The 144,179-nt window shown below is 49.2% G+C and overlaps 1 protein-coding gene across 1 annotated transcript; it reads right to left on the reverse strand.

The window, feature by feature from the left end:
- Positions 1-4,230: 4,230 nt before the first annotated feature.
- LOC144806030 (uncharacterized) lies at positions 4,231-113,842 on the reverse strand. Its single transcript, XM_078672481.1, has 4 exons — positions 113,528-113,842; positions 87,386-87,520; positions 85,119-85,173; positions 4,231-9,501 (listed from the first exon to the last, which is right to left on the reverse strand). Exon 4 carries the CDS (start codon positions 8,580-8,582, stop codon positions 7,176-7,178), a length of 1,407 nt encoding a protein of 468 aa, XP_078528607.1. The 5' UTR covers positions 8,583-9,501; positions 85,119-85,173; positions 87,386-87,520; positions 113,528-113,842; the 3' UTR covers positions 4,231-7,175.
- Positions 113,843-144,179: the final 30,337 nt, after the last annotated feature.

Below are 144,179 nucleotides of genomic sequence, written 5' to 3' on the forward strand. Positions count from 1 at the left end.
AAAAAAAAGTCATTCTTCTTTTGAAAGTTTCGCAAAAAAGGAAAAAACTGAACATTCAATACATTTAAATTGCAACATCTAACTATTTACAAACAAAATATTTACAATTCATATACACAATTACCATACATTCCACAAAAAATTCACTATACAAACACAAACAATTGAAATTTTCAAAAAAGTTAATCTGAATTCATAAAGAATGAAGAGACAAAGTCAAAAGGAAGGAGCACGTCCTAAAATAAGGATGACTTTTACAACCAGCCAGAGCTAGTTCAAACGCTTAGTGATATTGATTGCTCCCTCAGATGTGCCGACATGTTTCTAGTCCAAGGTAAACACTTCCCAGACTGTCATCAGGGCTTTGTCACTTTTCTGTGTAAAATGCAGAAAAACAATAAAGTTTTAATTATCTAGCTTGAAGCCTCTATTCTTTCTGGTATTGTACTAAATGATCTAAAATATGTACCTGTGTGTCTCTGATGTCCTGGCCTCTCACGGTATCGTCAGGCTCAGGGAAAACCTTTTTATGAATCTTTGTATTCAAGGAAGTGGCTCAAGCTGTGAAACAGGACATTTTATGTTGACTGCCTGTGATAGAAGGAAAAAGTCAGAGTTTCTCCACTCATTTATGTACACGAAGCGGGGAGGAGGAAGAAGATACAATCTTACTCATTCCTACCTTTGTTTCAGGGTCAGAGTCTTAATAGCGGCAAGTGGTTCGCCTGTGCTTCTGTTTTCAAAAGCAGGTTCTGATAAAAGAAATTGTAACAATATTGGACCCATAATCTTGTGTACCCACCAGTTTGCTATATAACGTACCTTTGTCAATGTGTGAGCAGGACGGGTGCTCTCTCTATTGCGCGTGACCGGTGGCCATCTTGGAAACGTCTGCACTTCAAACTCTTTTTTTATTAGGCTGGGGGTTATGGGACACGTAGTTTCTAGCAACTGAAGGGGCCGTTCCTAATACGTGTTTTGATGCAATTTGTAAATAAAGCGACATTTGTAGTCGGAATGAGTAAGACATCAGAGACCAACAGGTACATATTATAGATAGTTTAGTGCAATACCAGAAAGAATAGAGGCTTCAAGCTAGATAATTAAAACTTTATTGTTTTTCTGCATTTTACACAGAAAAGTGACAAAGCCCTGATGACTATCTGGGAACTGGTTTCCTCGGACTAGAAACGCGTCAGCACATCTGAGGGAGCAATCAATATCACTAAGTGTTTGAACTAGCTCTGGCTGGTTGTAAAAGTCATCCTTATTTTAGGACGTGCTCCTTCCTTTTGACTTTGTCTCTTCATTCTATATGAATTCAGATTAACTTCATTGAAAATTTCAATTGTTTGTGTTTGTATAGTGAATTTTTTGTGGAATGTATGATAATTGTGTATATGAATTGTAAATATTTTGTTTGTAAATAGTTAGACGTTGGAATTTAAATGTGTTGGATGTACAGTTTTCTCCTTTTTTGCGAAACGTTCAAAAGAAGAATGATTTTTTTTTCAAAATAGACAGGTATAAATGAAAATACTGGGTCAAACTCAATACATTTGTGTTTCTCCTATGATCTGAAATAAGTTTTTGGAAATTAATTGGGTGTAGACATATTCTTGTGTTTTCTAGTTTATTATGACCCAGTCTACCCCATACTCTACATTGACCTAACTCCTTTGTTTCACAAAGATAATCCAAAACCAGGCAGTACGACCCATCAGGTTTGGTAACAGTGAAATGAGGATTATTTATGGGTGACACACATGTCTCAATCACACCTTGATATTCTAATTGTTCAAGGATTTCCGCAACGGGGGCTTTAGCCAATCGCCGCATGGGATAGCGGGGTGGTGGCTGTGGCATAAACCGCAATGGAATCTCGTGTCTGGGAGAAAGTTTATCCCACCGACTTGAGTATGGTACAACACAGGTGCAAGCACCAGAGCACACTCTTCTGCAAAGTTCTGCGGACTGCTCCTTGGGCACGGTGTGCGGAAAGCTGGGGAGGGTGACCTCCTCCCCTCTTGGAGCGGCAAAAATGAAAAGCAGGGCCCAGTCTGACTCAACTAACCTAACAGAATGTCAGATGTAGAGGTCAGATGTTCCCAAAAAATCCCTTTTATTACACGTTGGATGTCACCTTCTATTAAAAGAACTATATCATATAGTCTGTCAGGGGGAGCCACCCTACTGGCAGCAGTTTCCATTGTGATAAAAGTGTCAGTTGCTGTCGCCTTCAGATATGGACGCAGTGCTTGCCGCACTATTGTAACCTCCGCTGCGCTGTCGAGCAGCGTTAATGCCCATGTCAGGATCCAAACGTGTGTTCTCACTATCCGTGGCATACCTTACGGTTAACGCAGCAACTTTCTTTTTCTGAAAATGAGGGCGTTAACGTGGCAAGTCTTCCTGCTTGCCTTTACCATCAGACGGGCGGGGCTGCTCACGTCCTTGTGGGGCACCTTGACCCCTGCCGTGTTCTCCTCCACCAGCTTGTGCGCGATGTTTCCTATGAAGAACAAGGAGAACGTTGCTGAGGAACCTGTAATCTATCAGGAGCCCTAATTCTTGCGTGGTTGCACAAATCATAAATGCGCTCAGTAGACGCTGGTATCGGCGACGCCGGACGCGACCCCTGTTTCTATTGCTGCTTCCCCTGATTTTATTCTTCCAATTCTGTTTTGGAAAATTTGGATGATCCTCTTTAGTAGACTTTGCTATCTGAGTCTGCGGTTGAGTTGCGGTTTTAGCAAAAGGCTTAACACCCAAACTATTGCGGCCAATGGTCTTATAAGCCTCCGCAATAATTCAAGGTAACGCTCGGGTTTGTCAACGTCTTGGACAAGGCGCAAAGCATTCGACACCTGAAAGTTAACCGCATCTCCCTTTACATTACAAAAGATGAGATCAGCAACTACGTCAAACACTCCAACGAGCCTCATTCTCAACTCGACAGCCGCCTCCGCACTGTGCTCATCCGGAACATGCTTGATCACAGAGGGCAAGACATTTATAGACGGCGTGCAGAAACACTTCGCATATTCTGCTGCAAATACTTTACCCCAAATCTCACAATCTATTACCTCTGGCAATAGGTCTTTCTGCAAACTAATTGAGAGAATCCTGTGTTTTTCCACAGGAGTGTTATTAGGAAACACTGCTTCCAGTGGGTCAAATTTCTCGGCAAGCCAATAAGGCATATCGTACTTAGTTTGAGGGTGCTTGCCCATTACTAAATTAACCGTACTAACCATGACTGGACCAATCTACATCCCGGCCGGTCCAACTTGTTCCGCTGCAAGAAACATATTGAACTAAAGCCCTATGTACCCCAACAAAAGAGGTATAAAGTTGACACAAGTCATCAATCGGGGCATTGAGATAACGTGGATATGGTGTGAACCCGGCTAAGACTGGCCAAGTGGCCCCAGGAATTGACAAGGGACCTATCCGAACCGGAGTTACTGTGTGGGGCAGGGTGCCATTAAACCAAACACGATGCTGCCATGCCGAAATTGGAATCTCTTGTGTCCTATATGGAGTATAGTTCACAGGAATCGCAGTGTGAGTGTATGTATGAAACGTATCCTCATCCACATTTATTGCAGGAAACGTGACCCAATAGTAGAAAAGCTCAAAGCGGAACGCCGAATCAGCACTCACTACAAATATTACAGACATATCATCGTCTGGTACTCCAAACTGCGTCTGATGACGCCGGAGCGCTGCCCAACTATGCTGAGCTATGTCAATATCACCCATGAGGACATAGAGAAGAAAAACAATTTATATAAATTGCAGTACAACAAAGGGTAGTAATTCAAAATGTGTACCTTTTTATAAATCTTATGCTTGAATTAACCTATAACACATTCGTATAGGTAGGTTAATCCGTCACGCCTGTTAACCGGAAAAGGTGTTGAGGGTATTGGGGACAGATACGAGCACTAATCAAGACTTTGGGTGCCATGTTACGGGAATTCAGCTCATGCACAGAACTATGCGCAGGAAACCAGGACTTCAGTGTATTGTGGTGTACCAAAAATGCACCTCAGTGCCCAGAACCCCTATCCGACTAGCAACAGTGTCTCATTCATTCTCCGTACTAAAGTGAAGCTACCAATGAACAAGCGACTTTGGGACCTCTCAGGAATAGTGGGAATCAAGAACACTCTTTTGTTTTTATTCTCATAAATGTCCACAACGTGAGCAATCAGAGACACTGTATAGTTTAAAATGTTTATTTCAACTACGTGCTCTAAGATGCAGTATCTTTGCTAACATAAGTAAAAAGATGCATAAAATCAATACAATCAACATTGTTACAATTCCATAAAATACAAAGGGAGAAATCATATTATAATGGTCTATAGCGCCTTGTGTACCACCCTCCCCTTGATAGGAGCTAGGTATTATAATAATAGAAGATCTCTAGGTTAAAACCGGGAAACCCATACCTCCAAAGTCAGGTGAAGTGAATCACATCCCAGATCAGCACAGCTCTTTGTCGATTGAAAGGTTTTTTCCAAGTGCTAGACTCATGCATGCAGTGCAATATTAAAAGCACCTGAGTTTTAGAAATGAGCAGCTGTGTTTGTGTTGTGTCTAGAGCGTGGGCCGATCAACCTGCATCAACAGCATACATTGTTATTTTAACCTTGAACACTTTGTGTAGACTTGAGGTCGCAGTGTGAGTCTAGAGATATGAAAAACAGACCGTTCTCATGTGAAGGAAAAGCAAGCAGTTTGTCTTTATAAAAACAGAGATGTTGTGTCATGTGCAAAAGCAGCAAAATGGCGTTTTCACAACTAACTCACTTATGCTAATATAGCAATATGTGCAGGCAGAATCATTGTGATGTATTCCTATAGGTTCTGTATCGATCCCCCTATTCCTGACCCTATTCTGGTTAACAAGTTAACTAGCAGCCATCCCATGAGGCAGAAAACCCCCATGATGCAGGAACCGTTATCTGATAAAGCCACACTACGGCACAGGAACGTGTTATCTGATTAGGTCATAACGCTTGCCATCTAATTAGACAAGCGATATTCCTCCAGCCCCTGATAAGGCATACGGAGTTCTCAAAACAAATCAAACCTATGACAGACCTGGGAAAAACCCTGCGGCCATTGTTTTGATTTCACCGAGAACTTCAGCAAAAGAATGTGCTAACGACCAGGTCGTATGACATCCTTATTGACGTATCTATGTCCATCCTTACGTCAATCTCGGCACCTTAAAGGTATAAATATTACCGATATTGCCCTATGCAAACACACGCGGTGGTGACGAGATCGGAGCAGCCAGACTTGCCGAAGCCCAGAGCAGAGCAGACCCCGCTGGCGCAGCCCCGCCTTCCTGACGCGCTGAGAACGAGAAGCTGCCTTTTCTCCTGCCGAGAAATCCAGCTCCTTGAGACCCTACGGGTGAGTAGTGCGCTCTAGAAATGTCTTGATTGATTGATTGATTGAGCTCTGGCGCTTCCGGGTAGCCCTCGCAGGCAGCCTGGAATATCGAGACCAGAGACGAGAGATACCATCCCTCATTCATCCTAGATTCCAGGTACAGAACTGAATAACCCCTTGCAGAGAATTCTTTAGTCAGTCACTTGGCAAAACAAACTTAACTTAAACTGTAACTTTCTATTCCCGCCCACGTATTAGGCTTAGGTCAGGTACACGGGGTAGGCGTAGTTAGAAACACCAGTTGAGTACGATTAGTCAAATGTATATGTGTATGTATTCATTTTATTCATTTTAAACCTTCATATGGCTCAGAAACCATATCAATGTTTTTACAGTATTATTTTATACTTCTGCTTTTAATGTATGCACTTTACTTAACCATAAGTATTGCAATAATATCGATCCATTTCTCTTGTATGAGAAAAGAGACTGATCAATAAATAACATCTTTTATTGAACACGCCCGTCTCTTCCTTTTCTCTACAATCTGGTGATACTAAGAATGCACGTACTGACTGAGTAAAATAAATTGCCTTTTGTTCACACGACTCTAGAGATACACTCTTGATTAGGGGAGAGCAAAGTTGTCATGTTCTATGGTTGTCAGAAACTAAATCCCTTCTTGTCTATCCAGGGAGGTTCAACTCCTCCTTGCCTATTCGAGAAAGTTTCTAGTGAACTCTGAGCTAGCTGGCAAACCCAAAACTTTAAGTCTAATATCGACAGTAGTAGACCTAGTTAACGTCTGGTCTAGGCCTATACTATTGAAGGTATTATTCCAATGCGCAGAGCCTATTGGGATAATAGGAACTACACTACATCATATTCATCCCTACACTTTCATAGGTGGCATGAACTGGAACACTTGGATGTTTTTCTTTGTAACTCTTCATTGCCAAATAAAAACTACCAGTGTTTCTTTTCTTTTATTCCTCATTGTGCTAGTCTCCCAGTGGATTTCCTGTTATATCACGTTGTTTTTTCTATGTGTACCGAAGTGAACAATCACTGGGAACAGACACTTTCAATATTCTACAAATCTTTGGTTTTCTTCATTTCTTCTAGTCGAGTCTTCATTCATCTGGTATTTGAATAACTAACATAATTATATACTTGTTCCTGTAATTCCTTCATCTCACAATAACTGCACTGTTCTGCCCCTGTCTATGTCCTCAGATGAGTCAATATTATTGTTAATGTTCTTAAGTTCTTTTTGAATTCACTGCATCTCTGGGATTATTTCTAAGTGAGTTAAATGAAGGTGTGTTTACGCTGAGGCTATGTAGGATCAGAAATTGACAAAAGCTCGTCACACTTTTAGAGCAATTGTAAGGTTTACCCCAGGTGTGTTTGCAATTGACAAAATCACTTCTGACATTCATTGCAATGCTCTTTTTTACTCTGTGTATGTTAGTTGATGTATCCGTAGGTTTAATAACTGACAGAAGATATTCACACATTCGCTGCACCTGAATGGATTTTTCTCTGTGAGCATTAACTGATGAATCCTTAGTGCGGAAGATGCACTAAAGGTACTTCTACACTCACTACAGTCGTACGGTATTTACAGAGTGAGTGCAAGCTGATGTCTACATAGGCTTGACAATTGACTACATTTGTTCACACATTTATTGCACTTGAAGGCTTTTCTTCTGCGTGTGTTCGCTGATGCCTGTTTAGGATTGATAATGGACTTCAGCTTTTCAAGCATTCATGGCATTTAAACGATTTGTTTCCCCTTTGTGAGCTCGCTGATGATTTCTTAATGCTGAAGAGTAAGTAAAACTACTTCCACATTCACTGCAATTGTATGGTTTTTCCCCTGTGTGTGTTCGCTGATGTCTCCGGAGGCTTGTTAACTGACTGAAGCTCTTTACACATTCACTGCAATGGTATGGTTTTACCCCTGTGTGTGTTCGCTGATGTGTTTGGAGATGTGCTAACCGACTGAAGCTCTGCACACATTCACTGCAATGGTATGGTTTTTCCCCAGTGTGTATTCGCTGATGTCTCCGGAGGCCTGTTAACAGACTGAAGCTCTTTACACATTCACCGCACTGGTATGGTTTTTCCCCTGTGTGTGTTCGCTGATGTGATTGGAGTTCTGCTAACGTACTGAAACTCTTCACACATTCACTGCAATGGTATAGTTTTCCCCCTGTGTGTATTCTCTGATGTCTGTGGAGCTGTGAAATTTGATTGAAGCTCTTTACACATTCCTTACAATGGTATGGTTTTTCTCCCGTGTGTGTGCGCTGATGTGTATGGAGGCTTGATAATTGACTGAAGCTCTTCACACATTCACTGCAATGGTAAGGTTTTTCCCCTGTGTGTGTTCGCTGATGTGTTTGGAGTTTTGCTAACGTACTGAAACTCTTCACACATTCACTGCAATGGTATGGTTTTTCCCCAGTGTGTATTCGCTGATGTATCTGGAGGTTTGATAATTGACTGAAGCTCTTTACACATTCACTGCACTGGTATGGTTTTTCCCCTGTGTGTATTCTCTGATGTGTGCGGAGACATGTAATTTGACTGAAGCTCTTCACACATTCACTGCAATGGTATGGTTTTTCCCCTCTGTGTGTTCGCTGATGTGTTTGGAGTTTTGCTAGCGTACTGAAACTCTTCACACATCCCTTGCAATGGTATGGTTTTTCCCCTGTGTGTATTCTCTGATGTGTTTGGAGTTCTGCTAACATACTGAAACTCTTCACACATTTCTTGCAATGATATGGTTTTTCCCCTGTGTGTATTTTCTGATGTCTATGGAGGTTTGATAATTGACTGAAACTCTTCACACATTTCTTGCAATGGTATGGTTTTTCCCCTGTGTGTATTTTCTGATGTCTATGGAGGTCTGATAGATGACTGAAGCTCTTTACACATTCAGTGCAATGGTATGGTTTTTCCCCTGTGTGTATTCTTTGATGTCTTTGGAGGAGTGATAACCAACTGAAGCTCTGCACACATTCATTGCAATGGTATGGTTTTTCCCCTGTGTGTATTTGCTGATGCTCTTTTATGGTTTCTAATTGGCTAAAGTTCTTGACATATTCAGTGGAATTGCACGATTTTTCTCCTGACCGTGTTTCCTGAAGGGTCAGCATAGTTCATAAACTACTTGCGTTATTTTCACATTCCCTGTATGCGTGTTATATTTTGGACGCGTGATTTCCGATTTAAAAATAAAAATACAAGACTCACTAAATACCTGCCACATTCATAATATCAGTAAGGCTTCCTTGAGGGTGATTGCATCTTTAGATTGGATAATGGCTTTGCATGCTTGCGGGTAAAGCCTAATCTTCCTTCCGGTAGGTGCAAATTGGGACAATACTCTGTACTTCAGAGAGGAGAACTCCGCTTTCCTTTAGCCTTCAGTGGTTAGGCTCCACTTCGTTGTGCTTTTCCCTGGTGCCTGAGGTTTGGCTAGAAAGAGTTAACAATACACCTAGAGCACTGAATGGTGGTCTGTTGCCAATTTAGATAGCGAAGCACTGCTCTAGCCATATCATGATGGTGAAGCGACTCGTAATGTGTACAGCTACTCCAAAGAGTGTCCCGCGGCAAAGCACAGGTCAGAAAAGAAAGTAAATCAGTTTGTTTCAAACATGGACAAAAAGCCAAGATTTCAACCTTTTTTAAACATTATCATGATACTAACAGCTCAAAGCTGAGGAGGGAGTTTGTTCCAAGCTATGGATCCCAAATAGACACAAGACCTTCCTCCAACTCTCATACCGGCCTCATGATCAAAGCTGGTGTTGGACGCTTGTTTATACAGCAGGTGGTTTGTCAGTTTTGTTGTCTTGGTTTTGTTGTGGTCATTTCTTCGTCTTGGGGTGTCGAGGTGCAGATCTCAGACTCGGACACTCACTGAATTGCCTTTGACTTCGTCTTCCTGGATCTGTCCTCTGCCTCTGATTGCACTGATGTTTTTGGAGCTCCTTATTTTTGATAATTTTTGCAGGTTTGATGTGTTATCTTCATTATTCATAATCAATCCTTGCATTTAAGGCTTATTCTCTGTTGGATGTAAAGAAATGTAATATTACTAAATGCAAATGTAATAGAATGTGAATACACAATATTTAACCAGCTGGATAAGACATCTCTTCTCTACCATATTTGAAATTTAGTGAGGAACATTTTACCATACATGGATATTTCATTAAAACTGTGGTTGAACATGTCACATTGTATTTACTTCTGAAAAGATAGTGATTTACCATTATTCACTGAGTAACTTACTAAAGAAAGGGCAGCCACAGAGCACTCGTGCTACAGGTAGAGTTTTAGGCAGATATACATGGACAAGATTTCATTTAAACAGAACAGATTGTGGAAAAAGAGAGGAATCAGGAAGCGCTGCCGTTAATTCAGTTTCAGGAAGTATCTACCTTAGGTAGCTCTTCAGGAAGTGTATAACAAAGGTAACTCTTCAGGAAGTGTATAGCAAAGGTAACTCTTCAGGAAGTATACATGACAAAGGTAACTCTTCAGGAATTATTTAACCAAGGTAACTCTTCAGGAAGTGTACAACAAAGGTAACTCTTCAGGAAGTGTATAACAAAGGTAACTCTTCAGGAATTATTTAACCAAGGTAACTCTTCAGGAAGTGTACAACAAAGGTAACTCTTCAGGAAGTATTTAACCAAGGTAACTCTTCAGGAAGTGAATAACAAAGGTAACTCTTCAGGAAGTGTATAGCAAAGGTAACTCTTCAGGAAGTATACATGACAAAGGTAACTCTTCAGGAATTATTTAACCAAGGTAACTCTTCAGGAAGTGTATAACAAAGGTAACTCTTCAGGAATTATTTAACCAAGGTAACTCTTCAGGAAGTGTGTAACAAAGGTAACTCTTCAGGAAGTGTATAGCAAAGGTAACTCTTCAGGAAGTATACATGACAAAGGTAACTCTTCAGGAATTATTTAACCAAGGTAACTCTTCAGGAAGTGTACAACAAAGGTAACTCTTCAGGAAGTGTATAACAAAGGTAACTCTTCAGGAATTATTTAATCAAGGTAACTCTTCAGGAAGTGTACAACAAAGGTAACTCTTCAGGAAGTATTTAACCAAGGTAACTCTTCAGGAAGTGAATAACAAAGGTAACTCTTCAGGAAGTGTATAGCAAAGGTAACTCTTCAGAAGGTATACATGACAAAGGTAGCTCTTTAGGAAGTATATATGACAAAGGTAACTCCAGACACCTTTTTCCACAATGCTTTCCTGTTCACACTGGATCAGTTCAAATGCCAACTCCCGCCTTTACCTTGCAGCTTATTAAGAGTCTTTCTATGAGTGCGACTGCCCTCATGATCGCCGTACTCACGGTTGCGGTCAAACTGCCACCATCCAGGCGGACTGACCGCCGTATTATGAGTGTGGTGGTGAGACCGCCCCCCCCCCCACCAGGATCAAGGATCCCGCTGTGGAGGCGGTCTGCAAACACCCTGAATATGTTGGCAGTGCCGATGCCGTCATCGCCGAGCATATTACAGTCTGCATATCCACCGCCCTTTTCATGGCGGGGACTCTTCCATGAAAAGGATAAAGGACATGCAGGTAAGGGGGCCCTCACAGGGCCCTGGTCGATTCTGCTCCTGGGGTTGCATGCAGGGGGCACATGCTGTGCCATCCCATGGAATGGCACCCTTGTTCCTGCACAGTGTGGCATGCATGACATGGTACAGGAACGTACTGCAGGCACTTTTAAGGTGGTGGTATGCTGTTAAGGCTCTCAAATGAGCCTAATACAGCCGCCGCGAGACCGCTGCTGCACCGCCCACCCACCATGGATTAGGTCATAATCCGGCGGCGGGCTCTCAATGGGCTTGGCAGTCTGCCTGGTACCTCCGCTGTGGTAGTCCCATTGGAAGACCGCCACACTCGTAATAAAGCCCTACGTCACCTTCAACACATTTTACAGCCCTCCGGGCTCAAGCATTTCTGGATCCTTCTAACCTGGAAGACTGGAGCATTATCCCGAGTTGAGGTGGATTTTCTATCAGCGTAATATATATCCATCTCCCTTGAACTATTGACTGATTCTGCCCTGAAAGACAACTTAAAAAATTAGTCTTTAGTTCTTCCTAAAGTAGGTAAAGTTAAGATCCTGTTGTATTTCAATCAGCAGCTCCTTCCAGAGCTTTCTGTGAAACAGAATGAGGGGTTAATTCTAATGGCCCGTCTTTATATTGCGCACACAGATATGGCAAACAAACATTAAATCATGACATTTATTATTCAACGATATCAGTCATTTAATCCTTATATAGAATCCATCACAACCAATAAATTATCTGAAATATCAAGCATCCAACAGATGTGTGCATATTAATAATTGCTTTCCATGTTCCTGTTTTCCATGATATTTGACTTATTGTGGTCTGTCTGAAGGCCAGGATGCTACTTTGAAACTCAACAGGGCTTTGGTAGAGCGAAAGGGGATGTCGATTGTTCACAGGTGAAGTCACATTCCTCCATTCCCATATTTCTTTTATCCAGGTTTACCTCATTCCATGTCCTTCAGCTCCCCTACTCCCCTCGGTCTGTGTACTCACTCTTCAGGGTTCCTTGTTAGCTGTGGCAGGGGGGCACGCTTGAAGCATGCACACAGCAGATGGAGATAATGGCCTGATAGTGAAGAGGCCGTGGTTGTCAGTACACTGATCACGAGCTTCATTTAAGAAGCTCACCTGGGAGGTACTAACTGAGAAGGTGCACAGGAAGGGGCCTATTAGCTATAAACAGAGAGAGTGCACAGGTGGGTGCTAGTGAGGTATAAACAGATGAGGTACACATATAGGTGCTTATGAGGTATAAACAGATGAGGTGCACATATAGGTACCTATGAGGTACAAACAGAGCAGGTGCACAGGAAGGTGCTAATGAGGTATAAACAGAGGAAGTGAACAGGTAGGTGCTTCAGTGACTCTGGGACTATATCTGCTTCTAGACCCTCTTCCTATAACGCTGGCTCCTGCTCCTTTTACAACACTTGCTGCAGACAAGGGGCCTGATTTAGAGTTTATCCGACAGGTTATTGCCTCAAACATGACAGATCATGATCGCTTTATTACAATTGCCACAGAATATAATGCATTTTTAATAGGGTAGACAGGACACCTGCCTCATTTATGACAGAATAAACCATCCACCTGAATATAAATCGGGCCCTTGGCGGACATTGTGTCCAGTGTCTTCTCAGTGTTGGAAAGCATCCATTGCATTAACGGCACAGTATTATCTCACCACTGCTGTGACTCGCAGTCATAAGGCCATTATGAATGGCCTAAGATGTGTGCCAGAATGCCTGTGAATAGTTAAGCATGAGCGTTTAGGAGGGAGATGGGTCTGTATGATGAGCAGGACTAGGGTGTTTTCCAGGGCCTGTGAATAACCATCTTTACTGTCTCTATCTTGGTGTCAGTGGGCTTGTCTGTGTCCCCAGATGAGTTGTTTTGCAGCTTATCTTATTTATGCTCAAAGAGTTGGAGCTTTTAGGACTAAGCAGCTCTTTCAACAATGTTTGAAAACAAAACTAGTCAGATGATCGCCACCAGGTGTACATGTTTTGCATGTGTAGAATCACACACTAGTAAATGCAGCGCACGCATGCTTCACCTCGTCAGTTTGTGAATGAACCCTAACTTGTGAGTAAGTGAAAATTCACAGACGCCAATCTGACTCTTTCTGACACTTAGAGTTTCACTTCAACAAAATGCTGCAGTAACTCTCCATCCAGGGTAGGAAGAGAAATGGATCACCCTCTAAAAGTGGTGGCGAGTAGTGCTATACGGTACATTGCACCATTTATGCGAGAAAAACTGGGGAAATGGTACAAGGCACTGGGAAAATGGCATGTGATGACAATGTGGCATGACCTTCCCAATACACGTGCTTTTACACTTTTTTTGGGCTCTCTGTGTCCAGTTTATCAAGGCTCAGGGTCTAGTTTCAAGTCAAGAGATAGTGCAGGATTAGACTAATTATAATGTCATACATTCCAACAAATGCCTTTACCACGTATGCCTTTACCACGTAACACCTTTACCACGCAAGTCTTTACCATGCATATGCCTTAACCACGTAACACCTTTACCACGCAAGTCTTTACCATGCATATGCCTTGACCACGCATAATGATTTACAACAATGGCCCTGCCATAAACCACCTCAAAATGACTTTATCCAAAGGACGATCAGCCGTACTCTCACTCGGTGTGCCACGAATACGACAAATCATTGTCCAAGTGCTCACTACTGTTTTATTCATTCTATAATGCAGCAAAACCCAACACATGATGCCTACGCATTTCGGCTCACGCCTTCAACCGAGCAACCCAGTGTACCACAACCACAGTGTTATTAAAACAAACATCACATGAACACTACACATTTACGGTCTCCACCTAATCACCTATTACACGTTTAGTGATATACTGCTCCAATTCCCCTTCTAATTCCTCATTTCGCCCACATTGTCACACAGAAATGTTGGCAGTTTTCAGTGTTAAAGTAAAAAGATTCTCTATATTTCCAGATTTCATATTTATGGTGGGGCAGATATCTGCTTTTACCAGCCCCATTTGAACTAAAGAGATTATACGTAATGAGGCTTACACGCTGGCTGACCTCCAGACTGTCCTGGGGCTTGTCTTTATGGCTGCTCCACCTTCAATTCTCTGTGGTTCGCAAGTAACGTTCCCCAACGAACAGGGCTCTTAACACATTAATATCTCGGTGGGATGGTGTACTTGCTTGCAGCACATACAGGAGATCACCATATCTAATTAAGTTGGCCAAACTTTATGACAAGGCCTAGAACACAAGCAAAGGTAATGCGCTGGGCAGCTTCCCGTACTTAGCTGTGTTCACATTCAGCCCTGTTAGGCACTGCCATGCTCCCCGATGGAACTTCCCGCCACTGACGGGCTGATAATCATTTCCAACTCTAAAGCAGATGTATTTCACGAATAGAACAATATCCAACGAGTCGTCACTCTTTCATACAGCATCCCTCTCGCAAATAACATTTGTTCTCCAGCAAGGCTAGGTTACAGCAGTAGCCAGTGTGTCAGGGGCTCTAGTCCAAGAAAGACATTCCCTCTTTGACCCATGTGAAACTGTGAAATACAGCAATAATTAGGAGTTCAGTGGGCCCTGGTGCCACTGCGCCTGCTGCGCAAATGGAAGCTACGCCTCTAGTTTGAAAGTAGGAATGGAGGAAAAACAATCCGTGTTTGGGATAAATGTCATTACATGGAAAATTGCGGGTGTGCTCATGTCATTTAATATGTTTTTTAAATTGTAAGGCAGGCTTGTGGAATACCTCATTAAAAGAGGCTTTCATTCTTCTACGGCAGAAAAGGGTGTACCTACAAAGAAATACACATACAAAGGTGGAGAAGTGTGGCTCACTGGTTAGAGGAGGCAGACCCTGATGCAGAGGTCGGACCCGGGACCAGGGTTCAATTCCCGATGCGGCAGGGTCTTGAGCTCAAAATATCCACGGACTCGATAATTCTCGCCTCAGTGCCTACTCGAATCATGGGTTCACACTCTGCAACTCTGGGCAATAGCTTGCTTAATCTCCACTAAGGCCCCAGTGCGATGGGATGCCTGGTCTTCACCTTGGGGATGCCCAGTAGGGGTTATCTCGCAGGGAAAGCCAGGACGGGTTCCCAAAGCAAGCGCTAAGAGACCTGTCGGTGATTTGGCGCTATATAAATCGAAATTAACATAACATAACATAACAAACACACACACAAAATATGAACACACAGATAAGTACCACTATACCGAATTCTGTGGAATTGATCAAAAACTCTGTGAATTCTGCTCCGCAACTCCATTCCATCTCACCACAATTAAGAAAACAGAATCCTCACATACCCTTGGGAAAACGACAAGTAACATTATCACATGCTAAAATGCATATAATCATCTAACAAAAGTGAAAATAAAAATACAGCAAGCAGTGAGAGACGTGATGATTCTGGGGTCCTTCCTAACCTAAGGAAAGGACCAAGAAGAATCCTTGAACACAAACAGCACACAATGCTGACATGATTTGGTGGTGGTCCCATCCTCCTAGGACCACCCCAAGCACAGGTATGGGCAAAAATACAATCCCAACCAAAGGCCCTGCAAAGCATTATGGGACGAAATTCTAGAGTGCAGTGATTATTATAGTATCCAATAGCAAAACCCTCCTCAGGGGTAGGCTCTCCGGCTCAGCTGAGAGCTAATACAATAATATTCACTAAACTCTAGAATCTTGCCCCAGAATGCGCCGCTTTCGGCAAGCAAGAGCATTTTTTTCTGCTCTCGCTTGCTAGAACTGGAACACAGTTTTCTGTGGCTTGGCCGGAGCGGTATAGCTCCCGCCAAGCCACAACAAACAGCTATGTCCCACGGGTGGCCAGGGAAATAGCAGGGGTCTGCCCTAGGGGTGCCCAGGGCCATTATTGGCTGAAGGTTCTTCATATTTTCCCCAGGGCTGCGGAGGGGCCATGTGACCCCCGCAATACATTTAACAAAAAAGAGGTGGCAGTCCCTAGGGGTGCAGGGGGGTCTGTGTGGCCCCCACACATCAATTAAAATTAGACCCCTGGAGAGGTGGTCCCTGGGTCTCCGGGAAGATCATGCAGGCCCCCCCTTCCAAATTGACAAAAGGCCGAGGGAGTTGGCATTCCCCGGGTTCGCAGGGGTTTTTTGTGCCCCCGCATTATTTAAAATTAAAGCCCTGAGAAGGTGGCAGCCCACAGGGTGGAGGAAGGGGGGTCCGCGCAACCCATGCTTTGTGTAAAGAGAAAGCCCCAGGGAGGTGGCGGACACCGGGGCACGTGGGGAGTCAAAGAGCCCCCCCCAATTATAATTAAATAAGCACCGGGGAGGTGGTGATTCCTGGGCAGTGGAAGAGGCTGTACAGGGCTCGACAAATTCACTCGCCTGCTCGCATTTGCGAGGGAGAATTGATTAGGACAAGCTATTTTTAGGTCCCACTCTCCCTTTCTGGCGAGTAGGAAGACAAACTAACTTTTGTACTCTGTCTTTGAAAACGGAGCAAAAGTGCCAAGATAACATGATTTAAAGGCATTTTTATTGCTGACAAAGGGAATGAGCAATAAAGATGACTTTAAATCTTGTTATCTTGTCACTTTTGCTCTGTTTTCAGAGATGGAGGTCAAGTAGGTTAAAGTTAGGTCGAGGGGATTTTCCAAGGTTTTAGATCTGCAGGACTAGTACAACTTTTCAGATTTTTCGAGCCCTGCTGTGCGAGCCTCTCCCACTTTCATTTTTAAAGAAGCCCCGGGTAGGTGATGGCCCCTAGGGCAATATTCAGCTTCATGGGGGGGACCTGTGTTCGCCTCACTCTATTATTTTTAGAAATGCCCTCAGGACCTGGCCCACTTGGGGCCAACACAGGAGACCACGCTAGGTTTAACAACAAAAAAGTTGGCAGGCATCGAATCCTGCCGAAATTATTTTTTTTATGCTTTTTTTGGCCATGCGAGGTCTTTGTGGGACTCCCCCGAAGAGACCCAGTGGGGTCAGGGTGTTTCTACCCAACCCCCTTTTCTTTTTTTAATGGTTTTTTCTGTGAGTTGATTCAAACAGAGTCACAAGACGGCTTCCAACACTTCCTCGTTTGAAGTGTTGGTAGCCAATCAGATCAAGGTATGAGATTGGGAGGGGTTGCGGGTGCTCCGTGTCCCAAGGTATTTCTGTAAATAACTCTGCAACTACTGTACAGATTTAAAGAAATCACAAAAAGGCACTTCCCAGAATCAACATCCATTTTCCTGACAAATCTGGTGTCATTCTGTTAAGCAGGTCAGGGCTGTAGACATGCCAACATTTCCTATGGAAATTAACATGGGGAAAAAGCGTTTTGGGACCCCCCTTTTTTCTAAGACAGATCACCCCGAAAAAAGACAGCAGCTAAAGTGAGTTGCAAACTACTTTTAGAAATTTCACGAGTATTCGTCAAATGACACCAAAGTTATTGGCAAATGAAAAAACGCTCTTCCTATGTAAACTACATCCTAACTAAAACTGATGTAGCTGATATTTTATGATACCAAAAGCCTTTTGCTTTAAGGCCTGTAGCTTTCTTTAATCTACTTAAAATTGACACCAGCAAGAATGCATAAAAGGTCACACGTTCCATATTCTGTGTCAGCCAGCTGCAACGTGCAAAGCAACACAAGGCTTTCCGAGAAATACGTGTGCCAGCTTCCAGCCAGCTATTGCAGAAACAGCACATTTCCTATCTGTGTCAACGTGACCTGACCGGTCACGTCCGTGCCATGCCCACATATACCAGAAACAGATATTTCACCTCTATGGAAATACCCCAAATCTGCTTTTGTTGATGACACGTGCCGATGACACGAGGGCAGCAACACCAGATCATAGACGTATTTCGGTCCTTAGAAGGTATCACACCAGAATTAGCCTTCACTGATTGGTCCAGCAGGACCTAGTCTGATCGGTGTTACGTATTTTGTGATGCCCATCCTCGAGGGCTTGTATCTATAAAATGTCTCTGCACTGTCATACCAATTGGGCACTCAGTAAGCTTTGCTGAGGTCTCCGTGCTGCATGTTTATTTTGCATTCTGATTGGGTTCCAAATAAATCTTGCAAACGTGTGTGCTGAGAGAGAATTATTTCTGTGTCATTTTATTATCCTTTATTATTTCAGCTTCAACATTTGGTGAAGAATGCGGTCCCATCACAACTGACTGGCTCCATTGACGGACACTGGTGCTTGGCCTCTTCTGCACCCTCTGAGAGAGGGGATTTGAGGTGATAACGTTCTGTTTATTTATCTCTCTCCGATCTCTCTGGTTGCTGGAGCGTCGATACCGGTGGATGCTCTCGTTGTTGCCTCTCTGTTGTCTTTGGGGTGATTCTGCTCTTTTCCCTCTCAGCACGCTTGTGTTGTTTCTGCCTCTTGTTCTTGGCTTCCTATGTCTGGGCCAGTGTGTTTATGTCCTGGGGATATTTACACTGCTTGTTTTCCCGACTCCATGTCTTTCATGGTCCCTTTTATGGTCACGTTCTTCGTTCTCCTGTTATTGGTTCTCATGGTCTATTTTTGCTTCTGCCATCACAAGGCCCAGGAAGTCAATACTGTTTAGCCATTTATCTCGCTTTCTGTAATATTGACTTTTCTTCGATTCTGCGCCACGGGCGTGTGTTCACCTTTGTCATTGCTGCCTACTGTCCGCTGCCTTTTCTCACGTACAATTTTTTTCTTGTCCTGGAGGGTCTGGCCCAGGTCTCAGACATTCCCTGGCTGGTGACGGCAAGTTTCAGCAGGATTCCTGGCCGGCAGTAACTCTTTGCCACACTGACATTACTTATGCCAGATCCCCTGTTGCTCAGTGAACTAATAAAACTGATTTTTCATGACATTTCCTCTCCAACGCGTTTGGCACAAGTACCTGAGCAAGAATTAACAAATGTACGTTTTGACTTTCAACTTTCTGCCATTTTTGCTATGGAGGACACTGGTTCTAGCCTTATCCAAGACCTGGAACATTCCCCATTGTGCCGTTTTTGCATTAGAGAACATTGGTCCTAGACCTATCCGAGACATTGAATAGAACAGGAAAACAGTGGGTAAAATACCTGGCTCTAAGGGTTAGTTAGCATAGCGCCAAGAGGAAGAAGAACAAAATTAGGGCCTATTCACCAGCCCGAGTGGACCATTGAATAAACTTAGGGCTCCTTCACAAGAAGATTAAAAAGCATAGGGAAGGGACAGGTTTGTTCTGGAGCCATGCCATCCACTGAACCACACACATGTAACTGGAAAGCAGTGGTCCTTGCAATATTATTACCGGCACCAGCAATACTAGTGACAACGATGATTATAGTCTATTCTGCAGATCTTGAGATACCGCATCTTAATGGAAGAGTGGGAAATGAACCAACGAAATCCCCAAAGGATTATGAACTGAATATGACTGACTATGACCACAAAGAATGCTGAAATGGGGGTGGATGTGAATAAAGGGGATCAAGGAGGATTGTGGGAAACATATGAAGGAAATCAATACATTGAAATGCTAAAGCCATATGTAACAATTTTAAATATATCTGATTGCTATGTTTGCACACATCTGCCCACAGATGCCACACATAGTTTAAAGTACCACGTACAGCCAGTATCCAAGTATGTAGGCTGTGTCTTAATGCGCGACATGCTACTAAGCCAACACAGCATGTCTGTGTAGGTGTCGGTAGGTGTGACTGTATTTGAAGTACTGGCCCCTCCTAGCGATAGCAAGCAAGCAACAGACTCTCCTCTCATACCTAAAAGGGTCCCTTGCACAAATATGCAGCCGACTGGCTCAGGGTCATCAGGGATTGTTCGACTGTGAAGACAGGATAAACAGGATAAAAGGTATACAACCAGCAAAGACAGTTCAACAGATATATATGGGCACCAGCAGCTGTAACCACACCATGAGACTGACACGAGTCAGGAGCCGTGACAAGTCATCTCCAGGTCTGGTAGGTTACAGGGGCCTTTTCTTTGTCTGTGGCCCATGGGCATACTTCTATCTGCCTCCAGGATGGTATGCAAGTTGCTACCGAGCATCCATCATTCCGCAGATGACCCACTTCACCAAGTTAGTTCCAGCAGAAAAGCAAGTGTTGGCGCTGGTTAGGGCAGAGAGAACGGCAGCATGGGTAGACAACATATTAACAGGTTTTGGGGCGATGATCCCAGTGGTAGGCGGTGCCTATACCTCAGTAAGGATACACCAGTTATCCAGAATGATTGAGGATCTAGCGGACTCTACCACTGGCGCCTTAGGGAATATAACAGAAGAACTCACCTCCATGAGGACTGTAATAATCCAGAATAGGATTACTCTAGACATCATTCTGGCCAAAGAAGGCGGAGTCTGCAACATCATTCATCAATTACCTTCTCAGTGCTGCATATTCATAGATAACAGTGGGAATATAAATATAGCAATAGATAAGATCAAGGAAATTAGAGATGAGGCTCATGGTATACACACAGGGGGCCTGTGGGAAGACATGATGAACTGGTTTGCAGACTGGGGTTCTTGGATACTACAGGCCATTATAATAGTGGTAGCAGTCCTTTTGACACTATGCCTCCTGGTCAAAATCTGCCCGGCCTGTTGTACAGTCATTTCCAACTCCTGTGCCCACTGCATATCCAGGGATGGTATTACATACCACCACACCCATCAGCATGAGGGACAAGAGATGATGAACAAAGCTGATTTCTGATTAGCATGTGATTTGGTATCAGATGTGGCGATGATGTAGCTGATATTTTATGATACCAAATGCCTTTTGCTTTAAGGCCTGTAGCTTTCTTTAATCTACTTAAAATTGACACCAGCAAGAATGCACAAAATGGTCACGCGTTTCATTTTCTGTGTCAGCCAGCTGCAACGTGCAAAGCAACGCAAGGCTTTCCGATAAATACGCGTGCCAGCTTCCAGCTAGCTATTGCAGAAACAGCACATTTCCTATCTGTGTCAACGTGACCTGACCGGTCACGCCCGTGCCATTCCCACATATATCAGAAACACATATTTCACCTCTATGGAAATATCCCAAATCTGCTTTTGCCGATGACACGTGGGCAGCAACACTAGATCGTAGACGTATTTCGGTCATTAGAAGGTATCACACCAGTATTAGCCTTCACTGATTGGTCCAGCAGGACATAGTCTGATCTGTGTTATGTATTTTGTGATGCCCATCCTCTAGGGCTTGTATCTATAAAATATCTCTGCACTGTCATACCAATTGGGCACTCAGTAAGCTTTGCTGAGGTCTCCGTGCTGCACGCTGATAGGGTTCCCAATAAATCTTGCAAACTTGTGTGCTGAGAGAGAATTGCTTCTACTACCTATTGGCAACCGCCTGTAGGTGATATATACACACACATCGGATATATATACTTGGCATTTTGTTGTAAAGGCATGCGTGGAAAAGGCATGCATGATAAATGGTGCATTGTAAATGCTATTTCACTCTATGTCCAGTTTATCAAGGCCTAGGGTTTAGTATCACATCAAGAGATAGTGCAGATTAGACTAATTAAGACCCCAATTGGTCTCATAGCGTCATGGTACTCAATGGGACATGGACCTAAACTGAGTCAATGCCGTCTACGGAGTCCACTTCAAAGGGCCTTTGCTACCAGTGTCTTGAAAGCTTCCAGTAGCACTTACGCTTCTTTTAGTGCTGAGGCAGTTTTGGTATTTGGTTCACCACCGAACAAAAGGCCTGACTAGTCCAGTTGAAATTTCAAATTTAAATTTGTAGAAAACTGTTGACTCAGTCGTCACCTTTGTACATTGACAGGGGTTCTTTTCAGAGCATAAAAATGTGGTGGACGCCCACATTCAATTTTGATGTCAATCCACCAAATGTTGTTTCAGAAAAACACACTGGGAGCTTTTTCACGGGAAGTATGGATCATTATTTTCTTTTCTGTCCATCGCTACCAGGTTTTACCTGGAGGTGACTAACAAAAACAAGCATTTGCAATGCAATAGGTCTCGCATTTTCAAGAGTTAGAGCTATGCGCATTGCAAATAGCAAAGTATTTTACCTAACTATAAAATGTGAGGTTTGGTTTGATTATGTGTTTTAAAAAATAATACATGTAAACTTGAGCTTATTTAAGGTAAAATAAAAAGTAAATGTTAAATGAAAATAGAATCAAAAGGTATTTAACTATTAAGCACATGTAAGATAAGGAACAAGTCCAAAGTGAATATATTATAATATGTTATCAGATGATCCTGTGCCAGTTACTTTGTCTTTACCGACCGCTGTTCTTCCTGTAAGATAGCGTTTGTGACCGGGAGGTAGGTGAGAAAAGCTCTTTGTGGCGAGCCCGGCAGGATAAAAAAAAAACATGGCCGCTAACTTCAATATGAAGCGGTGTGCAGAAAAGGAAGGCGTGGCCGCTACTACGAAAGAATGTGAAAAAGTGAATGAGAGGTGTGGCACACACAAGTCATATATCATAATTAACCACCACATGTTAAACATACCTACAGATGGTATATGCATGTATATATACTCAAATGTACACAATAAAATTAAACAAATGAATATATGTATGCACTCTACTAATCTATTATAGAATACCGGGAGGGCAAGGGTGATAAAGCGGGCATTCCTGTTCAGAACACTGCTGGCTGGTGACTGCCTGTCTGCATCCTTCTGTGTACCTGCTTCTACCTGGGGGTGAGGTGCCTGTTCTGCAGCACTAAACACACACTGTGTACCACACACACATCTGTGTTGCACAGTTTACTCCGTGTTCAACATTGCGTCGTTTGGGTTTCTTGTTATATATGCTTTTATTGTTTTAAGTTTTACTGGTATTATGACCTTCTGTCCTGCACAACACTTCTTTTAGCAAAGGAAATCCTAGGTTCGAGACAGGGAACATGAGAGCAAGTCCTCTCCCAGGGGCAGGGGAAGTAATCAAAAGAAGACAAACATCTGCACCCAATACACTTACTGCGTCCTCAGTAGGCACATAATATGGTGTTACTTTCACTATTAGATTAGTTTTGTACCAGTTTTTAACTGCACCGTGTTCTTCCCTTTTAAGGCGCTGCCTCGCATCTAAGTCAGTCCTAAATCAGTTTTTAAAAAACTGCATCGGTTTTGTTTGTTCTGCAAATGTCCTGTGTACCAGCATTAGTGGGCAGGAGGGCAGGATACCAACATGTAGCTTCAGCTGTAAACTGAAAGCTACGAGCAGCGGCGTGGGGAAGGAGCTATAATCCTAACCACGCCACACTACAACAAGCAGCGACAAATGGAATGCTGCCCGTTCACAAGCTGGTAAATGGAAGCAGCTGACGTAGGCGCGCCATGCCGACACACCATACGCGTGCACATGTCCTGTCCGGGCGCATGCATATCTCCTGTACCTCGACGACAATAGATCTTGCCAAGTGAGCAACAAATGCGCTGCAACGCTAGGCGAGACCTAAAAAGGACAGTACATCACCCACCCTAAATAAAGTGGGCAGTGTAATGCCCCTCCTTTGACGATCCCTACTCTATTGGCTGTCAGAGGAAGCTTGAAACCCTTAAGGTCTGCCATCCAGGCAGTTTATTCTTTTGTGTTTGCAAAGGAGTACCCAAACTCTAAATCATGTCATAAAAGTCTAGTGGACTATGCTCTTGTTTGGGTAACACCCAGGATTCCAGCCCGGCCCCTGCACAGGAACAGTTCTGTTACCCTTCCGGGAGGAGCTTCAAATGAGCCAAGATGATAACCTTCAGGCCGGCCTAAACCTTCTAGAGCCGATGGCCACTTTAGACACTGTTGAACAATTATTTCTCGTTTTGAATGTCCTTCGGTGGGAGGCACCAAGGGCAGCTCTACAATCGTTCTGCTTCTTCAGCGTGGGCGTTCCAACACTGTTGTTCTTCTGCTCGTCTGCTCAGCAATGGTGGCAATAGTTTATGGAGGAACCCAATGGATGTGATATCTCACCCTTTCTCCGTAATCCGGATGTGGCACCACTGAGAGGTTAGTCCACTCCTTTGGTCTGAAAGTATTATCCTTTGATGGTGACAAACAGCTGATCCTTAGGCTGGACAGGGATTCTGACAATTCCATCAGCGGTCTGAGGGTGTGCTTGACAGCCATTTACTTCCTGATGACTACTAAATGTATAAATATGAATAGAGTTCAAACTGAAGTTCTTCTCATAGCTAGAGGACTCTCAACAGGAAAGCCAGAGCTTTGTCCCACACAAGCTGAGCCTGAATAGGTTAAAAACATTGGAAGTTCATTTGCCCGCGATGTCTGATTTCTTCCTCAAATTCAAAAACGTTTGGTCTTCTTGAGTTTTACAACAGGATTACTGGAATGATTCAACAAAACTACTAACCTCTCCTAACAGAGTTGAGGGGGTAAGAGCTTATTTTTCTCTTTTGGCTGGACTATCTACCTCAACTTGTGGAAGGCTGCACGGGGAAGACAGCTACACTTTCACAATATGCTGATCTGAATATGCTGAAAATGATAGAGTTAGAGTGCAGAACTATCATCATGTGCTTTCACTGCCGCCTTGATGAAAAACAGCGGTACAAAAGGGGGTGGTGATGGACGGAGCATCTGAATCAATCAAACATTCACACCCAGTCAAAAGATCTGGGTTTAATCCATCACCGTTGATGAAAAACAGGTCAGCTTCAAACTCCTCTGTCTCATTCATCAGACGTCTTACAAAGTACAAAGGTGGTCCAACCTCCTGGCCTGACGTGTTAGTGCCCGCACACTACTCCTACATGACTTCTAAGACCCATCGCCTGGGTCCTAAATCACATTCCTCACTTCCAGAGGGCTAGAGAGGGGTGGAAACCTTCAGTGAACTGAGGCATTACATATTGCCCTCGCTTACAGAGGGTTGGATGAGGGTGGAGGACCTTCAGTGACCTGAGGCATTACCTACTGCCCTCGCTTCCAGAGGGCTGGATGAGGGTGGAGGACCTTCAGTGAGTGCAGGTATCACAAACTGAAATTCTTCTTTTTGTTCCTCGACTCAACCCTTCCCTCAGTAAAGTCATAGTGGCTTCAGGAACGACTTGACAACATACTTATTCCGCTGATGTGATGTTCTGTTAGCTTGGACTTTGTCTGCCTGTTATAATCCTATCAGTCAATTCTTGGTCCCCCAGGCCCCTGACCACTGTGGCAAAGATACGCTCTGCTGGTAACGTGTTACTACAGCTCCAGGGCCCCGGATCAAGCTTCCTGTTGCTTTGCTTACTGTGGCCAGCTGGGCTTGAAGGATCGTGTGGTTTGTGGTTCACTCACTGCTTTGAGGCCACCGCCAGCTGGGTCTTCTGTTAGCTGTGCCTTGTGCAGATCTTCCTTCCAGGCAGGGGCTTCTTTCCTCAATGATCAGTTCAAAGGTCGGGTGCGGTACAACTGGTCTAGGTCAACTTCTTTATTGCAATTCTACTGGTCAAGTCACAGGTGTCAAGCTGTGAGATGAAGGACAATCTGGATTTTCTAAGCTCCGTGGAAAATTGAGACAGTTCTACCGCATCCACCACATACTGCAAGACTCCAAGAGCTGAAGCTAGAAATACAATTCTAAGGATGAATTCAACTACTCTTACTAAACATCCCCTTGAAAATGGCAACTAGTGAACATACCCACTGTACCAGCACAGTGCAGAGAGCTTTTCAAGAACCTCGAGGTACATTGATCTTTTCTATCTGTTGTAACAGAAGATGGTGATCCTTGGTCACATCAATGCTCTTTGTACAAGGTCATACATTTTGCTATCAGAATCCAATTAATCTTGCCCATACACACACCTTCAAGTCCATATTGCATGAAGCTGGGCGGTCTTAGTCCTCAGCAAGCCCTTTGTAAATTGCTGACATTTTCTTAGGCCTCCTGGACAGCTGTGCCAACACACAGACCAACTAAACACCCTCCGGGAGCTACCAATCGATCCACCAGCACTTGGTAGCCCAATCCAGACTCCAATCTTTAAAACCATCTACCAGCATCCAGAATCCAATCTTTCAACATTCTCTGTTACCATCTTTGGAACTGCCTGTCTCTGAGATTCGTGGAAGCTCCACGCGCAAAGTTAGTTCGTAAAATCACAATAGACTGGAAGACAAGAACAAATAATGACACACCGCACAGAACTGTATATTAATCAACCATTTTTTCATAACATGTACCATTGTCTTACTTCTGTTGTTTCAACATGGACGTGTTGCTGTCCTTCATTTAAAACTTCACTCACCAGTTTGTTTTACATCATACCTACCTAGCTGTTTACTATTTCTGACCTAAAGAAATCTCTGGAAGAAATGTTGTGCTGCCTTTTTCTACGTAAATAGTTAATGGATTACTGCTGCAGGAAGCGTGCACTAAGATACACTTTATTGGGACTAAAGGTACTTTGTTAGAAAAGCTGCAACTTCTAGAATAATAACATAACCAATGCAGAGCACACAGTGCAACAACACAGACCAGGTACTAGGAGAATCTGATGCAAATAATGCAATAATACAGGTCACACACAAGGAGAATCTAAAGCACAGGCCAGGCACTAGGATTGATGCAAACAATGCAATAACACAGGCCAGGCACTAGGAGAATGTGAAGCAAACAATGCAATAATACAGGCCAGGCACTAGGAGAATCTGATGTATACCATGCAGTAACACAGGTCATGCAGTAGGAGAATCTGATGCAAACAATGCAATCAATCAATCAGACATTTGTTAAGCACATTAGATACCCGGGAGGGGCTCAAGGCGCTGGGGGGGGAGGGGCCGTTACTGATCGAACAGCCAGGTCTTCAGTATCCTCCTGAAGATCAGCAGGTCTTGGGTCTGTCGTAGGTTTAGTGGGAGGGTGTTCCATGTCTTGGCGGCGAGGTGGGAGAAGGATCTCCCTCTGGTGGTTGTTCTTCGGATGCGCGGGACGGTGGCGAATGAGAGGTCAGCGGAGCGTTGCTGGTGTTTGGGAGTGTAGAAGAAGAGCTGTCTGTTGAGGTGGGCTGGGCCGGTCTTGTTGAGTGCCGTGTGTGCGTGGATGAGAAGCTTGAAGGATATCCTCTCGTTGACAGGGAACCAGTGCAGGTTTCTCAGGTGGGGGGTGATGTGGCCGTGTCATGGTACATCGAGGATCAGTTGTGGCAGGCGTTTTGGATACGTTGTAGTCGATTGATGAGCTTGGTTGGGGTGCCCGCGTAGAGGGTGTTTCCGTAGTCAAGTCTGCTGCTGACGAGGGCCTGGGTGATTGTCTTTCTTGTATCTGTCGGGATCCATCTGTAGATCTTGCGGAGCATGCGGAGGGTGTTGAAGCAGGAGGAGGAGACGGCGTTGACTTGCTTGGTCATTGAGAGCATTGAGTCGAGGATGATTCCCAGGTTGCGTGTGTGGTCGGTGTGGGTCTGGGGTGATCCCAGTACCGTTGGCCACCAGGACTCGTCGCAGGCTGACAGGTTGGAGCCGAGGATGAGGACCTCTGTCTTTTCCGAGTTCAGCTTTAGATGGCTGTTCTTCATCCAGTCTGCCACGGCCTTCATTCCTTCATGGAGGTTGGCTTTGGCGGTGATGGGGTCCTTGGTGAGGGAGAGGATCAGTTGAGTGTTATCGGCGTAGGAGATTATGTTGAGGTCGTACTGTCGGTCAATGTGTGCGAGCGGGGTCATGTAAATGTTGAACAGTGACGGGCTGAGGGAGGATCCCTGGGGTACGCCGCAGATGATCTCGGAGGCTTTGGAACAGAATGTGGGGAGGCGGATGCTCTGGGTTCTGCTGGAGAGGAAGGAGGTGGTCCATACCAGAACCTTGTCTCGAATCCCTGCGGTGGCAGACGCTGTCAAAGGCGGCGGAGAGGTATATGAGGATGAGTGCCGCGATCTTCCCGTTGTTTAGCAGGGTCCTGATGTCTTCGGTGGCGGCGAAGAGGGCGGTCTTGGTGCTGTGGTTGCTGCGGAACCCTGACTGGGAAGGGTCCAGGATTCTGTTCCTTCGAGGTATCGGGTTAGCTGTCTGTAAATGATTTTCTCAAAGACCTTGGCCGGGAAGGGGAGCACAGAGATGGGCCGGACGTTCTTGAGGTCTCTTGGGTCTGCCTTGGGTTTTTTGAGTAGGGTGTTGATCTCGGCGTGTTTGCAGCTCTCTGGGATGGTCGCGGTCTCGAGGGAGAGATTGATGACGTTGCTCAGGTGAGGTGCGATGGAGCTGCTTGCTTTGTTGAAGACGTGGTACGGGACTGGGTCTGACGGAGAGCCGGAGTGGACTGTGCTCATGGTCATGATGGTGTCATCGACGCTCACGCTAGTCCAGGCAAGCAAGGGGACGTGTTCGATGGTGTGCGGAGTGTCTGTTGGGGCTGTCTGGGTGTTGAAGCTGTCGTGGATGTCTGCTATCTTGCGGTGGAAGGAGGTGGCGAGGGATTCGCACAGGGCTTGCGACAGCGGGATGTCGTTGGTGTTGGAGCTGGGGTTGGAGAGTTCCTTCAGGATATTGAAGAGCTCCTTGCTGTTGTGTGCATTGTTGTTGAGGCGGTCTTTGAAGGATGTCTTCTTGGCAGCCCTGATGAGGTGGTGGTGGTTGCCGACGGCTTCCTTGTGTGCTGAGTGGCTGTCTGGAGTTTGTTCACTGTGCCATTTCTTCTTTAGTTTCCGGCAGGCTTGCTTGGAGGCTAGGAGTTCTGGAGTGAACCAGCTGGCCCTCTTGCTGGTTTCTCTGTGGGGAGGTTACTTCAGCAGGCGAGGGTGTTGGCACAGTCCTCGATCCAGCGTCTGAGGTTGTGTGCAGCGGCATTGGTGTTGGAGGGTTTGGTGGGTGGGCTGAGAGTGAGGTTTGCATGTAGTTGGTCTTCGGTGATTTTGCTCCAGCGGCGGCGGGGGATCTGTTGGGTACGGTGGTGTGTGGTGGGTTTCTGGAAGGTGAAGTGGATGCAGCTTTGGTCGGTCCAGAGGTGTTCGGTGGTGTGGCTGACGGAGACGTGCGGTCTTGAGGAGAAGACGGGCTCGACCGTGTGGCCGGCGGAGTGGGTGGGCTTTGTGATGAGATGTCTCAGTCAGAGGTTGGTGAGGTAATCGATCAGGGTTGTGTAATTGTTGTCGTTGTTGTTCTCAAGGTGAAAGTTCAGGTCTCCAAGGAGGATGTAGTCGGTGGAGGTCAGGGGGTGCGTGCTGATGAAGTCGGCGATGGAGTCCCTGAACTGGGGGCAGGGTCCGGGGGCTGGGGGGTCAGTGCAATAACAAGGGTCAGGCACTAGGAGACTGTGATGCAAACAATGCTGTTAGAACCCGGAGTCTCTAATTGGCAACAGTATGGACCTTTGTCAAGTAGGGACCCTTTGTCTACATCAGGGCAAGGGAGTTACATGCTGTAGATAACCCCTGCTCACCCGGTTGGTAGCTTGGCATGAGCAGACAGGCATATCTCAGATGCAGTGTGTTAAGCGTTTACTCAAAAATAGGTTCTTAGTTTCAAGTGTCTCTGGCAACAGATAATCCCAACAGGAGTTATCGTTTCAACGCACAAAAGAGTTCTCAGGGGACAGTCTGCCTGCGAGGAGCACAGCGTCGGGCCCGGAGTCACAACTAGACTCTCAAGGGACAGTACCATTAAGAAAACAAACAAAGGCTGTTCTCAGCGTCAGGGAGCTGTGAGGTCGTGTGGCATGTTGGTTGCGTCGGTTCCTTGCTTTGGGGGAAAGCGATGTGGCGGTACCCCAGCTGGGGATGCAGGCAGGAGGTGGCTTCGGTCCTTATGGGAGAGGAGGTGGCGATACGGCAGCGCTGGCGCAACAGGTCATTGCTGATGTCATTGAGTCAGTGAGTGCTTGCTCACTCTGGTCGATGATGGCGATCTCGGAGCCGGTTGCAGCCCAGCGGCAGGTGTTGGTCTACGGTGCGAGTCAGAGCAGCACTCACGGTCTCGTGGCAGATGGTGGCGAAGTTAGCTGGCTTGAGTTGCAGAGTTCCTCTGTAGTGGCTGAAACAGCACTTCCAGCTTTGCTCAAACAGAAGAGGTGAAGCTGTTGGTAGCCCTGCGCCTTCAAACACCTGCGCCTTCAAACAGGAGACTAGCACAACTCTAGCCCTCGGGGAATAATCGGCAGGATGATGAAAGTATCTTCCTTGGTCCTTTCTACCTCTCCTTGGCACGAGAGACACCACCACAGGCCAACCCACTACAGCGCTCTGGCAGAGGGGCAGTACAACTCCTCCTGTCTCCAGGTGATCGTCCTCGGCAGAGGGACGTCTTGTTCGTTCCAGAGTGATTCCAAAGATCTGGAGTCTGGGCCCCAGTATTTATACCCATAAATCCGTTGTTCTCTGAAGGCAGAGGGTATTTGCCTGGTCAAACCCAGTTTTTGGTGCATTCTACCAGTGTGTGTTTTCTTCCTTTGTCGGGGTAGGCCAGTGTCTTCAGACTCACTACAGGGAGTGGAGCCGATGTTGTGGGAGATGGCCCAGCTCTATGCAGATTTTATGAGAAAATAACACACCCAGGCAAAACAAAATACTGGCGCGGTTCAAGTAGCAAAAACATTTTTTTAGTAAGAGATAATCAGGCACAAAATTAGCATTTACGGATTTGGTTTAATAAAATTGATAAAAGATGTCATGAGGATAACTAAACAATAACAGTAAAAAATTCTTTCGTTAGAAATTCGATATATATAAATTGTTGTGTATACAGATATTTCCAATGATCTGAATGGAAGATGGTTTTCGTCTACGCGTTTCAACACATGGAAAGTGTCTTCCTCAGGACGCTACCATCTTGTAGCATATAAAGGTGCTTTAGGATGTTGAAAGAAAAAACAAGGGAGGTATGAATCCAGCCGAAAAGTCATGACAGCATGAGTTGCGGCGAATAAAGTAAAAAGTTGACGAAAACTCGATGGCTTGGTGGAAGTGATCTTGCGTTCCCAAACGGCAGGCACTGTACTGTGCAGGTGAATAAGGTCAGTGGATAGCTGTTGATTAAGAAGGCCGGGGCTTCAGAAATCCTCAGTTGCTGATATGGCATATGTAGTGCTTCATATATTGATGAAAAATCAGATGATAAAACCATAAAAACCCAGGTTGGATACCTGTGGGCAGCTTAGCGTTGTAATTGCTGTAGCGGTGTGGCGTCTACTGCCTCATGGAATAAAACGAATCTGATATGAGGCAGTGGAGGCCTCATATGTTATCGAGCCGATAAAAGCATAAAAATGCAATTTGGATATCTGTGGGAAGCTGAGCGTGGTGATAACCGCATCGGCGTGGCGTCTGCTGTCTTGTGAGATAAGTCGAAAATCTCTATGCAGACCCAGGTGCCTACTCCTCCCATCACTCTCAGGACTATCAGCCTAGTGCCGTCACGCCCAACCTCCTGGAGTCCCTCCAGCCCTGTCACTCGCAAACTCAGACACACAATACACACGCTAGCAGAAGCAGGCTGGATGGTCAGGCAAGAAAATACTGTCTTTCGAAAAGTGGTATTTCCAAACACAGAATGGTAAAACAAACTTTACTAAAAGAAGCATCTTATCATTCTGAGTTCAGGCATAATAAACTCGACTCTCTACCTGGTTCCCTGAGTCAGGTAGGATTATAGGATGCTATAACCAAACTGCTCATTCTGGCCTAAGGGGGAACAGGCTGCCTTACAATAGTGAAAAATGCGCTCTGGGTTGATTCAGTACCAGGTCATGCCTCACACTCCAGGGCATGATCAGACTCCCACATACAACACACCCTGCCCGCAGGGCCTTCTGTAGGGGTGACCAACAGGCAGTAAAGGGAAGGTTCACAGACCGGCAAGTGGTTGCACTTATTGAGTCACACAGCAGCCCCAGGCTGCATACGGCGCTCTGCGGTGGCAGGCCCAAGTCATACTTTACGAGCTGCTCCGGGGAGTGGCACAATTGGTGCTGCAAGCCCACCAGCAGCATTTGATTTACAAGCCCTGGGCACCCCTGTGAACAATACTAAGGCCTGACAGGCCTGACAGTAAATCAAATACGGCAATCATGGAATCTCGAATTAAACACCATTTTAATCCAATGAGTACTTGCACTGCGGCACTGATTGGCAGTGGCGAGGTGCCCAAAGCGTCTAAACCAGCAAACATCAAAAACAGAGGAGGCAATCCATCAAAAAGTGGATGGGAGACCCACGCCATTGGTACTAGGTCCTACAAATGCAATAAGACAGGCCGTGTCATAGAAGAATCTGATGCAAACAATGCAATAACACAGGCCAAGCACTGGGAGAATTTCATGCGAACAATGCAAAAACAGAGACCAGGTACTGAGGAATCTGACACAAACAATGCCATAACACAGGCCAGGCACTACGAGAATCTGATGCAAACAATGCAATAACACAGTCCAGGCACCAGAAGAATCTGATGCAAACAATGCAATAACACAGGCCAGGCACCAGAAGAATCTGATGCAAACAATGCAATAACACAGGCCAAGCACTAGGAATGATGCAAACAATGCAGTAACACAGGCCAGGCACCAGAAGAATCTAATGCAAACAATGCAATAACACAGGCCAGGCACTAGAAAATCTGATGCAACAATGCAATAACACAGGCCAGGCACCAGAAGAATCTGATGCATGCAATGCAATAACACAAGCCAGGCACTAGAAGAATCTGATGCAAACAATGCAATAACACAAGCCAGGCACTAGGAGAATCTGATGCAAACAATGAAATAACACAGGCCAGGCACCAGAAAAATCTGATGCATGTAATGCAATAACACAAGCCAGGCACTAGGAGAATCTGATGCAAACAATGCAATAACGCAGGCCAAGCACGAGGAGAATCTGACACAAACAATGCAATAACAAAGGCCAGGCGCTAGGAGAATCTGAGGGAAACAATGCAATAACACAGGCCAGGCACCAGAAGAATCTTATGCAAACAATGCAATAACACAGGCCAGGCGCATGGAGAATCTGAGGGAAACAATGCAATAACATAGGCCAGGCACCAGAAGAATCTTATGCAAACAATGCAATAACACAAGCCAGGCACTAGTTGCCAGGGCTTGTGAATGCCAATACTGCTAGTGGGCCTGCTGCGCTGGTTGCGCCACCCACAGAAGCAGCCTTAAAATGTGTCTAGGGTCTGCCACTGCAGAACCTGCGTGCAGTCTGGTACTGTCATGCTGGCTGGGCAAATGCACACACTTGCCAGCCCCTAAACCTTCCCTTAACTTCATATTAGTCACCCCTATGGTAGGCCTGAGGGCAGGGTGCATTGTAAGTATAAGGTAGACCATGCCCTGATGTGTGTGGCATGTTCTAATAGTGAATTACTGCCAAATTCGTTTTTCACTATTGTAAGGCTACCAGTTCCCTCTAGGCCAGATGGGCTGCTGGAATTATTACACTCTATAATCCCAGCAGGCTCAGGGAACATGGTAGAAAGTAATGTTTAGTATGCCTGAACTCAGAATAATAAAATACTTCTTTTAGTAAAGTTTATTTTAATATCCTGGGTTTGCAAATGCTACTTTTAGAAAGTTAGCATTTGCTGGCCTAACCATTTCAGCCCACCTCTGCTTGGATGTGGATCTGACTGTCTGGTGTGTGTGAGTGACAGGGCTGGGAGTTGACAGGTAGTGAATAGCAGGATGACACCTTAGTGGGTGGTGGGAGTTTCCCCTGAATGATGCATCAGGCTGTGCTCTGCCTCCACAATGCTGGCTCCGCCCTCCTGGGGAGCGACTGATGACTCAGCCTGCACCTGGCCCAGGAAGGACCGAAGCTTGTCAACAAAGTGCTCAGGCTGCCCCTGTCCTCACAATGCCGGCTCCGCCCCCCTGGGGAGCGGCTGATGTGCCTGCCCTCACACTGCATGCAGAAGCCAGAAGTACCCACAACAAGTGCTCAGAGACTGGAGCAGTTATGCAGAGGCCCCCCTGGCCTGCTAGAACAAAAGAATCTGGGTATAAAAGTAGGAGCCCTGCTCCTTGTAAATTAGATCCTGTTTGTGCTACAGAAGAAACTCTGCCCGAAGAGAAGGACCTGGAAGAAGACTTCAAGGAGGAGTGCTGTCTCTGGCCTGTGTCTGGTGCCTTGCTTCAGAAGGAGAGGAAAGAAAAGACTACAAGAGACTTTTGCTTTATTGAACTTTGTGCCAAACTCTGCTGAAAGATCTCCAAGGGCTTGCCTGTGAACTTGCCCCCTGACCAGCGCCCCAGGAACAGTGGGCGCTATCCCCCTGAAGAAAGCTATTGTGTGTGCTGCTTATCGCTGCAGCGCTGACTGAGGAGTCTGGGAGCGTTGTGCATCCCTGCCACGCTCCCCGTGATCCAGGGCATCGATATCCCCCCAAGCACCGTGACAGGGGCCCAAAGCGACAGCAAGAGCAACGTGAGGCCCAGCCGCCGCTGGCCCGAGCACCGTGACTGCCTCTGCCTGGGAGCCCCGAGAGCAACGTGAAGGAGGACGCGTCCGGTCCAAGCGCCCGAGTTGACTGCGCCTCGCGCCGTCAACCCCTCTGCAAAGACGGACTGCCGCCCTGTGATAACCCCCCTCTGGTCGGCATCCTGCCCGACAGCTCAGCTGTGAGCGCACAGCTGCAACCGGCACTTTGGCTGGGTACGTCCCGCACTTGGGGACCGTACTGCCACTTGCCGCCACCACACAGCCGCCGCCTTCAGGGTCGGAGCAAACTCCAAAGGAAGGACCCTGCCGCCACCAAGCACTGCCGCCCCGGGTGACCCGTGACCTGCCCGGCTGAGAGCCGCAGCGCGCATCGACCCCAGAGAAGCAACGCGACGTGGGACAGGCCCCCCCTTCCAGCCGTCCGCTCCACAAGAATCTTAAGGTACTGTGTCTTTGCCCCTCGCGGTGCGAGCGTCCTGCCAGCTGAGCTCGCACCGCGCTGTGTGACCTCGGGCGCCCCGGGAGCCTCGCAGCTGCTGTCTGCCTCACAGCGCGAGCCGCCCCTGAGACAGAGGCTCGCACTGCTCCTGGCCCCCGAGGCCCCGCCTGACGCTTCCTGTGGCCCGCGGCCCCCTCTCCTCGAGTCGAGCCCCGAAGGGTGACTCATTTCCAGAGCGGACCCGGTCGTGCCTTTCGCGGCTCACGCGGGAAGCGTGAGCTTTGGCAGGCCGGGCCCGATTTTCTCCGAGGAAGCGAGCGGAGACAGCGGAAAGCGCATTGAGGCGCTGTAAAGCACTGAACCTTTCCAAACCTGGGCAGAAGGCCCAAAAGAGTGCATTTGCTTAAGAACTGTGACTTTTTACCAAGAATAACTGGAACCTGCATTTTCAAAGTAATCCAAGACTGTATTTACAAGCCTGCTTTTAACGATATATAAAGAGAATATATTTTTACAAAATACAGTTTGGTGTCATTGTGTGGTGGGTTGGTGGTGATGGTATGATATTGCAAATGTTTAACCCTATGTGCCCCAGAGATTAGCCTAGACTGCTTGCGCCACACTACCTAGAGGGTAAGCAGAGGTTGTTCTTGAAGGTAACCCTTAGCCCTGACGAGGAAGAGAGGGTCGCTGCTTGTCGCCAGTGTTGCACTGCGCCAACCAGAGACTCCCCCTTCCAACATTGGATGCAGCGGTGAGGATCGCGAATTTACATTTGCAGTGTTCATACATTTACTATTGACCATTGCACAGTGATGACAGTCCAGTAACTAAGCCACAGACTTTTTTTTTATGTTTTACTGAGAGAATCCCCATTTGTTGTGAAGTCATGCCTGGATCAGCAGGAAGCATCATGGATTTTGGTAGAGCCCTGTCGCCAGAGGAGTTGACGGACAGGAAGGCGGCCAGAATACATGAAATGAAGTTGGCGGAGCTGAAATTGAATTGCCAACTGGAGTTAGAATCTAGGAAGTTAGCCCTGGAAGAAATGAAAATGGAGCTTGCGCATGACTTAAGAATGAGGAAACTTGACTTGGAGCTCGAGGGGCGTGAGGCCAGGAGGGCGTCAGCCCAGCAACAAGAAATGTGTGTAGCTCAGAGATTGAGCTTTGCTGAGTTGGAGGTGGAGTCCAGCTCAGATGGTGGCAGCAACATTAAGGTATCTAGTGCTGACAGCATAGCGCGCGCACCTAGAGGTATGGCACCTGACTTGGAGGGGGTTAACATACACCAGGAGGTTCAAGGGCATGAGGTAGCTCCAGTAGTGCGCAGCGTCCCTGAAGGGAATAGGGTTGCTGGCGTAGGAGTTCATGGTCCTAGTGGTGGGAGGGATTCCCCCATGGTTGAGGTCCTGGTGGGTGAGTGTAAGGACCGCCCAGAAGAGTGTGGGTTGTGTGACAGAGACAGTTCGCTACTGTCTGGCCAGTCTCAGAAGAATGGTGTGGAGTATGTGTGTGAGGCACTGGATGGAGAGGTGAAGGATGGTTTGGTTAACCCTGCTAGGGGGCTGTGTAATCCAATTGTGGAAGAGCATACTTTAAGTCCCAGTTTTCCAGAGCTATGCCAACACCTGTTTGAGAGTGAGTTCTCTGACCCCAGGGAGCTCACGTTGGAGGCAGACCTTGTGGTGGATTCCAGAGGTTCTGGAGAGGCATTGGGGTGTGATCCTGTGGGGAGTGGCTCAGGTATCTTCCAGCCCAGAGTGGTGGAAGTGGCGCAGAGTAGCCCAGCTAGGTCCTGTAGTAGTGAGAGGGGTGTAGGGCCTCACGTCCTGTCCTTAAGGGGAAGGAGTGAGAATAGGTTTTGTCCCGGTAGTGCCCAACCTCAGTCTCAGAGCCTGGATGGTTCTCTGAGGGAACACCAGGTGGGGAGCCTAGGCTGTCCGGATGAGTCACCCGCTGAGGGGGATCCCCCAGTGGCTAGAGAACGTGGAGGCTCTGTAAACAGGGCTCCAGTAGTTCTGGTGTCTGGCAGTACCGCTCCAGTTGGGAGGGTACAGAAGTCCAGAAAGAGGGGCGAGAGGGGGAAAGAGTCCCCAGTGGAAGAACCAGTGGGTCAGGGGCCAGCCAGCAGGGCTGCGTCCCCAGTGAATGACCAGGGGGACACCACTTCTGTCCTGGGGGATCTTCCCACACTGTCAGAGGGACAGGGGTTGGGAGATCTGCGCCAGGCAGACTGTCGCACGGCACATGAGCTATGTGCCACCCTCAGGGGGGGCAGGCGTGCCCCCCGGAAAGTCCTGGTGCGCCAGGCAAGTGTTCAACTGCAGGGTTGGGTCCCTGAGTTGGAGAGCCAGGTTCAGGTGTTGTCTGACCTGGAGGGTGGGACCACTGTAATCAGTGTCCTGACCCATGTCTCTTCTAGGGGTACCACTCCAGTTGGGAGTGGGCAGTACTCTGGAAGGGGGTGCAGAGGGAGGGAGTCCTTGCCTCTGACCCCGGTACAGTTTGAGGGTTTAGACCCTAGGTTTAAGGGCCAGGTGCAGGGTGTCCCCCCTGACCTGGTGCCCCAGTTGCAGGATAGCACCCCTGAACTGGTGGGCGAATTGTGCAGGTCACCTGCCACAGGTGCCCTGACAATTCTGGAAGGGGGTAACACTCCAGGTAGGAGGGTACAGAGACCCGAGGTGGAGGACCGGGTGTGGGAGAGCCCACCCCAGTCTTTGGTCCAGCCGCCAGGTACAGGCCTGGGGCTGGTGGGTCAGTGCCAGGATGTCATACCTGACCTGACAGGAGGGAGAGTGGACAAAGGGTGCCAAGCACCTGGGGCTACCGCCCCCCGCTCTCTGAGGCCACAGAGGTTTGAGAGCCCTGAGAGGCATGAGGCCTGGGTCTCAGCCCTGACTACTGTCAGTGGCCACTGTGATTTGATGTCTGTCTGTTGAGACACACCTGTGAGCAAGTTAAGGTTAGAGGCTGCACAGGTGGTGTCCACAGAGGAAGAGAAGGGTGCCCCATGGATTAGCTGGGTGGACCCTGAGAGTATGGACAGAGGATTTGAAATAGGTTCAGATTGGCATAGAACTGGAGTGTGCCCCTGCTGTTGCGGGCCAGGTCCATGTTCTATCGCCCTAACCAGTGAAGCCCATCACAGTGGTGATTGGTCTACCCTGCGTTTTGGCTGGAAGGGGGTTGTGTTGGACCTGGGCCTCTTGGCAGGGTCATCCCTAAACTTTTTGCCTTCCTCCAATACTCTCTCTGACCTGTTTTTGTTGGTTTAATGACTCTGGGCACTTTGCCACTGCTGACCAGTGCCAAAGTGCATATGCTCTCCCTACTGTAAAGTGTACATATGATTGATGTCCATGATTGGTTCATTGGATTTACTGTTAGTCCCCAGTAAAGTGCACCAGGAGTGCCAGGGCTTGTGAATGCCAATACTGCTAGTGGGCCTGCAGCGCTGGTTGCGCCACCCACAGAAGCAGCCTTAAAATGTGTCTAGGGTCTGCCACTGCAGAACCTGCGTGCAGTCTGGTACTGTCATGCTGGCTGGGCAAGTGCACACACTTGCCAGCCCCTAAACCTTCCCTTAACTTCATATTAGTCACCCCTATGGTAGGCCTGAGGGCAGGGTGCATTGTAAGTGTAAGGTAGGACATGCTCTGGTGTGTGTGGCATGTTCTAATAGTGAATTACTGCCAAATTCGTTTTTCACTATTGTAAGGCTACCAGTTCCCCTCTAGGCCAGATGAGCTGCTGGAATTATTACACTCTATAATCCCAGCAGGCTCAGGGAACATGGTAGAAATTAATGTTTAGTATGCCTGAACTCAGAATAATAAAATACTTCTTTTAGTAAAGTTTATTTTAATATCCTGGGTTTGCAAATGCTACTTTTAGAAAGTTAGCATTTGCTGGCCTAACCATTTCAGCCCGCCTCTGCTTGGAGGTGGATCTGACTGTCTGGTGTGTGTGAGTGACAGGGCTGGGAGTTGACAGGTAGTGAATAGCAGGATGACACCTTAGTGGGTGGTGGGAGTTTCCCCTGAATGATGCATCAGGCTGTGCTCTGCCTCCACAATGCTGGCTCCGCCCTCCTGGGGAGCGACTGATGACTCAGCCTGCACCTGGCCCAGGAAGGACCGAAGCTTGTCAACAAAGTGCTCAGGCTGCCCCTGTCCTCACAATGCCGGCTCCGCCCCCCTGGGGAGCGGCTGATGTGCCTGCCCTCACACTGCATGCAGAAGCCAGAAGTACCCACAACAAGTGCTCAGAGACTGGAGCAGTTATGCAGAGGCCCCCCTGGCCTGCTAGAACAAAAGAATCTGGGTATAAAAGTAGGAGCCCTGCTCCTTGTAAATTAGATCCTGTTTGTGCTACAGAAGAAACTCTGCCCGAAGAGAAGGACCTGGAAGAAGACTACAAGGAGGAGTGCTGTCTCTGGCCTGTGTCTGGTGCCTTGCTGCAGAAGGAGAGGAAAGAAAAGACTACAAGAGACTTTTGCTTTATTGAACTTTGTGCCAAACTCTGCTGAAAGATCTCCAAGGGCTTGCCTGTGAACTTGCCCCCTGACCAGCGCCCCAGGAACAGTGGGCGCTATCCCCCTGAAGAAAGCTACTGTGTGTGCTGCTTATCGCTGCAGCGCTGACTGAGGAGTCTGGGAGCGTTGTGCATCCCTGCCACGCTCCCCGTGATCCAGGGCATCGATATCCCCCCAAGCACCGTGACAGGGGCCCAAAGCGACAGCAAGAGCAACGTGAGGCCCAGCCGCCGCTGGCCCGAGCACCGTGACTGCCTCTGCCTGGGAGCCCCGAGAGCAACGTGAAGGAGGACCCGTCCGGTCCAAGCGCCCGAGTTGACTGCGCCTCGCGCCGTCAACCCCTCTGCAAAGACGGACTGCCGCCCTGTGATAACCCCCCTCTGGTCGGCATCCTGCCCGACAGCTCAGCTGTGAGTGCACAGCTGCAACCGGCACTTTGGCTGGGTACGTCTAGCACTTGGGGACCGTACTGCCACTTGCCGCCACCACACAGCCGCCGCCTTCAGGGTCGGAGCGAGCTCCAAAGGAAGGACCCTGCCGCCACCAAGCACCGCCGCCCCGGGTGACCCGTGACCTGCCCGGCTGAGAGCCGCAGCGCGCATCGACCCCAGAGAAGCAACGCGACGTGGGACAGGCCCCCCCTTCCAGCCGTCCGCTCCACAAGAATCTTAAGGTACTGTGTCTTTGCCCCTCGCGGTGCGAGCGTCCTGCCAGCTGAGCTCGCACCGCGCTGTGTGACCTCAGGCGCCCCGGGAGCCTCGCAGCTGCTGTCTGCCTCACAGCGCGAGCCGCCCCTGAGACAGAGGCTCGCACTGCTCCTGGCCCCCGAGGCCCCGCCTGACGCTCCCTGTGGCCCGCGGCCCCCTCTCCTCGAGTCGAGCCCCGAAGGTTGACTCATTTCCAGAGCGGACCCGGTCGTGCCTTTCGCGGCTCACGCGGGAAGCGTGAGCTTTGGCAGGCCGGGCCCGATTTTCTCCGAGGAAGCGAGCGGAGGCAGCGGAAAGCGCATTGAGGCGCTGTAAAGCACGGAACCTTTCCAAACCTGGGCAGAAGGCCCAAAAGAGTGCATTTGCTTAAGAACTGTGACTTTTTACCAAGAATAACTGGAACCTGCATTTTCAAAGTAATCCAAGACTGTATTTACAAGCCTGCTTTTAACGATATATAAAGAGAATATATTTTTACAAAATACAGTTTGGTGTCATTGTGTGGTGGGTTGGTGGTGATGGTATGATATTGCAAATGTTTAACCCTATGTGCCCCAGAGATTAGCCTAGACTGCTTGCGCCACACTACCTAGAGGGTAAGCAGAGGTTGTTCTTGAAGGTAACCCTTAGCCCTGACGAGGAAGAGAGGGTCGCTGCTTGTCGCCAGTGTTGCACTGCGCCAACCAGAGACTCCCCCTTCCAACAAGAGCCTTGTGTGCGTGGGTGAGGAGTCTAAATGTGATCCTCTTGTTGACGGGGAGCCAGTGCAGGTCTTTCAGATGGGGAGAGATGTGGCTGTGACGGGGGATGTCCAGGATGAGTCGTGCAGAGGCGTTCTGTATGCGCTGGAGTCTTTTCTGGAGTTTGGCTGTGGTTCCAGCGTAGAGGGTGTTCCCGTAGTCCAGTCGGCTGGTGACGAGGGCCTGGGTGACCGTCCTCCTGGTTTCGGTGGGGATACACCGGAAGATTTTTCGAAGCATGCGCAGGGTGTTGCAACAGGATGACGAGACGGCGTTGACTTGCTTGGTCATCTTGAGGGAGGAGTCCAAGAAGAAGCCCAGATTGCGTGCATGGTCCTTTGGCTTGGGGGCGGTGCCCAGGGCAGGGGGCCACCAGGAATCGTCCCAGGCAGAGGGGGATGGTCCCAGGATGAAGACTTCCGTCTTGTCTGAGTTCAGTTTCAGACGGCTGAGCTCCATCCATTCCGTGACGTCTTTCATTCCTTCCTGGAGGCTGGCTTTGGCGGTGGCGGGGTCGTTGGTGAGGGAGAGGATCAGCTGGGTGTCGTCAGCGTAGATGATGTTTAGGTTGTGTTGATGTGCGATGGCTGCGAGGGGGCTCATGTAGACGTTGAAGAGGGTGGGGCTGAGCGAGGATCCTTGCGGTACGCCGCAGATGACTTCGGTGGACGCGGATCGGAACGGGGGGAGGCGGACTCTCTGGGTTCTTCCGGCGAGGAACGAGATGATCCACTCCAAGGCCTTTCCTTGGATTCCGGTGTTGCTGAGGCGCTGTATTAGGGTGCGGTGGCACACAGTGTCGAAGGCTGCTGAGAGGTCCAGGAGGATGAGGGCAGCTGTTTCCCTATTGTCGAGCAAGGACCTGATGTCGTCGGTAGCTGCGATTAGGGTGGTCTCGGTGCTGTGGTTTGCTCGGAAACCGGACTGCGAGAGGTCGAGGGATCCGTTTGTCTCGAGGAAGGCGGAGAGTTGTTTGTTGACGATCTTCTCGATGACTTTGGCCGGAAACGGGAGGAGCGAGATGGGGCGAAAGTTCTTGAGGTCCGTGGGGTCCGCGGTGGGTTTCTTCAGGAGGGCGCTGAGCTCGGCATGTTTCCAGCTCTCCGGGAAGGTGGCGGATGCGAAGGAGCTGTTGATGATGTCCCGGAGTTGGGGTGCGAAGATGGAGTCGGCTTTCTTGAAGATGTGGTGTGGCCAGGGGTCGGTTGGGGAGCCGGAGTGGATGGTGTTAATCGTTCGGGTGGTATCTTCGGTGCTAACCGAGGTCCAGGTGCATAGGGTGGTGGTGGCGGGGGGCGATGGTTCGGTGGTAGGGTGCCTGGTCTGTGCGCCGAAGCTGTTTTGTATGTCGGCGATCTTGCGGTGAAAGAACGAGGCGAGTGAGTCGCAGAGGTCTTGCGATGGTTTAATGTTGTTGTTGCAGGTGCTGGGGTTGGATAGCTCTTTAACGATGCTGAAGAGTTCCTTGCTGTTGTGGGTGTTGTTGTCCAGTCGTTCTTTGAATGTTGTCCTTTTGGTGGTGCGGATCAGCTAGTGGTGTTTGCGGGTGGCGTACTTGAGGGCTGTCATGTTTTCTGTTGTCTGGTTGTGGCGCCAGGCTATCTCGAGGGTGCGGAAGGTTTTCTTGGAGTTTTTAAGGTCGTTGGTAAACCACAAGGCTTTCTTGCTGCCGGGTCTGCTGGGTGGGTTCTTCAATAGTGCGAGTTCATCGGCGCAGTTGGTAAGCCACTGTGCGAGGTTGCGGGCTGCTTCGTTGGGGTCCGTCGTGTTGGTGGGAGAGTTCTGGCTGAGGGAGGTGGTGAGCTGGTCAGTGGTGATCTTACGCCAGCTTCTGCGAGGAACCTATTGCGGGTGGTGGTGGGTCGTGGTTCTCCTGAAGTTGAAGTGGACGCAGCTGTGATCTGTCCAGAGTAGTCCGGTGGAATGGCTGAAGGAGATGTGCTTGCTGGAGGAGAAGATGGGGTCAAGCGTGTGGCCGGCGTAGTGGGTGGGGGTGTTCACCAGTTGCTTGAGTCCGAGGTTGGTGAGGTTGTCCAGCAGGGCGGCGGTGTTGCTATCATTGTTGTTCTCCAGGTGGAAGTTGAGGTTCCCTAGGAGGATGTAGTCTGAGGAGGTTAGGGCGTGCGGGCTGACGAAGTCTGCGATGGCTTCGCTGAATTGTGTGCGTGGTCCCGGGGGTCTGTAGATGAGAGTGCCCCTGAGGGTGGTCTTGGGGTCGGTGTGTATCTGGAAGTGAAGGTGCTCGGCGGCAGTGAGGGTGTCGTCGGAGTTGGTCGTGATTTGGATGGTGTTTCTGTGGACGATGGCGATGCCTCCTCTGGTTTGGTTGACGCGGTCCCTCCGGGTGATTTTGTAGCCATCCGGGATGGCTATGGCGATGTCGGGGGCTGAGAAGGCGTTCATCCAGGTTTCTGTGAGGAAGGCAACGTCTGGTGATGTGTCCAGGAGGTTCCAGAGTTCCAGAGTTCGACTGTGTGCCTGTGGACGGAGCGGGTGTTGAGCAGGATGCACTTGAGGTGATTGTTGCTGGTAGCTGACTTGGCCGGTGCTGTTCAAGTTTGGAGGCAGGTGAATTTGCAGGCTTGGCAGGTGAAGGGTCCGTGGGTGCGTTTCGGGATGGCTCGGTAGCAGGCGGGGTTCCGGCCGGCGTTGAGTGTGTGGATGGTGGCGGCGTCGTAAGTCCGTCGGGTGGGCAGGCATCATTGAGGGCCAGGGGTCCTGGCGGTGGGCGTGGTCCAGGCGCAGACGGGCTTGCCTTTGGCATGCCTTCTGCGCGCGGCCGCCTTGCGGCCTCCATATGAGACGAAGTGGGAGGGAGGAGCAGCTGGGAGGCGGGAGCGGGGCGGCCAATGAGCAGGGGGTATAAAAGAAAAGGGGCGGGCCGCGGGGGAGCTGCGGCGGGAAGCGGGGAGCGGGGGGGCACACACAGAGTGCAGGGATACAACAGCAACTACGAAAAATACAGAAAAATGCAGAAGTCCTGAAAAAAAAGCACAATTCACAAGTGAGGGCAGCAGCAGAAAGGAGAAGGTAGCAGCAGGGGGACACCGAGGTCAGGGGCGAACCTGCGGCGCCAGGGTCAAAGACGCGGTCACAGCGGAGGAGCCGTGCGGCATGGGGGGTGGCCTGGGGTCAGGTTGTTGTGTTGTCCATTCGGATCAACACTGAAGCTCCTTGAATGAGGGTGCAAAAGGACTTCAGAGCCGGAAATATTGCTAGTAACTCCAAAAGGTTTATGTGCCAAGTTCATAGGTGGTTGTCCCATTTCCCCTTGACTGTGAGGGCTTGAAGATGACTTTCCCACCATTCGAGGGAGGCATCTGTCGTGAGGATGAAACTTGAAGTGTCCACTACAAACGAACTGCAGAGATGTTTGGTATGCAAGTCCACCATAGCAATGCTCTTCATATCTGAGACGTGATGTTGATGACATTGTCGAAGGACCCTGAGACTTGTTGCAATTGGTTGTCGAGTTCTCCAGTCGGAGTTCTATTTTGAGGCGACAGTTAAGAATTAGGGGAATACCGGAAGACAGCATCCCCAGAAGCGATTTGAACTGTCGAACAAAAACATACTTTTATGTGCACAGGAGAGTTGCCAGTTTGGAAATCTGCTGTTGTCTTTCATTGGAGACAAAAGCCCTTGTTTGCTGTGTGTCTATGATGGCCCCCAAGAAGGTCCTCACTTGAGAGGGGGTGAACTGAGACTTCTCCAGAGTGATGGAAAGACACAGAGACAGGCATGACTGAGTGTGTCTGCTTGCGACTGCGAACGACTAGGCCTTTATAAGGCAGTCGTCGAGGTAGCGAAATATTTGGACATCAGCTTGACCAAGATATGCTGCCACCGGTGCCAAGACTTTAGTGAACATTCAGGTGCAGAGCGAAGGCCAGATGGAAGGACTTGGAATTGGAAATCTCTGCCAGCTACTCTAAAGCGCAGGAAGTTTCTGTGTCTGGGTAGGATAGGGACATGAAAATAGGCATCTTGAAGGTCCAGTGTTGGCTTGTAATCCCCTTGACGCATTAATTGAAGCACTTCTAGGAGAGACAACATCCGGAAAGTTTGCTTCTTGAGGAACTTTTTGAGGGAACGAAGGTCTAGAATGGGGCGCCACTCCCCCGATTGTTCCTTGATTTGGAAGAATCTTGAATAGAAGCCTGCATCCCCTTGAAGATTCGGTACACTTTGATCGTTCCTTTCCTTAACATGAGATGGATTTGGCATATGAGTTCCATCAGACGGGCAGGAGGAGGACCTCTGGGGGGAGATTTTTGATGGAATTTCACAAATTCCAGATTGTAGTCTCTGGACACTATGTCCAAAACCCATCGATCTGTAGTTATTACAGACCAATTGGAGAAGAAATGGGAGATCCGCCCTCCAACTTTGGTCGGATTGATGGGAAGAGCAGTTGACAGTTGGCAGTTGGCAGTTGGCAGCGCTTTTTTGAGGAATCTCTACCTCAGCAGGAGGATTTCCCTCTGTACTGCTTGTAAGAGGCAGCCTGCAGCTGTCGAAACGACTGCTGTTGCAGGGAGGAGGAGTAACGCGGTTGGCCCGGATAGGGACGGTACTGCTGATATTGGTTGTAACATCCCCGAAAGGGAGAGGAGGAGCCACGACCCCTCGCACCCCCAAAGGGCTGCATTTTAAACTGTACAGTAGACACTTCACACTACACACGGACTCAAGAGGCCTGGAATTTAGACTTTGACATTCCAAAGGAAGATCAAGACTGGCAGCGGTCCTGTGAACTAACAAACATGGTTTCTAGTAATGCCCATTTTCGAATGATACATTATAAATTTCTGTGAAGAACCTACTTAACGCCACAAGACCACCACAAGACCTTTATCGAATGGTCGTGTCTTGCCCAGATATATGCCTGCGCTGCAACACTGTGGGGGCTGATTTCTTACATTAACGATGGCCCTGCGATGCAATACACTCCTTCTGGCAACAAGCTGTCGAAGAAATGGTGCATGCCACACAACTAAGTATTGATCCGACACCGAAATGCTTATTATTAAGCCTCATTAGATGCCAGAAGGGCGCAAGATAACCTATAAATTTGGTCAGTCGCCTATGGTACTGGCATGACGTAAAAATGCAATCACATGGCTGTCCCAGCATGCCCCAACGATTGCGCTCTGGCATAGAGATGCGCTCGACTGGGCCCTAGCTGAGGAGACACATATGCGCCTTAGTAGAAAGGATGACATATTTGAGGATACACTAAACACTTGCCGTGCTCATACAGATAATTCCTAGCTCCTGCTTCCTGAGTGACAACAGACACAGACTCTGGCTCTGAAACTGACGAGGCAAAACACTACGACAATGGGGAGGAGCAAGGAGGTGTCTCCACATGATAATTATAAGGTACATTCCCAATTAGGGGAATGGGACACTTATTGATCACCTGGAGAATCGGAAAGCAGATTAATGCATGTGTAATTATTGACTGCTTCTTGATTAACCTACTTACGTAGAATATATTGGTATTATATGTCTCTGTATACTCTGACTGCCAGGTTGCATGTTGTTAAAATTAAAACACAGTTCTAAAAAAAAAAACCAAAGCCATTACATTGTGGGTGGTAGAGGGTAGTGAACCGGTAACTCACGCCACACTCCTTCGACATGTGTTTCAAGTAGCCAGTCATGAAGTTGGTACCTCTGTATGACACCACCTCCTTAGGGAAGCCCACCCTGGTAAAGATGCTAATGAGGGCCCTAGCCACTGCAGAGGCAGTGGTAGTCCAGAGGGGAATAGCCTCGGAATACCTGGAGGCATGATCTACTACCAACGGAACTGTTCCCTGATGCTGTAGGGGGTCAAGGGGACCAACAATGTCAACCATTGCCTTTTCAAAGAGAACGCCTACAACTGGAAGCGGGATTAAGAGGGCCTTTGGGTTCCCACCTGTCGTGCCACTGGCTTGACAGATGGGACAGGAGTTACAAATCTCCTTCACCTTCAGGTGCATCCCTGGCCTTTAGTTCTGGTCTGGTCAAGGTGTCCAGCTACGGGGATGCCACAACCAGGTCCTCTAGGAAAGATACAAACAAGTTTGCCCCACTGAAGGGAAGATAGCTTAACAGGAGCTTCTGAGAGTTACTTACCTTCAAGACTCTCATCCAGATATGCTTCGTGGCTGCTTTCACTGATCTTAAAGAAGATGTGGCTGCACAGACGCCAAACAATACGTCATATACAACTCTGACCCGAAGTTCTATCATGGAAAGCAGAGAAGAACAGTCCGTTCTTTGATAATCTTAAATAGTCTGGACAGAATAAGTTGTATATGTGGCTGCTGATAATGCACAAATGGAGGCGCAGGAACTCCCCCAAACGCCCGAGGCTCTACCACTCTCATAGTGGCACCAGGTTTGGGGTCTTTGCCCTCAGTGTAAAGGATTTCCTCCTCCCAATATGTCCTGTGGACACCACTGCCATCACCTCCTTCCTGTGCTGCAGCTTGCCGTCACAGGTTTTCAAGACTGGGACAGGTTTTCTGTCCCTGGCACAAATCTTCCCTAGAGGGTCGCCCCAGGGCCAAAAGCTCATCCTGGTAAAACGTCAGCTCCTGAGGCTCAGTTGTCTCTGAGGCTGAACCTTCTTCCTCCTGAGGAGAACGGTCTGGTGTCTGACTGGAAACTGGTTCTCCAGTTTTCCTGCCTTTTCTCTTGGAGGACTGGGCCATTATTCCAGACTTCAGCACCTCTTTTACACCCGGGCTCTGCTCTGTGCTATGGTTTTCCCACACACACCCAGTGAGAGGTTCCAAGCATTTCTGCATGGATCCTCAGTTCTGCCTCAGCCCAGGCTAAGGGTTCCAAATCATTGCCAAGAAAACAATCAACTAGTATGGATGAAGAGACTGCTACCTCTTCGTTGCCAGCAACTCCTCCCAAATCAACAGACACCCTCGCCTGCGGGATGGGTTTTGTCACATTTTCAGCATTGATGACTGGAAAGGTCCTCCCAGGCAGATACTGTTCTAAGGAAACTATCTGCTCAGTCACCATGGCGATGCTGGCACCAGTGTCTCTCAAGACCTCCACCCTAACCCCATGTGCATGTTAGTGGGCCAGGCAGCTAAGGTGGCTAAGGCCACATCCCTACTTGAGTCGCCTAAGAGAGCTCATTGGCCCGGCCATTGCTCTCCTGAGATCCTTTCTGGAGATTGGCAGCTGCAGGTACTGCAGGTGGACCAGAGGTATAGTTCTTGTTTTTACAGCTAGAGTCTCAAGGAAAGTGCCCAAGTGACCTACTGCCATGGCACCAAGCCCATCTTAGGATCCCAGTCCTTACCCTGGTACCCACCCTTTGGCTGTCAAGAGTCTCTGGGCCCACTCCATTGAACAGGTTTTTGGGGCCCTGAAGTAGAATCTTTCTTTTTCGGGTTACCCCATTTCCCTAGGGTCGCTTTCTGGCCTCTTTCTTTTGGTCTCCCCCCACCTATATCTCAGACAGTCCCGATGGGCATCGCATACAGGGATGTGTGCCACGTCGACTCTTCATTTTTGCCTGCACCAAGACACACAGCTGCAGTGGCAGTATGTATGTATGTATGTATGTATGTATGTATGTATGTATGTGTGTGTGTGTATGTATGTATGTATGTATGTATGTATGTGCTTGGTGAGGGGTCCCTTAGGGAGGCATAATGTGTGCTGCAGCCTTTAGAGACCCTCTTAAACAGCAAGGCCCTTGGTCCCAGAGGTATCTTTTACTAGGGGCTTATAAGTGAGCTAATGGGGGGAGAACCTCGTGGAAACGACTGGTGCACTTTAGGGAAGGAGATCGGCTCAGGGGACCTGGTTGGCAGGGACCCTGTGCACTTCCAGTAAATACTATATTATTTTCCGGGTAAAAAGTGAAGGCTAACCATGTCCAAAACAGGCCCTTTCCTACATTGAGACATTTTTCCTAGGACAGCGAAAACTCTACAGCAGGTCTTGCTCACAGCCCTTACACTGTGACTGCCACTACTGAACATTAATCTTGAATTGTTAAAGCAGGATCTGGACAGGAGCCAATGAACAGGAGGGCAACTCACCAGATAATAGAAGTCTTCTGTCTTCACACTCACTCAGAGAGAACAATGCCACCCCATGTATTGCATGACAAAGAGCCCACAACCCTCAGTGAAACACTCACCTCTCAGATGGGATTCGTTAATAAAATGAACATAACGCGTCCCTGGGGACCCCACAGATACACCGTTCCTACCAGTACTATAAATGCTTGAGGTCCCGCAGGTAAACCTAACAGTGCTACAAAGGCTTAAGGGCCCTACAGGTAAACCTTTCCTAACCCAGTGCTACAAATGCTATGTGCTCAGTGCAGCAGGACTGAGCGCTCTAGGGGCGCAATTAAGCTGCTTGGCATTTATCTACCCTTAGCTAAGCCACGTAATATCGGCTGTAGATCAGGATGATTCTCCTCGATCAGAAGTAGCTCTCACTATCGAAAAGATGAAGACCCTGGTATAACACAAACACAGACTTGCGGTTAGGCTCTACCAGGACATGCAGTAAACTATTAATTTATGTATCTGTAGGATTAGATTGCATTGCAAGTTAATTCTATGTCAGGACCGGAGGCTCTGATTATGCTTTTCTTTCTCCGCTTTAATCCAAAATCATAAACACAGCAGCCAGAAAAGCAATAAAAAGATTTCTTCTTGTAACATACAGAGAAAAAACGTCATTTGCTCTTATAAGAAAAAGTAAAACTCAGTCCATGAACATCAAATCCCATAAGTCCAAGAGGTAGCCTGCCACGTAGTCCTTCCTCACGGTCTCCAACTCCTAGAAAGCTCCACCACCTTACGCAGACTTCGTCTTTCTTCGCTGCTGCGCAGCTAGTTAAGTACCCTTTTTTGCTCTCTGTGCATTTGTGTGTTAACTGTGTTCTTTTCTTATTGCGGGGAGGGAACGTCGATGAAGGGATTCCGGAATACATTATATGTTTGGGGTTGACCTTCCCTTCACAGGTTCCCTCGATGTATGGCCGCGGGAGTGTTTCCTACTCCTTTCGCGGCAGTCCAGTTGCGGTGCTCTGCGGGGCCACCAGGGGGCACTCGCGCGTCTCGTTGCTCCCACAGCACGGCGTCTTCATAGAGGAGCCGCGCTGAGGGAGTAACGAGTCTGCCGGAGCCTGTCCCCAAGCCGCCAAACCGTTACGCCCTGCGGGGTCTGTATTTGTCACCCTTTCTGCAGCATTGACGCCCATTGGGGGTCCGTATTCTGGCATTGATTTGACCTCGCTGGCGGCGGAATGCGCAAGATTGGCCCAGGCCTACGGGGGCACCCCGGCTCCTGCACCCCTACCCACCCTGGGGGAGGATCCCCCACCACCCAAGAAGGTTTGTGGAGAAGGCTCCGTAGGGGAGGCACAGGGGGTGGACAAGGATGCCTTTGAACGCCTGAAAACAGCGTTTCTGGCCAAGTCTCTGGCATGCTGGACCCAGATGAAATCATACATCCACGGTCGGCGGCCTAGGCTCCTGGGGACAAGGTGGCCAAGTTTGTGGCGGGGGCCTCCGCAAGCCTCTGGAAAAGGAAGCTCGGGCGTCTTAGGGCGGAGTGTCCACGCCCCACGTAGGAGGGGAAGGTGGCACTGACTCCAGAGTTGGACGCTAAAATGACGACTTTCCTTGCAAAATACATTAAGGATCCGCGTAAGGAGATAGACCGTTCCTGGCGTTCGTGCAAGGATAAGCTCCTGGACGCCATTGGGCCAATGAAATTCTTTTTAGACATGGCGGAGGAGGCGAAGGCAACAGGATCAGTCATCTCACTTGATGTTTTGTCTAACTGGGCGCAGAGGGCGATAGCCTTTTTGGGTAATGCCAACTGCGCCCTGTCCACGGAGCGTCGGCGCTCCCTGCTTATCAAGTTGGATCCAAAGCTGGGTGACTTGGCGTCCTCGGAAGCAGGTGTTGTGAAGTATCTAGGACCCTAGTATTAATTTGCTGATTTATGCCCAAATATGGATCAACGCAATCCTAACATGGCGTTTCCTCTGCCACTAAGCCCCTAGAAAAGTACAACAGGCTCTGAAACAGAATCCGCCACTGAAGTCCCGGGGGAAATTACCCGTGCCTCCAGTATTGATTTGTACCCGACCCTTGGAGTGAGTTACGCACTTCATGCTTCTAGTGACGTTAATATGTCCACCCTTGACGTCAAACCAGCCAACTTTTTAGTATAAATATGCCCAGGTTTGCCTAGTCAGACACACGGTGGTTTGGAGCAGATTGACTGACTTCTCGCCCGACGCCCTGCTGTCTGAAAATCCTGAAGGAAGCCGACCCTCCCGTCCGAGGCACTGAGAAAGACGCTGTCTTTTCTCCAGCCGAGAAATCCAGCTCCAGTGTTCCCCTGCCGCCCTTGCGGGTTGCCGGGAGATCGAGTTCTGAGAGAGAGAGATACAAGCCCTCCCGCATTCTAAACAAGGTACGGAGCTGATTAGACTCTAAGAGAATTCTTGGTTTTAAACTTTTAGCAAAACGATTCAACTTAAGGTACTTCTCACTTACTTCATCCCTTATTAACTAACAAAAATGCGAGGCTCATTCCGGTAAATATAAGAGAAAATCTAACTTTAAAACGAATAAACAACGGATTACCAGCTACAGGTGGTACAGGTGTGTTTGTAATAGAGGCACATGAGTATCGACAGACAGAAGTATTCTATTCATGGATAAAATTCCCAGCAGCAGATACTATAACAAATGAGTTCCACTACTATGAACCAGGTGAAACTCCAGAGGAATATACTCCCTATGAGGAAATAGAAATTCCACTAACCTACCAACAGCACGAGCTGTGGTTTAATGGCGCCCTACAACACAGTAATCACATCAGTAGGCTCGGTCCACTTGGCAGACCAGGAGCAACGTGGCCAATATTAGCCGGTTACACACCCCATCCTGACAGGGAGAAAATGGGACATGATGAACTTTTGGCCCAGCTGAAAGAACTGATTAAAATACACAGACAATTAGTCCAATATGTCATGAGGACTCTAACAGTCCAACAGACAGTAAGAGTTCCCCAATACACCCCTCATCAGGCGAACACAAACAAAATAACACCACAGACTATACAGTCAGTAATTGGTAAATTACCAGCCAAACGAGAACAGATTCCATTTTGGTTGGCTCAAAAGATCACTCAAATAGAGGCAGTATTCCCAGATAGTACACCTAATGATAAACACAGGATTCTGACAATATGTTTACCAATGGGGATCGCACCACATGTGGAGGACTGTGACACTTGGGGTACAGTCTTTGCTTCAATCTATACAAAAACACATGGTGTTCCGTCTATTGCGGTAATAACAGACGTACTAAGACAGATTCAAAATTAATACGGTCCAGAACCTGCTTTAAATCTAGGTATGAAATTACTGAAAGATTTTAAGCAGGTCTCAGATATACTATTAGCCAATGTACGGGGAGAAGCAGCATCTGTGGCGATCCGCCAAAAATTAAGGGAAACACCTATCGAAGATCAGCCTTCTGAACTTGCCAGAATAATGGAAAAATGCTATGAAGAATTAGGTAGAGATAGTCTAGGTGGTAAACCACTGAAACCACAACTACCTGATAATGCAGGGAAACCCTTTATAAAAATTAATATAAATACTCCTAAAAAGAAATGGGAAGGTAACAAAGATACAAGCCCCAAGGAGAAACAGTTCAAAGTCAGAGGAAGGTCACCCCAGAGGAGAAATAGATCTCCAGAACGGGTAGATAGATCTCCCCAAAGGGAGCGCTCTGAGAAAAGATACAATCTTAGAAATAGAGATAATTTGAAAAAACCTGACAGATATCAAGATACTGATACACGTTCCTCTCGATCCTTTCAGACCATAAAGAAGAGCACGTGAAGTCCAAAGACAAGGAACCTGCTCTACCAAGTAAAAAATTAAAAATTTGAAAAAAAGAAGGTAGCAAGCCTGAGGGTGAAAGATGCCGAGGATTCTGAGGACACAACTCAAAAATGGAGAATGGGCTCTGACAATGCTAAAGTTTCCATTTGTAGTAGGCTTTCTAGCTTCCTTGAAAATATTCATATAGTCTGGTGGTAGTTGTAAATAACCAAACTCTATGACTTTAGGAGCCAAATCGCTAGGTTGAGTTCTCTGTGAATTGGATGTCTGATTTCTCAATGGCTCTGAGTGAGGAGACAAGGTGTGAGATGTAGCTTTTGATGTGGAACCACAGAGAGTTCCAAGGATGAGAGTAGCACGGTTGACGAGAACATGTGGGGGCTATTAAGATCAGAGAGGGACATTTGTCTGAGCTTCCGAACTAGTAATGGAATTAGCAGGAGAGGCGGAAAAGCATAAGCAAATATCCCTGACCAAATCATCCATAGGGCATTGCCTTCGGATGCTGGGTGTGGGAACCTGGATGCAGAGTTTGGGCATTTTGCGTTGTGCACTGTGGCAAACAGATCTATCTGTGGAAAACCTGTTTTGAACGTAGGAAAGAAGAACTTGGGGATGAAGTTCCCACTTGTGTATTTGCTACCTGTGTCTGTTGAGCAGGTCTGCAATCTGATGGTCTACTCCTGGGAGGTGTACTGCTAGGAGATAGATTTTCTGGCGAATCGCCCAATCCCAAATGCTTTGTGCAAGGACCGACAGCTGGAGAGAGTGAGTCCCTCCCTGTTTCTGTAGGTAGTACATTGCTGTCATGTTGTCCGTGCAAACTAAGAGTCTTGCCTACAAGTTGGGTGAGAAAAGCTGAGTGCTATGAACACTGCTAGAAGTTCCAGGTAGTTGATGTGGAGACGTTTGTGTTTGTCTGAACGCAGCCCCTGGACTTTGTAATGTTGAACATGGGCACCCCAACCGGTTACTGTGGAATCGGGTCTATGAAAGGCCGCCCTTTTGCTAAGTTTTGAGGGTTCCACCACTGCAGCGAGCGATGGTTGCCGCTGTCTACCAACACTAGGTCGGGGTCGCAAATTGCGAGGCTCATTAGTATTAATGAGCCTCCCACAATTTGTGAGCCCATTGGGAATGCCAGCCCTACCAGGGATGGTGGCCTGCTGGGCTCAGCAGACCACCATGTCTGGGACTGCTTTTTAATGAAGCAGATTTTTTTTCCCTTTCTTTTTTTTAAATGCAGCCCGTTTTTCTTAAAGGAAAACGGGATGCATTTTTAAAAAAATGAAACGTTTTCGGTGTCGGTAGTAAGGTACAGGGGTCACTACTGACTGGAGTTACTTAGCAGGATAATAGGTCTCAGGAAGTCAATACTGACTGAAGCTGGTTAGTATGATCACTAGTCCCAAGGTGCTACTAATGACTCAAGCTGGCTAGAATGATAACAGGTCCCAGGGGGCAGTACTAACAGGAGCTGGCTAGTAGGCTTACATACAGGCCCAAGGGGCCACTACTGACTGGAGCTGGCTAGTAGGCTTACATACAGGCCCAAGGGGCCACTACTGACTGGAGCTAGCTAAAAGAATAACAGGCCCAAGGGTGGTGGGGGTGTGAGGGGTGCGAGTGGCACCAGTGACCAGAGTTGGCTAGAAGCATTGACAACCGTTGGTATTGATTAGTGCAGGATTATAGGTCACACATGGCACTGCTGAATACAGCTGGATAGCAGCAGTGGTGGCCTCTAGGAAGAAGGAATTGAGAAAGCATAACTGGATATAATAATAATAATAATACTGATGCTTGTAAAGCGCAAACAGCTACCTCACAAGGAGGTGTCCCGGCGCTAGTAGAGAGCTTACAGCTTGAGACAGAAACTAGGTCGAATGCTTAGGTTTCTTGCATGAAAAGCCAGGTCTTCAGGAGTTTCTTAAAACTTGCTTCTGTCGAGGTGGATTGAATGGCCAGAGGGAGGGCGTTCCAAAGTTTCGCCGTACCGGCAGAAAAGGATCTGCCCCCAAGTCTGGCCTTCCTAACTCTAGGTATAGTTAGCTGAAGCAAGGAGTTGGAACGTAAATGTCTATCCTGATGGTAGCGGGTGAGTCTGAGTTTTAAATAATTAGGACAGGTGCCTTTTAATGCTCTAAACGCCAGGGTAAGAACTTTAAATTTAATTCTGCTCGCCACTGGGAGCCAGTGCAGTTCGCGCAGGTGCGGAGAGACATGATGTTTAAAAGGAATCGATTTTATGAGTCTCGCTGCCGCATTCTGCACGATCTGCAGGCGCTGCACCAGATACTTGGGAAGACCAAGGTAGAGGCCGTTCGAGTAGTCCAGTCTAGAGGTAACTGTTGCGTGGACTACCGTTTTGCGGCACTCAGCAGGTAGGAGAGACAGAAATTTGCGAAGGTTCCTGAGTTTGTGAAGGCAACCTGTGGAGACCTGCTGAACATGAGAGGAGAAAGAGAGGTTTACGTCCCATTTTACTCCCAAGTTCTTCGCATTGGTTCCAGGGACTGGAGCTGGTCCCATTTCGGGGGTCACCATAGGTCTGGAGAAGGACGCGTATTTTTTCCAAAGAATAACACTTCCGTTTTGGATGCATTCAGCTTAAGTTTGTTAGTGTTCATCCAGTTGGCTATGTCTTGAAGGCAGCCCTTAATTTTGCTGAAAGCAACCTCAGATACTTCATCAAAGGGAAAAACCAATTGAGTATCATCGGCATATGAGATTGCCTTGACCCCCCATTTGGTGATCAAGGTAAAGAGTGGGGCCAAGTAGATATTAAAAAGTAACGGGCTGAGTGCAGACCCCTGGGGGACATCACACCAGAGACGTTTTGGTTTGGATGAAAAAGTGCCCAATGCAACTTTCTGGGAGCGATCTGTTAAGTAGGATTGAAGCCAGTTCAGTGCTTTATCCTCCAGACCTGTGTCTCTTAACCTTAACATCAATCTTCCATGGTCCACTGAATCAAATGCGGCTGATAGATCCAGGAGCACCAGCATAGCTGATGCCCCTGCGTCTAAAGACCATCTGATTGACTCAGCGACCTCAATAAGGGCCGTCTCGGTGCTGAAGCCAGTCCTGAAACCCGACTGTGTTTCATGAAGGATTCCGTTTTTCTCTATAAAACTGTTCAGTTGGCGTTGAATCAGTTTCTCGAGCATTTTTCCGGGGGCTGCTAGCAGGCAAATGGGGCGCAGATTGGTCAAGTCATCAGGGGCACCATTGGGCTTTTTTTTTAGAGGGAGGAGGGTGGCATGTTTCCAGCAGTCAGGGAACGTGCCAGTTTCAATGGATGTGTTCCAGATATGAAGGAGAGGTGCAACAATAGCTGACGACATCATTTTCCAGAGTTTTGGTGGGCAAGGGTCGTCTGGACCTCCAGATTTGCATTTATTTAGCTCACTCATGGCCTCATCACGGGAGATGTGATGGAATTGGGCTAAGGGAGGAGGGGGCGAATCTTTTATGTCAAAGTCTGCCATTACAGTGGGCGTGGGGTTTGAAAAGGTCTCATAGACCTGGATAATTTTTTTATCAAAAAAATCCGCAAGTCTCTCTGATGGGGTTATCTCAGTGTCAATGGCTCTTGGTTTAAAAAAGGATTGAACAATCTTAAAGACTTCTTTACTAGATTGCTCAGCTTGTTGAATGGAGGTTGCAAAGAATAATTTTTTGGCTCTTTTTATAGATTGGTGTAAACCTCGTAGGGCTTTTTTGTAGCAGTTTTTTGCTGCTTCACAATAGTTTGCCCTCCAAAGGAGCTCCAACTTTTTACAATTACTTTTTTTCTCCATCAATTCTGCAGAAAACCAAGGGGCGGTACGGAATTCTCTGCGAGACGTTGCAGTTTTGGCAGGGGCGATGGATTCCACTGTGTTGCCTATCCAGCGGTTTAGCAGCACTGCATCGAAATTCACCTCCGATGTCAGTGTGGGGCGGGTAGCAGCAAGAGCAGAACATAGGGTGTCAGCAGATAGTTTATCCCAATTTCTACTTATGTAGGAACGTTTGCCTGTTTTCTGGGAATAGGAAGGAAGGGAGATAGAGAAGGGAATAAAAAAATGGTCCGTCCATACCAGGGGTAAGGGAGGAAGGATAGTAGAATCCAACACGTTGGAGAAAATTAGGTCCAATATATGGCCGGCACGGTGCGTGGGTACTGGTTTCTTTAACACCGATAATTGGTTACACATGAATGCCACAACGTGCATTGATATATTACATTACCAAATTACAATATTCTTATATTAATTTGTTGTGACTGTTCGCCTTAATATGCCTGCAGGGGTCCTGGCGCTGGGCGTGGTCCAGGCGCAGACGGGCTTGCCTTTGGCATGCCTTCTGCGCGCGGCCGCCTTGCGGCCTCCATATGAGACGAAGTGGGAGGGAGGAGCAGCTGGGAGGCGGGAGCGGGGCGGCCAATGAGCAGGGGGTATAAAAGAAAAGGGGCGGGCCGCGGGGGAGCTGCGGCGGGAAGCGGGGAGCGGGGGGGCACACACAGAGTGCAGGGATACAACAGCAACTACGAAAAATACAGAAAAATGTAGAAGTCCTGAAAAAAAAGCACAATTCACAAGTGAGGGCAGCAGCAGAAAGGAGAAGGTAGCAGCAGGGGGACACCGAGGTCAGGGGCGAACCTGCGGCGCCAGGGTCAAAGACGCGGTCACAGCGGAGGAGCCGTGCGGCATGGGGGGTGGCCTGGGGTCAGGTTGTTGTGTTGTCCATTCGGATCAACACTGAAGCTCCTTGAATGAGGGTGCAAAAGGACTTCAGAGCCGGAAATATTGCTAGTAACTCCAAAAGGTTTATGTGCCAAGTTCATAGGTGGTTGTCCCATTTCCCCTTGACTGTGAGGGCTTGAAGATGACTTTCCCACCATTCGAGGGAGGCATCTGTCGTGAGGATGAAACTTGAAGTGTCCACTACAAACGAACTGCAGAGATGTTTGGTATGCAAGTCCACCATAGCAATGCTCTTCATATCTGAGACGTTATGTTGATGACATTGTCGAAGGACCCTGAGACTTGTTGCAATTGGTTGTCGAGTTCTCCAGTCGGAGTTCTATTTTGAGGCGACAGTTGGGAATTAGGGGAATACCGGAAGACAGCATCCCCAGAAGCGATTTGAACTGTCGAACAAAAACATACTTTTATGTGCACAGGAGAGTTGCCAGTTTGGAAATCTGCTGTTGTCTTTCATTGGAGACAAAAGCCCTTGTTTGCTGTGTGTCTATGATGGCCCCCAAGAAGGTCCTCACTTGAGAGGGGGTGAACTGAGACTTCTCCAGAGGGATGGAAAGACACAGAGACAGGCATGACTGAGTGTGTCTGCTTGCGACTGCGAACGACTAGGCCTTTATAAGGCAGTCGTCGAGGTAGCGAAATATTTGGACATCAGCTTGACCAAGATATGCTGCCACCGGTGCCAAGACTTTAGTGAACATTCAGGTGCAGAGCGAAGGCCAGATGGAAGGACTTGGAATTGGAAATCTCTGCCAGCTACTCTAAAGCGCAGGAAGTTTCTGTGTCTGGGTAGGATAGGGACATGAAAATAGGCATCTTGAAGGTCCAGTGTTGGCTTGTAATCCCCTTGACGCATTAATTGAAGCACTTCTAGGAGAGACAACATCCGGAAAGTTTGCTTCTTGAGGAACTTTTTGAGGGAACGAAGGTCTAGAATGGGGCGCCACTCCCCCGATTGTTCCTTGATTTGGAAGAATCTTGAATAGAAGCCTGCATCCCCTTGAAGATTCGGTACACTTTGATCGTTCCTTTCCTTAACATGAGATGGATTTGGCATATGAGTTCCATCAGACGGGCAGGAGGAGGACCTCTGGGGGGAGATTTTTGATGGAATTTCACAAATTCCAGAGTGTAGTCTCTGGACACTATGTCCAAAACCCATCGATCTGTAGTTATTACAGACCAATTGGAGAAGAAATGGGAGATCCGCCCTCCAACTTTGGTCGGATTGATGGGAAGAGCGGTTGGCAGTTGGCAGCGCTTTTTTGAGGAATCGCTACATCAGCAGGAGGATTTCCCTCTGTACTGCTTGTAAGAGGCAGCCTGCAGCTGTCGAAACGACTGCTGTTGCAGGGAGGAGGAGTAACGCGGTTGGCCCGGATAGGGACGGTACTGCTGATATTGGTTGTAACATCCCCGAAAGGGAGAGGAGGAGCCACGACCCCTCGCACCCCCAAAGGGCTGCATTTTAAACTGTACAGTAGACACTTCACACTACACACGGACTCAAGAGGCCAGGAATTTAGACTTTGACATTCCAAAGGAAGATCAAGACTGGCAGCGGTCCTGTGAACTAACAAACATGGTTTCTAGTAATGCCCATTTTCGAATGATACATTATAAATTTCTGTGAAGAACCTACTTAACGCCACAAGACCACCACAAGACCTTTATCGAATGGTCGTGTCTTGCCCAGATATATGCCTGCGCTGCAACACTGTGGGGGCTGATTTCTTACATTAACGATGGCCCTGCGATGCAATACACTCCTTCTGGCAACAAGCTGTCGAAGAAATGGTGCATGCCACACAACTAAGTATTGATCCGACACCGAAATGCTTATTATTAAGCCTCATTAGATGCCAGAAGGGCGCAAGATAACCTATAAATTTGGTCAGTCGCCTATGGTACTGGCATGACGTAGAATTGCAATCACATGGCTGTCCCAGCATGCCCCAACGATTGCGCTCTGGCATAGAGATGCGCTCGACTGGGCCCTAGCTGAGGAGACACATATGCGCCTTAGTAGAAAGGATGACATATTTGAGGATACACTAAACACTTGCCGTGCTCATACAGATAACTCCTAGCTCCTGCTTCCCGAGTGACAACAGACACAGACTCTGGCTCTGAAACTGACGAAGCAGAACACTACGACACTGGGGACGAGCAGGGCGGTGTCTCCACATGATAATTATAAGGTACATTCCCAATTAGGGGAATGGGGCACTTATTGATCACCTGGAGAATGGGAAAGCAGATTAGTGCATGTGTAATTATTGACTGCTTCTTGATTAACCTACTTACGTAGAACATATTGGTATGATATGTCTATGTATACTCTGACTGCCAGGTTGTATGTTGACAAAATTAAAATAAAGTTCTAAAAAAAATTAAAAAAACAAAGCCATTACATTGTGGGTGGTAGAGGGTAGTGAACCGGTAATTCACTCCACACTCCTTCGACATGTGTTTCAAGTAGCCAGACATGAAGTTGGTACCTCTGTATGACACCATCTCCTTAGGGAAGCCCACCCTGGTAAAGATGCTAATGAGGGCCCTAGCCACTGGAGGGGCAGTGGTAGTCCAGAGGAGAATAGCCTCGGAATACCTGGAGGCATGATCTACTACCAGCAGAACTGTTCCCTGATGCGGTAGGGGGTCAAGGGGACCAACAATGTCAATCATTGCCTTTCAAAGGGAACACCAACAACTGGAAGCGGGATTAAGGTGGCCTTTGGGTGCCCACCTGTCGTGCCACTGGCTTGACAGATGGGACAGGAGTTACAAATCTCCTTCACCTTCTGGTCTGGTCAAGGTGTCCAGCTACGGGGATGCCATAACCAGGTCCTCTAGGAAAGATACGAACAAGTTTGCCCCACTGAAGGGAAGATGGCTTAACAAGAGCTTCTGAGAGTTACTTACCTTCAAGACTCTCATCCAGATATGCTTCATGGCTGCTTTCACTGATCTTAAAGCAGATGTGGCTGCACAGACGCCAAACAATACGTCATATACAACTCTGACCCGAAGTTCTATCATGGAAAGCCGTGAAGCACAGTCCGTTCGTTGATAATCTCAAATAGTCTGGACAGAATAAGTCGTATATGTGGCTGTGTGTGATGCACAAATGGAGGCGCAGGAACTCCCCAAACGCCAGAGGCTCTACCACTCTCCTAGTGGCACTAGGTTTGGGGTCTTTGGCCTCAGTGTAAAGGATTCCTCCCAATACGTCCTGTGGGCACCACTGCCATCACCTCCTTCCTGTGCTGCAGCTTGCCGTCACAGGTTTTCAAGAATGGGACAGGTTTTCTGTCCCTGGCACAGATCTTCCCTAGAGGGTCGCCCCAGGGCCAAAAGCTCATCCTGGTAAAACTTCAGCTCCTGAGGCTCAGTTGTCTCTGGGGCTGACCCTTCTTCCTCCTGAGGAGAGCGGTCTGGTGTCTAACTAGAAGCTGGTTCTCCAGTTTTCCTGCCTTTTCTCTTGAAGGACTGGGGCATTATTCCAGACTTCAGCACCTCTTTTACACCCGGGCTCTGCTCTGTGCTATGGTTTTCACACACACCCAGTGTGAGGTTCGAAGCATTTCTGCATGGATCCTCAGTTCTGCCTCAGCCCAGGCTAAGGGTTCCAAATCATTGCCAAGAAAACAATCAACTAGTATGGATGAAGAGACTGCTACCTCTTCGTTGCCTGCAACTCCTCCCAAATCAAAAGACACCCTCGCCTGGGTTTTTGTCACATTTTCAGCATTGATGACTGGAAAGGTCCTTCCAGGCAGATACTGTTCCAAGGAAACTATCTGCTCAGTCACCATGGTGATGCTGGCACCAGTGTCTCCCAAGGCCTCTACCCTAATAACCCCATGTGCATGTTAGTGGGCCAGGCAGCTAAGGCGGCTAAGGCCACATCCCTACTCGAGTCGCCTCAGTGAGCTCCTTGGCCTGGCCATTGCTCTCTGAGATCCCATCTGGAGATTGGCAGCTGCAGGTACTGCAGGTGGACCAGAGGTATATTTCTTGTTTTTACAGCCAGAGTCTCAAGGTCAGTGCCCAAGTGACCTATAGCCATGGCACCAAGCCTTCTTAGGATCCCAGTTCTTACCCTGGTACCCACCCTTTGGCTGTCAAGAGTCTCTGGGCCCACTCTCTTGAACAGGTTTTTGGGGGCCAGAAGTAGAATCTTTCCTTTTCGGGTTACCCTATTTCCTTAGGGTCGCTTTCTGACCTCTTCCTTTTGGTCTCCCCCACCAGCAGGAGTCTTGGTCACCCTTGTTTTGACCCAGTGGTCTGCCTTCTTCCCCAACTTTTGAGGAGAAAGTGGACCAAGGTCTACCAGGAATTGATGTAGCTTCCCTTGGTAACAATTACTTAAAAGATGATCCTTCATTATCAAATGATAAAGCCCTTCAAAGTCATGCACATTCTTACCTACTAACCAACCTCCTACTGATTTCAGTGAATAGTCGACAAAATCTACCCAGGCCTGGCTTTGGGTTTTTCGAGCCTCTCTGAAAGTGGTGCTATACTCCGTACTGAATCCAAAGCCCTCACTGAGGGTACCCTTCATGAGGTCATAGGATTGAGCCTCTTTCTCACGAGTGTCAGGAGTCTATCCCTGCACTTTTCTGAGAACATTTCCCACAGGATAGCACTCCACGGCTTCCTGTGGACCTGCCTGCTAAGACAGGCCCGTTCAAAAGCAATGAACCACTTGGTGATATCATCACCCTCAAATAATGTTGGGACAATCCCTTTGGGGTTTTTAGGGTCAAAGGAATCTACTTTCTCCTTATTTATGATTGTGATGCCACCAAAGATGGGTCCTCGTCCACACTCCTTTCTCTCTCTTCTGTAGCTAGGAGTTGGGCTTCTAGAGCTGCCCTCCTGGCTCGTCTTTGAAGAGCAAGCTCTTCGTCTGAAGAGGCTTCTTTGTCTTGGGGTGTCACACTGTCACTCCTACTGTCAGTATTTTCATCTGTAAGATCAGAGTCATCCTCTGGATGCTCTTGGTTATATTCTGCCAAAAGATCCTAGAGCTTTCTTTGGTAGGGTTTGACCCAGTCCTGAACCTGTAGGTTTTACCCAAGCCTCAGAGCTATTTTATATTCAAAGACATAAGGTGTGAGGTCGATTTCCTTCACCTGTATCAGCTCTTCTGAGTGACTACTTCTAGCACTCATTGTCTTTACAAAGATGAGAACCTTTTTGGAAAGGAAAAATCCCTAATACTGGTTTTCTAACTACAGCAAGAGTTTGACTTTGAAACAGCTGTACTCAAGGGGACCGAACCAGGGCCCTGACATATTTCAAAATTTGGAAAAATAGTCAATTTGCAAAACTACAATTTAACGAAAGGCAATTTCTGGATTGAATCTTGTTGTCACTTATTGTCAGATGGGTCCAGCAAATGCAAAGTTGTGTACCCTACCGCTGCGCCACCAGTGTAGGAAGCTGGCTCTCACTATACTATACCAAAAAGAGGTAGAGTGTGCAGAGAGTCCAGTGGATCCCCAAAGGCTTTGCACAGGCTAAAGTAGATAATACTAATGCTCTCTTTTGTAAGAGCAGTTAGGCTTATCCGAGGGTAGTCGAAAGCATTTGTTGTACACACCGTGGCAATTAAAGAGACACACACTCAATGATTAAATCTGAGACCAATTCATAAAAATGACACTCGGTTGGATTTATTTTGCAGAACTTTTCTTAGGTAAATACTTTTTGCAATAGAAATACATTTTCAATATAAAAAGTGGACACACTGCAATTTTCAGACTTTACAATGTTAAGCAATGGGAGGAAAAAAACATTAAACATATGTATACGGGGGGCGTGGCTAGCAGCCGATGATGGCGGCAGCATAAGGGATGAGCTCCGTGGTTGAGGCGGCCTCTCCGACGATCCGGCAAGTGATCCGACACGATTTTCCATCCCTGCAGGAGGGAATCAGAGCCCAGGACCGGGCGGTGCAAGCGGCGGCAAGCGGTGTCCGAATCCGACGTCTGGAAGCCGACTGTCATTGAAGCTGCGGACAGGCCCACATGGACTGAGCAGGCCGGGGACTGTCCTGACGACCGTGACCGACAGGAAGTGAGGCCGCTCCGGGGACCCACGCCGGAAGTACCCCTGCACATCGAGGGAGTGCGGAGCTCCGGGGGTGCACCGATCAACTCCACTCCGATCGGAAGCGGAGACACAGCAACGGTGCCTACTCTCCTCCCCCTTCACCCCGGTGGTCGCATCAGGCGTTGCGGCCCGATAGAAGGGAAGATTGCGAAAAGTAGAGGAGAGCCGCCATTTCGCACAACGGGGGTCGCTGCTCACCAGGCGCAAGCTGCACACAGGCTGAGTACTCTGTCCCCGGCGTTGTGTGACGCAGTGATTGTGGGGAGTAGACACTCCTGCAACGGGCAGGACGACTGGGTGCAAACCGGAGGGATGGAGGAAACATCAAGCCCACCAAGATAAAGGGCACGGTGGACGATTGTGATAGCCGCCCACACTCTACTCTAAATTCCACCGGTGGGGCCATCAACTTGGACCGCGCGGCGCTGGGGAGACAGACACCGCCCCCCGAATATACCACTAACCTGCATGAACTTAGATCGAATCTACGTAACTGAGATTTGAAGGTAACAGAGGGGCCTGTGACACACCTCCGGCGCTGGTCCCGCCCGGCGACACAGGGGACCTATTGACACAGCAGCACACCGGGATCCACCACCCGGAGGGCCCGCACTCGAAGGGCAACGCACCCTGACCTTGGGATTGTGGAGCAGGACGACACACACGACATAGCTTTGCCCAGCGGGTGGATCCAACCGCCCGTTGCCAACACACGTCATTGGGAAATTAGGCGGCGAAGGATCGTTTGGTACCCCTGCACAGCGCCATACGCAGACAACCCCATACAAGTCAATCCAGCCCCTGCTCTGGAACTGGTCGGCGGCACGCTTCATGCTGAGCAGAGCTGGGACCATTCAGCAATGTAAAGCGGGTCTCGTCCTGTAGACCTCGCCTGGCACAAACGAGGCTGTGGGGATCTGCAGAACTTTGCTCGCAGGCCCCCCTGGACAGTTGTGGGGTTCCCTGCCTGACCACGAACTCGGGCAACGACGTCAGCACACAATACCGACTGCAGGAGGAGTGGACGCTGTCCTCTGGGTCAGGAGTACCTGAAGATCGCGAAGAACACAGACATGGCGGGAAGGGGACAAAAGACTGGCACCACACAGACCCGAATAGATCGCTACGCTTGCGACAAACCTACCACCTCCCCGGCAACGGGGACAGGGACAACCGGTAAATCGGCGGATGCACCAGGGGGCAAGAAGGCGACGCTGGACGATGTGATGCAGGCCTAGGCACATCTACAAACGACAGTGGGCTCGATTTCCACCGATATAACATTGCTCAGGGCCGACTTCCATAAAATGACGGAGAAGGTAAACGCCATGGAAGTGGTAACAAAATCCCTAGTGGAGGATGTGTCTGACCTTCAGCAGGCGGTAGGGAAGTTGGCGACGGACAACAAGGTACTACGTGAGAAGCTCGACGAGCAGGAAGGGCGCTCTAGACGGAATAACATCCGCATTATTGGCGTGCCAGAGTCGGAAGGCACGAGAGCCATGGACTTGTACGTTGAAAGCCTGATCACGAAAGAACTTAAACCGAAGGGACTGTCCACCTTCTTTTCTGTGGAGAGGGCGCACCGCGTGCCAGGTGGCCAACCTAAATCGGGGGCGACCCCATGACCAATTGTTGCCCGCCTGTTCAATTTCCGGGACCGGGATGCCATCTTGCAGGCAGCACGGTCGTCCCCCCCTGTCAGACTTCAGAACTCCACTGTGGCTTTCTTCCCAGACTATACGGCGGATGTCGCACGAAGGAGAAGAACCTTTTTCGAAGTAAAGAAAGAACTTAGGGCAAGAGAACTCCCATACTCAATGCTCTTCCCGGCCAGGTTGCGGGTTGTAGCGGACAATAAAACGTGGTTCTTCGATACCCCGGAATCCGCGCAAGACTGGCTGGAGGGGTGGCGAACGGACGCACACCCTCGGAGATCTAACCGGCATCAGAAAGGTTGTAACGCCGGACGTCATCCGGAATCCCAAGCGTCAGGTGGAGGAACGGAGAGCGGCACACCATTAAGAGAAGACGTGGGTGAAGAAGACAACGAAGAACAATGACTTCCAGGTTCTACATTCTGTCGGTTTCATTGTACAGCACGCCTAAGGCCCGCCACTGGACACTGGGTGCTGGGCCTCCGAGGAAGAGACTGAGGGGCCGCTGACTTCGGAGAGTCCATTACCCCGGCGCGCAAGTACACTGTTGTGGGGATGGGGCATGCACTCTGCTAAGTTGGGGGGGGCGGGCAGTTTTGAGTCCGTGTAGCAGGGGGGCAGGGAGGGGGGCGTTTAAGGGAAGGGGAAAGGTTCATGTTCGGGATCAGTTGGTCCTAAAGGCTCAGGGTTTGACTCACAACCACACTATACAATATGACACTACCACCACACAGCGTCACATGACTCACGTACGGACACACAACAATAGGCATGCTGGCGATATGCCTGCTTTGCTCCTTATTAGACACAATGCCCCATGCACGAGGCGGTGGGCTAGCCCCCACATCAGTTCTTCCCATGGGCTACAGGATGGAATGAATCCGGAGACACTATTTGGGCACCATGACAGGCCACCGCCATGGCCAGGATAGATAGCCTCACCCCGACAGCCATGTCATGGAACGTTAGGGGACTGGGCGATAGGATCAAAAGAGGTTTGGTTATGCAGGGAATTAAGAGGTTGGGTCCCGCCCTGGTCCTTGTAGCGGAGACACACTTAGTGGGTGCTGCCACACGAGCGATGGATAGAAGGGGTTACCGCATGATTGCACACGCGGAATTCACCTCGGGATCCCGCGGTACTGGCATAATGCTACGAAAATCCTCCCCATACGTAGTGAAGTCCACCAAGATAGACGACCAGGGCCGCTTCGCGGCGGTTCATGGCCAGTGGGAAGGCAGGCCACTAAATGTGGTGTCGGTCTACATCCCACCGGCGCTGCATGCCGTGGCAATGCCAGACCTTGGCAAGTTCCTCTTGAGTCTCCCTGACGGGGATTTAGTCATTGGGGGAGACTTTAACACGATACTACATAACACACTTGATCGATTCCCGGTACGAGCACACACAGCCGGTCCCAGTAAGCTCCATAGTTTTCTGGAAGCGCAGGGGTTGGTGGATGTGTGGCGCCTATTACACCCAGAACAACTGCACGTCACCTTCAGTACTATGGGAGGCGTATAAAACAGTGTTTAGAGGGCAAGCCATTGCAGCAATAACGCACCCCAAGAGAATGCAAGGGAGGGAAGCTTTAGAGCTGGAATTGGACCTAGAAAGGGCCAACACTGCCCATATGGCGGATCCATCGGATGACACACTACATTCACTACAATTGCATCAGCGTCGCCTCGACGACCACCTGAGGCGATTAACCTTGGCGGATATTGCAGCCACTAAACACAGGGTATACGACATTGGGGACAAAGCTAGCAAACTCTTGGCATGGCTCGATAAAAAGCAGGGGGGTAACAGGAATATACTGCAAATTACAGACTCACATGGGACAGTACGTACACGGCCGGAAGAAATTGTCGACGTATTGGCTGATTACTTTACCGAGGTGTACACACCGGCGGTAATTGTGACCGAAGAAGAGGCTCGGGAGGCCCTCAATCATGTGTCCCTGCCAACGCTGACAGAGGAGGCGGCAAAAGACCTTGATGCCACTTTGACAACTGATGAAATTCAGTTGGCTATTAATGCGCTCCACTCAGGCAAGGCTCTAGGCCCAAACGGGGTGCCCATTGAATGGTTTAAAATGATGTCGGAATCCCTGAGTGCTCCCCTTCTTCAGATGTATGAGGAGAGTAGAGGGAAGGGTACGTTGCCCCCAGACCAACGGATGGCGACCATAGTGGCCATTCCGAAACCGGGTAAACCGCCTAACGAATGTAAGTCCAATAGGCCTATCTCACTCCTGAACCCTGAAGCAAAAATACTAGCAAAATTATTGGCAAACAGACTCATGCCGTGCTTAACCCAGCTGATCCACCCAGATCAATCTGGATTTATGCCGCACAGAAGCACAGCATTGAATCTTCGTAGAGTGCAGGGAGTATTGGCGAGAACCCCACTGTTGACAGAACCGGCTGCGATACTGTTCCTGGATGCCAAAATGGCGTTCGACATGGTGGAATGGAACTACCTATTCGCAGTACTCACCCGCATGGGGATTGGACCCGCTTTTATCGCATGGATCAGATTGCTGTACAAAGACCCAGTGGCAAGAGTAGTGGCAAATGGACACATATCACGTGAGATAAGTTTGGCGCGGGGGACTAGACAGGGGTGCCCGCTCTCACCCCTCCTTTTCGCGTTGGTCCTAGAACCACTGGCAGTTAATATTCGAAAGACGCCGCTATTGAAGGGGATTAGATGGGATAATACTTGGGAAGATAGAGTGTCCTTATACGCGGACGATATGTTGATTTACCTCACGGACCTGGGAAATAGTCTTCCGAACCTCCTCACAATATGTAACTCACATGGGCGGTTGTCCGGCTACACTATCAATTGGTCGAAATCGACAATTTATGAGCTTAGGGGACCGATGCCGCCCCTTCCAGAGTCTTGCCCTCTGGAGGTGGCTGACAATTCCTTTAAATACCTAGGCATACATGTCACCCGAGATGCCACAGACTTCATTACTCTTAATCTACAACCCCCTCTCGTGCGGCTACGCAATGACGTACAACACTGGAAGGAACTTCCATTGACATTGCTAGGCAGAGCAGCATTATTTAAAATGATGGCACTGCCGCGCTTTTTGTACATACTTGAAAACACTCCAACACTAATACCCCCCAGCTACTTTCAGAAGGTGACTGCACTGATGTTGAGTTTATTATGGGGGAATCGTCCGGCCCGGATAGCCCATGTGAAGCTTAACAGGAGCTGGTATGATGGCGGGATTGCACTGCCTAATGTGCAACTGTATTACTGGGCGGCCCAACTGAAGGTTCTCAACCAATGGATACATGCCCCACAGGATGACCCGGCGTTTCAGGCGGACAGGGCACAACTAGGCACTCACACCCTACTGACGCCTCTGTACCACAAGGGTGCTGCGGCGAAACTGATAGGACCCACCAAGCATACCGTACAGTTATGGTACAAGGCGCAAACGAAACTACACTGGGAAGGGATCATCACGAAACTCACACCACTGTGGGACACCAAGGCTTTGGGACATTTGAGACGTACTAAGGGCTTCACCCAATGGGACAACATTGGGATTTCAACAGTGGGAGACATGTGGTCCAGTGAGGGGGTGGTTCCATTTGCGTCCCTTCAGGAACAATACGAATTAGGGGACACTGAACTGTTTAGATACATACAAATTAGGCATGCCCTCCAGGCAGTGATCCCATCGCATACCACACCACCAGAGTCTTCCCCGCTTGAAGACCGCCTGCTCACGGACTTTATGCAAGAGGGTGCAACGTCATTAACCTACCGCAAGCTGCTTAATAACATGCCTGACCCACTGGGAAAACTGAAAGATAAATGGGTGGAGGATGTCGGAGATTTCGACGACTCTGAATGGAACGCAGCTATTGCTTCCCCTCGTGAAGCTGGCATATCAGCTAGATTCCGCCTGGTACAGTTAAAAATCCTGCATAGGATATACTACACAAGGACTACTCTACATAAATTGCAGAGGGCGGATCACCCTTATTGTCTTAGGGGGTGCGGTGAGGAAGGTACTTTCATACACACACTCTGGAGCTGCACGAGCCTCGTGTGTTATTGGCAGCGGGTGCTCCGCACCATCGTACAAACACTTGACACCTCACTAACACTAGACCCACGTGTGTGCTTGCTCAACGTATGGGGGCCTACTGATTTAACATTTTACGGTAGGTTATGGGTCACGATAGGCCTCATGACAGCTAAAAGGGACATTGCACAAAAATGGGGGACGGCCGAGCTCCCCACCTTGGCACAATGGAGTAGAAATATGGACATGCTCATGTTAACAGAGAGGGCGGTGTACAAACCGAGAGCCAGTCCGCGTAAATGGAATGGAATTTGGCAACCCTGGAACACATACAGAGGGGACATTTGCGAACCATTGCCGGAGGATGATACTGATAGTTCAGAGGATGAGGAAGAAATTGAGTGACGGCCGAGGATTACAGTAGAGGGTATACACAATGGATACAGACCTTGTCTGATGCGATAGGAGCAGATGGGGGGGGGGGGGGCGGTTGGGAGGGGGGTTATAATTTTATATGGCTTGCAGGCATGACGTACATCAGGGTAGCGTTGATGTCGGTCAGCTAAGTATACGTTCTGTGAGTTACAACTGAGTCATGTGTTGAGTTTTTTAGTTTTACATAAAACACAAAATTCAAGTTATCATTATGCACATATCTAACATGTCCCTAGAGATTCAACAACCTATCTGACCGTTAATATAAAGACAACCTGAGTAGGGCAGAATGAATATTTGGATATCATGCATGTGACACCTTTTGAGCCGACCTCAGGGTTGTAGGCACACATGTGTACAGTTGTTGATATTGAATGTATACTCTTGCGTTAATAAATTTTTTTTTTTTTTTTTTAAACATACGTATACTGAACATTCACTTAAAAGACCAGTCTTCGGAAGTTAAGGTCAGTACAGGGCAAGGTTCAGTTCAGCACCAACAGTGCACCACAAGCGACAAAGGGGTGAAAGTTCAAGGTCAGTCACTGAATACAAATTAAAGGGGACTGGGGCGATCGGACAGAGGCTGCTTACAGCTAAGAAGCAGTAGCTTGGAGGAACAGTCTCCAGGGCTGAGGCTAACACTGAGCAGGGGCTAAGGCAGCACCAATACTACAACACTAGCGCCACAGGGGCGGCTGGATGCAGGGTGCCAACACAGCATCGTGTGCCAAATGAAAAGCAATGGAGGCAGGCCAAATCTGAAAAGGGCTGCAGGCTCCAGCCAGGAGGCCGATCGAAGGAAACCAACAGCTATTGACGTAAGTTATGATGCTCAGGGACGTAGGAACACCTTTTGTCCTCTTCACCAAGGCCCAGGATAGACGGGTGAAGGGGTGCCTTTTGGTGTCAGAAATGGCTAACCAGTGCACGTCGCGGTTGAGGGGTCTTCTTGCAGAAGCTGCAGGCAACTTCTAGGAGTCCAGGAGAGGTCAGATCATGGTGGAGTTGGGCTCTTGAGAGCAGGGAAACCTTGCTGAACTGGTGGGCCACTTGGACTCGGGCTGGTGGCATCGGGTGCAGAGGTAAAACTGGGGGGGCAGGCTGCACAGTTCTTAAGGTCACAGAGTCTTTACTTTGAAGAGGGTTGCTTTGTGAATAGGTCTACTTTTCCCTGGAGGCCTTGGTCTTGATCGAAGGCAGGCAGTCCTCCCAAGGTTCTGGAGGTCGCTGGGCTGCAAGACAAGTTGACTTTTGGTTCAGGATCATCCAGGGATGCAGACAGGCCAGTAGGGCTGGGACCATGTCTGGCTTTCGAGCTGGGTACTCGACAGAATCCGCGCTGCTTCTTGCCACTGAATCCATCAGGCAATTTGTGGATGCAGGTCAAACGGTGGCCTTGATCCTGTTGGATCTAAGTGCCGCCTTTGACACTGTAGCCCATCACACGTTGGTAGTGTCTGAGGAAGGGTGGGGTGTCTGGCAATGCCCTGACTTGCCTAAAATCTTGCCTGTCGGGTCACTGCTTCCAAGTGAGACAGGGCAAATACTACTCCAGGGTCATCATGCTGAACCAGTGAGTGCTGCAGGGCTCGACCCTGAGCCCGACCCCGTTTAATCTCTATGTAGCTCCCGTAGCGGAGACTGCTGAGGGGTTCGGGATCAGGGTCGTATCCTATGCCGATTAAACGCACCTGGTGGTCTCCCTGACCCAGGCACAGTAGTCGGCTGCCTCCAACTTCATGGCATGCATGCAAGAATTAGCTATATGGATGGCTAAGAACTGCCTGAAGTTGAATAGCAACAAGACAGAGGTGCTTGTGGTGGGTAAGGCCCAGACTGTGTTGTCATCGGCATGGTGGCCCCAGGACTTGGGGGGTCACCTACGCCCTGTGGGAAGGCAAAGAACTTGGGAGTTTGGTTAGATCCCAGTCTTTCCTAAGACTATCAAACAAGACAGGTGGCAGGCGCCTGTTTTGGGATCCTGAAGGTCCTGCGTAAAACCTTGGACCTACTCCCTGTGGCGGCTAGGAAGACTCTGGTTCATGCCCTGGTGACGTCGCGCCTGGACTATGGTAACGTCCTTTATCTAGGCGCAACAACCAAGTGTATGCTCCGTCTGCAGGGAGTGCAGAATGCGGCAGCCCGCCTTAATTTGAGGCGTCCGAGAAGGGCATCGGCTAGGGCAGCCCTGGCCGCGTTACACTGGCTCCCGATTAAAGAAAGAGTCACTTTCAAGGCACTTTGTGTCTGTCATCGGATCCTGCAGGGAAGGGCCCCTCCGTATCGGTCGGATCTCCTGACCCCCCTATGTCCCCACACGTCAGCTGAGGTCAGGTGGAGTAGGATTGGTGTGCATACCCGCCATTAAGAAAGCCAGGATGGGAGGTCGGTCCTTCTGCCTATTGGCGGCCAAGCAATGGAATGCTCTCCCAATGGAGCTCTGGATGGAGGCCCAGGAGAGATGCTTCAGGAAAAAACTAAAAACGTTTCTCTTTCCCCAAGTTTAGTAGGGTGAGGGTAGTGGGCATCTGATTACTGGCTAACTCTACCGCAGCGCGGGAACACACTGGCATAAGTGTAACCATTGGGTTTTATAAGTGGACCTATTATTATTATAGTTCTCTACAGAGCCTCACCAGCAGAGAAGGCTGCAGTGCCTGGCTCTTCTTAGGTCGCCAGGAACTGAAATTCAGGGTCTGGGGATGCCACCTAAAATCTTGATTTAAGGGTGTTACAAGGGAGTAAAAGGTAGTGGCCAATGGGACACTTTCCAGGGGTGTCTACACCCTCTTATCATGCCCACCTCCTGTGGGAAGGGGACATAGTCCTAGCCCTGATTGGATAAGTCCCACCATCTTCAAGATGGAGGACACTACAAAGTGTACTTCACCTCGCCTCCAGCACCTGAGGGGTGGAGTTGACAGAGGGGACGGGTGGGGCACACCTCCTATTCTATCTAAGGTTTTCCACCTGTCCTCGCCCAAAAAGGGGGTGAGGGTAGGAAGATCGCTTGCTCCCTCTAACAGGAGAGGCTGGGGTCGCATTACAAAGGTGGCAAGGCCTTTGAAAATCCTTGTCACAGATGGCTCTTCCTGACCAGGGGGAGGTGTGAACACCTCCACCCAGGAAAGGCATTGTTATCGACCTCAAAGTGCGCAGGCATTCTCTCCATGAGGACTGGATACACTCTGGTGGTAGCAGGCTGGCTCAGGCCAGTCGGTGCCCACACTAAGGATTGGTAGATCTTAGGGGACCCCTCTAAGGGGCACTCTGTGTGCAATTTTTAATAAATCGGACACTGCAATCGGCACAGGTTTATTATGCTGAGATGTTTGGTACATAATATCCTATAATTCAGTGAAACCTTCATGGAGCTGTGGAACTCGTAATGACACGGGCGCAGCCAATGTACGTACTATAGAGCTTCCCTGGTCACTTGCAATATCCAGGAATCGACAAGGATATTGCAGGGGCAAATCTGCTCAAGCAGATATGCCCTCACAGGAGATATCCCTAAAGCAGCGTGCACTATAAGGCATGCTAGAGGGGTGTCTTACCTACATCTGAGACAATCCCTATAGACATCGCATACAGGGATGTGTGCCACGTCGACTCTTCAGTTTTGTCTGCACCAAGACACGCAGCTGCAGTGGCAGTATATATGTATGTATGTATGTATGTGTGTATGTATGTATGTATGTGTGTGTATGTATGTATGTATGTATGTGCTTGGTGAGGGGTACCTTAGGGAGGCATAATGTGTGCTGCAGCCTTTAGAGACCCTCTTAAACAGCAAGGCCCTTGGTACCAGAGGTATCTTTTACAAGGGACTTATAAGTGAGCTAATGGGGTGACAACCGTGGAAACAACAGGTGCACTTAAGGGAAGGAGATCGGGCTCAGGGGCCCTGGTTGGCAGGGACCCTGTGCACTTCCAGTAAATACTATATCATTTTCCGGGTAAAAAGTGAAGGCTAACCATGTCCAAAACAGGCCCTTTCCTACATTGAGACATTTTTCCTAGGACAGCGAAAACTCTACAGCAGGTCTTGCTCACAGTCCTTATACTGTGACTGCCACTACTGAACATTAATCTTGAATTGATAAAGCAGGGCAAGGATCTGGACAGGAGCCAATAAACAGGAGGGCAACTCACCAGATAATAGAAGTCTTCTGTCTTCACACTCACTTAGAGAGAACAATGCCATCCCGTGTATTGCATGACAAAGAGGCCACAACCCTCAGTGAAACACTCACCTCTCAGATGGGATTCGTTAATAAAATGAAGATAACCCATCCCTGGGGACCCCACAGATACACCGTTCCTACCAGTACTATAAATGCTTGAGGTCCCGCAGGTAAACCTAACAGTGCTACAAAGGCTTAAGGGCCCTACAGGTACACCTTTCCTAACCCAGTGCTACAAATGCTATGTGCTCAGTGCAGCAGGACTGAGCGCTCTAGGGGCGCAATTAAGCTGCTTGGCATTTATCTACCCTTAGCTAAGCCACGTAATATCGGCTGTAGATCAGGATGATTCTCCTCGATCAGAAGTAGCTCTCACTATCGAAAAGATGAAGACCCTGGTATAACACAAACACACACTTGCGGTTAGGCTCTACCAGGACATGCAGTAAACTATTCATTTATGTATATGTAGGATTAGATTGCATTGCGTAGCCCTCGTGAGTGGTGGAATCCCTGCCCTGCTGACCTGACGTCTCTGCCTTCTTCACAGACTGACGAGTGGAAGGACGGTCTGACCGGACCGGACGACGAGGAAGAGGATGGCGTCTCCTTTAATTGGGCGTTCACGTCTGAGGAGGAAGGTCCGGCCCCGAAGGACGTCAGAGCGACCGGATTGTCTAAAAGACAGGAAGTACTGTACACAGGGTGTGTAATCACCCCGGAGGAGAAGGCGGAAGTGAGCGGTACGGAGGAGAGCGGAGGAGAGGACCCGAAGGAACAGCGTGGAGAAGAAGGAGGGATCGAGACCAGAGGAAAGCCCGGAGGCCAACGACCCCGTGAACCGCCGTGCCACACTCCCGAGGGAGGAGTGTGGCTGTCACAGGTACGGCGGCGTTGGGCAGCCTGGGTGGGGAGCAGAAACGCTTGAGTGTAAAAAGTGTATATATCCCTGTTCGTCCCTTCCCTCTGGTTTCCCTACCATTCCAATACCTTTCCTTTCCCGGTTCCTTACTTCAACCCCTCCTTTTCCTTAGTTCACGGAGCACTGTACATAGAGAGAGCAAGTGTCACGGTGTTCACCCTCACATCCCCCGGGTCCCCTGGTGCACCTCCCATAGAGGACTTGACACTAACGGCCTTCCTCTTTGTTTGGTCTCTTCCATGTCGCGGAGCCGACAGTATCCGGAGTAAAGACCCACCAAGCCCTAGGGAGAGACGGGAGAAGATCTTCAACACGGACCAAAGTACTTTTGCCAGAGAAAGACTGACCTTGAGAAACCGAAGGACGTTTATGTCTAAACCTCTGAGAACCATTAAAATAAAACCCTCTTTGAATCCTACACCTGGTGTCACGGTCGTCCCTACTCCCACGCCTACAGCATTTATCTACCCTTAGCAAAGCCAAGTGATAAAGGCAGTAGATCAGGATGATTCTGCTTGATCAGAAGTAGCTCTCACTATCGAAAAGGTGAAGACCCTGGTATAACACAAACGCAGACATGCGGTTAGGCTCTACCAGGACAAGTAGTAAACTATTAATTTATGTATCTGTAGGATTAGATTGCATTGCAAGTTAATTCTTATGTCACTATTTTCCGCATGCTACATATAACATAGATTCCTCACATGCTGACCCTGATGAAGGGAGAACCCCCCAAAATGAATTGGGGCAGACTGAATTTGAATTTACTCGCTGAACAGTGGATTTTGAAAGTGATTCTATGAGAATAAATATGCTTAAACTGGAATACAGGTGGATTTGCTTCCAAGGGAAGGAGACATTGATGCACTTTTACGGGTACAAGCTGTGGAGCAGGAGACACAGACCAGATCTAGTCTGGCAATATATAAACAACTGTAGCCAAGTACATCTACCTTCTGGCACGCGATGAGTGGATTACATAAACATGACAATAATGAATGAAAAATACACGGCATGCATAGACAAGGTTTGCTATGTAACCTCTGGACTCCTGTAAACCTAAACAACCACCAGTAATCAGACACTAGGGACATCACCTGAAGCTCCTAAGATTCTCTTTTTGTTTGGTATCTTGTTTTTAGAAAGTGGGTTTTCAGGATAAGCTATTTTTAGGTGTGACTTCTTTTATTCCAGGATGGGCACTAGTTTTAACATTGTCATCTTTTATACTCTGCATACCAAGTTGCTGATTTTTTTTCACGCATCCCTCATTTCCCCGAACAGGAAACGTCTGGGGGTGGGGTGTGTCAGGTAGCCCCTGTAGTAGACGATTGGATAGAGGAAAAGGATTGCCATTCCATCCCTTCATATATTTCTCCCCTCCTATATTCACAGTCCCCTTTAACCAGTTGTACGCTTTGCTGTCATCAAGAAGTGGAGAGAGGGGAATCGGCAGGCGGCCCTTTTAAGCCGGAGCTGAGGACGGACATCAGAGGATACACTTGAAGAAGGCGGGGCGGAGAGCGCGTCAGGTTGGTCCAGCTACACGCGGCATGGGAACGCGAGGAGGAGAAACAAGTGGGGGAAGACCAGAAAGACAGAGAAGGACTAACAGCCTTACGAGAGAGCGAACCGGAGCCCAGGGGAGGTCATAGCTTGTCTGCGCTTTAAGGCTGTAACTGCCGCCTATCTTCATAGTGCAAAAAAACGATGGATTTAGGCCCAGATCCTTGTACTGGGGTGAATGTATGACATTGTTCTACATTCTGTCCATCAACTGTGTTTTTTGCAATTTTCACCCCGAGTGGGCTGGGTATGCTCAGACGTGAGTCCCAGGCTCTCCACACCACTGGAGTCAAGCTATCCAGGCTGATGAAGGCTGATAGCCAGAAACCGGTCCTTGGATGCTTGATTCCGGTCTGGGAAAGACATGGCTTGGTAGTTCGGACTGGACTGTTCCCATGAGGCACAGGGTCAGAGCTGATTTGCATATAGCCAGTGTCTAACCCAGGGTGGTGTGGAGTGCAAAAAAACAATGGATTTAGGCCCAGATCCTTGTACTGGGGTGAATGTATGACATTGTTCTACATTCTGTCCATCAACTGTGTTTTTTGCAATTTTCACCCCGAGTGGGCTGGGTATGCTCAGACGTGAGTCCCAGGCTCTCCACACCACTGGAGTCAAGCTATCCAGGCTGATGAAGGCTGATAGCCAGAAACCGGTCCTTGGATGCTTGATTCCGGTCTGGGAAAGACATGGCTTGGTAGTTCGGACTGGACTGTTCCCATGAGGCACAGGGTCAGAGCTGATTTGCATATAGCCAGTGTCCTACCCAGGGTGGTGTGGAGTGCAAAAAAACGATGGATTTAGGCCCAGATCCTTGTACTGGGGTGAATGTATGACATTGTTCTACATTCTGTCCATCAACTGTGTTTTTTGCAATTTTCACCCCGAGTGGGCTGGGTATGCTCAGACGTGAGTCCCAGGCTCTCCACACCACTGGAGTCAAGCTATCCAGGCTGATGAAGGCTGATAGCCAGAAACCGGTCCTTGGATGCTTGATTCCGGTCTGGGAAAGACATGGCTTGGTAGTTCGGACTGGACTGTTCCCATGAGGCACAGGGTCAGAGCTGATTTGCATATAGCCAGTGTCTAACCCAGGGTGGTGTGGAGTGCAAAAAAACGATGGATTTAGGCCCAGATCCTTGTACTGGGGTGAATGTATGACATTGTTCTACATTCTGTCCATCAACTGTGTTTTTTGCAATTTTCACCCCGAGTGGGCTGGGTATGCTCAGACGTGAGTCCCAGGCTCTCCACACCACTGGAGTCAAGCTATCCAGGCTGATGAAGGCTGATAGCCAGAAACCGGTCCTTGGATGCTTGATTCCGGTCTGGGAAAGACATGGCTTGGTAGTTCGGACTGGACTGTTCCCATGAGGCACAGGGTCAGAGCTGATTTGCATATAGCCAGTGTCTAACCCAGGGTGGTGTGGAGTGCAAAAAAACGATGGATTTAGGCCCAGATCCTTGTACTGGGGTGAATGTATGACATTGTTCTACATTCTGTCCATCAACTGTGTTTTTTGCAATTTTCACCCCGAGTGGGCTGGGTATGCTCAGACGTGAGTCCCAGGCTCTCCACACCACTGGAGTCAAGCTATCCAGGCTGATGAAGACTGATAGCCAGAAACCGGTCCTTGGATGCTTGATTCCGGTCGGGGAAAGACATGGCTTGGTAGTTCGGACTGGACTGTTCCCATGAGGCACAGGGTCAGAGCTGATTTGCATATAGCCAGTGTCTAACCCAGGGTGGTGTGGAGTGCAAAAAAACGATGGATTTAGGCCCAGATCCTTGTACTGGGGTGAATGTATGACATTGTTCTACATTCTGTCCATCAACTGTGTTTTTTGCAATTTTCACCCCGAGTGGGCTGGGTATGCTCAGACGTGAGTCCCAGGCTCTCCACACCACTGGAGTCAAGCTATCCAGGCTGATGAAGGCTGATAGCCAGAAACCGGTCCTTGGATGCTTGATTCTGGTCTGGGAAAGACATGGCTTGGTAGTTCGGACTGGACTGTTCCCATGAGGCACAGGGTCAGAGCTGATTTGCATATAGCCAGTGTCTAACCCAGGGTGGTGTGGAGTGCAAAAAAACGATGGATTTAGGCCCAGATCCTTGTACTGGGGTGAATGTATGACATTGTTCTACATTCTGTCCATCAACTGTGTTTTTTGCAATTTTCACCCCGAGTGGGCTTGGTATGCTCAGACGTGAGTCCCAGGCTCTCCACACCACTGGAGTCAAGCTATCCAGGCTGATGAAGGCTGATAGCCAGAAACCGGTCCTTGGATGCTTGATTCCGGTCTGGGAAAGACATGGCTTGGTAGTTCGGACTGGACTGTTCCCATGAGGCACAGGGTCAGAGCTGATTTGCATATAGCCACGGTCTAACCCAGGGTGGTGTGGAGTGCAAAAAAACGATGGATTTAGGCCCAGATCCTTGTACTGGGGTGAATGTATGACATTGTTCTACATTCTGTCCATCAACTGTGTTTTTTGCAATTTTCACCCCGAGTGGGCTGGGTATGCTCAGACGTGAGTCCCAGGCTCTCCACACCACTGGAGTCAAGCTATCCAGGCTGATGAAGGCTGATAGCCAGAAACCGGTCCTTGGATGCTTGATTCCGGTCTGGGAAAGACATGGATTGGTAGTTCGGACTGGACTGTTCCCATGAGGCACAGGGTCAGAGCTGATTTGCATATAGCCAGTGTCTAACCCAGGGTGGTGTGGAGTGCAAAAAAACGATGGATTTAGGCCCAGATCCTTGTACTGGGGTGAATGTATGACATTGTTCTACATTCTGTCCATCAACTGTGTTTTTTGCAATTTTCACCCCGAGTGGGCTGGGTATGCTCAGACGTGAGTCCCAGGCTCTCCACACCACTGGAGTCAAGCTATCCAGGCTGATGAAGGCTGATAGCCAGAAACCGGTCCTTGGATGCTTGATTCCGGTCTGGGAAAGACATGGCTTGGTAGTTCGGACTGGACTGTTCCCATGAGGCACAGGGTCAGAGCTGATTTGCATATAGCCAGTGTCTAACCCAGGGTGGTGTGGAGTGCAAAAAAACGATGGATTTAGGCCCAGATCCTTGTACTGGGGTGAATGTATGACATTGTTCTACATTCTGTCCATCAACTGTGTTTTTTGCAATTTTCACCCCGAGTGGGCTGGGTATGCTCAGACGTGAGTCCCAGGCTCTCCACACCACTGGAGTCAAGCTATCCAGGCTGATGAAGGCTGATAGCCAGAAACCGGTCCTTGGATGCTTGATTCCGGTCTGGGAAAGACATGGCTTGGTAGTTCGGACTGGACTGTTCCCATGAGGCACAGGGTCAGAGCTGATTTGCATATAGCCAGTGTCTAACCCAGGGTGGTGTGGAGTGCAAAAAAACGATGGATTTAGGCCCAGATCCTTGTACTGGGGTGAATGTATGACATTGTTCTACATTCTGTCCATCAACTGTGTTTTTTGCAATTTTCACCCCGAGTGGGCTGGGTATGCTCAGACGTGAGTCCCAGGCTCTCCACACCACTGGAGTCAAGCTATCCAGGCTGATGAAGGCTGATAGCCAGAAACCGGTCCTTGGATGCTTGATTCCGGTCTGGGAAAGACATGGCTTGGTAGTTCGAACTGGACTGTTCCCATGAGGCACAGGGTCAGAGCTGATTTGCATATAGCCAGTGTCTAACCCAGGGTGGTGTGGAGTGAAAAAAAACAATGGATTTAGGCCCAGATCCTTGTACTGGGGTGAATGTATGACATTGTTCTACATTCTGTCCATCAACTGTGTTTTTTGCAATTTTCACCCCGAGTGGGCTGGGTATGCTCAGACGTGAGTCCCAGGCTCTCCACACCACTGGAGTCAAGCTATCCAGGCTGATGAAGGCTGATAGCCAGAAACCGGTCCTTGGATGCTTGATTCCGGTCTGGGAAAGACATGGCTTGGTAGTTCGGACTGGACTGTTCCCATGAGGCACAGGGTCAGAGCTGATTTGCATATAGCCAGTGTCTAACCCAGGGTGGTGTGGAGTGCAAAAAAACGATGGATTTAGGCCCAGATCCTTGTACTGGGGTGAATGTATGACATTGTTCTACATTCTGTCCATCAACTGTGTTTTTTGCAATTTTCACCCCGAGTGGGCTGGGTATGCTCAGACGTGAGTCCCAGGCTCTCCACACCACTGGAGTCAAGCTATCCAGGCTGATGAAGGCTGATAGCCAGAAACCGGTCCTTGGATGCTTGATTCCGGTCTGGGAAAGACATGGCTTGGTAGTTCGGACTGGACTGTTCCCATGAGGCACAGGGTCAGAGCTGATTTGCATATAGCCAGTGTCTAACCCAGGGTGGTGTGGAGTGCAAAAAAACGATGGATTTAGGCCCAGATCCTTGTACTGGGGGGAATGTATGACATTGTTCTACATTCTGTCCATCAACTGTGTTTTTTGCAATTTTCATCCCGAGTGGGCTGGGTATGCTCAGACGTGAGTCCCAGGCTCTCCACACCACTGGAGTCAAGCTATCCAGGCTGATGAAGGCTGATAGCCAGAAACCGGTCCTTGGATGCTTGATTCCGGTCTGGGAAAGACATGGCTTGGTAGTTCGGACTGGACTGTTCCCATGAGGCACAGGGTCAGAGCTGATTTGCATATAGCCAGTGTCTAACCCAGGGTGGTGTGGAGTGCAAAAAAACGATGGATTTAGGCCCAGATCCTTGTACTGGGGTGAATGTATGACATTGTTCTACATTCTGTCCATCAACTGTGTTTTTTGCAATTTTCACCCCGAGTGGGCTGGGTATGCTCAGACGTGAGTCCCAGGCTCTCCACACCACTGGAGTCAAGCTATCCAGGCTGATGAAGGCTGATAGCCAGAAACCGGTCCTTGGATGCTTGATTCCGGTCTGGGAAAGACATGGCTTGGTAGTTCGGACTGGACTGTTCCCATGAGGCACAGGGTCAGAGCTGATTTGCATATAGCCAGTGTCTAACCCAGGGTGGTGTGGAGTGCAAAAAAACGATGGATTTAGGCCCAGATCCTTGTACTGGGGTGAATGTATGACCTTGTTCTACATTCTGTCCATCAACTGTGTTTTTTGCAATTTTCACCCCGAGTGGGCTGGGTATGCTCAGACGTGAGTCCCAGGCTCTCCACACCACTGGAGTCAAGCTATCCAGGCTGATGAAGGCTGATAGCCAGAAACCGGTCCTTGGATGCTTGATTCCGGTCTGGGAAAGACATGGCTTGGTAGTTCGGACTGGACTGTTCCCATGAGGCACAGGGTCAGAGCTGATTTGCATATAGCCAGTGTCTAACCCAGGGTGGTGTGGAGTGCAAAAAAACGATGGATTTAGGCCCAGATCCTTGTACTGGGGTGAATGTATGACATTGTTCTACATTCTGTCCATCAACTGTGTTTTTTGCAATTTTCACCCCAAGTGGGCTGGGTATGCTCAGACGTGAGTCCCAGGCTCTCCACACCACTGGAGTCAAGCTATCCAGGCTGATGAAGGCTGATAGCCAGAAACCGGTCCTTGGATGCTTGATTCCGGTCTGGGAAAGACATGGCTTGGTAGTTCGGACTGGACTGTTCCCATGAGGCACAGGGTCAGAGCTGATTTGCATATAGCCAGTGTCTAACCCAGGGTGGTGTGGAGTGCAAAAAAACGATGGATTTAGGCCCAGATCCTTGTACTGGGGTGAATGTATGACATTGTTCTACATTCTGTCCATCAACTGTGTTTTTTGCTACCTTCATATTGGGGTCAAAACGTCGACTTTTGTTTTCACCTCAACAACGCCTTACGCTAACAGTTAACCTGATACATGCAGGAGCTTTTTGAGCATGTTGTCTAACTAAATGGTCATGAACAGTTGATGTCGTTCTTCATAACTGGCTCACATTTGAAGCCAGGGCTATTACGGACTGTTTTATAAACTATGAAGAAATGTTTACTCTTTAGATAGGAGTTAAGATCTGCTATATTTTACCTTCACCCTGCACTGCCTCCCCTTCTCCCCTCTTCCCTTGGGGCACACATTTTTCTATGATGATTATGAAATTCCTTTATTGGTTTTGTAATTTGTGTAATCCTTTGCTATGTTATCACACTGTGAGTAAAAACAAGTGTGATAAGACTTCAGTTTAGTTGTATTTTCATTTAGTATTCAATTGTTTGTCTGTTATCTGTACTGGGACCCCCTTGTATATGTAACAGCTTGTCGGCGGGCAGAACACCCGAACCTGGCGGAGGAGGGAAAGCCGAAGCAGAAGACCAGACCTCACTGAAGGACGCAGAGTCACCACGCCACGGCCCCGGAGTGACGTGGCTCTTCCAGGTGCGTGGGCGTCTACAGGGCTTTTGGAAAGGGGCTGAGTAAGAGAGGGACGGGAGGGAAGGCTGAGGGGTGAAAGGGACCAAGGGAAAAGGAAATAAGTGAGACGGAAACAGAGACAAGAGCAGAAATCATCGGCTACTCTTTTTCTTTTGGTTGCTCCAACCTCTACACCACAGCTTTCCAAACTATGTGGCGCGACCCATATGCAGGTGTGTCGCATCGGCAGAGTCGAGCTGCAGGGGCTCTTAGAAGGGGCGAAGCAACAACAAAGCCTTATTAACATGCACAAGGTCTTAAAGACCTGTGAAGTGCTCGAGTGCGGCTGTGAGCGGTCCCGGGCTGCCACACACGACGGGGCGGGGGGGAGGGAGTGCTGAAGTAGTGTGACCACCGTTTTTGGCGGAGTGTCCCAGTGTCCCGACACTTTTCTCCAAAGTAGAGAAATGTCCGGGTTTTACAACAGCGTCCGGGTAAAACATCCAAATGTCCCGGTTTTAGCATGCTGTTTAGATCACCCCCGCGGGCCTTCCAGCAACAGGCAGAGTGGCGCTGCAGGGGCTCTTATATGAATAACAACAAAGCCTTATTAGCACGTTAAATGGTCTTCATTTGTGGATAGTCCATTTGGCAAAGGGCTCTTCAATGATTGAATACAGTGGGTTATTGGGTCCAGGGGGTTGGCCTGGGGTTTGGGGCAGCCCCGGGATCGCGGTGCATTGGGAAAAAAAGCTGCCAAGAAGCCCTATAGAAGCTTTCACATTTACATCATACTGCACGCTGCGGCTTGTAACCTTACGAAAACAAAAACATAAACAATTCAGTTCAATGGAGAATGCCCGTGTGAGCCTTGGGCATGGAGGAGTGCGGGGGAGGGAGTGAGTAGGGGCGCTGCGCACCTGGGCACCACCAATACAGGAAAATATAAAAAAGATTTAAGAATGAAAGCAACATTTTTTCCTCTTTGTCACAGACCCTTATGGAACCCACAGAATATGTTGGTCGGGGGAGAGGGATAGAGTGAGACAGAGAGAGAGAGAGTGAGACAGAGAGGGAGGGAGTGAGATAGACAGGGAGGGAGACAGAGAGTGAAACAGAGAGAGTGAGACAGAGGGAGACGGAGGGAGAGACAGAGGGAGACGGAGGGAGAGACAGAGGGAGACGGAGGCAGAGACAGAGGGAGAGGGAGGGAGACATAGAGAGAGAGGGAGGGAGACAGAGAGGAAGGGAGACAGAGAGGAAGGGAGACAGAGAGGGAGGGAGACAGAGAGGGAGGGAGGGATACAGAGAGGGAGGGAGATAGAGAGGAAGGGAGACAGAGAGGGAGTGAGACAGAGGGAGGGAGACGGTCGGCAGGAGAGGGAGTGAGACAGAGAGGGAGTGAGACAGAGAGGGAGTGAGACAGAGACAGAGAGGGAGTGAGACAGAGAAAGAGTGAGACAGAGAGGGAGGGAGACAGTCGGAGGGAGAGGGAGTGAGACAAAGAGGGAGTGAGACAAAGAGGGAGTGAGACAGAGAGGGAGTGAGACAGAGAGGGAGTGAGACAGAGAGGGAGTGAGAGAGAGGGAGTGAGACAGAGGGAGTGAGACAGGGAGGGAGGGATACAGGGAGGGAGGGAGGGAGACAGTCTGAGGGAGAGGGAGTGAGACAGAGGGAGGAAGACAAAGAGGGAGGGAGACAGAGAAGGAGTGAGACAGAGAGGGATTGAGACAGAGAGGGAGGGAGGGAGACCGATGGAGGGAGACAGATGGAGGGAAAGGCCACCTCTGCCACTGATTCCCTCACTAGTACCCTTTAACAGTGTCCCTCAAGTCTCTCTGTGTGGGGTGTGTGTGTGTGGGGGGGTATGTGTGTGGGGGGTGTGTGTGGGGGGTGTGGGGGGGTGTGTGTGTGTGTGTGCGGGGGTGTGTGTGGGGTGTGGGTGTGTGGGGTTGGTGTTGGGTGTGTGGGGTTGGTGTTGGGTGAGTGGGGTTGTGTGTGTGTGGGGGTTTGTGTGTGGGGGGTGTGTGTGGGGTGGTGTGTCTGTGGGGTGGTGCCTGTGGGGTGGTGTGTGTGGGGTGTGTGTGTGGGGTGGGGTGTGTATGTGTGGGGCCCGAACCCACCATAGGTGGTTCGGGCTCGCTCGCTGCGCTTTCTCGTGTTACTGTGTCCCTGAAAATATTTTCACAAAAGGGTGTGTCACCAACAAGAAAAATTTGGAAAGCTGTGCTCTACACCCTCCGTTCACATTTATGCATAGTTATTATTTATCCCTCACATCTTCCCTTGACTAAACCATAAAGCAAAAACACTTACCTGAGTCTTTTCCTTCTGTCCGAGGGACGGCGGCGGCCAAGGCACACCTAAGGGACTGAAGAATATAACAGAGACAATCAATCATTGTGATTTCCTGTAATACTAATAAAAAGTGCATACCAAGAAATTATTCAATGCAGTGTGCTCCTTATTGACCGACTCTTCTACAAAGGGGAGCTACATACTTTCCCTACAGGGAATGGGAGACAGAAACACAGAGACCAACAGACACACACATACGGGAAAGCATAGTAGGAAAACGCTATATACAGTTTTTATATGCTTGCATATGTACATTGTTAGGACTCGCTATTATATCCCGCAGGGATTAATAGCGAGAGTATATAGTAAGCAAAACAAACTCTTGACCAAGCGCAGATTACGTCCAGTTCATGTGAACCAGTCGTGTGAGACGCGCGTCCACGTCAAACCCATCAGCCTCGCACCGCAATGGAATGCTGCCTCCCAAGCTGCTCCCCCGCCATCAGACTTCAAAGCAATGCGCTCCCGCCCCGCACCCCCACAGCAATGCCAAGAGCTTGTTTAACAAAAGCGAACGGTGCCGCTGGTTTCATTTATGCAGTCTGCATTAGGAAAACTCTGGTCGTGCAATCTATGTTCTAGTTGTGTTTAAAACACAAAACCGCAGTGGTGTGAGACAGTTTCTTTTTCTTGCCTTCTGCTCCCCTGATTGTACTCGTTTTTCTAGCCTCTGCCCCCCTGATTGTGCCCGTTCTCTTGCCTTCTGCTCCCCTGATTGCACTCATTTTTCTTGCCTTCTGCTCCCCTGATTGTGCCCGTTCTCGTGCCTTCTGCTCCCCAGATTGTACTCGTTCTCTTGCCTTCAGCTCCCCTGATTGCACTCGTTTTTCTTGCCTTCTGCTCCCCTGATTGTGCCCGTTCTCTTGCCTTCTGCTCCCCTGATTGCACTCGTTCTTCTTGCCTCTGCTCCCCTGATTGCACTCCTTCTTCTTGCCTTCTGCTCCCCTGATTGCACTCCTTCTTCTTGCCTTCTGCTCCCCTGATTGTGCCCGTTCTCTTGCCTTCTGCTCCCCTGATTGCACTCGTTTTCTTGCCTTCTGCTCCCCGGATTGTGCCCGTTCTCTTGCCTTCTGCTCCCCTGATTGTACTTGTTCTCTTGCCTTCTGCTCCCCTGATTGCACTAGTTTTTCTAGCCTTCTGTTCCCCTGGGAGCGGGGCAGCCATGATCAAATGCTGGTCCTGACATGCTAGAGATATTTGTTAACATATAGGGGCCCTAGATCACATTTTGAAACAATGGGGTCGATTGGCTTGGCATAATAGGAAAATACATGAATATTTAATGAGAGCCTTTTTTAGCTAATCTATTTGAAAAATGTGCTTTACAATGCACTATTTGACCCAATACTTAAAAACATTTCCTCAGTTTCTGAACCTCTCTGCACACTCCATAGAGGAGGTTTGGCTCATTTGCTTCACTTTCTACAATTCAGAGCTAGTATTATTTCCCACCACTTTCGAAGATCATATCAGCACCATAATACAGGTGGAAATTAAAACAGACATTTGTTTAACTTGTATTTTCATAATAATGATGCAGTTATTATAGAATGTTAGTGATGTCAATTCTTGTGATGTCCTAAGGATTAAGGTTATATGACTTCACCTCCTGGAAAGACTCAGGATTAAAGGTCATATGATATAACTTCCTCTGTTTCTCAACACCTGCTCTGCCCGCAAACACGCGGTTGAACTCTGAGACCTACTCGACTCAACCACCCCAGACGTCACCTTCCTGACGGAGACCTAGCTGAACCCCTCCTCGGCACCCGACATCGCCATAGCCATCCCGGAAGGCTACAAGATCACCAGCAGGGACCGCACCAACGGAGTAGGAGGAGGAATCGCCCAACACCGACGAAGCCCTCAGCACCACCGAACACCTCCACTTCCAGATCCACACCGACCCCAACACCACTCTCAGAGGAACCCTTGTCTATAAACCCGAGTAAGTAGTGCGCTTTACAAATGCTATGATTCATTAAGGTCAAAGGCTGTGTGATGTCACTTCTGATACCCCTGGAATTTTGGTGAATCGATGTCCATGCAGAAAAGTTACAGACAGGAGAAAGTCAGCCGCAAAAGATAGAAAAACACTGGAAAATGAAGGGATAAAAAACCTTTGATAGTAAAGTTGAAGAAAAGTAAATAGTATAAATGTACAAGGCCATACTTTTACTAGTGGGAATAGTTACAAGTTAGAAATAATAATAAACATGATTTACTGGGGTCGCCAGAACCATCTGCCAAGGCTGCAGAGCTGGTGGTGGGAGTCGACTTGGTGGTGGTTGTCTTCCCACCTTCCGCAGCACTGGTGGTGTTGGCAGCTGTTTATGAAGGTGCCCTCTTGCCCTTGGGTGCTTATGAAAGGAATAAAGATAAAAAGAACAATGATTGGCGGTACTCTCTCTTTACAAAAAACAGTTTGACAGGGAAAGTATTGATTATTTTAAATCAGATAACCTATTCCTAGATTCCTAATCTAAAATTACATTTTGAACTATTAATTCATTTCCATGAATGATCTTTGCTTCTCCAACCTCTTTTGATGGGCCAAGTTGGTCTCCCTTTGCATAGTACAGTACGTACATCAGGGAGATTGAGACTGTATGAGCTACATAAAGCCACAAGGAAGACGCTAACACCCTTGGTATACTACTATCATAATAGTAGTAGCATCCCTTAAATGTTCCCAAGCGAACACCTGGCTGGCTAACACTGGAACAGAATCCTGGCAGTATCAATCACTCCCTGATGCAAAAAGTGCATTTATGTGAGTGAGGCACACTAAATCTCCATAGCTGCCAAGGTTTCAGATTGCTTATGTGTGACATTTTCATAGTTTCAGTGTACTTATGAATGACTTCAAACGACCAAATGTGTGACACTTAGAGTGACACTTTCTATCAAAATCAAGTTATGAAAATGGAAGGGTACTTACCTTCTCATATACGTTTTATTTGTTTTATAGAGCTGCTCATAACAATGTAGTGTCAGAGATCGATACATCACACACACATTATACAGAGACAATGAATCATATCTGTGTAAATGTAGTCTATAGGTAAACTCCGCCATATTGGATGAGTATGTGTGCCCAAATTTGGTATGAATTACCAAAATACCCAGCTTTCAGTCCGGGGCCCCATATAATCGGTGCAAGTGTATTATAGTTAAGAGAAAGAGTAACTCGATACAGTAATTATTAGTCCACTTAATAGTATGTTCGGCCATGTCGACAAACACACATTCGTGCCCTCCGAATATGTATTGCTGAAATGACACTAATTGTACGCAGGTGTAGGCTCAGATCCAGCCCAAATCTTGCTATCATCATCCTAATTGCACTGCAGGAGTATCTGGTGTGTGACAAATGCGGCATCTTGCAGGGGGCCGTGGTTTCCTCAGAAAAGATAATCTGCAAAACCATGAAATGACTGACCCTCTTGTGATCACTCGGAGGGTCTTTACAAGGAGTGACCGGTGACTGACCCTCTTATGATCCCTCGGAGGGTGTGTACAAGGAGTGACCGGTGACTGACCCTCTTATGATCCCTCGGAGGGTGTGTACAAGGAGTGACCGGTGACTGACCCTCTTATGATCACTCGGAGGGTCTGTACAAGGAGTGACCGGTGACTGACCCTCTTATGATCCCTCGGAGGGTCTGTACAAGGAGTGACCGGTGACTGACCCTCTTATGATCCCTCGGAGGGTGTGTACAAGGAGTGACCGGTGACTGACCCTCTTGTGATCACTCGGAGGGTCTTTACAAGGAGTGACCGGTGACTGACACTCTTATGATCCCTGGGAGGGTGTGTACAAGGAGTGACCGGTGACTGACACTCTTATGATCCCTGGGAGGGTGTGTACAAGGAGTGACCGGTGACTGACACTCTTATGATCCCTGGGAGGGTGTGTACAAGGAGTGACCGGTGACTGACACTCTTATGATCCCTGGGAGGGTGTGTACAAGGAGTGACCGATGACTGACCCTCTTATGATCACTCGGAGGGTCTGTACAAGGAGTGACCGGTGACTGACCCTCTTATGATCCCTCGGAGGGTGTGTACAAGGAGTGACCGATGACTGACCCTCTTATGATCACTCGGAGGGTCTGTACAAGGAGTGACCGATGACTGACCCTCTTATGATCCCTCGGAGGGTCTGTACAAGGAGTGACCGGTGACTGACCCTCTTATGATCCCTCGGAGGGTCTGTACAAGGAGTGACCGGTGACTGACACTCTTATGATCCCTCGGAGGGTGTGTACATGGAGTGACCGATGACTGACCCTCTTATGATCCCTCGGAGGGTGTGTACAAGGAGTGACCGGTGACTGACCCTCTTATGATCCCTGGGAGGGTGTGTACAAGGAGTGACCGGTGACTGACCCTCTTATGATCCCTGGGAGGGTGTGTACAAGGAGTGACCGGTGACTGACACTCTTATGATCCCTCGGAGGGTGTGTACATGGAGTGACCGATGACTGACCCTCTTATGATCCCTCGGAGGGTGTGTACAAGGAGTGACCGGTGACTGACCCTCTTATGATCCCTGGGAGGGTGTGTACAAGGAGTGACCGGTGACTGACACTCTTATGATCCCTCGGAGGGTGTGTACAAGGAGTGACCGATGACTGACCCTCTTATGATCACTCGGAGGGTCTGTACAAGGAGTGACCGGTGACTGACCCTCTTATGATCCCTCGGAGGGTGTGTACAAGGAGTGACCGATGACTGACCCTCTTATGATCCCTCGGAGGGTGTGTACAAGGAGTGACCGGTGACTGACACTCTTATGATCCCTCGGAGGGTCTGTACAAGGAGTGACCGGTGACTGACCCTCTTATGATCCCTCGGAGGGTCTGTACAAGGAGTGACCGGTGACTGACCCTCTTATGATCCCTCGGAGGGTGTGTACAAGGAGTGACCGGTGACTGACCCTCTTATGATCCCTCGGAGGGTGTGTACAAGGAGTGACCGGTGACTGACCCTCTTATGATCCCTCGGAGGGTCTGTACAAGGAGTGACCGGTGACTGACCCTCTTATGATCCCTCGGAGGGTCTGTACAAGGAGTGACCGGAGACTGACCCTCTTATGATCCCTCGGAGGGTCTGTACAAGGAGTGACCGGTGACTGACCCTCTTATGGTCCCTCGGAGGGTCTGTACAAGGAGTGACCGGTGACTGACCCTCTTATGATCCCTCGGAGGGTCTGTACAAGGGGTGACCGGTGACTGACCCTCTTATGATCCCTCGGAGGGTCTGTACAAGGAGTGACCGGTGACTGACCCTCTTATGATCCCTCGGAGGGTCTGTACAAGTAGTGACCGGTGACTGACCCTCTTATGATCCCTCGGAGGGTGTGTACAAGGAGTGACCGGTGACTGACCCTCTTATGATCCCTGGGAGGGTGTGTACAAGGAGTGACCGGTGACTGACACTCTTATGATCCCTCGGAGGGTGTGTACAAGGAGTGACCGATGACTGACCCTCTTATGATCACTCGGAGGGTCTGTACAAGGAGTGACCGGTGACTGACCCTCTTATGATCCCTCGGAGGGTGTGTACAAGGAGTGACCGATGACTGACCCTCTTATGATCACTCGGAGGGTCTGTACAAGGAGTGACCGGTGACTGACACTCTTATGATCCCTCGGAGGGTGTGTACAAGGAGTGACCGATGACTGACCCTCTTATGATCACTCGGAGGGTCTGTACAAGTAGTGACCGGTGACTGACCCTCTTATGATCCCTCGGAGGGTGTGTACAAGGAGTGACCGGTGACTGACCCTCTTATGATCCCTGGGAGGGTGTGTACAAGGAGTGACCGGTGACTGACACTCTTATGATCCCTCGGAGGGTGTGTACAAGGAGTGACCGATGACTGACCCTCTTATGATCACTCGGAGGGTCTGTACAAGGAGTGACCGGTGACTGACCCTCTTATGATCCCTCGGAGGGTGTGTACAAGGAGTGACCGATGACTGACCCTCTTATGATCACTCGGAGGGTCTGTACAAGGAGTGACCGGTGACTGACACTCTTATGATCCCTCGGAGGGTGTGTACAAGGAGTGACCGATGACTGACCCTCTTATGATCACTCGGAGGGTCTGTACAAGTAGTGACCGGTGACTGACCCTCTTATGATCCCTCGGAGGGTGTGTACAAGGAGTGACCGGTGACTGACCCTCTTATGATCCCTGGGAGGGTGTGTACAAGGAGTGACCGGTGACTGACACTCTTATGATCCCTCGGAGGGTGTGTACAAGGAGTGACCGATGACTGACCCTCTTATGATCACTCGGAGGGTCTGTACAAGGAGTGACCGGTGACTGACCCTCTTATGATCCCTCGGAGGGTGTGTACAAGGAGTGACCGATGACTGACCCTCTTATGATCACTCGGAGGGTCTGTACAAGGAGTGACCGATGACTGACCCTCTTATGATCCCTCGGAGGGTCTGTACAAGGAGTGACCGGTGACTGACCCTCTTATGATCCCTCGGAGGGTCTGTACAAGGAGTGACCGGTGACTGACCCTCTTATGATCCCTCGGAGGGTCTGTACAAGGAGTGACCGGTGACTGACCCTCTTATGCTCCCTCGGAGGGTCTGTACATGGAGTGACCGATGACTGACCCTCTTATGCTCCCTCGGAGGGTCTGTACAAGGAGTGACCGGTGACTGACACTCTTATGATCCCTCGGAGGGTGTGTACAAGGAGTGACCGATGACTGACCCTCTTATGATCCCTCGGAGGGTATGTACAAGGAGTGACCGGTGACTGACCCTCTTATGATCCCTCGGGGGTCTGTACAAGGAGTGACCGGTGACTGACCCTCTTATGATCCCTCGGAGGGTGTGTACAAGGAGTGACCGATGACTGACCCTCTTATGATCACTCGGAGGGTCTGTACAAGGAGTGACCGGTGACTGACCCTCTTATGATCCCTTGGAGGGTCTGTACAAGGAGTGACCGGTGACTGACCCTCTTATGATCCCTCGGAGGGTCTGTACAAGGGGTGACCGGTGACTGACCCTCTTATGATCCCTCGGAGGGTCTGTGCAAGTAGTGACCGGTGACTGACCCTCTTATGATCCCTCGGAGGGTCTGTACAAGTAGTGACCGGTGACTGACCCTCTTATGATCCCTCGGAGGGTCTGTACAAGGAGTGACCGGTGACTGACCCTCTTATGACCCTCTTATGATCCCTCGGAGGGTCTGTACAAGTAGTGACCGGTGACTGACCCTCTTATGATCCCTCGGAGGGTCTGTACAAGGAGTGACCGGTGACTGACCCTCTTATGATCCCTCGGAGGGTCTGTACAAGGAGTGACCGGTGACTGACCCTCTTATGATCCCTCGGAGGGTGTGTACAAGGAGTGACCGATGACTGACCCTCTTATGATCACTCGGAGGGTCTGTACAAGGAGTGACCGGTGACTGACCCTCTTATGATCCCTCGGAGGGTCTGTACAAGGAGTGACCGGTGACTGACCCTCTTATGATCCCTCGGAGGGTCTGTACAAGGAGTGACCGGTGACTGACCCTCTTATGATCCCTCGGAGGGTCTGTACAAGGGGTGACCGGTGACTGACCCTCTTATGATCCCTCGGAGGGTGTGTACAAGGAGTGACCGATGACTGACCCTCTTATGATCCCTCGGAGGGTCTGTACAAGGAGTGACCGGTGACTGACCCTCTTATGATCCCTCGGAGGGTCTGTACAAGGAGTGACCGGTGACTGACCCTCTTATGATCCCTCGGAGGGTCTGTACAAGCAGTGACCGGTGACTGACCCTCTTATGATCCCTCGGAGGGTCTGTACAAGGGGTGACCGGTGACTGACCCTCTTATGATCCCTCGGAGGGTCTGTGCAAGTAGTGACCGGTGACTGACCCTCTTATGATCCCTCGGAGGGTCTGTACAAGTAGTGACCGGTGACTGACCCTCTTATGATCCCTCGGAGGGTCTGTACAAGTAGTGACCGGTGACTGACACTCTTATGATCCCTGGGAGGGTGTGTACAAGGAGTGACCGGTGACTGACCCTCTTATGATCCCTCTGAGGGTCTGTACAAGGAGTGACCGGTGACTGACCCTCTTATGATCCCTCGGAGGGTCTGTACAAGCAGTGACCGGTGACTGACCCTCTTATGATCCCTCGGAGGGTCTGTACAAGTAGTGACCGGTGACTGACACTCTTATGATCCCTCGGAGGGTGTGTACAAGGAGTGACCGATGACTGACCCTCTTATGATCCCTCGGAGGGTCTGTACAAGGAGTGACCGGTGACTGACCCTCTTATGATCCCTCGGAGGGTCTGTACAAGGAGTGACCGGTGACTGACCCTCTTATGATCCCTCGGAGGGTCTGTACAAGCAGTGACCGGTGACTGACCCTCTTATGATCCCTCGGAGGGTCTGTACAAGGGGTGACCGGTGACTGACCCTCTTATGATCCCTCGGAGGGTCTGTGCAAGTAGTGACCGGTGACTGACCCTCTTATGATCCCTCGGAGGGTCTGTACAAGTAGTGACCGGTGACTGACCCTCTTATGATCCCTCGGAGGGTCTGTACAAGTAGTGACCAGTGACTGACACTCTTATGATCCCTGGGAGGGTGTGTACAAGGAGTGACCGGTGACTGACCCTCTTATGATCCCTCTGAGGGTCTGTACAAGGAGTGACCGGTGACTGACCCTCTTATGATCCCTCGGAGGGTCTGTACAAGCAGTGACCGGTGACTGACCCTCTTATGATCCCTCGGAGGGTCTGTACAAGGGGTGACCGGTGACTGACCCTCTTATGATCCCTCGGAGGGTCTGTGAAAGTAGTGACCGGTGACTGACCCTCTTATGATCCCTCGGAGGGTCTGTACAAGGAGTGACCGGTGACTGACCCTCTTATGATCCCTCGGAGGGTCTGTACAAGTAGTGACCGGTGACTGACCCTCTTATGATCCCTCGGAGGGTCTGTGCAAGTAGTGACCGGTGACTGACCCTCTTATGATCCCTCGGAGGGTCTGTACAAGTAGTGACCGGTGACTGACCCTCTTATGATCCCTCGGAGGGTGTGTACAAGGAGTGACCGATGACTGACCCTCTTATGATCCCTCGGAGGGTCTGTACAAGGAGTGACCGGTGACTGACCCTCTTATGCTCCCTCGGAGGGTCTGTGCAAGTAGTGACCGGTGACTGACCCTCTTATGATCCCTCGGAGGGTCTGTACAAGGAGTGACCGGTGACTGACCCTCTTATGATCCCTCGGAGGGTGTGTACAAGGAGTGACCGATGACTGACCCTCTTATGATCCCTCGGAGGGTCTGTACAAGGAGTGACCGGTGACTGACCCTCTTATGATCCCTCGGAGGGTCTGTACAAGGAGTGACCGGTGACTGACCCTCTTATGATCCCTCGGAGGGTCTGTACAAGCAGTGACCGGTGACTGACCCTCTTATGATCCCTCGGAGGGTCTGTACAAGGGGTGACCGGTGACTGACCCTCTTATGATCCCTCGGAGGGTCTGTGCAAGTAGTGACCGGTGACTGATCCTCTTATGATCCCTCGGAGGGTCTGTACAAGTAGTGACCGGTGACTGACCCTCTTATGATCCCTCGGAGGGTCTGTACAAGTAGTGACCGGTGACTGACACTCTTATGATCCCTGGGAGGGTGTGTACAAGGAGTGACCGGTGACTGACCCTCTTATGATCCCTCTGAGGGTCTGTACAAGGAGTGACCGGTGACTGACCCTCTTATGATCCCTCGGAGGGTCTGTACAAGCAGTGACCGGTGACTGACCCTCTTATGATCCCTCGGAGGGTCTGTACAAGTAGTGACCGGTGACTGACACTCTTATGATCCCTGGGAGGGTGTGTACAAGTAGTGACCGGTGACTGACCCTCTTATGATCCCTCGGAGGGTCTGTACAAGGAGTGACCGGTGACTGACCCTCTTATGATCCCTCGGAGGGTGTGTACAAGGAGTGACCGGTGACTGACCCTCTTATGATCCCTCGGAGGGTCTGTACAAGGAGTGACCGGTGACTGACCCTCTTATGATCCCTCGGAGGGTCTGTACAAGCAGTGACCGGTGACTGACCCTCTTATGATCCCTCGGAGGGTCTGTACAAGGGGTGACCGGTGACTGACCCTCTTATGATCCCTCGGAGGGTCTGTGCAAGTAGTGACCGGTGACTGACCCTCTTATGATCCCTCGGAGGGTCTGTACAAGTAGTGACCGGTGACTGACCCTCTTATGATCCCTCGGAGGGTCTGTACAAGTAGTGACCGGTGACTGACACTCTTATGATCCCTGGGAGGGTGTGTACAAGGAGTGACCGGTGACTGACCCTCTTATGATCCCTCTGAGGGTCTGTACAAGGAGTGACCGGTGACTGACCCTCTTATGATCCCTCGGAGGGTCTGTACAAGCAGTGACCGGTGACTGACCCTCTTATGATCCCTAGGAGGGTCTGTACAAGGGGTGACCGGTGACTGACCCTCTTATGATCCCTCGGAGGGTCTGTGCAAGTAGTGACCGGTGACTGACCCTCTTATGATCCCTCGGAGGGTCTGTACAAGGAGTGACCGGTGACTGACCCTCTTATGATCCCTCGGAGGGTCTGTGCAAGTAGTGACCGGTGACTGACCCTCTTATGATCCCTCGGAGGGTCTGTGCAAGTAGTGACCGGTGACTGACCCTCTTATGATCCCTCGGAGGGTCTGTACAAGTAGTGACCGGTGACTGACCCTCTTATGATCCCTCGGAGGGTCTGTACAAGTAGTGACCGGTGACTGACCCTCTTATGATCCCTCGGAGGGTGTGTACAAGGAGTGACCGGTGACTGACCCTCTTATGATCCCTCGGAGGGTGTGTACAAGGAGTGACCGGTGACTGACCCTCTTATGATCCCTCGGAGGGTGTGTACAAGGAGTGACCGGTGACTGACCCTCTTATGATCCCTCGGAGGGTGTGTACAAGGAGTGACCGGTGACTGACCCTCTTATGATCCCTCGGAGGGTCTTTACAAGGAGTGACCGGTGACTGACCCTCTTATGATCCCTCGGAGGGTCTTTACAAGGAGTGACCGGTGACTGACCCTCTTATGATCCCTCGGAGGGTGTGTACAAGGAGTGACCGGTGACTGACCCTCTTATGATCCCTCGGAGGGTCTGTACAAGGAGTGACCGGTGACTGACCCTCTTATGATCCCTCGGAGGGTGTGTACAAGGAGTGACCGGTGACTGACCCTCTTATGATCCCTCGGAGGGTCTTTACAAGGAGTGACCGGTGACTGACCCTCTTATGATCCCTCGGAGGGTCTGTACAAGGAGTGACCGGTGACTGACCCTCTTATGATCCCTCGGAGGGTCTGTACAAGTAGTGACCGGTGACTGACCCTCTTATGATCCCTCGGAGGGTCTGTGCAAGTAGTGACCGGTGACTGACCCTCTTATGATCCCTCGGAGGGTCTGTACAAGTAGTGACCGGTGACTGACCCTCTTATGATCCCTCGGAGGGTCTGTGCAAGTAGTGACCGGTGACTGACCCTCTTATGATCCCTCGGAGGGTCTGTACAAGTAGTGACCGGTGACTGACCCTCTTATGATCCCTCGGAGGGTGTGTACAAGGAGTGACCGGTGACTGACCCTCTTATGATCCCTCGGAGGGTGTGTACAAGGAGTGACCGGTGACTGACCCTCTTATGATCCCTCGGAGGGTGTGTACAAGGAGTGACCGGTGACTGACCCTCTTATGATCCCTCGGAGGGTGTGTACAAGGAGTGACCGGTGACTGACCCTCTTATGATCCCTCGGAGGGTCTGTACAAGCAGTGACCGGTGACTGACCCTCTTATGATCCCTCGGAGGGTCTTTACAAGCAGTGACCGGTGACTGACCCTCTTATGATCCCTCGGAGGGTCTTTACAAGGAGTGACCGGTGACTGACCCTCTTATGATCCCTCGGAGGGTCTTTACAAGGAGTGACCGGTGACTGACCCTCTTATGATCCCTCGGAGGGTCTTTACAAGGAGTGACCGGTGACTGACCCTCTTATGATCCCTCGGAGGGTGTGTACAAGGAGTGACCGGTGACTGACCCTCTTATGATCCCTCGGAGGGTGTGTACAAGGAGTGACCGGTGACTGACCCTCTTATGATCCCTCGGAGGGTCTGTACAAGGAGTGACCGGTGACTGACCCTCTTATGATCCCTCGGAGGGTGTGTACAAGGAGTGACCGATGACTGACCCTCTTATGATCCCTCGGAGGGTCTTTACAAGGAGTGACCGGTGACTGACCCTCTTATGATCCCTCGGAGGGTGTGTACAAGGAGTGACCGGTGACTGACCCTCTTATGATCCCTCGGAGGGTCTGTACAAGGAGTGACCGGTGACTGACACTCTTATGATCCCTCGGAGGGTCTGTGCAAGTAGTGACCGGTGACTGACCCTCTTATGATCCCTCGGAGGGTCTGTACAAGTAGTGACCGGTGACTGACCCTCTTATGATCCCTCGGAGGGTGTGTACAAGGAGTGACCGGTGACTGACCCTCTTATGATCCCTCGGAGGGTCTGTACAAGGAGTGACCGGTGACTGACCCTCTTATGATCCCTCGGAGGGTCTGTGCAAGTAGTGACCGGTGACTGACCCTCTTATGATCCCTCGGAGGGTCTGTACAAGGAGTGACCGGTGACTGACACTCTTATGATCCCTCGGAGGGTGTGTACAAGGAGTGACCGATGACTGACCCTCTTATGATCCCTCGGAGGGTGTGTACAAGGAGTGACCGGTGACTGACCCTCTTATGATCCCTCGGAGGGTCTGTACAAGGAGTGACCGGTGACTGACCCTCTTATGATCCCTCGGAGGGTCTGTACAAGGAGTGACCGGTGACTGACACTCTTATGATCCCTCGGAGGGTGTGTACAAGGAGTGACCGATGACTGACCCTCTTATGATCCCTCGGAGGGTGTGTACAAGGAGTGACCGGTGACTGACCCTCTTATGATCCCTGGGAGGGTCTATACAAGGAGTGACCGGTGACTGACCCTCTTATGATCCCTCGGAGGGTCTTTACAAGGAGTGACCGGTGACTGACCCTCTTATGATCCCTCAGAGGGTCTGTACAAGGAGTGACCGGTGACTGACCCTCTTATGATCCCTCAGAGGGTCTGTACAAGGAGTGACCGGTGACTGACACTCTTATGATCCCTCGGAGGGTCTGTGCAAGTAGTGACCGGTGACTGACCCTCTTATGATCCCTCGGAGGGTCTGTACAAGTAGTGACCGGTGACTGACCCTCTTATGATCCCTCGGAGGGTGTGTACAAGGAGTGACCGGTGACTGACCCTCTTATGATCCCTCGGAGGGTCTGTACAAGGAGTGACCGGTGACTGACCCTCTTATGATCCCTCGGAGGGTCTGTGCAAGTAGTGACCGGTGACTGACCCTCTTATGATCCCTCGGAGGGTCTGTACAAGGAGTGACCGGTGACTGACACTCTTATGATCCCTCGGAGGGTGTGTACAAGGAGTGACCGATGACTGACCCTCTTATGATCCCTCGGAGGGTGTGTACAAGGAGTGACCGGTGACTGACCCTCTTATGATCCCTCGGAGGGTCTGTACAAGGAGTGACCGGTGACTGACCCTCTTATGATCCCTCGGAGGGTCTGTACAAGGAGTGACCGGTGACTGACACTCTTATGATCCCTCGGAGGGTGTGTACAAGGAGTGACCGATGACTGACCCTCTTATGATCCCTCGGAGGGTGTGTACAAGGAGTGACCGATGACTGACCCTCTTATGATCCCTCGGAGGGTGTGTACAAGGAGTGACCGGTGACTGACCCTCTTATGATCCCTCGGAGGGTCTGTGCAAGCAGTGACCGGTGACTGACCCTCTTATGATCCCTCGGAGGGTCTGTACAAGGGGTGACCGGTGACTGACACTCTTATGATCCCTCGGAGGGTGTGTACAAGGAGTGACCGATGACTGACCCTCTTATGATCCCTCGGAGGGTGTGTACAAGGAGTGACCGGTGACTGACCCTCTTATGCTCCCTCGGAGGGTCTGTGCAAGTAGTGACTGGTGACTGACCCTCTTATGATCCCTCGGAGGGTCTGTACAAGTAGTGACCGGTGACTGACCCTCTTATGATCCCTCGGAGGGTCTGTGCAAGTAGTGACCGGTGACTGACCCTCTTATGATCCCTCGGAGGGTCTGTACAAGTAGTGACCGGTGACTGACCCTCTTATGATCCCTCGGAGGGTCTGTGCAAGTAGTGACTGGTGACTGACCCTCTTATGATCCCTCGGAGGGTCTGTGCAAGTAGTGACCGGTGACTGACCCTCTTATGATCCCTCGGAGGGTCTGTACAAGTAGTGACCGGTGACTGACCCTCTTATGATCCCTCGGAGGGTCTGTGCAAGTAGTGACCGGTGACTGACCCTCTTATGATCCCTCGGAGGGTGTGTACAAGGAGTGACCGGTGACTGACCCTCTTATGATCCCTCGGAGGGTGTGTACAAGGAGTGACCGGTGACTGACCCTCTTATGATCCCTCGGAGGGTGTGTACAAGGAGTGACCGGTGACTGACCCTCTTATGATCCCTCGGAGGGTCTTTACAAGGAGTGACCGGTGACTGACGCTCTTATGATCCCTCGGAGGGTCTTTACAAGGAGTGACCGGTGACTGACCCTCTTATGATCCCTCGGAGGGTCTTTACAAGGAGTGACCGGTGACTGACCCTCTTATGATCCCTCGGAGGGTGTGTACAAGGAGTGACCGGTGACTGACCCTCTTATGATCCCTCTGAGGGTCTGTACAAGGAGTGACCGGTGACTGACCCTCTTATGATCCCTCGGAGGGTGTGTACAAGGAGTGACCGGTGACTGACCCTCTTATGCTCCCTCGGAGGGTCTGTGCAAGTAGTGACTGGTGACTGACCCTCTTATGATCCCTCGGAGGGTCTGTACAAGTAGTGACCGGTGACTGACCCTCTTATGATCCCTCGGAGGGTCTGTGCAAGTAGTGACCGGTGACTGACCCTCTTATGATCCCTCGGAGGGTCTGTACAAGTAGTGACCGGTGACTGACCCTCTTATGATCCCTCGGAGGGTCTGTGCAAGTAGTGACTGGTGACTGACCCTCTTATGATCCCTCGGAGGGTCTGTGCAAGTAGTGACCGGTGACTGACCCTCTTATGATCCCTCGGAGGGTCTGTACAAGTAGTGACCGGTGACTGACCCTCTTATGATCCCTCGGAGGGTCTGTGCAAGTAGTGACCGGTGACTGACCCTCTTATGATCCCTCGGAGGGTGTGTACAAGGAGTGACCGGTGACTGACCCTCTTATGATCCCTCGGAGGGTGTGTACAAGGAGTGACCGGTGACTGACCCTCTTATGATCCCTCGGAGGGTGTGTACAAGGAGTGACCGGTGACTGACCCTCTTATGATCCCTCGGAGGGTCTTTACAAGGAGTGACCGGTGACTGACGCTCTTATGATCCCTCGGAGGGTCTTTACAAGGAGTGACCGGTGACTGACCCTCTTATGATCCCTCGGAGGGTCTTTACAAGGAGTGACCGGTGACTGACCCTCTTATGATCCCTCGGAGGGTGTGTACAAGGAGTGACCGGTGACTGACCCTCTTATGATCCCTCGGAGGGTCTGTACAAGGAGTGACCGGTGACTGACCCTCTTATGATCCCTCGGAGGGTCTTTACAAGGAGTGACCGGTGACTGACCCTCTTATGATCCCTCGGAGGGTGTGTACAAGGAGTGACCGGTGACTGACCCTCTTATGATCCCTCGGAGGGTCTGTACAAGGAGTGACCGGTGACTGACCCTCTTATGATCCCTCGGAGGGTCTGTGCAAGTAGTGACCGGTGACTGACCCTCTTATGATCCCTCGGAGGGTGTGTACAAGGAGTGACCGGTGACTGACCCTCTTATGATCCCTCGGAGGGTGTGTACAAGGAGTGACCGGTGACTGACCCTCTTATGATCCCTCGGAGGGTCTGTACAAGGAGTGACCGGTGACTGACCCTCTTATGATCCCTCGGAGGGTGTGTACAAGGAGTGACCGATGACTGACCCTCTTATGATCCCTCGGAGGGTCTTTACAAGGAGTGACCGGTGACTGACCCTCTTATGATCCCTCGGAGGGTGTGTACAAGGAGTGACCGGTGACTGACCCTCTTATGATCCCTCGGAGGGTCTGTACAAGGAGTGACCGGTGACTGACACTCTTATGATCCCTCGGAGGGTCTGTGCAAGTAGTGACCGGTGACTGACCCTCTTATGATCCCTCGGAGGGTCTGTACAAGTAGTGACCGGTGACTGACCCTCTTATGATCCCTCGGAGGGTGTGTACAAGGAGTGACCGGTGACTGACCCTCTTATGATCCCTCGGAGGGTCTGTACAAGGAGTGACCGGTGACTGACCCTCTTATGATCCCTCGGAGGGTCTGTGCAAGTAGTGACCGGTGACTGACCCTCTTATGATCCCTCGGAGGGTCTGTACAAGGAGTGACCGGTGACTGACACTCTTATGATCCCTCGGAGGGTGTGTACAAGGAGTGACCGATGACTGACCCTCTTATGATCCCTCGGAGGGTGTGTACAAGGAGTGACCGGTGACTGACCCTCTTATGATCCCTCGGAGGGTCTGTACAAGGAGTGACCGGTGACTGACCCTCTTATGATCCCTCGGAGGGTCTGTACAAGGAGTGACCGGTGACTGACACTCTTATGATCCCTCGGAGGGTGTGTACAAGGAGTGACCGATGACTGACCCTCTTATGATCCCTCGGAGGGTGTGTACAAGGAGTGACCGATGACTGACCCTCTTATGATCCCTCGGAGGGTGTGTACAAGGAGTGACCGGTGACTGACCCTCTTATGATCCCTCGGAGGGTCTGTGCAAGCAGTGACCGGTGACTGACCCTCTTATGATCCCTCGGAGGGTCTGTACAAGGGGTGACCGGTGACTGACACTCTTATGATCCCTCGGAGGGTGTGTACAAGGAGTGACCGATGACTGACCCTCTTATGATCCCTCGGAGGGTGTGTACAAGGAGTGACCGGTGACTGACCCTCTTATGCTCCCTCGGAGGGTCTGTGCAAGTAGTGACTGGTGACTGACCCTCTTATGATCCCTCGGAGGGTCTGTACAAGTAGTGACCGGTGACTGACCCTCTTATGATCCCTCGGAGGGTCTGTGCAAGTAGTGACCGGTGACTGACCCTCTTATGATCCCTCGGAGGGTCTGTACAAGTAGTGACCGGTGACTGACCCTCTTATGATCCCTCGGAGGGTCTGTGCAAGTAGTGACCGGTGACTGACCCTCTTATGATCCCTCGGAGGGTCTGTGCAAGTAGTGACCGGTGACTGACCCTCTTATGATCCCTCGGAGGGTCTGTACAAGTAGTGACCGGTGACTGACCCTCTTATGATCCCTCGGAGGGTCTGTGCAAGTAGTGACCGGTGACTGACCCTCTTATGATCCCTCGGAGGGTGTGTACAAGGAGTGACCGGTGACTGACCCTCTTATGATCCCTCGGAGGGTGTGTACAAGGAGTGACCGGTGACTGACCCTCTTATGATCCCTCGGAGGGTCTTTACAAGGAGTGACCGGTGACTGACGCTCTTATGATCCCTCGGAGGGTCTTTACAAGGAGTGACCGGTGACTGACCCTCTTATGATCCCTCGGAGGGTCTTTACAAGGAGTGACCGGTGACTGACCCTCTTATGATCCCTCGGAGGGTGTGTACAAGGAGTGACCGGTGACTGACCCTCTTATGATCCCTCTGAGGGTCTGTACAAGGAGTGACCGGTGACTGACCCTCTTATGATCCCTCGGAGGGTGTGTACAAGGAGTGACCGGTGACTGACCCTCTTATGCTCCCTCGGAGGGTCTGTGCAAGTAGTGACCGGTGACTGACCCTCTTATGATCCCTCGGAGGGTCTGTACAAGTAGTGACCGGTGACTGACCCTCTTATGATCCCTCGGAGGGTCTGTGCAAGTAGTGACCGGTGACTGACCCTCTTATGATCCCTCGGAGGGTCTGTACAAGTAGTGACCGGTGACTGACCCTCTTATGATCCCTCGGAGGGTCTGTGCAAGTAGTGACCGGTGACTGACCCTCTTATGATCCCTCGGAGGGTCTGTGCAAGTAGTGACCGGTGACTGACCCTCTTATGATCCCTCGGAGGGTCTGTACAAGTAGTGACCGGTGACTGACCCTCTTATGATCCCTCGGAGGGTCTGTGCAAGTAGTGACCGGTGACTGACCCTCTTATGATCCCTCGGAGGGTGTGTACAAGGAGTGACCGGTGACTGACCCTCTTATGATCCCTCGGAGGGTGTGTACAAGGAGTGACCGGTGACTGACCCTCTTATGATCCCTCGGAGGGTGTGTACAAGGAGTGACCGGTGACTGACGCTCTTATGATCCCTCGGAGGGTCTTTACAAGGAGTGACCGGTGACTGACCCTCTTATGATCCCTCGGAGGGTCTTTACAAGGAGTGACCGGTGACTGACCCTCTTATGATCCCTCGGAGGGTGTGTACAAGGAGTGACCGGTGACTGACCCTCTTATGATCCCTCGGAGGGTCTGTACAAGGAGTGACCGGTGACTGACCCTCTTATGATCCCTCGGAGGGTCTTTACAAGGAGTGACCGGTGACTGACCCTCTTATGATCCCTCGGAGGGTGTGTACAAGGAGTGACCGGTGACTGACCCTCTTATGATCCCTCGGAGGGTCTGTACAAGGAGTGACCGGTGACTGACCCTCTTATGATCCCTCGGAGGGTCTGTGCAAGTAGTGACCGGTGACTGACCCTCTTATGATCCCTCGGAGGGTCTGTACAAGGAGTGACCGGTGACTGACCCTCTTATGATCCCTCGGAGGGTCTTTACAAGGAGTGACCGGTGACTGACCCTCTTATGATCCCTGGGAGGGTCTGTACAAGGAGTGACCGGTGACTGACCCTCTTATGATCCCTGGGAGGGTCTATACAAGGAGTGACCGGTGACTGACCCTCTTATGATCCCTCGGAGGGTCTTTACAAGGAGTGACCGGTGACTGACCCTCTTATGATCCCTCAGAGGGTCTGTACAAGGAGTGACCGGTGACTGACCCTCTTATGATCCCTCAGAGGGTCTGTACAAGGAGTGACCGGTGACTGACACTCTTATGATCCCTCGGAGGGTCTGTGCAAGTAGTGACCGGTGACTGACCCTCTTATGATCCCTCGGAGGGTCTGTACAAGTAGTGACCGGTGACTGACCCTCTTATGATCCCTCGGAGGGTGTGTACAAGGAGTGACCGGTGACTGACCCTCTTATGATCCCTCGGAGGGTCTGTACAAGGAGTGACCGGTGACTGACCCTCTTATGATCCCTCGGAGGGTCTGTGCAAGTAGTGACCGGTGACTGACCCTCTTATGATCCCTCGGAGGGTCTGTACAAGGAGTGACCGGTGACTGACACTCTTATGATCCCTCGGAGGGTGTGTACAAGGAGTGACCGATGACTGACCCTCTTATGATCCCTCGGAGGGTGTGTACAAGGAGTGACCGGTGACTGACCCTCTTATGATCCCTCGGAGGGTCTGTACAAGGAGTGACCGGTGACTGACCCTCTTATGATCCCTCGGAGGGTCTGTACAAGGAGTGACCGGTGACTGACACTCTTATGATCCCTCGGAGGGTGTGTACAAGGAGTGACCGATGACTGACCCTCTTATGATCCCTCGGAGGGTGTGTACAAGGAGTGACCGATGACTGACCCTCTTATGATCCCTCGGAGGGTGTGTACAAGGAGTGACCGGTGACTGACCCTCTTATGATCCCTCGGAGGGTCTGTGCAAGCAGTGACCGGTGACTGACCCTCTTATGATCCCTCGGAGGGTCTGTACAAGGGGTGACCGGTGACTGACACTCTTATGATCCCTCGGAGGGTGTGTACAAGGAGTGACCGATGACTGACCCTCTTATGATCCCTCGGAGGGTGTGTACAAGGAGTGACCGGTGACTGACCCTCTTATGCTCCCTCGGAGGGTCTGTGCAAGTAGTGACTGGTGACTGACCCTCTTATGATCCCTCGGAGGGTCTGTACAAGTAGTGACCGGTGACTGACCCTCTTATGATCCCTCGGAGGGTCTGTGCAAGTAGTGACCGGTGACTGACCCTCTTATGATCCCTCGGAGGGTCTGTACAAGTAGTGACCGGTGACTGACCCTCTTATGATCCCTCGGAGGGTCTGTGCAAGTAGTGACTGGTGACTGACCCTCTTATGATCCCTCGGAGGGTCTGTGCAAGTAGTGACCGGTGACTGACCCTCTTATGATCCCTCGGAGGGTCTGTACAAGTAGTGACCGGTGACTGACCCTCTTATGATCCCTCGGAGGGTCTGTGCAAGTAGTGACCGGTGACTGACCCTCTTATGATCCCTCGGAGGGTGTGTACAAGGAGTGACCGGTGACTGACCCTCTTATGATCCCTCGGAGGGTGTGTACAAGGAGTGACCGGTGACTGACCCTCTTATGATCCCTCGGAGGGTGTGTACAAGGAGTGACCGGTGACTGACCCTCTTATGATCCCTCGGAGGGTCTTTACAAGGAGTGACCGGTGACTGACGCTCTTATGATCCCTCGGAGGGTCTTTACAAGGAGTGACCGGTGACTGACCCTCTTATGATCCCTCGGAGGGTCTTTACAAGGAGTGACCGGTGACTGACCCTCTTATGATCCCTCGGAGGGTGTGTACAAGGAGTGACCGGTGACTGACCCTCTTATGATCCCTCTGAGGGTCTGTACAAGGAGTGACCGGTGACTGACCCTCTTATGATCCCTCGGAGGGTGTGTACAAGGAGTGACCGGTGACTGACCCTCTTATGCTCCCTCGGAGGGTCTGTGCAAGTAGTGACTGGTGACTGACCCTCTTATGATCCCTCGGAGGGTCTGTACAAGTAGTGACCGGTGACTGACCCTCTTATGATCCCTCGGAGGGTCTGTGCAAGTAGTGACCGGTGACTGACCCTCTTATGATCCCTCGGAGGGTCTGTACAAGTAGTGACCGGTGACTGACCCTCTTATGATCCCTCGGAGGGTCTGTGCAAGTAGTGACTGGTGACTGACCCTCTTATGATCCCTCGGAGGGTCTGTGCAAGTAGTGACCGGTGACTGACCCTCTTATGATCCCTCGGAGGGTCTGTACAAGTAGTGACCGGTGACTGACCCTCTTATGATCCCTCGGAGGGTCTGTGCAAGTAGTGACCGGTGACTGACCCTCTTATGATCCCTCGGAGGGTGTGTACAAGGAGTGACCGGTGACTGACCCTCTTATGATCCCTCGGAGGGTGTGTACAAGGAGTGACCGGTGACTGACCCTCTTATGATCCCTCGGAGGGTGTGTACAAGGAGTGACCGGTGACTGACCCTCTTATGATCCCTCGGAGGGTCTTTACAAGGAGTGACCGGTGACTGACGCTCTTATGATCCCTCGGAGGGTCTTTACAAGGAGTGACCGGTGACTGACCCTCTTATGATCCCTCGGAGGGTCTTTACAAGGAGTGACCGGTGACTGACCCTCTTATGATCCCTCGGAGGGTGTGTACAAGGAGTGACCGGTGACTGACCCTCTTATGATCCCTCGGAGGGTCTGTACAAGGAGTGACCGGTGACTGACCCTCTTATGATCCCTCGGAGGGTCTTTACAAGGAGTGACCGGTGACTGACCCTCTTATGATCCCTCGGAGGGTGTGTACAAGGAGTGACCGGTGACTGACCCTCTTATGATCCCTCGGAGGGTCTGTACAAGGAGTGACCGGTGACTGACCCTCTTATGATCCCTCGGAGGGTCTGTGCAAGTAGTGACCGGTGACTGACCCTCTTATGATCCCTCGGAGGGTGTGTACAAGGAGTGACCGGTGACTGACCCTCTTATGATCCCTCGGAGGGTGTGTACAAGGAGTGACCGGTGACTGACCCTCTTATGATCCCTCGGAGGGTCTGTACAAGGAGTGACCGGTGACTGACCCTCTTATGATCCCTCGGAGGGTGTGTACAAGGAGTGACCGATGACTGACCCTCTTATGATCCCTCGGAGGGTCTTTACAAGGAGTGACCGGTGACTGACCCTCTTATGATCCCTCGGAGGGTGTGTACAAGGAGTGACCGGTGACTGACCCTCTTATGATCCCTCGGAGGGTCTGTACAAGGAGTGACCGGTGACTGACACTCTTATGATCCCTCGGAGGGTCTGTGCAAGTAGTGACCGGTGACTGACCCTCTTATGATCCCTCGGAGGGTCTGTACAAGTAGTGACCGGTGACTGACCCTCTTATGATCCCTCGGAGGGTGTGTACAAGGAGTGACCGGTGACTGACCCTCTTATGATCCCTCGGAGGGTCTGTACAAGGAGTGACCGGTGACTGACCCTCTTATGATCCCTCGGAGGGTCTGTGCAAGTAGTGACCGGTGACTGACCCTCTTATGATCCCTCGGAGGGTCTGTACAAGGAGTGACCGGTGACTGACACTCTTATGATCCCTCGGAGGGTGTGTACAAGGAGTGACCGATGACTGACCCTCTTATGATCCCTCGGAGGGTGTGTACAAGGAGTGACCGGTGACTGACCCTCTTATGATCCCTCGGAGGGTCTGTACAAGGAGTGACCGGTGACTGACCCTCTTATGATCCCTCGGAGGGTCTGTACAAGGAGTGACCGGTGACTGACACTCTTATGATCCCTCGGAGGGTGTGTACAAGGAGTGACCGATGACTGACCCTCTTATGATCCCTCGGAGGGTGTGTACAAGGAGTGACCGATGACTGACCCTCTTATGATCCCTCGGAGGGTGTGTACAAGGAGTGACCGGTGACTGACCCTCTTATGATCCCTCGGAGGGTCTGTGCAAGCAGTGACCGGTGACTGACCCTCTTATGATCCCTCGGAGGGTCTGTACAAGGGGTGACCGGTGACTGACACTCTTATGATCCCTCGGAGGGTGTGTACAAGGAGTGACCGATGACTGACCCTCTTATGATCCCTCGGAGGGTGTGTACAAGGAGTGACCGGTGACTGACCCTCTTATGCTCCCTCGGAGGGTCTGTGCAAGTAGTGACTGGTGACTGACCCTCTTATGATCCCTCGGAGGGTCTGTACAAGTAGTGACCGGTGACTGACCCTCTTATGATCCCTCGGAGGGTCTGTGCAAGTAGTGACCGGTGACTGACCCTCTTATGATCCCTCGGAGGGTCTGTACAAGTAGTGACCGGTGACTGACCCTCTTATGATCCCTCGGAGGGTCTGTGCAAGTAGTGACCGGTGACTGACCCTCTTATGATCCCTCGGAGGGTCTGTGCAAGTAGTGACCGGTGACTGACCCTCTTATGATCCCTCGGAGGGTCTGTACAAGTAGTGACCGGTGACTGACCCTCTTATGATCCCTCGGAGGGTCTGTGCAAGTAGTGACCGGTGACTGACCCTCTTATGATCCCTCGGAGGGTGTGTACAAGGAGTGACCGGTGACTGACCCTCTTATGATCCCTCGGAGGGTGTGTACAAGGAGTGACCGGTGACTGACCCTCTTATGATCCCTCGGAGGGTCTTTACAAGGAGTGACCGGTGACTGACGCTCTTATGATCCCTCGGAGGGTCTTTACAAGGAGTGACCGGTGACTGACCCTCTTATGATCCCTCGGAGGGTCTTTACAAGGAGTGACCGGTGACTGACCCTCTTATGATCCCTCGGAGGGTGTGTACAAGGAGTGACCGGTGACTGACCCTCTTATGATCCCTCTGAGGGTCTGTACAAGGAGTGACCGGTGACTGACCCTCTTATGATCCCTCGGAGGGTGTGTACAAGGAGTGACCGGTGACTGACCCTCTTATGCTCCCTCGGAGGGTCTGTGCAAGTAGTGACCGGTGACTGACCCTCTTATGATCCCTCGGAGGGTCTGTACAAGTAGTGACCGGTGACTGACCCTCTTATGATCCCTCGGAGGGTCTGTGCAAGTAGTGACCGGTGACTGACCCTCTTATGATCCCTCGGAGGGTCTGTACAAGTAGTGACCGGTGACTGACCCTCTTATGATCCCTCGGAGGGTCTGTGCAAGTAGTGACCGGTGACTGACCCTCTTATGATCCCTCGGAGGGTCTGTGCAAGTAGTGACCGGTGACTGACCCTCTTATGATCCCTCGGAGGGTCTGTACAAGTAGTGACCGGTGACTGACCCTCTTATGATCCCTCGGAGGGTCTGTGCAAGTAGTGACCGGTGACTGACCCTCTTATGATCCCTCGGAGGGTGTGTACAAGGAGTGACCGGTGACTGACCCTCTTATGATCCCTCGGAGGGTGTGTACAAGGAGTGACCGGTGACTGACCCTCTTATGATCCCTCGGAGGGTGTGTACAAGGAGTGACCGGTGACTGACGCTCTTATGATCCCTCGGAGGGTCTTTACAAGGAGTGACCGGTGACTGACCCTCTTATGATCCCTCGGAGGGTCTTTACAAGGAGTGACCGGTGACTGACCCTCTTATGATCCCTCGGAGGGTGTGTACAAGGAGTGACCGGTGACTGACCCTCTTATGATCCCTCGGAGGGTCTGTACAAGGAGTGACCGGTGACTGACCCTCTTATGATCCCTCGGAGGGTCTTTACAAGGAGTGACCGGTGACTGACCCTCTTATGATCCCTCGGAGGGTGTGTACAAGGAGTGACCGGTGACTGACCCTCTTATGATCCCTCGGAGGGTCTGTACAAGGAGTGACCGGTGACTGACCCTCTTATGATCCCTCGGAGGGTCTGTGCAAGTAGTGACCGGTGACTGACCCTCTTATGATCCCTCGGAGGGTCTGTACAAGGAGTGACCGGTGACTGACCCTCTTATGATCCCTCGGAGGGTCTTTACAAGGAGTGACCGGTGACTGACCCTCTTATGATCCCTGGGAGGGTCTGTACAAGGAGTGACCGGTGACTGACCCTCTTATGATCCCTGGGAGGGTCTATACAAGGAGTGACCGGTGACTGACCCTCTTATGATCCCTCGGAGGGTCTTTACAAGGAGTGACCGGTGACTGACCCTCTTATGATCCCTCAGAGGGTCTGTACAAGGAGTGACCGGTGACTGACCCTCTTATGATCCCTCAGAGGGTCTGTACAAGGAGTGACCGGTGACTGACACTCTTATGATCCCTCGGAGGGTCTGTGCAAGTAGTGACCGGTGACTGACCCTCTTATGATCCCTCGGAGGGTCTGTACAAGTAGTGACCGGTGACTGACCCTCTTATGATCCCTCGGAGGGTGTGTACAAGGAGTGACCGGTGACTGACCCTCTTATGATCCCTCGGAGGGTCTGTACAAGGAGTGACCGGTGACTGACCCTCTTATGATCCCTCGGAGGGTCTGTGCAAGTAGTGACCGGTGACTGACCCTCTTATGATCCCTCGGAGGGTCTGTACAAGGAGTGACCGGTGACTGACACTCTTATGATCCCTCGGAGGGTGTGTACAAGGAGTGACCGATGACTGACCCTCTTATGATCCCTCGGAGGGTGTGTACAAGGAGTGACCGGTGACTGACCCTCTTATGATCCCTCGGAGGGTCTGTACAAGGAGTGACCGGTGACTGACCCTCTTATGATCCCTCGGAGGGTCTGTACAAGGAGTGACCGGTGACTGACACTCTTATGATCCCTCGGAGGGTGTGTACAAGGAGTGACCGATGACTGACCCTCTTATGATCCCTCGGAGGGTGTGTACAAGGAGTGACCGATGACTGACCCTCTTATGATCCCTCGGAGGGTGTGTACAAGGAGTGACCGGTGACTGACCCTCTTATGATCCCTCGGAGGGTCTGTGCAAGCAGTGACCGGTGACTGACCCTCTTATGATCCCTCGGAGGGTCTGTACAAGGGGTGACCGGTGACTGACACTCTTATGATCCCTCGGAGGGTGTGTACAAGGAGTGACCGATGACTGACCCTCTTATGATCCCTCGGAGGGTGTGTACAAGGAGTGACCGGTGACTGACCCTCTTATGCTCCCTCGGAGGGTCTGTGCAAGTAGTGACTGGTGACTGACCCTCTTATGATCCCTCGGAGGGTCTGTACAAGTAGTGACCGGTGACTGACCCTCTTATGATCCCTCGGAGGGTCTGTGCAAGTAGTGACCGGTGACTGACCCTCTTATGATCCCTCGGAGGGTCTGTACAAGTAGTGACCGGTGACTGACCCTCTTATGATCCCTCGGAGGGTCTGTGCAAGTAGTGACTGGTGACTGACCCTCTTATGATCCCTCGGAGGGTCTGTGCAAGTAGTGACCGGTGACTGACCCTCTTATGATCCCTCGGAGGGTCTGTACAAGTAGTGACCGGTGACTGACCCTCTTATGATCCCTCGGAGGGTCTGTGCAAGTAGTGACCGGTGACTGACCCTCTTATGATCCCTCGGAGGGTGTGTACAAGGAGTGACCGGTGACTGACCCTCTTATGATCCCTCGGAGGGTGTGTACAAGGAGTGACCGGTGACTGACCCTCTTATGATCCCTCGGAGGGTGTGTACAAGGAGTGACCGGTGACTGACCCTCTTATGATCCCTCGGAGGGTCTTTACAAGGAGTGACCGGTGACTGACGCTCTTATGATCCCTCGGAGGGTCTTTACAAGGAGTGACCGGTGACTGACCCTCTTATGATCCCTCGGAGGGTCTTTACAAGGAGTGACCGGTGACTGACCCTCTTATGATCCCTCGGAGGGTGTGTACAAGGAGTGACCGGTGACTGACCCTCTTATGATCCCTCTGAGGGTCTGTACAAGGAGTGACCGGTGACTGACCCTCTTATGATCCCTCGGAGGGTGTGTACAAGGAGTGACCGGTGACTGACCCTCTTATGCTCCCTCGGAGGGTCTGTGCAAGTAGTGACTGGTGACTGACCCTCTTATGATCCCTCGGAGGGTCTGTACAAGTAGTGACCGGTGACTGACCCTCTTATGATCCCTCGGAGGGTCTGTGCAAGTAGTGACCGGTGACTGACCCTCTTATGATCCCTCGGAGGGTCTGTACAAGTAGTGACCGGTGACTGACCCTCTTATGATCCCTCGGAGGGTCTATGCAAGTAGTGACTGGTGACTGACCCTCTTATGATCCCTCGGAGGGTCTGTGCAAGTAGTGACCGGTGACTGACCCTCTTATGATCCCTCGGAGGGTCTGTACAAGTAGTGACCGGTGACTGACCCTCTTATGATCCCTCGGAGGGTCTGTGCAAGTAGTGACCGGTGACTGACCCTCTTATGATCCCTCGGAGGGTGTGTACAAGGAGTGACCGGTGACTGACCCTCTTATGATCCCTCGGAGGGTGTGTACAAGGAGTGACCGGTGACTGACCCTCTTATGATCCCTCGGAGGGTGTGTACAAGGAGTGACCGGTGACTGACCCTCTTATGATCCCTCGGAGGGTCTTTACAAGGAGTGACCGGTGACTGACGCTCTTATGATCCCTCGGAGGGTCTTTACAAGGAGTGACCGGTGACTGACCCTCTTATGATCCCTCGGAGGGTCTTTACAAGGAGTGACCGGTGACTGACCCTCTTATGATCCCTCGGAGGGTGTGTACAAGGAGTGACCGGTGACTGACCCTCTTATGATCCCTCGGAGGGTCTGTACAAGGAGTGACCGGTGACTGACCCTCTTATGATCCCTCGGAGGGTCTTTACAAGGAGTGACCGGTGACTGACCCTCTTATGATCCCTCGGAGGGTGTGTACAAGGAGTGACCGGTGACTGACCCTCTTATGATCCCTCGGAGGGTCTGTACAAGGAGTGACCGGTGACTGACCCTCTTATGATCCCTCGGAGGGTCTGTGCAAGTAGTGACCGGTGACTGACCCTCTTATGATCCCTCGGAGGGTCTGTACAAGGAGTGACCGGTGACTGACCCTCTTATGATCCCTCGGAGGGTCTTTACAAGGAGTGACCGGTGACTGACCCTCTTATGATCCCTGGGAGGGTCTGTACAAGGAGTGACCGGTGACTGACCCTCTTATGATCCCTGGGAGGGTGTGTACAAGGAGTGACCGGTGACTGACCCTCTTATGATCCCTCGGAGGGTCTTTACAAGCAGTGACCGGTGACTGACCCTCTTATGATCCCTCGGAGGGTCTGTGCAAGGAGTGACCGGTGACTGACCCTCTTATGATCCCTCAGAGGGTCTGTACAAGGAGTGACTGGTGACTGACTCGGCTTCCCCCCGCCCGTCGCATGACCACACTGGGGGCGCTGCAGCAGCAGCTCCAACCTCCTCCCAGCCCCAGTGGCTGTTTAAATGTCCCAGATACAAAGCGACCAACGCACCTTAGAAACGGGGATGCTGCAGCCAGGCTTAGCATGGTCAGTCTCACGCGCCGTGCAACTGCGCACGCGCGGAGAACAGACACTGTCTCCAGCACGCGCAAAGATGACAGTCCCAATGGAGCTTGGAAACTGGGATTAGAGTGCCTCACCTCTCCTTGTGCACCGCTCAGTGGAGGCTGCAGGGCATGGGGGAGAGGTGGGGGCAGCACCACCGAGTCCGGCACGGGGGGCCCGGCTGCCTGTGAGGAGTGTGTTCCGGTGTGTTATTGCCCCGGAGTGACGCGCGCGCTCACGCCCAGCCACAGGCGCGCGAACAAAACATGGCGTCTCACGGCTGCGCGCGCGCAGCACCGCGCGTCACTGCTACGCATGTGCGGAGCGAAGATACTACTTTCTATCGCTGAGTTAGGGCCTTGCTAGGAGTGCAGCCTGTGAACTGCCCTGGACAGAGGCCGCGCAGCCTCACTGCGCCTGCGCAGAGGAGAGACACTCCCCGCTCACAGCGCCTGCGCAGAGGAGAGACACTTTCCCCACAGAGGAGCCGAACCGAGGGGCTCCCTGGTGGAGTTACCCCGCGCTCATGGTTCAGTCCTGGCCTCAGGCTCAGCAGGAGGAGGCCCGACCCCAGCAGGGAGCACAGGACCAGGTGAGGTCAAGAGATACAAATACTGCCTGGTGCTGGAGGGTCTCGAGCCTGCTCTCCGGGATTCATCTTGTTGTTGTTGTTGTTGCATCGATCGATGATTATTTTGTATCAACAATGCTCATTGGCCCTCACTGCTGGAGTTGGGTCACTCTTTTCAAGGCCTCAGCAAACGGTGACATTTTTTTCACCTGAAAAGTCTGTGATGAGAAGATCGACTTGAATCCCGTTTGTGTCTTTCACCAGAGTGAAGGGGGGCCGCCCCGTGAATCGAAAGTGAAAGAACACACTCCAGCCAGCACCGACTGCGCCTCATTGTACCTGGGAGAGTGAAGGGGGGCCGCCCCGTGAATCGAAAGTGAAAGAACACACTCCAGACAGCACCGACTGCGCCTCATTGCACGTGGGCCTGCACAGCATCATCTGATGAGGCTAAAACTCCCCAAATATGACTCAACCTCACTAGGGCCTCAGTGACCAGGCAGCGGTCAGCCAATGCCCACCAGGTAAACAAGCATTGGCATCGCCAGTAGGTCTCGCCTCTGGGACCTTATACGTGTTTAGATATCCAGCACAATACCCTTGGTGCAACAACGTCAACTGTTGCAAGACTAAACACGTATAAGGTCCCAAAGGCGCGACCTATTGGCTATGCCAATGCTTGTTTTTATTGGTTCCTGTTTGAGCCTTTTAGAGATGCATGCTTCTGTTTCGTCCTCGTGTCTAACTACTCCCGCATTTTGTTGATCTAGATCACGGTTACTCACAAACATTTTCCCGGGGGCCGCAACGTTTGGTCTATGGTGTGACCGAAGACCGCACTAATGCCAGCGGGGTGTAAAGTAGGGGGATGGAAACAAAGCATGTATATCTAGTGGCTGCCTTTAAGAATGAAGGTGTTCCTAAACTTAAAGGCCTAGTTACTTCCTTTTCCTAACTGCAATTAACCTTTAAATAAGTGTTTGCTGTATATATACGTTTCTTTTTCATGTTAGTTCTGAGTCTTGTAAACGGCAGCCCAGAACTACTGCTGCCCAGGGGTCCGCATGTAAAGACCTGGAGGGCTTTATGCGGCCCCCGGTCCGTACTTTGAGTATCACTGATCTAGATCCTCCCGGCGACCACCCCAGCTACATGTGTGTTTCCATGTTCTTCAAAAAGGGGTCGCAGTTGAGCCGGGGCCGCTGTATCTCCTTTGCTCTTGGTGGTCCCATGGGAGTAAAAGCTGCTCATTCTGCTAATCCTTCCCTAACTTTCCAGAAGTGTCAGAGCAGACAGGCTCGTCAAGTCTTCAAGGAAGTGTGAGTGTGACGAGGCTGGTATATTTATTCACCACTTAACTAATCAGTCTCTTGTCCCTCCGTCCTCACGTAAGCCACAATTTGTGACACATTTGCTATTTTAAGGATTGTAATAACATCACTTTTGTATATTTAAGTCCATACAGATACTGAAAACAGCAAACCACAAGTACAAACATGAAAAGTATAGGGGGCACGAGCCCTAAACAAAGCAAAAAATAGGTTTTAGAGGGGCAGGGTTTGCAAATTAGCATAGGCAGTGTGCAGTAATGTCACAGAGAGGGACATAGCAAATCTATTATGCCTCTCTGTAATGGTAATGAACCGCGATTCACGTAATATAAGCACACAAATGGGCAGCGTATACCCTCATGTACATGAATAAAGAAAGCTTAAATGTATTTTGGTACAACAATGTGGGGAGTTTTAATGAAACGTGGGGGAACATGTTAACATTAACTTTTATTGGGCAGAGCAAGTTTCCAGTGGGAGAAAGCTAAAATATTGTAATACATGATACAGAATGAATATAGTCCTCTCTGAATATGACTTGCATATCTATGTACTTTTTTTACTGCATTGCACAGATATTCTATGCAGTAGTCTATTATTATTTTCCTTTTGCATGATAGCTGTGCATTACAGTTAGCTTATAGATGCCACTTCTTCAGCTATTCGCTATTGGTGAGCATTTTTATTTTGGTGCCCGTAAATATTCTCTATCTCAGTGCGACCCTGATAGTTGGCAGCCCACTAGCGATTCATTTGATGTTTACTAAAAACCAGGCAGTTGGGGTATACCTGTTACTTGCTACCAAATGGGTGTTTGGACACACAACAAACTGGAACAAGCATTTGCAATGCAATTGGTCTCACATTTACGCAAGTTTGAGCTATTGGCATTGTAAATGACAATGCCTTTTATTTATGTTTTGGGTTTCAAAACATAAATAAAATGCTTTGTCATTTACCATCCCAATAGCTTAAACTCATGTAAATGTGCTACCTGTTGCATTGCAAATGCTTGTTATCTTCAGTCTCATGGTCTTTTTAGTAACATTAGAAAACTTAAATTTGAAGCTTTTGTGTGGGCCCTTATGGCCCAGGGCGCTGTACACACAACCATAAATTTCTAATTCGTTGTCAACAAAGTTTGAATTTGAATGATTCTGCCCAGGTTTAACCAAAAGCTATCTGTTACTGAAACATTTTGCATAGTGTATTTTCCTGTCAACAAATAAACATGTGTGTGGCATAAATGCCTCAGTGGCCGCTTTCTTCCTTGAAGTACTATTGTCCTTATAGTAAAGTCCCCAATTTAATTAATTCAAATGGCATTAGATTTATGGAATTCCCCCTTCCCATCCCACAACAGAAGCAATCCTATGGATTACCTAGATACCTGTGTGTGTGGTTTGATTGCCACGGTTGTCCTTGAGGACTCCGGTTCTGGTGTGCATTACTAGGTCAATGGTGAAGATGGACATATACTGTTTGGAGAAGTTATGTCCAGTGGTCCTTTTGGCAGCGGCTATAAACCACTTGCGACTCTTTGTCCCATGCTCCACTGGCATCCCACGGATTTTTCATGGAAGATTAAATCTGCCCCTGTAAGTGTATCCCGCCCCTGGGAAGCCCGTGGGATCTATTCAAAGCCAATGGCCTGTTACATTAAACCATGCGAGCTACCGGGGCAGAACCCACAGATGGCCGCCGCGGTGCGTGCATCTGCGGCGCGGCGGCCGTGCTCTCAGGGCTTCTACGCGCTTGGTTTCTTGGCCAGTTGTAATATTACTGTAGCACCAAGGCCGCAGGCCACGGCTCTCATTCAGTCCATTTTTATTTGTAAATTTATTGTTTGGGTGAGGGGTTAAGTTTCTCTTAATTTCCAACAGGAAGAGGACTTTTCTGCAGATGCGCCACTGAAAAATCTGTTAACGTTATTCATTGCATAGGAAATTAAGGCGGTGGATGCGGTGGTGGTGGACATGGTGGTGGTGGTGGACGTGGTGGTGGTGGACATGGTGGTGGTGGTAGACTTAGTGGTGGTGGACGTGGTGGTGGTGGATATGCTGGTGGTGGGGGTGGTGGTGGACATTGTGGTGGACATGGTGGTGGTAGACGTGGTGGTGGTGGACGTGGTGGTGATTGACGAGGTGGTGATGGATGCGGTGGTGTTGGACACAGTGGTGGTGGATGCGCTGGTGGACGTGGTGGTGGTGGACATGGTGGTGGTAGATGTGGCGGTGGACGTGATGGTGGACGTGGTGGTGGACATGGTGGTGGACGTGGTGGTGGTAGACTTGGTGGTGGCCTCGTGGTGAACGTGGTGGTGGTGGTGGACGTGGTGGTGATGGAGGTGGTGGTGGAGGTGGTGGTTGTGGACGTGGTGGTGGTGGTGGTGGATGTTATGGTGGTGGATGTTATGGTGGTGGACATGGTGGTGGAGGTAGTGGTGGACGTGGTGGTGGACATGGTGTTGTTAGTGGTTGTGGTGGACGTGGTGGTGGTGGACATGGTGGTGGACATTGTGGTGGATGTGGTGGTGGATGTGGTGGTGGATGTGGTGGACATGGTGGTGGTGGTGGCAGATGTGGTGGTGGTGGACGTGGTGGTGGTGGACGCGGTGTTGGTGGACGTAGTGGTGGTGGACGTAGTGATGGTGGACGTGGTGGTGGTGGTGGACATGGTGGTGGTGGACGTGGTAGTGGTGGACGTGGTGGTGGTGGACGTGATGGTGGTGGACGTGGTGGTGGTGGATGTGGTAGTAGTGGACGTGGTGGTGGTGGATGTGGTAGTGATGGACGTGCTGGTGGTAGTGGAGGTGGTGGTGGTGGATGTGGTGGTGGTGGTAGTGGTGGTGGACGTGGTGGTGGTGGGTGTGGTGCTGGTGGACTTGGTGGTGGTGAAAGTGGGTGTCGTGGTGGTGGTGGTGGACATGGTGGTGGTGAACGTGGTGGTGGTGTACGAGGTGGTGGTGGACATGGTGGTGGTGGACGAGGTGGTGGATGTGGTGTTGGTGGATGTGATGGTGGTGGAAGTGGTGATGGTGGTGGACATGGTGGTGGTGGACGTGGTGATGGTGGACATGGTGGTGGTGGACATGGTGGTGGTGGACGAGGTGGTGGATGTGGTGTTGGTGGATGTGATGGTGGTGGAAGTGGTGATGGTGGTGGACATGGTGGTGGTGGACGTGGTGATGGTGGTGGACATGGTGGTGGTGGACATGGTGGTGGTGGACGTGGTGGTGGTGGTAGATGTGGTGGACGTGGTGGACATGGTGGTGGTGGACGTGGTAGTGGTGGAGGTGGACGTGGTGGTGGAGGTGGATGTGGTAGTGGTGGTGCACGTGGTGGTGGTGGACATAGTGGTGGTGGTGGATGTGGTGGTGGTGGTGGATGTGGTGATGGACGTGGTGGTTGGTGTGGTGGTGGTGGACGTGGACATGGAGGGTTTGGACATGGTGATGATGGACGTGGTGGTGATGGATGTGGTGGTGGTGGATGTGGTGATGGTGGTGGTGGATGTGGTGGTGATAGGTGTGGTGATGGTGGATGTGGTGGTGGAGGTGGGTGTGGTGGTGGACGTGGTGGTGGACGTAGTGGTGGTGGACATGATGGTGGTGGACGTGGTGGTGGTGGAGGTGGTGGTGGATGTGGTGGTGGTGGACATAGTAGTGGTGGATGTGGTGGTGGAGGACATGGATGTGGTGGTGGTGGACGTGGTGGTGGTGGTAGATGTGGTGTATGTGGTAGACATGGTGGTGGTGGACGTGATGGTGGTGATGGTGGACGTGGTGGTGGTGGAGGTGGATGTGGTGGTGGTGGACATGGTGGTGGTGGTGGTGGACGTAGTAGTGGTGGATGTGGTGGTGGTGGTGGGTTTGGTGGTGGTGGACGTGGACATGGTGGTTTTGGACATGGTGGTGATGGACGTGGTGGTGATGGATGTGGAGGTGGTGGACATGGTGGTGGTGGATGTGGTGGTGGTGGTAGTGGTGCTGGACGTGGTGGTGGTGGGTATGGTGATGGTGGACGTGGTGGTGATGGAGGTTGGTGTGGTGGCGGACGTGGTGGTGGTGGACATGGTGGTGGACGTAGTGGTGGATGTGGTGGTGGTTGGGGTGGTGGATGTGGTGATGTTGGTGGTGGACATGGTAGTGGTGGAGGTGGTGGTGGAGGACATGGATGTGGTGGTGATGGATGTGATGGATGTGGTGGTGGACATGGTGGTGGTGGGTGTGGTGATGGTGGATGTGGTGGTGGTGGAAGTTGTTGTGGTGGTGGACGTGGTGGTGGACATGTTGGTGGACATTATGGTGGTGGACATAGTGGTGGTGGACATAGTGGTGGTGGACATAGTGGTGGTGGTGGATGTGGTGGTGGTGGTGGACATGGTGGTGGTGGATTTGGTGGTGGACATGGTAGTGGTGGATGTGGTGGTTGAGGACATGGATGTAGTGGTGGTGGCCGTGGTGGTGGTGGTAGTTGTGGTGGACGTGGTGGACATGGTGGTGGTGGACGTAGTTGTGGTGGATGTGGTGGTGGTGGACGTGGTAGAGGTGTATGTGGTGGTGGTGGACGTGGTGGTGGTGGACATGGTGGTGGACGTAGTGGTGGTGGATGTGGTGGTGGTGGATGTGGTAGTGGACGTGGTGGTGGTGGGTGTGGTGGTGGACGTGGACATGGTGGTTTTGGACATGGTGGTGATGGACGTGGTGGTGATGGATGTGGTGGTGGTGGACATGGTGGTGGTGGATGTGGTGATGGTGGTGGTGGTAGTGGTGGTGGACGTGGTGGTGGTGGGTGTGGTGATGGCGGACGTGGTGCTGGTGGAGGTGGGTGTGGTGGTGGACTTGGTGGTGGTGGACATGGTGGTGGACGTAGTGGTGGTGGACATGATGGTGGTGGACGTAGTGGTGGTGGTGATGTGGTGGTTGTGGTGGACATGGTGGTGGTGGATGTGGTGGTATTGGTGGTGGACATGGTAGTGGTGGTGTTGGAGGACATGGATGTGGTGGTGGTGGATGTGGTGGTGTTGGACGTGGTGTTGGTGGACGTGGTGATGGTGGTGGACATGGTGGTGGTGGACGTGTTGGACATGGTGGTGGTGGACGTGGTGGTGGTGGTAGTGGTGGTGGGTGTGGTGGTGGTGGACATGGTGGTGGTGGAGGTGAAGGGTGGTGGTTGTGCTGGTGGACGTGTTATGTTATGTTATGTTATGTTATGTTATTTGAATCTTGTATAGTGCACGGCTACTCATAGAGTGTCCCGGCGCTTTATTGTAACTGAAATCACAACATAACAGGCAAAAACAGAACAGAAAAGATAAACAGAAGACCTAGCTAAAATGAGAAACTGCTACCTACAGGGTAAAGAGCCAAGTTTTGAGGCCCTTCCTAAACGCGGTGGTGGTAGACATGGTGGGGGTGGACGTGGTGATGGATGTGGTGGTGATGGACATGGTGGTGGTTGTGGACGTGGTGGATGTGATGGAGGTGGTGGATGTGGTGGTGGTGGTGATGGACGCAGTATTGTCCACTTAAGCGCAGTTTGGCGAAAATTACAGAAAATCTGTGAGGGAACACAGACATTGACATTTTACTCTAGGGCAATCCCCACACACGCACGTAAGCACGCACACATACACCATTCTCTGTTCTTATCACAGAGCTGTCTTTGGGACTTTTCAAATTAAAGTGGTATTCATCGTGTACAGCCTGCTGTGTTTTTCTGAGTGATTACACCCCTGTGCGTGTGGATTACCCATAACTTAGAATACTCATGAGCGACAGGAGTAAACAGCTGCGGAATAACTGCCCCCTGCTGACTCATGGCATGCAATCCTACTCGGAGCCTCGTATACCACACATATAATAATACAGAACAGAACACCCTTTCGAGTGGATGACAGTGTAGGCCACATAACTTTCAAGCCAGTAACCCCCCCATGCATGCACTCATTCTGCACACACTTTCCTTAAAGCGACTTCCTAGCTGGTAACCCCCATGCATGCCTTCACCCTGCACACACTTTTGTCGCAATAACTTCCTAGCCAGTTACCCCCCATGCACGCGCTTGCCTTGCACACACTTTCCTTGCGGTGACTTCCTAGCTGGTATTCACCATGCACTCACTCACCCTGCACGCACTCTCCCTGCAGTGGCTAGTGGCTACCTAGCTGGTGACCCCCTTTGCACACACTTTTCTTGCAGTGACTTCCTAATCGGCTGTGGTGACTTCCTAGCTGGTGACCCCCATACACGAACTCCCCCTGCACACACTTTGTTGTAGTGACTTTCTGCAAGAAGCCTCTCTATGCACAATCTCACTGACACACTCCCTCTGATATAACGTCTGCACAATGGTTCCCGGTGCACACATTTCTCTGAAGACACGCGCCTTGCACGCACTTTCCATGAGGGGTGTCACAGCGATATATGTACGGCCAGCGCATTTTCAGGGCATCAGTGACGTATCACGCACTGCTGGCAGACAGTTGTTCTCAGACACTACCTGCACTCACAGTACCCTCACAATCACGCTGCACACACCTTTAACGAATAGCCCTTCATCGCTGCACACAGCCCTCCAGCAGACAGTCATTACACACACTGGTTCACCCTCTCCTTGCTTCCTCACCACCTGCACGGATGCAACATTCACACGGTGATTCCATACACTCACTATCACCCGTACACACATCCACTCTCCCCACAGTGACTTCTTGCAGTGTGCGCCCTATTCACACCTCAACCACAAGCGTGCACACACAGTCCCGGTAGACAGGGACTTCCCCTCCCATACAAACTCACTCCTTTCAAGATCTCCCTGTGACGGCTCACTACCAGACGCGCACCTCTGATCACTCTCCGAGTTACACCTTCAACTAGTGATGCGCTGATCGGCCTCCCTCCGTGGGGCATCCAATCTCACACCAGAGGAGCGCCCGTTTACACTCTTATCACACTATCTGCTCCATCCTTTTGTTGTTGTTAGCCACTGCCATGGCACTCCTCACTGTAGTAGTGCCCCCAGCCTCCCCTCTTCAATGCCCTCGATGAAGTCTGCAGCGATCCCCTCCCGTGCACAGCTCCCAGGTACACGTCAGTGTCCTTCTCCCACCAGCAATGTCCCCTCTCCCCCCTTGCAGGGCATCCCTTGCCCTCTGCAGCCGCAGTCCCCGAACCCTGTGTTACCCATCTAACCCCCGAATTACTGCGTGTCTACTACTGCCCTTTCGCTCCCTCTTCAGCATATCTGTTACCCCCACCAGGCCCTCTCTCGCTCAAGCAGTGCAGCTTTCACACCACCTGGAGTTCTTTCTCACCTCTAGCAGAGCCCCTCTCACCCTTAGTAGCGCCACTCTCAACCCCAGCAGCACCCCTCACAGCGTCCTCTCACCACCCCACAGCGCCTCTCACACCCTCGCAGCACCCATCACACCCTCGCAGCGCCCATCACACCCTCGCAGCGCCCATCACACCCTCGCAGCGCCCATCACACCCTCGCAGCGCCCATCACACCCTCGCAGCACCCATTACATCCTTGCAGCGCCGCTCTCAAACCAGCTACAGTTCTCTCACCACTCGCAGCCCCCTCTCACCCCCTCAAGCTTTGAAGCCATCGCTGTTGCATATTTATCTTATGCAACTAACAACCATTGACAAAGCCAATAGTCCTGGCTTGTAGTAGATGTAATGTTACTTGTTATATATGGATGGAATGGCGAAGCAGCAAAATACCAGAGGGGGCGACACACTATGCCGAGCATGTATTTTCAGTTTGAGTTTTTAAGCCACGCCCTTCATTACATCGACCACATCCCGCTGGGAGCCATCACAAGGTTTTTTATTCCACTTAAAGTCCTTTCTCCGGTATAGTGACTTCCTACTGAACTGGGAGAACCAGTTCACTCAGACTTGGCAGTCAGCTCCAGGGAGACTAATCCATGACCGGGCCCCTCATCCATTGGCACCTTGTGATTCTTACAGCGTTACAGTTCATATCTCATTCCCCCTATTGGATTTTGTCATTTTAGTGTCATTTTATTCAATACATTTTACCTTTTTTTTTCTATTTTGGTTTGGGTTTTTATTGTTTTGCATTTTAACTTTTATTTTTTGGTTTCTACATACATATTTTACATATTACCTTAAGTTAAGCCTGCCTGTTCCGTGCTTAGGTACCAGGGGGTTGATCCTAGGTAAATTGAATGGCTTTGAAAGTTCATTCTGACAACGGTTGTGATTGTTCCTCATCTACCGTAAATAATAATTCAGTTTCTTACAGAAACTATCTGAAATGGCAGGTGATAACCTACCAGGCTTGAAGCACCCTGTGGACAAACTGGAATATGGGAACAGTATTGTGTGGCAATAGAACCTCTAAAAAAATTCAGCTTGGAGATGAACCAAGAATCACGCTTGAAAGTCACAACTTTTTAAAACAAGGTAGTCAGGAAAGTGTGGCGAATATGTTGCAGCTCTTTGCATTTTGGCAGCCCCAAGCAAATTTGAGAACAGAGTGGATGTATGTAGCAGAGGCGAGTCTGTTCACCCAATGTGAGTGGTGAGATCCGCTTTGCTGGTCTGCCTGAAGTTATGATGCTGCTGACAGCGGCCTGTCTGCTAATAGCGATGGCTATGAAGCCAAATAAGAGAAAGTTATCTTCCGACACCACAGTCTTCGTGACTGAGACCAGTAATACTGAAGACTCTGAGACTCACAGCAGTAATTTCTCCTTTCAGAGCGTTATTGCTGCAGATGGAGTGAAGCCCAGAAGTAAGCACATTACTAAGGTAACAACAAAGTTTAATATTGTTCATTTGTATTAACAGTTTCTCTTTTGCAGCTTTTGGAAATGCATTTTCTAGTTTTGTTGCTTTTTGGTTAGTTTTTTATTGTAGGCTGTTATCTTCGGTTTAAAGGGAAAGATGTTGTAGTGTGTGACTGTGGCGTGGGATCAAGAAGAGACCTAAGACCAGTTCGGGGTAGGTAAGGTTTTATTTTGGAAAATGTCTTTTTATGTCAGGTTGTCAAGATGTCTCTCTGAAAAGCTCTGGGGTCTGTGATGGCGTCTGGTTATGGTCTTGTTTCCAGATGGTTAAGAAGCAGGCTTCAGGGGATTTTCCGTTCTTCCTACCTCCTCGTTGGACTCTGCCAGGGAAAAGAAAAAGGTACAGATTGTCAGGATATGTACTCTATCTGGACTCTCCCACAGGGATCCGAGCAAGTGCAGGGGACACCCGTGCTAAGGTGCTAACCACTTTATTAAACGTGCAAAGGTGCAGAGGCGTGATTACTGGTGAGAAGGGGTATATTTACACGGTGAGGACAAAGAAAGGTTGGGCATATATTGTGGCAGACACGCGGCTAAGGTTTACAAGAACCCCGTCTTCCACGGATCCGGTGGCCTGCTGGCTTACTCCTGTCGTCCTCGGGTTTGCCTCCAAAAGCTCCCTTCTCTGCTCCTCTCTGCCGCTCTCCCACTCTCGATCCTCGGTCAGTGGCATCACACGCCAGGACATCTTCTTCCGCGTTTTTACCCATTAGGAATCCCGCGTCGTCATCAGGGGCCGGAGCTGCATACTCGTGTGTCTTCCAGTTAAAGGGGCCGTCATCCAATTCGTCGGCTAGTTCCCAGGAACAGGCTTCTCCCCTGTTCCAGTCATGCTGATAATGAAGCAGAGAGGGGGAGGACGTCAGTTCACTACGCCACCACTCAACATTATCCGGTTCTTTTCCTCCCGTCCCCTGCCCATTGTTACATTCCTCCCCCCTTGGTTTCTGCCGATTGGGAAGAATGAATTGTCTGGATAGGAAATCAGCGTTTCCATTCTCAGTGCCCTTTCGATGTTGTATTGAAAAAGAAAAAGGTTGTAGAAAAAGGAACCACCTGAGTACTCGAGGGTTATGGGCTTTGGTCCTGTTCATCCATTGTAGCGGGGTGTGGAAAAGTGAATTTTGCCATGTTATATGTGCCTACGTGTTCCCCATCCTATGTTATATGTGCATGATCGATATGCATGTATTCCCCTATGACCGATTAAAGACGCAATTATAGTTGTGTCCAACTCTAGTATGCCAGTATCCAGTTCTCGTGAAAGCAACGAGTATTAGGCCTATGTTGCCACGTTTTACAGTGTGCACGTTAATTCATCGCATTGTCCCCGTTTCTGGGCCTCAAAGGGCCCGGACACCAGATTCAAGCTCCAGTCTCCTGAACCCACTCCGAGGAGCGATGCAGCCCCCACCTGCATCCCTGACCCTTCACTTACCTCCTGCCGCGCAGCGCGGTGCCCGGCCTGGCTCTGCCTGCCTGTCTGCCAAGAGTATGTTATGCTTCTAGTTATCAGTCCAGCTTTCCTTCTTCGCATTCCTAAACTACTGAACCGCATAAACAGTTTCAGTCATAGTCTAGTCTGTCTGTCTCCATGCAAGAGAATCACTGAATTAGTATTCATAGAAGATTCATAGCACACGCAATACATGTAGAATATATGCATGCACCAGCCTTAGTGTCAAGTAGCTTTTGCCCTGATAACTTTTAGATTCTATCAACATGTACTCCAAACACCAGATACCAGATATGCTATAGGTACATGTCGTCCTGACACCGCAGACTTTAGTCTCCTCTTCTAGTGTAGAAGTCATAGCCCCCGGTTCTCCCTAGTAACACGTCATTGCCCGTTTGCGCGCACCACTAGGTTAAAGGTCCCAGCTGCTCGAGTAGCCCCCTCCATGTTTCCGCCCTATTCATGACACTTCTGTGACGTTCTCATCACATGTCTACGTGCACGCCTTCTTTTCACGCCCATGTGTTCTTATCTTACGCTTGTCACTAGTTACGCCTACTGTATGCATTGTAATTGAAATGTCTTACTATATATATGTATGTAACCTGAATTATGATGTTAGCGCTGCAGCTGCCTCTCCGTTTTATTTCAGGCTGTCCCGATCCAGTCCCTTCCCTTTTGCCTGAATAAATCCTTTATGACTCGGACACATCGGATCCTGCCTCTTATTTATTGAGCTATCTGTTATTGTTAATATATTCAAAAATAGTACCGGTAATTAATTATTTATTTACCACATAATGGCGCCCGAATAGGGACGAGCCCCTTCCTCACGCGCTGGCGATGCAACGCCGGTCCCCTGACCCTCTGCAGCCGTGACGGAACTCTACCGTGCATGTGCAGATATTTCTGCTTCAAGTCTCCCTCAGGCCCACGGAGGAGACGGAGACTGCGGTCCGACATCCAGACGAAGCGGTGTGGAATGCGGTTCGTCCCGACCAGAGCCCAAGCCGAGAGGACAAGGTCCGAAGTATCCGGAGGCCCACCTGTTTCCGAAGTTCGTAGTCCGACGTCGTAGCAGTCCAGTCCAGTCCGAGGCCTTCCAGTTTCTGCTTCCCGGTGAGTACCGTTGCGGGGGAAGTATCTAGACAGGATCATTAGTTTGTTCCTGGTACGTTGGGTTTGGGTACGCAGATCCATTACGAAGTATCCACCTAGGTGGGTACGGTATGACGTGTCTCTTTATGGGACCGGTATGTTCTGTACTGTTTTAGCAGTGCATCCAGTAATTCTAGTAAGTCCGTTCTCGAGAAATTCATGTGTTCTGTTTTCAGTGTATCAGGTAGTATTCTGTTCGAACTGTTATAAATGTATTTTTATGTCGTGGTATGAGTGTTTTGTTTGCCATTTATTACTGTGATTATTGTGTATTGTGTCCGCAAGTAAGTTACCGAAATGCCTCTGTTCTCGAAATTACGTCAGTTAAAGACCAGAAAAGGATTACTCGAAGAAGCAGTTCCTGTCCCCCCTAGGGACAGTCCTGGACATTTTATGTATCATAAGCATGGCTTAGATGCCATATTATATCTAGACTTATGGGCGGACTATACCAAAGATCTTGAAGAGAAATATAGATGGCCAGTATCAGGTACATGGGATGCCGAGTGCATCATGCGAGTAGAAGAAGCATTATGGAAAAAGAAAGCCAGACAGTCCCAGAAAGATGCCATCGAGTTATGGCGCAAAGAATCTCATAAAAGAACCGAAAAAGAATTCAGAAGAACAGAATTAAGTAGGGAATCCTCAGAGAAAGCCCAAGAAAGGGAATTAATCGAAGAAGGTGAACGAGTTAGAGCAGAACAGTCAGACAGGCAGAGAAATGCCCTTATTAAAGGTATGTATCCTCTTCTTGCCGAGGGCTTGCCAAAAGCAACCCCGGAAGCACACTGTAATTTACCGCCGCCATTGGTCCCGATTAAGCTACATCATAAACCGACCGCAGCTGAAATTTTTCTTTCGTCCTACTTGGACGACACAGTCCCAGAATATGCAAATCATGTTCCGCCTATTCCGCCTGCTCACCCACAGCCTCCCGTTAATAATGTAATTCCTGTTCCTCCAGTCGCTGGTCCCGTGGGTCCAGTTAATGTTACAGTACCTGTTACAGTACCCCCGGACCAGCCCACAGTAAATGTACCCGTTTTGCCAGTCACCTTACCAGCACGTACAGTATTCACCGACGATTCTAGTTTAGGTGCCGCGGGGGGAGGTTCTCCTCGCACCCCGCCTCAACCAAGACGTCTGACGCTACATGACCTAGCGTTACAGCGTACGCCAAAAGTGTCTACATACGTAGATATCACGAGACTTCTTACTGACTGTCGTTATGATCCAGTTCCAGGCGAGGATCACATGGTCATATACTCATTGCGTTTAAGACGGGTTGCCAGTTATTTGGTCACCCTGCCCGATATGGGAGAACATCTAGACAGAATATATTGTTTTATCCGTACAGGAGAGAATCCAGGAAGTATTCACGAAGCCATGGTTCAAAGAAAAGTCGAGACTCAGCTCATGATTTTAATGTTTTTGATTAACTGTTTAATAAGAGAGCAAGATTGTCCAGATAAAGATCAAGAAGAAATGAAAGTCCTGACCAGGTGGAGTGACAATATAGCAGATGGAAAACACAAGACACAAGGTTGCATAGAGAGTATGTACAAGAAAATTCGTAGAGAAATCATAAGTATACACGAGAAACGAGAAGCAAAAAGAGCAACCGAGAAAGAGTATGACTCTTCTACTGAAGAGGTAGACAGCGAGAATCCCGACAGAATAGCGTATGTAGGTAGAACTAGACTTTCCGATCGACATTCACGCCTAGATTACAAGAAAGTTTTTCCTCCTCCAGCACCAGAACAGTGTTCTCTTGAGCAAGTATTCCAGGTCACCGATCAAATTCTGAAATCACGAATAGGTTATAGCGAGCTCAGTACCATGCATGAACAAGAACTAGCCCGATCAGCAGTCCGATGGACTAGTGATTCTACCACATTTCCAGATGAAATAGTGGCTCAGACATTTCTGAAACTGCCCCCAGCCGAGCAACGTCTGGTGGGTATGTATATGATCCAGCACCTCATTACACAGTATGAGGAACAGCATTCTGATCCAGGTCCTTTACATGATGTATTAAACGAGTTACTCCAAAACAGATGGAAAGGTCTAGGTACCGATTTAATTAGTGTCATTCTAGAACAGCGCCACAAATACCGAACGTTTCTGAATCCACATTTTGTTCACGTCTCACCCCCAGAAGGAAAATCATTCTACATAGACAGACAGAATCCGTTACGAGAAGTGCATCCAGTCAAGAAAGAGGGGGGTGGTCTAGAACGAGTATTTGTTTACACCCCTAACACAAAAATAGAACTCTTGGAAATGAAAAAGTTAATTCCCTGTCACGATAAAGATCCAGCAGGGTTTCACCGTGAATTAAAGGACATGCTCCGTATGGGAGAATACACGTATCCTGATATCATTAAAATGTTAAAGGTCCTGTTGCCTGCGGGCATATATGAAAAACTCAAAGAAAAAGAATGGGAGGTGGGAGAGAAAAAGATAGATTGGACAGCATTAGAAGCTGAAGATAATACACGTGTACCAGGTACCGGTCTAGGGGATAAAGCTAAAGCTTTGCCCGAACTGTTAATACAAGTTTTGCCAAGATTACTAGCCACGAAAAAGGAAGATTGGGATGCCATCTCAGCCTGTAAACAGAAACAAGACGAAGATACTAGTGATTTTTATTCTAGATTTGAGAAATGTTTCATTATTAATAGTGGTCTGAAAACAAGTAGCGAGTCGTATCCCCATCTTTTTGTTACCAAACTAGTCGAGAATTCAAGTTCACAAGTTAAAAATCGAGTACTGAAAGTCGAAAGTACCTGGCAAGCTAATACTCCGTCACAGATGCTCCAGATGCTCCAGTATCACCAGAACAGAATCAGGGAAGAGCAGGAACACGAAAGGAGACGTATGAAAGACACGAAAATGAAAGTATTAGTTGCACAGTCTGTTCCGCAAGACAGTCAGAAGAGGGGTCCGAATCAAGCCAGTCATCCTGCAGCTCCCGTTAAAGGGACATGCAATTACTGTAAACAGCCAGGTCATTATATAAAAGAATGTGCAGTTCTGAAACACAACATAGCTACTGGTAAGACAAAAGAGAGATCACGTCCGCCGAGACAAGAACAAGTTTCACAGAATTCCCAGCCACCACAGAATGCACAACAGACAGTTACAGTACCACAGCCTATCGCTGCCACACAACACGTTACACAGCAGATGTACCAGTATGCACAGTCCGAGTATCCAGATTATCAGCCGTATTCATGAAACAGCCTAGAGAGGGAGGTAGGCTTGCCTCTCATCGAGATTCCTGTAGATCAAGAGGGTCCCTATGTACATAGTCAAGTATTAGGGAAAGACAGAAAGTTTCTGATTGATACAGGGGCAAGTAGGACTACCATCAGTCATGACGAGGTTCCAGGGGCTCCGCTCTCAGGCTCCAGAAATGTTTCCCTTGGTTTTTCAGGAAAGCCTATTGTTAATGAAATATCGAAACCAGTTACTCTAGAAGTTGGTCCATTGTCCCGAACTACAGATTTGTTACTCACGAAATCTTGCCCAGAAAATTTGTTAGGTATTAAAACACTGAAAGAATTAGGAGCAGTCATATGCTGCTCCCCAGAAGGGGTACGTCTGTTCCTGCGTGATTTTAAAGGTCATTATGTATTACGTGATTTTGATCCAAGATTATTGAATGTACCACAGCATTTATGGGTGCAAGGTCCAACTGATGTAGGTTGTATGCATATCACACCCCATCGTGTTACTCTGAAGAAAGGTGTTGTATTACCACGAATCCGCCAGTACAAATTGCCACCTGAGGCTGTAGCAGCCTTATCCAAAATTATTGATGAGCTTATTGTTCAAGGAGTGGTTGTAGAAACTGACTCCAATGTATGTAATTCTCCTATCATTCCAATTCTGAAACGTACTGATCCAAATGCACCTCCAGTTTATCGATTAGTGATTGACCTTCGAGAACTTAATAAGTGTATTATACCACAGTACCCAGTGGTCCCAGATATTTCTTCCCTATTGACAGCCATTGATTCTGAAGCTACATTCTTTACAGTTATCGATCTCAAGAACGCATTCTTTAGTGTTCCCATTCATCCAGACAGCCAGTTCCTTTTCGGATTCTGTTTAAATGGAAGAAGCTATAAATTCACACGAGCACCTCAAGGTTTCACAGAAAGTCCTAGTATTTACAGTCAAGCACTTAAGAGACAACTAGACAATATTCACATGCCAACTGACACTGCCCTGCTCCAGTATGTCGATGATTTACTGATCACAGCCCGTTCTGAACGTGACTGCGAACGTGCGTCACTTACAGTCTTGTATTTCCTGGCCGAGATGGGGCACAAGGTGTCCCCTTCCAAATTGCAATTCTGTGTCCAGCAAGTGGTCTACTTAGGACACTTACTGTCCAAGAGGGGTAGGCAGTTGACACCTGACCGTATCCAGTTAATAGCACGTCTTCCACAACCCAAGACACAGAAGGAGGTACGAGCTTTTATCGGCCTCACTTCCTACTGCAGACAATGGATTCCTCAGTATGCATTTCTAGCCAAGCCACTGATACAGTTAACGACATAGGAGGCAGCCGTATCGACTGTCCTCCCTTGGACCCAAGAACACACACTTGTTTTTAATGAGTTAAAGAAAGCTTTATGCCAAGCACCTGTTCTAGCAACACCGAACTACAGTAATCCTTTCACACTTTTTGTTACTGAACGTGATGGTACTGCATTATCTGTTCTCACACAAGATCAAGCAGGACAATACAAGCCCTGTGCTTATTTTTCTAGCACATTAGATCCGGTGGCCCAGGCGATGCCTGCGTGCCTCAAGTCAGTTGCAGCCACAGCTCTAGCTATCAGACAAAGTGATTCCATAGTGTTAGGGCACTCCCTGACAGTACAAGTTCCACACTCTGTGGAAGTTCTTTTAAACCGAACACAGACTCAGCACTTGACAATTGCACGTTTAACAGGTTATGAATTGACACTGTTTCAGCCACACATAGAAATCAGACGCTGCAACATTTTAAATCCAGCTACACTGTTACCGTCAGTTACTTCGAATTCTGCCACACATGACTGTGTGGAAGTTGTTAACACCATGACAAAGCCAAGACAAGACTTGACAGACATTGCATTACCTGATCCCGACCTGACACTTTATGTGGATGGTTCATGTATGAGAACAAGTACAGGAGAACTAGTAGCCGCGTATGCAGTGACTACTGAAACTGAAGTTATAGAAACACATCGTATTGACACCCTGTCTGCTCAAGCAGCAGAGCTCGTCGCTCTGACTCAAGCCTGCATACGAGCTAAGAACCTGAAAGTAAACATATACACAGATTCACGTTATGCATTCGGAGTCGTACACGACTTTGGAGTGCTCTGGCAAGAAAGAGGTTTTATGACTTCTCATGGAACCAAGATTCAGCATGGCCCCCTCATTCAAGCTCTGTTAGATGCAATACATTTACCGACAGCTATCGCCATCATGAAGTGCAAGGCACATACGAAAGCCACTGATATCATTTCCCAGGGTAATGATCTAGCAGATCGAACAGCCAAGCTTACAGCTCAGACTCCAGACATTCCAGTTGACACGACACTCACTCCAGATCAGGCTACTTGTATGACAGTTAAGGACCCTACCCAAGATGTAATAGATATACAGTTACATGCTACTCCCGAGGAAATCACGAAATGGTCCGAACAAGGAGGGGTCCAGACAGATCAAGGATGGTTGACGAAGGGAAAAGCCACATGGTTTCTCCCCGACTCTATGGTTCAAGTCATTATTAACACCGCACATAGTCCAGCACATTTAGGAGAAAAAGCCGTGTTAGACAGCATCCAGAACCTTTGGTTCAACAAGCATTTACGAGCAGCCGCCAAGCAGAAAGTACGTACCTGCATGATCTGTTGTCAGTTCAATCCAGGTAAAGGTGTCCCGGTGGAACAAGGTGGTTTCCATCCTCCTGACCACCCTTTTGAAGTCCTCCAGATGGATTATATTCAGATGGAGCGATGTCGAGGTTTCAAGTATGTTCTCGTAGTTGTATGTGCTCTGTCCAGATGGACAGAAGCATATCCAGTTCCAGATTACACAGCCGCGACCACTGCCAGGCAGTTGGTTCGTGAGTATTTTCCCCGCTATGGATTACCTAGGGTCGTGTATTCAGATAACGGCCAGCCATTCTCATCCGAGCTCATGAAACAAGTATCCCTTCTGTTAGGGTACCAGTGGAAGTTCCATTGTGTACGCCATCCTGAAGCAGCCGGTCTCGTAGAGAGACATAACCAGACCCTGAAAATCCGAATCGCAAAAGTGTGTGCAGAGAAAGGTGTAGATTGGATGGTAGCACTGCCCGTCGCCCTTTTTTATATGAGAATGGTCGCTCATTCCCGTTCAGGTCTATCTCCGTATGAGATAGTGTTTGGTCGTCCCCCTAATATGTGGGGTACACCTAGACCCCGTACCATTACCGATGTTGACAGTAATATGCTGACAGATTACCTTGCCTCCTTGATGTCTGCACTACAATCTTGTCGTTCACAGGTTGCCGCTGCATTTCCAGACAACACCGAAGTAAAACCGCACGAAGTCGTTCCGGGGGATTTTGTGCTGGTTCGCAATTTTGATCGTTCAAGTCCGCTGGAGCCCCGCTGGAAGGAGCCCCGCCTTGTTCTTCTCACCACCCGGACAGCAGTTAAAGTGGAAAACCGAAAAGGCTGGCTACACTCCAGCCATGTGAAAAAGTTTCATGGACTCAAATTAAAGACTTTTCCTAAAGACTGCCCCGTTCTCAAGGACTGTCCAGACTCTGAATCTAAACTTCCCCTGTTAGAGAAAACTCCACAGCAGGAGTATAAATCCAAGTTGAGGTCTAGTAAGTCAGCCAGTTTAATTGTCTAAGTCCCTCTCGGGTGAAACGGTTAGACAGGTTCCTGACATGTATGAGATAGACCCACACAGTGAGAGAGTTAGTCAAAACTCTAAGAGATGTATCGTTACTCTGTGTTTTTTATTGTTCCTGAGTCTTATGGTTACATGCATAAGTTATGCTTTACATTTATGTTTTCCTATGTCACATGTACATATGTTTCCTAATGTTACAGTAGAGCATACATTTAGTGACCTGCCTCCTCACGAGTTATCCTATCGTCTTGCTATGCGTAATAATACTTTTATCCGAATGCTGCACTATTCACACCAGACCAGCAATGCCACTAATTGTTGGGTGTGTGGTCGACTCCCCCCTTTCCAGACACCGAAGGGAGTTCTGCCACTCTTTTCCTATCCGTTTTCACATAATGGTTCGTGTGGAGCATGGTCCACGTTAACGTCATCCTCAAATGATATGTCCCTTCTGAATCGAACATGTTTCCCAGACAAGCAAGGTCTTTCCCATAGAACAGGAATAGATCTAGAAAATGAAGTATTTGATCTAGGTAATTATTCCTCGAATTTCATGGTTCTGAATGTTCAGTCCGAGACTACTCCAGATTTACCTGCTATTTCAGTACTACCAGTCAAAGGCGAATTATGTGTCAGAAAGAATGGTTCCGCACATGTAGGACATAGTGATTGTATTACTGTGGTCGAGTATAGTGACAGTGGGAAATCTATTTTCAAAGCCTCACGTCATTCTTATTTTGTTTGTGGTCAGACCGCATATGTTCGTCTGCCCCTCGATTGGGATGGTACATGTTACATTGCCTTCCTACTGCCACCAGTTTTCCTAGCCCCATCCGATTATCACAGAAACACCCATCTAGTACACGTTAGACATAGAAGGGAGACTGAGTCCCCAATTGTCGATCAAACTGAAACTGCCCTAGAACAGTATCAAGACTTCAATAAAGGTTTCTTTTTCTTCATAGGTCCTGTCCAGAATAGTAAGTTAATACGTAGGTTAACCAGAACCCTTGAAGCAGTAGTGAATGAGACTACTTCCGCTCTAGGTAACTTAACCGAAGAGCAATCTGCTATGCAATTTGTTGTGCTCCAAAATCGTCTCGTTCTTGACGTCATACTGGCCGATAGAGGAGGAGCTTGTAGAGTGATCGGATCTAGTTGCTGCATTTTCATTCCTAATAACGCGCCGTCTGTTTATTCAGCTATAACCAGACTTCATAAAATTGCCCATCAGTTACACCAGAATCCAGGCACCTGGACATGGTCCGGTTGGCTCTGGAGTATTATATCTGCCTGGGGATGGAAAGTATTGTCATTCCTAGGTATAGCAGTAATGATCATATTCAGTTTCTGCCTCTGTTTACAATGTGGCCCTGCGATTTGCGGCATGTGTGCTACCTCTTGTATTCCTAGTCCTAAGTCCCGTTCCAAGACAATTCGAGACGAGCAAATGATGCTATATGAACAGATAGATGGTATCATGAATATTGATGTTTCCTGATGGAAACGTAGGGCACAAGGAGGGAATGTGGAAAAGTGAATTTTGCCATGTTATATGTGCCTACGTGTTCCCCATCCTATGTTATATGTGCATGATCGATATGCATGTATTCCCCTATGACCGATTAAAGACGCAATTATAGTTGTGTCCAACTCTAGTATGCCAGTATCCAGTTCTCGTGAAAGCAACGAGTATTAGGCCTATGTTGCCACGTTTTACAGTGTGCACGTTAATTCATCGCATTGTCCCCGTTTCTAGGCCTCAAAGGGCCCGGACACCAGATTCAAGCTCCAGTCTCCTGAACCCACTCCGAGGAGCGATGCAGCCCCCACCTGCATCCCTGACCCTTCACTTACCTCCTGCCGCGCAGCGCGGTGCCCGGCCTGGCTCTGCCTGCCTGTCTGCCAAGAGTATGTTATGCTTCTAGTTATCAGTCCAGCTTTCCTTCTTCGCATTCCTAAACTACTGAACCGCATAAACAGTTTCAGTCATAGTCTAGTCTGTCTGTCTCCATGCAAGAGAATCACTGAATTAGTATTCATAGAAGATTCATAGCACACGCAATACATGTAGAATATATGCATGCACCAGCCTTAGTGTCAAGTAGCTTTTGCCCTGATAACTTTTAGATTCTATCAACATGTACTCCAAACACCAGATACCCGATATGCTATAGGTACATGTCGTCCTGACACCGCAGACTTTAGTCTCCTCTTCTAGTGTAGAAGTCATAGCCCCCGGTTCTCCCTAGTAACACGTCATTGCCCGTTTGCGCGCACCACTAGGTTAAAGGTCCCAGCTGCTCGAGTAGCCCCCTCCATGTTTCCGCCCTATTCATGACACTTCTGTGACGTTCTCATCACATGTCTACGTGCACGCCCTGTGCACGCCTTCTTTTCACGCCCATGTGTTCTTATCTTACGCTTGTCACTAGTTACGCCTACTGTATGCATTGTAATTGAAATGTCTTACTATATATATGTATGTAACCTGAATTATGATGTTAGCGCTGCAGCTGCCTCTCCGTTTTATTTCAGGCTGTCCCGATCCAGTCCCTTCCCTTTTGCCTGAATAAATCCTTTATGACTCGGACACATCGGATCCTGCCTCTTATTTATTGAGCTATCTGTTATTGTTAATATATTCAAAAATAGTACCGGTAATTAATTATTTATTTACCACAGGGGCGTGATCTGTATAAAGTACAAAAGGCTTGCCTTCTAGGTAGTACTTTAATTTCTCCACCGCCCACCTTATCGCCAGGCATTCTCTTTCGATCGTGGGATATTTGCACTCCCTAGGATTTAGTGTCCGGCTAATGTAGAGGATCGGATGTTCTAATCCGTCCTCTCCTATTTGGGACAATACAGCTCCTAAGCCCATGTCCGAAGCATCCGTGGCTAAAGAGAAAGGTTTACTGAAGTTGGGAGGTATCAAAATTGGGCTTGTAGTGATGGCCACTGTAAGGGTCTTAAAGGCTTGTTTAGCCTCCTCCGAAGTATTTAGAATGGAGGAGGGTTTAATATCCTTTCTTAAAAGGTCTGTGAGTGGAGCTGCTGTCACCGCAAAGTTGTCTATAAATCTCGTGCGAATGGCCTACAAGGCCTAGAAAGGCTTGCATCTCTCTCTTTGTTTTGGGGAAGGGAGTATTCCTGATGGCTTTTACTTTTTCCTCTTGAGGGGCTACAACACCTTCCCCCAACATATACCCCAGGTATTTAACCTTGGAGTATGCCTGTCTAGACTTTTTTGGGTTAATGTGTAACCCTACCTTGTGTAGGGCTTCCAGAATAGCTGTTAAGTGTGTTAAGTGGTCTGACCAGGTATTGCTGAAAATTACAATGTCATCAAGATAGACGGAACAGAAGGAGGAATAGGGGTGTAGGATGGTATTCATCAACCTCTGGGAGGTCGCAGGTGCCACATGCAGCCCAAAGGGCAAGACGTTGAACTCATATAGGCCCTCCTCTGTTGCAAAGGCTGTCTTTTGTTTATTGTCTTCCCTAAGGGGTACCTGGCAGTACCCCTTAGTGAAGTCTAGCATGGTAATAAACTTGGCTTCGACTATCCTTTCTATTAAATCACCCACCCGGGGAATGGGATAGGCATCAAAGGAGGAGATGTTATTTAAAGCTCTAATGTCCATACAGAACCGGGTCGTCCCGTCCGGTTTAGGAATCATTACAATAGGGGACGACCAGATACTTCTTGATGGACGGATAACTCCCAACTTGAGCATGTCCTGTACTTCCCTTTTTATATCCAGTCGTCATGCTGCCGGCACCCTGTAGGGTTTTTGTTTAACACATTTCCATGGTTCTGTTTCTATTTTGTGCTCTATCAAATGTGTTCATCCTGGCAGGTCCGAAAACATTGGAGAGGAGGGATGTAAGGTGTTTTGGAGCTCAGTTTGTTTTCTGAGCGTATGTAAGTTCTTCATTAACAGGCAGTTGTTCTAAGGTGCTCTGCTCTGACCCAGTAGGGATTCCGAATTGAGCTACCTTGGGTATCGGACCTATCCATTTTTTCAATAGCTTGATGTGAAAGGTCTGCCTCCTCGAAGGGGAGATCTGGACCCTGTAAGTGGTTCTCCCTATGGTGTCTACTATGGGATAGGGACCCAGCCATTCTCTCCTGAATTTATTAGTGGAGGAGGGTAACAACACTAAAACCCAGTCTCCCTTTTCTAGGGTTCTCCATTTCTTGCCTTTGTCATAATATTTATTTTGCCTGTTCTGGCTATTTTCTAAGGAAGAGTATGCCAAATCTCTCAGTTTGCTGAGCTAGTACTACAGCTGTTGAGTATACTCTAGTAGGGTTTTCTGTTTGTGGTGTTTCTCTTGTTCCCAAGTGTCCTTCGTTATTTCCAAGAGGGACCGAGGTTGTCGGCCGTACAGCAGTTCAAAGGCTGAGCAACCTAAACTACTTTGTACCTGGGCCCTCAGTACATATAGTGCTAACGGTAGGACTTGGTCCCAGTCTGTGTGTTCAATGGAGAGCATTTTTTTAGGGTTGTTTTCAAGGTCCTGTTGTACCTTTCTACCAACCCATCTATTTGGGGGTGGTAGGCTGAGGTTTTTATGTGAGACAAATCTAGCAATTTACAGACTTCCTTCTTCAGTCTGGAGACGAACGGGGTCCCCTGGTCTGTTAAGATTTCCTTTGGAAATCCCACCCTCGAGAATAATTCTATCAGTTCAGTTCAACTTTATTTCGGCTAATATAGCCATAAAAGCAAGAGTACAGAGACAAGAAAAAAGCATTTACAGACATAAAAAACATTTACAGACAATTATTTGCAGCACCCTCATCAACAATTTATCACATACACAGATGGCAGTTGGTAAAAATGGGACTAGGTACCAATTAATTCAAAACGGGTAAATTCACAATACTACGTTAAAAATCTAAATAATTTAAGTAAAAAAGGTTTTCTCCACGATTAAAAAGCCAGACTAAAAACCAAAATGTAAAACCTTTAAAACCACTAGAACCACACGTCTTGCAAGGGATGAACTCAGTGCATTCTGCATTGGCTAATACTGGGTGGCTATGTACGCCATTGTTACATTACAGCTTGTATCCAAGCCGTTTCCTGATGAGATACACATTAAACAGAAACCTACTTATGCAAAAGACAACCAGTTGTGAGGTATTAGACTTAATGATGCGCTCTGCCTCTTTGTATGATCTGACACCCATGTTTTTACAAAGGGGTCTAATCCAGCGGTACCTAGGTGATTTATATGCTGGACAAAAAAGCAGTAAATGGACATCATCTTCCTTTGCCTGTAATGAGCAAAGGGAACAGAGGCCATTATCGTTGTTACCTCCCCAATTGCATGTTTTAGCATTTATCTGTAATACCCCATATCTAAATTGCAAATATAAGGTTTTTGCTATTGGTGGTCCTATTTCATCTATAAATGGTTCGAATGCAGCATTATCTTTTATAATCATAAATTCCTGGGTCAATATGCCAGTAGATGGGCTATGAAATAGCTCATCATTGACGTTGGACCAGTAAGTTGACTTAAGGAGCTTTTTACACACCGGTGTCATATTCTGGGGTTCGTTCCAAAAATGGGACAGCCCTAACCTGGTACACCAAAGGGAAACATGTTTTAGCCAGGCGATTTTCTTGTATTCATCAATCTGAATAATTTCTATCAGACCACTTTTATAGTTACACAACTCCGGGGTTGTCCACAATCTTATCCAGTACAGCAAAGGTCTAAGAGCTGCTTGATAATCCGTCCTTTTAAGATCCAAATCTAAAAGCATTGGAACTAAGGGAGTTCTAGTTGGTAGTTTAGGTAATCTACGCAAAAAATGGTTCTCTTCCTTTTCAAAATTGCGTTTACAATGATGTCCCCAAACCTCGGCACCGTAAAGTGCCGCTGATTGGGCCTTTGCCTTAAATACTTCAAGTGCCGGTGTAATGGCTTTAGAATAACTAGCTCCGTGCACTTTTAGGATGGGCATCGAATTCTGCTTAAAAGATAGCTCACTCTTTGCTAGATGTCCCTTCCATGAGAGATTACTATCCAACATAATGCCTAAGTAATTAAAGCTCCCCACATATTCCAATTTTTGGTTATTTAGAACCAAATTCTTTCTAAAGGACTTTTGCGGATTTATGGACATATATTTTGTTTTAGATGAGTTTATTTCTAACCCCTTCTTTACACAGTAACCATAAAATGAATTCTCCAGGTTTTGAAGACCCCTCGGAGTCTGTGGATGAGGATTGTATCATCGGCAAAAAGTAATGCCGTAATCACCTCATCTCCTAGCTTCGGGGAGTCATGATCACAGTCCCTTAGGTAAACAGATATATCATTAACATATAGTGAGAAGAGCGTGGGCGCCAGCACACAGCCTTGACGCACGCCACGACTCACCGGAATGGGCTTTGAAAGTTCACCTCCCTTCCCCCATCTAACTTTGGCATAATTCCCTGTGTGTAATCTAATAAGTTCTTTAAGTAGCTCGCCGGGGACCCCCATATCTCTTAATGTGATCCACAGAAGATTCAGTGGAACGAGATCAAAGGCAGCCCTCAAGTCTATAAATGCCACGTACAAACTGCCCTTTCTTATATTGATATACTTCCAGTAAATGCACGTGAACCTGAACACTTTGTCCACTGTACTAGTTTTTGGTCTAAACCCTGCTTGGAATTTAGACAATATCTGCGTCCCCTCCATCCATTCTGTGAGTCTATTTAAAATGTGCCTGGCAAAAACCTTCTGTAAAAGGTCAATTAAACTAATTGGGCGGTAATTGCCCGGATCATAACGATCCCCTTTTTTGAAAATCGTTACAATTTCTGCCCCTTTCCAACTGTCGGGGATTGGTGTTCCAGCCACTATAGAATTACATAGAAAATTAATGTATGGCCCCCATACTTCTACATCATGTTTAACTAAATCTCCAGGAATCTTGTCCGGTCCTGGGGCGTTACCCACTTTGATTGCTTGTAGTGCCTGGGTAGTTTCCTCTCTACTAAAACATAGTGGTGTAATACTCAATTCTAGATTACTCTCTTTATTATGTAAGGGCGACCCCTGTTCATCATAGGAATAGAGTTTGGTAAAATGGTCGCACCAAGTTTGTTCGTCTAGATAAAGCTCCTTGGATGATCTACCCTTTCTGTTGCCTTTGGCTATTAAACTCCAAAAGGTACCCTGATCTCTCAATTTGGCTGCTGTTAGTAAGTCGTTCCATAGTGCATCTTCCCATGCTTTTTTCGCCTGGGTCAAGATTTTATTATATGCATGTCTACTTTCTTTTATAGAATGGAAGTTTTTAGATTTGACAGTCTGGATCAGATGGTGCTTCGCTAAACGGCATTCTTTATTATACCAAGGGTTAGCCAACTGTAGATGGCCTTCGCTTGGGTTCTTGTCCCTTTTGCAATTTTTGCTCAGAAAGGGAAATAAAGCGTCAACCAATTTATAATGTAGATCTAGAACACCCTGGCTGCCTATTAGGGGCTCCTTACACGAGCCAATAGTGTCGGAAAAGGTATTATAAATATTTAACATTGTCTCATCCGTAGCTAGGATATAAGGCCATCTCAGTGCACGTCTATTGTTCGTTATCTGCAACTCTCCAAGTGAACTATTTGTTGTAACCTATTCGTCCTGTTTAACTAAAAACGGTTGAGGATGTAGCCATAATTGGAGTGGAAGATGGTCACTCTCTGTCCTAACATCTATTTTGAGATCAATGAGTAAATACCATAGACTCAAGGAGACCAATATAAAGTCTATATGTGACTTACAGTTGCCTTTAAGAAATGTCGGGGCTGCTGGTCTATCGGACTGCAAGCGGCCATTACATGCCCTAAGATCATGACCTATTGTCAATTGCAAAATTTGGGTTACAGCTACAGTACATTTAACAGACCCAGTAGAATCCAGATTTGGAATATCATTAGCCATATCTTGTTCTTCAAGTAAGTTGTCAAAGCCCAACACAGGTTTATATTTGCAATTAAAATCCCCTCCTACTACTACTTGCGCATTTGGACCGAGATAATCTAAGAGGGAATCTAGATGTTCTATAACCTTAGATTCTTTATTTACTGGGTACGGCCTATTGTAAATGTTTATTAAATATAGAATTTCTTTTTCCCTTGTCACCACTTTTAACCCCAGTAGATCAGGGGAATGGGTTATCAATGGGGTAATTTCTATTTCTAAATTTATTCTAACCCAGATCACCAGACCCCCTGACGCCCTCCCTCTTACTGAGGGAATTGCGTCACAATAGAAGGTTTTGTACCCAAGTCTGTGGGGGGTTTCTAGAGCCCAGGTCTCTTGAAGGAGGATAATATTGTAGTCCTCAATGTAGGTACACCAAACTAGATCACGAAGATTCCTAGCTAGCCCTGCTATGTTCCATGATATTAGTCTTACTGATAAATTATCTTTGGGACCAGATAGGAATACATTCAGTAGTTCCTCTTGTGTGGAATTATCATCCAGTGAAACAGATGCGATATTTAGTACTTCCAGTGAGGTGTTTCTGGAAATTGGTCTCTCAGACACAGTCCTATCAATACGACATGTACTGGCCTCTCCTAAGGTACCAATATTATCACTAGCACAATTAAGAAACTTTTCCCTTGCTAAAGCCATTGGAATACAGCCTAATACAGACTTATCGTCATGATTCAATAAGGGCACTACTATCTGTGCAAACTCGAGCTCTAAATTAATTGTATTAGGTTTATTTACTTGTGTAATTAAAGGTGGTCCCAACCCAGAGCTCTCGGTCAATGCAAGTCAATCATTCTGATCCAACGCACTCAGTGCCTGATACCTGTTGTGCGTTGTGATCTCAAAGACTGGACTTTTGTCAAAGCTAAAAGGCCTAGATGGTGTGTTATATTGAGGGACCTTAGCTAGATGGCTATAAAAGTATTACAAAGGGTGCACGCCCACACTATTCTCACTCTGCCTCAAAGATGCTGCTCTAAGAAGCACAGTCGCAACATGCTGTGGGTGCCTAAAATTAATGATGACACAATCACCCCTACAGGTTTTCCTGGCATTTCCGATCCACGGAACCCGTCTAGTTGTCACTATCTGGTCCGAGTAGTTTATCGGAAATCCACAATTCTTGTTCAGCCAGGAGACAGTTTTATGTTTAAGTGAATCGCGAGAAATGGACTCTATAGGGTCTAGAGGTGGGACATTGGAGAGTACGACCACATATGGTTCACAATCTGGTGGGAGATTAATTGGGCGGATTTTCTTTACTGGGTTCGGTAGGCCCCCTATGGTTACTGGAGCCGTTTTGATCTGTGTACACTGGCCATCCAATTGGCTCATCTCCCTATGTTCGACTGCACTTGCCCTTCCCACCTGTATCTTATGTGCAACATTAGCTGGTTGAACATCCTTTACCCTCAATTTTGGGCTGTCAGCGTTGGATAGCTGGTTTAAAAGGCCACCTAATCTAGATACTTCAGCTGTCAAGACATCTATTTTTGCCACTAGAGGCTTGACAGTAGATTCTAATTTAGCCTCAAGCATCTTAGCAATAATGTCCAAAAGATCAGAGTCCGTATTAATGCCACTATTTGTAATCATAGTCATAGTCATAGTCTCTTTGTGGCCAACAGTACTCTTCTGCGCTATGTCGGGCATTTTCTTATGATGTGTTCCTCCCCGCTTAGTCGTTATTTTCCTACATTTCCTCACCGCTCTCTTAGGTGGTGAGCGTCGTATTGAAGCATCCATAGATATATCTGGTGAATCCTCGTCTGTTATGTCCTGATCAACCACAAGCATATCAGGGGTTTCCACTATATGGGCATCAATAGTGACATCAGTGGAGGAGAAGGGGGCGGGGTTTAGATCACTACAGTCATCAATGGGAGTATTTGGTATCCCAGGCATATTGTCCCGTCCAAGTGATTTCCTTCTGTCGTTGTTGATTTTACTCACCATTTTGACTAGATAGTTATCCATAGTTCCTTTGGACTTTGCCATCAATAGCAACTAAGTACTGATCCCTGGAAGGCTTGTATCTTTTAGACCACGTCTAGGTATGACTATGTATACAAGGTCCAAAATCTATAACGTTACATGTACTTCCTTAATAGAGTTGAAAAACATGAACTGTAATACAATATGTAATAGGCAGGGGAAACCCAATTAACCCTTGTAGGCTTGGGCACTGAATATTTAAAGTCACAGTGTGCTACAAGGGACTTATTTAGGGACAGAGAGTCTTAGTTATGAATCATACATGCGTAACAAACTCAGGTGTATCGACAGAGTATCACAATTAGTTTTGCACTGGAATTAATCCAAGGAAG

Source organism: Lissotriton helveticus (genome assembly GCF_964261635.1).
Source record: "Lissotriton helveticus chromosome 1_1 unlocalized genomic scaffold, aLisHel1.1 SUPER_1_unloc_4, whole genome shotgun sequence".
Classification (NCBI taxonomy): domain Eukaryota; kingdom Metazoa; phylum Chordata; class Amphibia; order Caudata; family Salamandridae; genus Lissotriton; species Lissotriton helveticus.

Bases quoted from the DNA above. Each gene is read 5' to 3' on its own strand.
- LOC144806030 (XM_078672481.1), bottom strand. From the start codon at position 8,582: ATGCTGACCCTTCAGGAAACACGGTCAGGAGAAAAATCGTGCAATTCC.